This window comes from Staurois parvus, unplaced genomic scaffold (assembly GCF_062004578.1).
Source record: "Staurois parvus isolate SC_StPar_1 unplaced genomic scaffold, SC_StPar_1.0 ptg000147l, whole genome shotgun sequence".
NCBI lineage: Eukaryota > Metazoa > Chordata > Amphibia > Anura > Ranidae > Staurois > Staurois parvus.
The window spans coordinates 29,064,250-29,192,102 of record NW_028317943.1 but is presented as its reverse complement, the minus strand read 5'-3'; the positions used below and the strand labels follow the sequence as shown (position 1 = coordinate 29,192,102).

The 127,853-nt window shown below is 41.8% G+C and overlaps 1 protein-coding gene across 1 annotated transcript; it reads right to left on the bottom strand.

Annotated features, from left to right (window-relative positions):
• Positions 1 to 7,309: 7,309 nt before the first annotated feature.
• On the bottom strand, positions 7,310 to 94,473 carry LOC149464865 (ras-related protein Rap-1b-like). The gene is made up of 5 exons (XM_089674208.1): positions 94,281 to 94,473; positions 37,933 to 38,020; positions 18,630 to 18,698; positions 13,925 to 13,981; positions 7,310 to 7,600 (listed from the first exon to the last, which is right to left on the bottom strand). Exons 2-5 carry the CDS (start codon positions 37,987 to 37,989, stop codon positions 7,325 to 7,327), a joined length of 459 nt encoding a protein of 152 aa, XP_089530334.1. The 5' UTR covers positions 37,990 to 38,020; positions 94,281 to 94,473; the 3' UTR covers positions 7,310 to 7,324.
• Between the last annotated feature and the right edge of the window lie 33,380 nt (positions 94,474 to 127,853).

Here is a 127,853-nt window from a genome sequence, read left to right as displayed (position 1 = left end):
AGGGAAAGAGAAGGGAGGGAGGGAGGGAGGGAAAGAGAAGGGAGGGAGGGAGGGAGGGAAAGAGAAGGGAGGGAGGGAGGGAGGGAGGGAGGGAGGGAGGGAAAGGGGAGGGAGGGAGGGAAAGGGGAGGGAGGGAGGGAAAGAGAAGGGAGGGAGGGAAAGAGGAGGGGCATTTTTGCATAGTTGCATACTTAGTCGAGTGGAAAAAAAAACACCCCAGTCCATCCAATTAAACAAAAACATCCTCATAGATGAGCTCCTCCAAGACTTAGTTTGCTTGCCCTACTCTCTCCAGTTTCCAATATCTTTTTCTGTGAACTGGTGCTGTATATAGGAGATGAGGTCTTGCCCCCTTGAAGACCAAGCCTTCTCTGGCACTTTGTTCACATGCAAAATTAGGCCCTAGAGAAAAAAATTGGTGGGTGTTGCAACTTTTTATGTCAAACAATATTTGCACAGTGGTTTTTCAAAAGCATTTTTTTTGGGGGAAAAAAATACACTTAGTTTAATTTTAATGCAAAAAACAATGCATAACCCAATTTTTTGGTAAATATAAAAAATGCTTGTAAAGTAAATTGATACCAAACATGACACGCTTTAAATTGCGCATGCCCATGCAACAGTGACAAACTACGTAAATTTGATTATCCCTAGGTGATGCTTTAAAAGCCTTTACAAGTTACCACTTTAGATTTACAGAGGAGGCCTGGTGCTAGAATTACTCTCCATGATCTGATGTTCACGGTGATACCTCACATATGTTGGAAGATCGCTGCTTGCGTGAAGGACTCACGCATGCATTCGCCTTTGCACGAAACCCCAAGGAGAGGGTGGGGGGTACACTTACATTTTTTTCCCCTTAATTTTTACACTGGCGCTTCCATTTTTTCTCTCTTTGTTTACTTGTAAACATCTCTTGTGACAGCAATAGGCATGTGGCAGGTATTCCTGATGGAGAGATCTGGGGTCTATAAAACCCCAGATCCCTCATCTACCTTAAAACCATTTGATCACCAAGATCATTGAGATCAAATGCTTTTCATTTTTAAAAATGGTAAACCGGAAGTGATGCAAGTTAGTTTCCGGTTCCCTATATCATACGGGTGGACAGAGCGATTCCGGTCTTTAACTTATGTCCCCTTCCACTGCTTATAAAAGTTAACCGCTAGGATTGCTTTTACAAGAGAGCCATCATCCTGTTATGACCACTTAAAGTCCAACAACATATGGGTATGTCGCTGGTCGTCAAGTGCTTAATAATGATTTGTACAGGGGCAAAACTATGTGTCTCTGTAGTCTATAACTCTTAGTCCCCATGCACACTTGACATTTTTACAGCTACTGTTTTTGGCTTTTGACATCTTTTTTCTATAGCTAGTAAACCCCCCAGCATGTTATCCTATGTGTCCATGTATTCAACATTTTTTGGCTGGGACATTTTTTGGCTGGAAAAAAAAACTCAGGACTAGTAGGTTTCTAGAGGAGTTTTTTTATCTGTAAAAACGCTCTAATGCTGAAAACCACGATAAAATGCTGCAAGCCGGCATTTTTGGACTTTTGAGTTAAAAAAAAGTTTTTTTTGGTAAAAAAAAAAAAAAAAAAACAACACGCAAAAAAACCGCAAACGTCGCTAAACGCTAATGCAGAAATGATAAAAACAAAGCTGAAAAATGTTTTTAACTTGACTTTACACAGCTAACATTATCAAAAACATCCAGTGTGCATGAGGACTTAATACAAAATGTATTTGGCTAGTGTTAGAAACTGCACATTGGCATGGTATAATTATTAAGTCTGATCTACTAGAACACCCAGATCCTTCTCTACCATTGATGACTCCACCTGTTCTCCTCCTAGTATGTTATGTTATGTGCATGTTTTTAGCCCCCAAGTGCATCACTTTACATTCATTAACATTAAACCTCATTTGCCAGTTTCCCACTTAAATATTGGAAACATGCTATAAGGCTCCATGCACACTGGCTTAAAAAAAAAAAAAAAACGCTGCTCCTAGAGGAGTTTAGTGTTTTGCCTGTAGAAGCAACTAATGTTATCTTATGTGTCCATGCACATTAGATTGTTTAGAAGTGTTTTTTTAAGCTCAACGATTAGAGGCAGAAAAAAAAACCCCTTCTATTTTGCATTTTTGAGAGCGTTTTTCTGGCAGAAAAACACTCGCTAAATGCTAGTGCAAAAGTCGTTCAAAATTAGCGTTTTTTTTCTGCCAAGAGCACTGGTTTTTTAAGCCAGTGTGCATGGTGTCTAAAATCGTTATTTCACTGCATAGCTTGGTGTCATCTGAAAATACAGAAATGATACTTTTAATCCAAGACTCTCTATTAGTTATAGTTACGTTAAAAAGTATGGGAACACTGACCTTGGGGTCAGTTAATCACTACTTGAATCATTAATCACAAATCTCTGAATATGATCTTTTAGCCAGGTTTTTTATCTATTTACAAACAATGTTCTAAACCTGTAGACTTTACCTTACACATTAGCCGTGTGTGGAAAACACTTTTGCAAAATCCTGGTATACAATATACACAGCCACTCATTTGTCAACTCAAGTCCCTACCTCCTCATATTAAGAAAACAGATTTGTCTGACAACTTCTGTCTTTCTTGAATCCATGCTGACTATTGCTCAAAATATTATTTCTAGCAAAACCTCTTCAATGTGGTCTTTGTTTTAGAAGTGTTTTCATGCTTTTTTTTGGAAAAAGTGGCTGTTAAACACAAAACCCAGCCAAAACGCATGCACAAGCGGTTTTTCATGTTTTCTCTATTGAAGTCTATGGAGCCATAAAATGCACTATGTTGTCCACAAAGAAGCTCCTGCACTTTTTCAAAAATCCTACTGCACCATTGTGTATTGATGTGAATGGGCAGAAGAGCCTTTTTTTAAGACAAGCTTTGTTACCCAATACATGCTTTACGTGGTAGCAAAGGCTATCTCAACTACTTTGAAAAAATGTTCCCTCCCTCCTACCTATCCTGCATACTAGGGGTGCACCGTAATGAAAATTCTGGTGCTGAAATCGATACCAAAAATTCAGAATGCACGTGGCTGAAAACCGAATTGAAACTGAAATGTATACGTATGTAGGGGTGGGGAGGCATTTTTTACATTTTTACATTTAAAAAATAGCATTGTTTTTAAATGCATTTCCCAGCTTTTTTTTCCTTCATCACTATAGCTCAGAGAAGGAGCTGTCATTCTCATAGGGCTAAAGGAAACATTACCCATTGACCCCGCCCCTTTGTTTCCTTTAGCTCCGAGGAAAGTGACAGCTCATTCTCTGAGCTATAGTGAAGAAGGAAAAGAAAAAAAAAAAAAAAAAAAAAAAGACGGTGATTACATTGAGGCATACATATAGGCAGCCAGTCACAGTATACACTGCTCCTCTCCTGCCTTTCTCCATGACCTCCCCCCCCTCCTACATCTGCAGTACAAACAGTCCCCTGTATCAGCCAAATTTATTCCTGCAGATAGAGCTATTTTGGTGCATCCCTACTGCATACCCTGTATAAAAAACAACTCTGTACATACTGTTTTTAAGAATAGTTAGAGTTAGCTTTATCTTCCACTTTAAAGTTTTACTCAACATATATCTTCTTTGAATCTGTGCATCCAAAAATAAAAAGACAAAAGATTATTTTCGACTTTACATAATTATCACTGAATTCCCCTGGTGGTATCCTATACACAAGTAGTTAAAAATATCCAAATACATTAGAGCTATTTTCAGCGGCCGAAATTATATATATAAAATAATAATTATGCATGCTTCACATCCTAAATCCATAGAAAGAATTAAAGCATCTATCCCAAAAGTAAGCTTCTCTGCTATGGTGTGTACTCTGCTCTCTGAAAAGAACCCTTTATGGTTCATAAAGAAGTGGGTTGAGCTGCATAGCTGAGGGTTTGATTCCTAAATTCAAGAAATATGAATAAAGAGGTGTATCTAAATGCTGCAAAGCTCCAATGTATATAAAAAAATATATCAATTTGGTAAAAAGTAGTACAACTGTTTTTTTTTTTTTGTTTTTTTTTGTAAAAACAAACAAAAATTTTTTAACTGAAGCAGAAAATTCAAAAAATAATTTCCTACAATAAGCGGTCAGAAGAAATAATGTGGAAAGAAGCTGCCCTTGTGGGCCTGTAGACAGTTGCACTCCTTTCATACACTACAATAATCAAAAAAGGACAAGGACAATGGCATAATTTACAAAGCAAAATTGCAAATCTAAAAAAAAGGGAGGTGAGCATCACTTTACTACAGAAAATAAAGGCTAAAGATAGCTGTACAAATCATTTTGGCAAATCAACGGTAACAGAGAAGGGTAACGACAAAAGCAGTTCCTCCAAGACAAGCGCTTAGATGCATTTCATATCTACATTTCAGTGACTTCAAATTGCAGTGTATGAGGCAGTAATGAATTCAGACTGATCAGACAAGCCAATTCCTTGCCAACAGGTCACAAGCAATACTGAATTGAAACAGACTACATGACAATTTAAATTTTTCCAATTCTAGAGAAATGACAAAAGAATGCAAAGCTATTCATAGCAAAAAGGAAAATAATAATGCCAATAACACTACAGTTCTCATTCCCTCAACTGTAATTTATTTGAGCTGCAGTATGACTTTCTGCAGGTGCTTCTCACTGGTCTAACAGACATGTATACTTTGTATCAATAAGCCTTACATAGGAGTGTATCTAATAGAAAGTGGTAGAATTGTGGCTCAGCACACCTTGGAACTAGGCAAAGAAGTTAAAACGACTCCATTAAAATGAAAAATATCTAAATGATTAAATCGCAAAGAAGGTAACGTTAAATAATCTGATAAAGTCCAGCAGTCCTTGCTTTTCTCACAAACTACATGATGAGCTTGCACGACTCGGAAATGTCTTATATGTATCCTAAAGTGATTCTAAAGGCCTAATTTTTTTTTTTTTTAAATAAAACATGTCTATACTTACCTGCTCTGTGCAGTGGCTTTGAACAGAGCAGCCCAGATCCTCCTCTTCTTGGGTCCCCTGCAGGCACTCCTGGCCCCTCCCTCCTGTTGGGTGGCTCCACAGCAAGCAGCTTGCTATGGGGGTATCCGAGCATGTGCACTCCCCAGCCACTGCTCCGTGTGTCCATTCATGGAGTGGTGGCTCGGCCCCATTCCCCGTCCTCATTAGCTCACTGGCTATGACTGGCCTCAGCCAATGAGAAAAGGGAATCCCGGGACAGGCGAGATTCCTGTGCACATCGCTGGATCAAGAGGGGACTTAGGCAAGTATTGGGTGGAATGGGGGGATGCTGTACAGAGAAGGTTTTTTAACTTCATGCATAGAATGCATGAAGGTAAAAAACCTTGAGCCTTTACAACCACTTTAACCAATGTACCTGTAGAAGAAAAATTATTTTTACAAATCTTACAATTTCAAGTCCTTTTATAAATCAATATATTAACTATATATACTGTACATAAGTAACGGATATTGACTTTTTGTTATACTTCTCAGTTTATAAAAGCAAATGATTCACTCACTTTCAGCACCTTAAACATTCAATAAATAGACACACTTTTGCTAGCTTTTGGCTACAAATCAGTATGATATAAGAAAACAGCTTAAAGTAGAAACACAGCCATAGTCAAGTAGTGGAAGTTTTTCGTTTTCTTTGAGTTTCAGAAACACTTAGGGGTTCATTTACTAAAAGTGGAGAATGCAAAATCTTATGCAGCTCTGCATAGAAACCAATTGGCTTTCAGGTACATTTGTCACAGCTTAATTGACCAAGCTGAAGTTAGAAGCTGATTGGCTACCATGCACAACTGCACCTGATTTTGCACTCTCCAGTTTAAGTGAATCAACCCCATAGTAACTGCAGTTTGCTCTTGTTTAGACTGTCAACAGAATTTAGCTATGTCAGGTGATCACATAAAAACGCCATACTACTGACAATGTGCTCCCTTGCCAAAGGGTCTTGCAGTACTGATTGAAGGTAGAGCCTCAATATTAAGGCAAATCAGAAACTCTGCCTCTCCCCCACAATCCTTTACATCAGAAGAGACTGTGGGGTTGATTTACTAAAACTGCAGTGCAAAATCTGGTGTAGCTCTGCATAGAAAGCAATCGGCATCCAGGATTTTTTTTGACAAAGCTCAATTCAACAAGCTGAAGTTAGAAGCCGATTTGCTATCATGCACAGCTGCACCAGATTTTGCACTCTCCAGTTTAAGTAAATCAACCACTATTTGACCAAATGGTCATTCCGCATGCTGGCAAAGCAGCCTAGAGTTAACTTACTAGAGCTACAGGTAAAGTTTGTTCATATAAAGTTTTTTTTTTCTATTATTAATAATAATCTAGATCAAGCCAATGTATAGAATTTGTTGGCTTGTTGCTATTTGTTGAAATTTTTTTACAGAAGTTTATAAAGTTGACACCCTACAAAGCATCAGGTCACAGGTCCATCCCCCTTGAAGGAAATGGCAGCAGTAAGCCCAAATAGATGGACGTCGGCAAACTGAGTCACCCCCTGGTTAATATACATTTTGGCTACTCCAAGAGACAAACAATTTTCATCCACCTGGAAAATGTGCGTATTCCTGGCTACTTTTGTGTGTTTCAGCTACTCATGTTGCATTGCTCACAATATAAAATAAATGATAAACCCAAAAGGAAGAGTTGGATATACTCACATGAGACACAGTAGATACAGGGGTTAGACAAAAAAATGGAAACACTACATGATTTTCAGGTGTGAAAGTGATGACACGTTTCGCGTTGAAAGCGGAAGTGATGTAACATTCTTTTGCTTCTGCTGTGTGATGAGACACCATGCTAACAGATGAGAAGCCTCACTTTTGTCATTCAGTGCATGTGCTGCTAGTAATACAGAGTCATATCAGAGCTTATTGAGCCTCAAAGAGGGCAAATTGTTGGTGCCTGCTTAACTGGTGCCTCTGTGACTGAAGTTGTCAATTGCCGTGTGGCAAGGTACAGTATCAAAGGTTATGACGGCATATATGGTGCCGCAAAAGTAACTGCAGAGCTCAATCTCAGTCTTTGCAGTCATTTTTGCAGCAGATGTTTTGTTATTCCAGGTCACAATCGTGTGCAGTGTCCTTTTGTCAGTCATGTTAACTGCCCTTATGCTTATCAGACGACATTTTCCCAGAACGTGTATGCGCCATTATCATGCCATCAGTGTAAAATGCCTTATAGAGGACTCAGAACCGTAAGGGCTCCTTTACATTTGCAGTTTGGAAGATACTGTGGCCCACGGCTAATTATCAAATTTGTTAAGTGGCCCTCGCCCTTCAAAAGGTTAAGCACTCCTGCTTTACACTAACCTCAAGCCGAGGAAGAAAATATGTAACAGAAAGAGAGAAAGATGGACCAATATATAAAGAAAAAGAAAGACTTCCTCTGTAATGTTCCAAAAAGCTGCTTACATCATCAGTGTCTTTGACTCGTAGGATCTGTTCTCGAAGGTCCTGTAAATCATTAAATGTAGACTGTGCAGTTATGGAGTACACTAAAGCAAAGCCCTGTCCATTTTTCATATAAAGATCCCGCATCGCTGTGAATTGCTCCTGCATTAAAAGAAATACAAATGCTGGTCAATAAGGCGTTCATGGGCATAAAATAACACAAACTAAAATGTAGGTAGAGTATCTAAAGCCATTTGTTTAAAAACTCCATTTATTTCTTATTACCGGAGTATCGACAGACATTGAGATTTTACAGCGTTTATATCATGGCAATAAACAACCAAAAAAAAAAAAAAAGGAAATGTCTCATGTCAACCTCCTTGAGGGTAAATCCCATCACTGACAGTAACACAAAAGGGCCATAATGGCGGTTGGCGGTTTCATCTTTTACTTTTTATTGGTGTAGTTTAAAACTTTTACAAATACTTCTAATGTCTGTTGAGATATATTATATATGATAATTATAATTATTGTTGCTGAGACCACAGTTTGCTAGCAGATATGTAATGTAAATCTCCTCTATCCGAGAAATTAATTTTTCCCACAGCAACATGGTTCTCCAGAGAGGCTTGCATTTATTGGTTCCAAGCACAGAGCAGAGTCCACAAAGTATCTACAAATAATACAATGATCAGAGGCCTTCAACATACCTAATCCTGCTCTGATGATACAGCCAAAATACCCTATCCTAATATACAGCTTTTCCCCATTAACCAATCTGATTGGTTGGTTTTATGAGCATCTTTGATCTTATGTGGCAACTTTTACTCCCTTCCTGTCCATACCAATTTTCAGCTTTCAGCGCTGTCGCAATTTGAATGACAAATGTGTGGTCATGCAACACTGTACTCAAACAAAATATTTATCTTTTTTTTGAGACAGATAGAGCTTTCTTTTGGAGGTATTTAATCAACACTGGGTTTATTTTTTGCTAAACTAAAAAAAAAAAAAAAAAAAACCTGAAAATTTTGAGAAAAAAAGAAAGTTTTTTCTTAGTTTCTGTTATAAAAGTTTGTAAATAAGTAATTTTATAGGCGACACTGATGGGCATTGCCAGGCATCACTGGTTGATATGAGGCATTGATGTGCACTAGTAGGCACTGATATGTGGCATTGATGGGCACTGACAGGTGGCACTGATGGGGCTACACTGATCATCAGTGTAGATGTCCCCTCTGAGGAAAGCAGCTTACCGGCTCTCCTCTCCTCACGCACTGTCATCATGAGGAGAGGACTGCCGATAACCGCATTTCCTTGTTCACATGCGGTCAGCTGTGACTGGACACAGCTGATCACATGACAGAGCCTGTTTCATCAGCTCTTTACAGTGATCGGCGATCTGCTGTGTCCCGGGGACACAGCACACCACTGATTGCTGCGTGCCCCCGCGGCACGCATGCGCAGTTAGAGTCCTCCCAAAATGAGACAGCCGCCGCCGCCCGCCCGTCATTTCCTTATATAGTAAGCGGGAGGAGGTTAGTTAAAAAGTTAAATAGATATTCCTTGTCTTGTTTATGGCAAAACTGCAATCTTTTAACATTCTTGTACAAAGGTTGACAGGATACCCGCTTTGAAGTACACTATGAATATTTAAGACGCCTTAAACCTATTTACCATATACTTCTTGTATTGTTTAAGGAAAAATTGCATTTTTTACCTTTCTTGCATAGGTAACGACTCTACCTCTTTAAAAAGTCTATTTCTCATAAACAAGTGCATCACGAATATTTAAGACCCTTTCCAATCTATTTACCCAACACAGCAAAGGTAAGGCAATTGCCGCTTGCATAGTGAGGAGTCCTTATTCTATCCTTTTGATGTAAAAAATTACAGTTTGTCTGGTCAGCTATGTGTGTCAACTTCACATACACAAATGTATATACAGTACATTAGATACATTTTACTAATTTTATATAACTATGATACACACATTTTATATGTCTACATATTTCCCCACTTGGATTGGATCAAAACAGAACTTATCCGTAACCAAACTGCTCAGAATATGTAACACACACACTATCTTGCCAAAAGTAAAAGTATTGTGACTCCCCTCCAAATTATTGGATTCAGGTGTTCCAATCACCTCCATGGCCACAGGTGTATAAAATCAAGCACCTAGGCATGCAGACTGCTTCTACAAACATTTGTGAAAGAATGGGTCGCTCTCAGGAGCTCAGTGAATTCAAGCGTGGTACTGTGATAGGTTGCCAACTGTGCAATAAGTCCATCCATGAAATTTCCTTGCTACTAAATATTCCACAGTCAACTGTTAGTGGTATTATAACAAAGTGGAAGCAACTGGGAACAACAGCAAATCAGTCACGAAGTGGTAGGCCACATAAAATGACAGAGCGGGGTCAGCGCAACTGTCTGCAGAGTCAATAGCGAAAGACCCCCAAATTTCCTGTGGCCTTCAGATTACGACAACAGTGCGTACAGAGCTTCATGGAATAAGTTTCCATGGCCAAGCGTTTGCATCCAAGCCTTACATCACCAAGTGCAATGCAAAGCATTGGATGCAGAGGAGTAAAGCACGTTGCTACTGGACTCTAGAACAGTGGAGACGTGTTCTCTGGAGTGAGCAATCACAAGTCTCTGTCTGGCAATCCGTTGGACGTGTCTGGGTTTGGCGGTTGCCAGGAGAACGGTACTTGCCTGACTGCATTGTGCCAATTGTAAAGTTCAGTCGAGGGGGATTATGGTGTGGGGTTGTTTTTCAGGAGTTGCTCTTGACCCCTTAGTTCCAGTGAAGGGAACTCTTAAGGCGTCAGCATACCAAGACAATTTGGACAATTTCATGCTTCCAACTTTGTGGGAACAGTTTGGGGATGGCCCCTTCTTGTTCCAACATGACTATAGACTTTGCTTTGTGCACTGGTGCACAAAGACATGGATGAGCGAGGTTGGGGTGGAGGAACTTGACTGGCCTGCACAGAGTCCTGACCTCAACCCGATAGAACACCTTTGGGATGAATTAGAGCGTGACCTCACAAATACCCTTCTAGAAGAATGGGCAAACATTCTCATAGACACACTCCTAAACCTTGTGGACAGCCTTCCCCAGAAGAGTTGAAGCTGTTATAGCTGCAAAGGGTGGGCCAATTCAATACCGAACCCTACGGACCAAGACTGGGATGCCATTAACGTTCATGTGCATGTAAAGGCAGGCGTCTCAATACTTTTGCCAATATAGTGTGTGTGTCTATATATATATATATATATATATATATATATATATATATATATATATATATATACATATATATATATATACACACACACACACACACACACATATATACATACAAAGTATCTCACAGAAGTGAGTACACCCCTCACATTTTTGTAAATATTTTATTAAATCTTTTCACATGACAACACTGAAGAAATGACACTTTGCTACAATGTAAAGTAGTGGATGTACAGCTTGTATAACAGTGTAAATTTGCTGTCCCCTCAAAATAACACAACACACAGCCATTAATGTCTAAACCACTGCAACAAAAGTGAGTACACCCCTAAGTAAAAATGTCCAAACTGGGCCCAATTAGCCATTTTCCCTCCCCGGTGTCATGTGACTCGTTAGTGTTACAAGGTCTCAGGTGTGAATGGGGAGCAGGTGTGTTAAATTTGGTGTTATCGCTCTCACTCTCTCATACTGGTCACTGGAAGTTCAACATGGCATCTCATGGCAAAGAACTCTCTGAAGATCTGAGAAAAAAAATTGCTGTTCTACATAAAGTTGGCCTAGGCTATAAGGTTGCCAAGACCCTGAAACTGATCTGCAGCATGGTGGCCAAGACCATACAGCAGATTAACAGGACAGGTTCCACTCAGAACAGGCCTCGCCATGGTCGACCAAAGAAGATGAGTGCACGTGCTCAGCATCATATCCAGAGGTTGTCTTTGGGAAACAGACATATGAGTGCTGCCAGCATTGCTTCAGAGGTTGAAGGGGTGGGGGGTTAGCCTGTCAGTGCTCAGACCATACGCCGCATACTGCATCAAATTGGATGCCTCTTCTAAAGATGATGCACAAGAAAGCCCGCAAACAGTTTGCTGAAGACAAGCAGACTAAGGACATGGATTACTGGAACCATGTCCTGTGGTCTGACGACACCAAGATGCACTTATTTGGTTCAGATGGTATCAAGCGTGTGTGGCGGCAACCAGGTGAGGAGTACAAAGACAAGTGTGTCTTGCCTACAGTCAAGCATGGTGGTGGGAGTGTCATGGTCTGGGGCTGCATGAGTGCTGCCAGCACTGGGGAAATACAGTTCATTGAGGGAACCATGAATGCCAACATGTATAGTGACATACTGAAGCAGAGCATAATCCCATCCCTTAAGAGACTGGGCCGCAGGGCAGTATCCCAACATGGTAACGACCCCAAACTCATCTCCAAGACGACCACTGCCTTGCTAAAGAAGCTGAGGGTAAAGGTGATGAACTGGCCAAGCATGTCTCCAGACCTAAACCCTATTGAGCATCTGTGGGGCATCCTCAAAACGGAAGGTGAAGGAGCGCAAGGTCTCTAACATCCACCAGCTCCGTGATGTCAGCATGGATGAGTGGAAGAGGACTCCAGTGGCAACCTGTGAAGCTCTGGTGAACTTCAGGCCCAGGAGGGTTAAGGCAATGCTGGAAAATAATGGTGGCCATACAAAATATTGACACTTCGGGCCCAATTTGGACATTTTCACTTAGGGGTGTACTGCCATTTGTTGCCAGCGGTTTAGACATTAATGGCTGTGTGAGTTATTTTGAGGGGACAGCAAACTGACACTGTTATACAAGCTGTACACTCACTACTTTACATTGTAGCAAAGTGTCATTTCTTCAGTGTTGTTACATGAAAAGATAGAATAAAATATTTACAAAAATGTGAGGGGAGAGTGTGTGAGTGTGATAAAAAATTAAAGTGTTACTAAACCCATAACCCTGCATTCACTATATCTGGTCTCCCACAGTACACATGGAAATGCTATCATTTTTGGATCATGGAAATGCTATCATTTTAGTACATATAAACTGCTAAATACCTTTTCTTAGCAGCAGTATATAGCAGTCCTGTGACGTTTGAAGAGTTTTCATTCTACTCTATGAGGCTGCATTAACCCTCAGCGCTAATCACATGCACCATCCCAAAGAAGAAAAAAAAAAAAAACCTCTCTAGCCATACACACTAAACTGATCATGTGCAGAATGACTCCTATGGCTCTGTACTATCAGCAGATGGCTTGGGGACAGTAGAAGAAGATGAGGATCAGAGAAGACAGGATCAAACAGCCAAGATTAACCCCTTAGGGTCCACAGTGAGTTTAACAAGCATGCTTTACTGCATATACAGACTGATTTTACTGTTGCGGGTTTATTAACACTTTAACTAAAATAAAAAAAAAAAACACAGCTAACCGTTACCAATTTCGATAACACCTCCCCCACAACCACACTTCTGCGGTCATACCCTGAGCCTCTCCTTTCCTTCACATACTGTAAACTCTCAGAATGGCTCTCCTGCACACACTGGCCATTGTCATACCCCCACACACTCCTCTCATACATGCGGCCCACCGTCATACCCTTTACACTCCTGTCTTACACATGCTCAGCACTTCCTTTTTATTTATTTATTTTAAGGCTGAATTCCAGGTATGGATATTTTTGCAAAGTTACATTGGTCCAGTTTGGACCAATGTAAGTATGCATGTTCTATACCTGGCTGATCATCATGGAAGCGGAAAACTACTGTAGCAGACACCACTGTTTAGAAAAGGATGGATCCCATGAAGCTGCACATCTATGCACACCTGCTGGTATTGAAATGAATGGCAGTGTCAGCCTGGGCTCCGAGCAGGCCACACCACAAACGCGTTTCACTCTACCACTTGGAGCTTAGGCATGGGGATACCCAGGATTAAACTTCAATGGGTGGAATGAAATGTATGGAAGCCCAGGCAGAGACTGCCATTTATTTCAATTCCAGTGGGTTTGCATAGATGTGCAGCTTCATGGGATCCATCCTTTGCTTAACAGTAGTTTGGAACGGAGATGAGCTTCTTCCCTGCCCTGCACTCACAGGTGGTGGACACAGGATTGCTTTCCCTTGTAGCCTGAGCGGCACATATTTTCCCTTGTAGCCTGAGCGGCACATATTTTCCCTTGAAGCCTGAGCGGCACATATTTTCCATTATCGGTTAGCAGACACCACTATTGAGTGGCTGCCCTGCTGCTTAGGGAATACAGAAGGTCTCTTGCTTGGCATGTGTGCCAGAACAGTTTGCATTTCCTCAATGAATGCAATCCTCTCTGGCAGGATGAGGTAGAGGTTGTGACTTTGCCACCCTAAAGAAAAATAAAAACATGTTCCATAGTATAAACTCATACTGAGAACATCCAAAGTATGTATAAAATCAAACATACCGTTCCTGCAGTGTCTAATATTTCGAGCATACATTGCTGACCATCAACTTCAACTTGCTGTAAAGAAAAACAATGCATTATACCATAATTCAATCAAACTATAGAACAGATCTCTTCAGCTAAAAAATTAGTTTGACATATACTTTATAAGTCATAAAATGGCTGGCCCACAAAACCAGAGCAGGTTTTCTGGATCAGGCTAGCTAGCCATGCACAAGTGGATTTCTGAACTCATATCCAGGCAGCCACAGCTGTCTGAATATCTGAGCAGTGATTGCAACTGATAGGATGCAGTTAATGTTCAGCTGATAATTTTCCACCCTGTTCAGTTGATTTTCAAATCAACTTGTCAAGCCAGGTGATGACGACGGCTACCTATGGCTCAAATTTAAGCAGAAAGCAGGTGAAATTCAAGTGGCAAGTGGCTACTAACCACCACTGCAGAATATGCATGCAAATATACAGACGTATAAAGCCATAAATCGATTGGTTGTTGGTAGGTTAGCTTGGGGTATCCTACGCATTTCAAAGTTTTTTTTTCATTAGCTCCTTCCTCAGGGAAATCATACCACTCTGTAATATAAGGTTCTTATCATAGTCAACTATATCCACATTACAGCGAATAATATTTCAATGAAAAAACAAACATTGTTTTCAAATATATTATAAACACACACAAACAAAAGGAGATCCCTGTAAACAGGTGGGCACTTTTTGTGTGGTGATCGTACATATTGTCCCTTGTCAGTAACTGTAAACAACGATTCTTCCAAAAGGTGAAAAATTCATTTCAAAACATTTTTCTAACTGTAAAACTAAAGGAGTAGTGTATCTCATACAATGCAAGTGTGGATTCTTTTATGTAGGGAAAACACGTCAGTAATTCTGGAGACGCATGTATAAACATCTCTATAGCATGCAAATTGTGAATTTATACTTACTTCTAAGCAGACATGTGGCTAAAATCCACAAGTATAGAATGCCAAAAAGTCGTTTTTTCAGTTTTGGACAGAGTTCACATCCCGATAAGGGTGGGGATTGGAACAAGCGAGAGATGTGCTGGATTAGGCACTTAAATGCCATGATCCCACCAAGCTTAAGTCAATAAGAAAGCTTTAGACCCTTCTTAGAAGGCTTCAGCTCAGGGAAAACACGTTGAATGACTATTTTTGGAGATATTATTTCATTAATACCACGTGTCTACCTCAATTTATGATTTTGGTACACATTTCTTCAATGTATCTCAACCGTTTTTTCTTTTATTTTTTCCTTTACTAGCTACTTTTCTTCTTGGTGGTAAAAAACCCACTCTGAGAAATGACTTGAGAATAGATAGAACTGATTTCAATGCATGGGTTTCAGTATTTTGTACTTTGTTCAGTATTCATTATTTTTTATTTTATGATGTATCTTTTTTCTGTTTTTGATATGTAGTCCCTTCCTGTTCTAAAACCGAGGTGAGGTGGTAACACCGCCATGGCCCTACACACACGGCACAATAGGCCTCCTCCCCAACTGTGAGGGGAGGCAATTGCCGCGTTTGAAGGTTTGGGCAGCTCCTCAGTCTGTCCTCCTTTGTACCTGCTGGTTCTACAGCGAGTTTGCGGTTTGTTTGTGTCAGTGGCACATCTCTTGATGCCACTCCTGGCTTTCTGGAAACCCTGGTGGTGAAACCAGACATGACACGAGTGGATATCACGTCATGACGCCGGATGTGACGTCATTGTGCGGCGCGTCAGTGACGGCGCATGCGCCATGTGTGATGAACAACACAGGACCTGACTGGGCGCCATTTTCCTCTTTTATGAGCGACACATACAGGAGAACTTGCAGCTGATCTTTATAAGAGGAGATGGCTTCCATATCTAACAGATTTTGATATATGGAAGAAAAATCTTTTTTTGTATTATAATATATTTGAAAACAATTTGTTTGTTTTTTTCTTGAAATATTCTCCGTAATGTGGATATACTTGATTATAAGAAGAACCTTAAATTACAGAGTGGTATGATTTTCCTGAGGAAGGAGCTAATGAAAAAAATCTTTGAAACATGTACCCCAAGCAAACCTACCAACAACCAAGTACCAATGGATTGTGATAGTGTGGATATGTTTTGTACATGTAATAGCTGGGGATAGCACTGTATAGAGATTGTCAATATTTGTATAGTTTTGAAAATCAATCTTGTAACAAGGAGGCAAAAAAAATATGGATATGTGAAGCAATGTATACAAAAAAATGTTTTTAAAGTTTATTGATTTTTTTGTTGTCACAATGGTATGATTAAGAAAAGCTTGCTTTTAATAAATATATATTAGTTTTATGGTTGCCTTTAAAATCCCATAAAAGGGGTTTTCAATCAACCAGCCTGAATTATAAGCCTGAGTGACATTGACATATATTAGGCCAAAATTATTGTACAGTACAAATTCGACATTCATTGTTGTTACTTCACATATAGGAGTACTAAGGTTACAAAATAGAAAATAATTGTAGCAAAACCCTGCAAACTCTTTTTTTGTGATTAGCCAAATTCTTACTAGAGATGCAGGAAACTATGCCAATGGATATCCTAACTGTTCTTTTTCAATAAGTTTTTTGGGAGTTTCGAAATGTTACACAAAAATATTTCAAGATCAGGTGGCACATACGTCAGTTCAGAAATGTTGTGGGATGTGAAATTACAGTCATCTTAGGAGGTGAGCTAATGAGTTATAGTATTCTAAGAAAATATGAAAACATGTTATGCCATAATACAGACCTCGATGTATTCAGGCAATACATTAAGAGGACAGAGATGTGAAGAAAGGGGGGAAAGTGAAGAGAGCAGGAAGGCACCAACAAAGGAATATGAGGGTAAGGGCAAGCAGGAAGGGGGACGAACAAGGTGATGGGGTGATAGGTGGGGATGCCTGTAGCCCACCAAGGTGTCTCAGATGGAGTGTCACATTAAAAGTTGTAGCAAATGTTTATCAAAGGTAAGTGGAAAGAAATGCCTGTTTTGTCAAATTTGGTCATTCTGTCCAGCAGCTTTGCGATAATTTTTTTGTAAATTAATGTTTCTTTAAAGAATATGTAAACCCAACATGCCACATTCCTGATCTGCACCTGCTGTGTACCCGGAGGAAACTCATGCAGGTACAGGGAGAACATGCAAACTCCAGGCAGGTGGTCCCGTGGTTGGGATTCAAAGGGACAACTCTAGTACTGCTAGACGGAGTTGCTAACCACTTAGCCACTGTGTTGCCCTATACTCCCCCATCTACCTTGAATGTGTGGATGGGGAATCATGGCAGTTTATTTTGTTCAACTTGTTGGTTGAATGAAAAAAAAAAACAAAAAAAAAACCAAAAAACTGAATCATCATCTTATCCATTAATGTCACTGTAACATCTTCAAAGTTTATTATGTGTACTTTCCATATAAAAAGATGTCAAGGTCTTTCCCGTGTTTACTTGGCACAGTTAGGTCTTACATAAGCTTTCCTATGCCTAGATGATGTCCAGCAAAAGCTCATCATGCTTATATTGAGGATACTGAAAATGTCACTTGCAGTCAGCATGATGTGTAAGCACTATCCCTGTTTTCCAAAGCTGTAGGCTATGCATGTCCACTGCCCTACTCTGCAGGAAATGCTGACAGTTCTGTTTCCTGAGTCTATCTGTTCTATTCAGTTGAAATGAAACAATCAAGTACTACATAGGGAGATAAAACAAGCTAGCAGACTGTTCTGTGCAAAGTGGCCCTGAAAATAAAGTCATCTGCTGGATACACAGAGTTTTTCCAGAATCATTTTAATTACCTTGTGTAATAGTATCTACAAGTAGAAAAGGCTGCCACAAAACACTGAATTCCCCAAGCATAACTGCCCCGAGAATTCCACTGCTGTCAGGAGCCATTTCATAGGTCAGCAGCATCAGTTCAGAGCGGTGACATGTGAGAAATGCTTTTGAAAACAATACATTGCTAATATGCTCAGACATCCATCATTTCCTCCAAAGTATGTCACTCTTGAGTTGTCGTCTAGAATATATTAAAAGCTGGTGATAATACACAGACTTTGAGTGCTGATAAATGCTGTAAATATACTACTCATCTATATTTCAGCAACTGATGTCAAGGTCATAGGTGGTACTAGTCTGCAAAATCTGTGCAGTTAGGTCTCATGAACACAGGACAGTTTTTTTTGGCTGAAGAAAAAAAAGAAGCTTTAAAAATGTGTCTAAAGCTGCATTTTGCAAATGCGTTTAGGCGCATCAAGGAGTATCTGGGCATACATTCATTCCATTGGCCAGAATATAAATTCATTCTGGCCACTGGAATGAATGAATAAATGCTCAAAAAGTAAACACGAGTTACACTGCTTTTTTTTTGCAGCAAAATGCTCTTCAGAACGTGCTGGCAGGGTTTTTTTTTTCTGCCTTTAAACGCCTATGTGCGCAAGGACATATAGGCTAGTGTGGAGGGGCGTTTGGAGGCAGAAAAAAAAAAAAAAAAAAGGAGAAAAGCATCAAACGCTCTTAAAAGTGGCGGCTTTGATGCCCCGGTATGCACAAGGTCTTAAACAGCATTGAAAGGTTTACTTTTAATGAAGTTTTAATGCTGCAAATTCCCTAATTTTTAAGTAAGAATCTAAAGTGTGTTGTGGTCGGACACACATTTCCTGCAAAAGGAAACTTGTAGGACTATTTGAAAATGGCTCACCTTTCTGTATGAGTCTTCTATTGTGGGATCATACTTTTCAACAAAAATTCCTTGGACAAACTGGACAGTCTGGAGGAAAAATGGAGACACTTTTATTACAGTTTGTAAATGTGTTTCAAGCTTTACAAAACACTAAAAACTAGCCATGAAACTTGGCTGTGGCTTTAGTACCCATGACTACTACCTGACAATTTTCAAACATTTGTTTTTGACAGACAGTACAGAGGACCAATCATAACCAGTGCAAAGGAAAGCTCAACTATGGGTTTCTTTTTATGTATTCTTTATATACAATATAAATGTATCTCACTGGCAGGATATTTTCCAGACTACTGTGCTATGAATAGATTCGAAAAAATCAGTTTAAAGTGTCTTAAAAGAGCAGTATGGTGGTTTCCCCCCCCCCAAATTATACTTACCTACGTGAGAACTCAGTGATCACATGACCACTGATTGATGAGTTCTCACTGCCGCTGTGAGCAGTGGTGTATTTAGGTTTTGCGCTGCCCTAGGCAAAAAATAAAAAATTAGCGCCCCCCACAGAGAGACTGATATTGACCAAAAACACCCCTGCCTCCCACTACCACTGACCTCCCATACACCAGCCACTATCACCCCCCTCCAGCAAGAGAGATACTCACCTTAACAGCTCCGGACATCCCTGGGAACACCGTACACCGTCATGAAACCCGCACCCTCTCTTGGAATCCACCAGGTCCCCATTCCGCATGTGTCCCTTCTTCCATCGCTTCTTCCAAGGGGCAGTGCTGCCCCCCCTGAAAAATGCAGCCCTAGGCAAATACCTTGTTTGCCTTGTGGTAAATACACCCCTGGCTGTGAGCAGAGTCTGCTCTGCGCCCCCCTCCCGCGCTCACTGGAGCGCTGGGCTGTGGAGGGGGAAGGAGTGGCTGGCTCAAGCTCTCAGTGGCTAGCTGAGAGGCTGAGCCAGGTGCCACTCAAGACTCTGGGGTGAATCTTGACTTCAGCCTGCTGTCAGCTGAAAATGGGTCACAGGGGGGCAAAACGAACTGCACTCCTGTGATCCACAGGGGGAGGTACAGCCAAAAGAGTTTTGGCTATACTTCTCCTTTTAAGGTGTGACTACAAAGGTTATCTTCTTGATGCTCTGAAAACTGAAGAGATGACTTGGCAAGTTACAAAACTGCAACATTACAGAAGAAGTCTTTTTGAATGTAACTACTGCTAGATGATGAAACTTGAGCTAAATGTTTTGCTGGACACTGAAGAAATGGTTTTGAAATGAGACACTGCAGTCTTGTATGAATAATAAATGATCAGTCATTGCAAGAAGACACATTTTAACAGTGGTGAAACTTTCAAAATCAATGAAAGTGCACCTTGATTTAAAAAAAATAAAATAAAAAAAATGAAGAGTTTAAAAGAATGTCTTAGGGATTCCAAAATTTTGAACACTTGTGATATTAAGTGATTATTATTATATTATATAATAATATTAAGTCATGTGAAGTGGAATGCCTATAGTTATCACTAATTCTAAGCAACAGAAGGAAAATATCATTAGGGCCTGTTCACACCACAAAAAACAAAAACAAAAAAAAACCAAACAAACACACTCCGGATGAGTTTTTGCTTACAGTTCATACCACACTCCTTTCCGGTGCAGTTTGCTATGTTCCAGAAAAGTTCTGTGCAGAAATAATGCAGCATGTTCTATTTTTTTTTCTGCAAACACTGTGCATGCATTTTTGATGCAGAAAAAAACCCCCAAAAAACCACTGGACTGCATTTGGTATGAACTGGCCCTCAGGACTGGTTCACACCAGATGCAGTCCAGTGCGTTTTTTTCCATTGATTCCAATAGCCCTAGTTCACACCAGTGCAGTCAGTTTCCGATACAGAAAAAAAAAAGAAAATTAGGACATGCTGCATTTTGTTCTGCACACAACTATACTGGAAAACAGTAAAATGCTTTTTAAAAAGCGAAGTAATGGAGTGTGGTGTGAACTGTGAGCAAAAATGCATCCGGAAAGCATCTGGAGTACACTTTTGTGGTGTGAACTGGCCCTAAGGGATAAGTTCACCCTTAGGAACATGTCACCTCGTTACATGTAACACCCATTTTGTAACATGTTCCCACTCATGCAGCGGAGATCTGGGGCACACAGGAGGGCGCTTTCTGGGAGGATGTCATATGACGCCCTCCTAGAACTGGACAACCGCGCTGTAGCTGTCATTTGGCTATAATGTGGTTGCCAAGTGGTTAAATGCTCCTAAGGGGGAAAAAAAGTAAATGCACATTTTTTTACCTGCAAAAAATGTGCATTTATTTTTTTTAAAAGGTGAACATATCCTTTAACCACTTGCCCTCCAGAAGATTTACCCCCGTTGATGACCAGGCCATTTTTTGCTGTTCGGCACGGTACTATTTCAACTGGTAATTGCACGGATGTGCAATGCTGCACCCAAACAAAATTTGCAGTCATCCCAGAATGTGCTCTCCTGCACGCCCCCAGCAGCACGCAACCAGCAATCTCCATGATCACTGTGTCCTACAGACACAGCTGATCACGTGATGTGGTAAAAGGCTAATCACAATGGCCTTTTACCATGTGATCAGCTGTGTCCAATGACATTACCTTCTTGTCAGAGGGAATCTCAGGTCATTCTGACAAGATTTTGGCCCTTCCTGGCGGTATTGAACTTTGCCTACTTCTTACTACCTTCCTATCAGAGTGATGGACCAAAATAAATATGTGGGAACAGGACTTAGTAGAAAACTTCAACACTACCCAACACAGGCTTTGCTTGCATTTGCCTCTGAAGTTTGGGACGCTGCTACATATACGTGCTTCATGATTTTCAGAAATCTCTTCAGTAAACTTTAAAGTAAACCTTTACTTCAGCTCAGTAAGGATTTGCCACCTGCTAATAACTTGAATTAAAAAAATTCCAAGGAGTTCAAAAAGAAAGTCAATGGGTGCTTTACTGATTACAGCAAAGACTGTGTTGACCAAATGAAATTATGGAATGCCCTCTGGAAAAACATGCATACCTAAACATCTCCTTTTTCATGAAGAATCTCTACTCTGACCAAGAAGCCACAGAGATTAAATGGAAACAGACTGGTTTCTGAACAGGAAAAAAAACAGGGTTGGATAGAGGTTACAAGTTTGATAGAAGAGACATAAAAAAAAGATTCAAACTCCCCTTCTCAATACCATTCATATGATCAAGTGATCGCGGGCTGTAGAACTGCCCAGATCACGTTTGCTGAAAAACATTATACCAAGGTCATGGCTGCAGCTAAGGATGTTTTGAAATCCAGGATGTTTTAAGAAAGCCTTATTCAGGCCATAGACGGGTCGAAAATCGGCCGATTTTTCGGCCGAAAATAAAATCGGCCGATTTTCGGATCATTAGTGGGCGATTTGGTCGGCCGTTTTTCGGTATTTTGGCCGTTTTTGTTTTTCGGTAAAGTTGGAAAAAAATCGGCCGATTGGCCGATTTTCGCGGCAATTAGTGGGCAAATCGGCCGATTTTTTACCGATAAAAAATCTGCGCATGAGCAGTGACCTGCAAGAGGAAGACAAAAAGAAGAAAAAGAAGAAGAGGAAGAGGATGAAGAAGAGGATGAAGAAGAAGAAGAGGAAGAAGAGGATGAAGAAGAAGAAGAAGAAGAAGAAGAAGAAGAAGAAGAGGATGAAGAAGAAGAAGAAGAGGATGAGGATGAAGAAGAGGATGAAGAAGATGAGGATGAAGAAGAAGAGGAAGAAGAGGATGAGGATGAAGAAGAAGAAGAGGATGAGGATGAAGAAGAGGATGAAGAAGAAGAGGAGGAGGATGAAGAAGAAGAAGGAGGAGGATGAAGAAGAGGAAGAAGAAGAAGAGGATGAGGATGAAGAAGAAGAAGAAGAAGAAGAAGAAGATGAGGATGAAGAAAAAGAAGAAGATGAGGATGAAGAAGAAGAAGAAGATGATGAGGATGAAGAAGAAGAGGATGAGGATGAAGAAGAAGAAGATGAGGATGAAGAAGAAGAAGATGAGGATGAAGAAGAAGAAGAAGAAGAAGAAGAGGATGAGGATGAAGAAGAGGAAGAAGAAGAAGATGAGGATGAAGAAGAAGAGGAAGGAGAGGATGAGGATGATGATGAAGAAGAAGAGGATGATGAAGAAGAAGAGGATGAGGATGAGGAAGAAGAAGAGGATGAGGAAGAGGATGAGGATGAAGAAGAGGAAGAAGAAGAAGAGGAGGAGGATGATGAAGAGGATGAGGATGAAGAAAAAGAAGATGAGGGTGAAGAAGAAGATGAGGATGAAGAAGAAGAAGATGAGGATGATGAAGAAGAAGAGGATGAGGATGAAGAAGAAGAAGAAGTAGGATGAAAATAAGAAGAATTCCAGTCCAGCAAAAAGTGTCTCTGCAGAGAGCTCCGCTATTTCTGACAGTTCTCTGACAGTTCCTTGACATTTACAGCGGTTGAAACATTGTATCTATTTGTTTCCGAATAAAAACATCTGTATCCTAAATGGAAACAAATAGATACATTGTTGCAACTTCTATAAATGTCAAGGAACTGTCAGAGAACTGTCAAAGAAATAGCAGAGCTCTCTGCAGGGACACTTTTTGCCGGCTCTAGACGGGTAGAAAATCGGCCGATTTTTTTTTACCATTGATGGTAACGTCGGCCACTTGAACAACCGATTTTTCGTTTTTTAAAAGAAAAATCTGCAGTTTTTCTCCCCATCTATGGCCTGCATAAGGATGGGAAGTGGTTAAAGTAGGTACGTATACACTATATTGCCAAAAGTATTGCGACACCCCTCCAAATCATTGGATTCAGGTGTTCCAATCACCACCATGGCCACAGGTGTATAAAATCAAGCACCTAAGCATGCAGACTGCTTCTACAAACATTTGTGAAAGAATGGGTCGCTCTCAGGAGCTCAGTGAATTCAAGCGTGGTACCGTGATAGGTTGCCACCTGTGCAATAAGTCCATCCGTGAAATTTCGTTGCTACTAAATATTCCATGGTTAACCGTTAGTGGTATAATAACAAAGTGGAAGGAACTGGGAACATCAGCAACTTAGCCACAAAGTGGTAGGCCACATAAAGTGACAGAGCGAGGGCAGCGCATGCTGAAGCGCACAGAAGTCGCCAACTGTCTGCAGAGTCAATAGCTAAAAACCTCTAAACTTCGTGTGGCCTTCAAATTAGCACAACAGTGTGTAGAGCGGTTCATGGAATGGGTTTTCATGGCCGAGCAGCTGCATCCAAGCCTTACATCACCAAGTGCAATGCAAAATGTTGGATGCAGTGACATAAAGCACGCCCCCACTGAACTATAGAGCAGTGGAGACGAGTTCTCTAGAGCAGCCTTTTTCAACCAGGGTGCCCAGGCACCCTGGGGTGCCTTCAGGTACCTTCAGGGGTGCCTTGGCAAAATGCCTAAAAATTGCCCAAAATTGTATACAAGCCAGCAAGTCGGTCATGCCTGCCTTTTAGTTACACAAATCCACAGGTTTTCATTCTGCACCATTACAAATTCTAGCCGCCGACAACATAAAAAAATCAATGATGTCATCAGTTAATAAGAAGGACATCGGGCCCCTACACAGCATTTTTTCTTCACCCTCTCCATCAGCACTGGGGTCACATTAGCTCAGTGAGGGAGAGAAACTGAGGGAGAAGAGAAGCAATGAATCACTAGTTAGTACTAGTGTGCATAGGTTTATTTGCTTTGGAAGAATAAATCACCTCTAATGTTGGGTGTCCCACATGTGCAGATATTGCATTCTGTAAAACTATTTGTTTAGTTTTTTACATTTTGTAATGGGTGCCTCGAGATTGTGCAGAATTTTACAGGGTGCCTCTAGATTGTGCAGAATTTTACAGGGTGCCTCTAGATTGTGCAGAATTTTAAAGGGTGCCTCAAAATTGTGCTGAATTTTAAAGGATGCCTCGAGATTGTGCAGAATTTAAACGGGTGCCCCAAGAATGTACAGAGTTTTGAAAGGGTGCCTCCAGATGGTGCAGAGTTTTAAAGGGTGCCTTGACTGAAAAAAGGTCGAGAAACACTGCTCTAGAGTGATGAATCACGCTTCTCTGTCTGGCGATCCGATGGACGTGTCTAGGTTTGGCGGTTGTCAGGAGAACAGTACTTGCCTGACTGCATTGTGCCAAGTGTAATGTTTAGTGGAGGGGGGATTATGGTGTGGGGTTGTTTTTCAGGGGTTGGGCTTGGCCCCTTAGTTTCAGTGAAGGGAACTCTTAAGGCGTTGGCATACCAAGACATTTTGGACAAGTTCATGCTCCTGACTTTGTGGGAACAGTTTGGGGATGGCCCCTTCCTGTTTCAACATGACTGTGTACCATTGCACAAAGCAAGGTCCATAAAGACATGGTTGAGCAATGAACTTGACTGGCCTGCACAGAGTTCTAACCTCAACCCTGTAGAACACCTTTGGGATGAATTAGAACAGAGACTGCAAGCCAGGCCTTCTTGTCCGACATTGGTGCTTGACCTCACGAATGCGCTTCTGGAAGAATGGTTAAACTTTCCCATAGACACAGTCCTAAACCTTGTGGACAGCTTTCTAAGAAGAGTTGAAGCTGTTATAGCGGCAAAAGGTGGGCCAACTCAATATTGAACCCTACAGACTAAGACTGGGATGCCATTACAGTTCACGTGCATGTAAAGGCAGGCGGCCCAATACTTTTGACAATATAGAGTATGTCTAGAATTACAAAGATCAGAATTATCCAGGCTATGATGTTTTCTGTACACAAAATGGCCACTACCCCGGTCTATAACTGGCTTTTACAGCAAGGAACAAATGGACGGGCAACATGTCAAAAAGAAAATAAAGTTCCCAGTTCAACTTGCCAGCCAGCTTACTAACAACTGAATCAACCTGTTTAACAGTATACGTTAAAAACAGGGGTTTAGTTAGCAGACATTTGCAAATACATGTATTTGCAAATGTCTGCTAACTAAACCCCTGTTTTTAACGTATACTGTTAAACAGGTTGATTCAGTTGTTAGTAAGCTGACTGGCAAGTTGAACTGGGAACTTTATTTTCTTTTTGATATGATGTTTTCTGTCCCTCTTTAGGATGTAAAAGCTGGACAATGAGGAAGCAAGACAGGAAACATATTGATGCCCTGTTGACAAATTCTAAGAATATTGCGGAGAGCAAGAACGAACGAACAAATGAATTCTTTAACAAATCAAATAAATCTTTCACTAGAAGCCCAGATGACAAAACTGAAGTGATCTTGCTTTTAACATATGAGAAACAACTCACTGAGAAAACCAACAAAACCCCTATGCACATTACTATAAAAACAGACACACCCAGTACTAGGGATGCACAGAAATTTTAGAAGCCGAAACATATCAGCTGAAAATAGCCCTATCGGCATTCTGCGGTGGAGCAAGGCAGGAGAGGAGGTCAGCAGTGCATACAGTAAGGAAGCAGTGTATACAGACAGGCTCCTTCACTTGCCGCCGCTAAAGGTCATTGCTGGGTTTAAATGCAATTGACTGTTTTTCTTCACTATAGCTCTGAGAAGGAGCGGTCATTCACCCCACTGCTAAACAAAGGGGCGGGGTCACCCAGTGACATTACCCGGTGAACCCGCCTCTTTGTTTACTTTAGCGGTTGGGGTGAATGACAGCTCCTTCTCGGAGCTATAAAGTGAAAGGAAAACAAAGTCCGCAATTGCATTTAAAAAATGGCAATGGCATTTAGCAGCGGCAAGTTAGGGAGCCTGTCAGTATACACTGCTCCTCTCCTGCCCTCTCCTTGCACAAATTACCCCCACCCCCTACAAAGAGAACCTGTGACTTGTATGCATCACATAAGGGACTATTGGTCCTCTATGTGATAGCAATAAAACCACTGGATAAAAAAAACTAATAACAAACATTAAAAGTAAAAAAAATAAAAATAAAAATGAGCCTCCCCACCCACACTTGTGCAGACATTTTGGTTTTTGGCCGAGTGCATCCTGAATTTTCAGTTTCAGCACCAGAATTTTCATTTCAGTGAACCACTACCCAGTACCCATCTTATAGTGAGGGATATGCCACCTGTATTTGCCCTCAGAGCCCTCCTCTGTATGCCTCTCTTACAAAGTTTCTTCATGCGGTCTTTGGCTTCAAAACTTTACTCTTATCACTGACCTACAACAAGCACACCATAAGATCAAACTTATTTTCAGTTAATAACATAGAATACATTGATGCCAGTGAACAGTAACCAACAAGCAACTAGCATTTTTAGGATTATCTACTGGTACTTACAAGCATCTGTGTTGGTCTTCAAATAATCCATGTGGTGCTCACAAGTGTTCTAGGTCAAGAATGTATACAGAGCCTTGACCTACTCAAAATGAAATTAAGCCATGTTGCTCCTAGCACAAAATCCCATCTAATATCAACCGTCATATGCCTGAGCCTCTATTGTCCATTGACATTCTGCAATATTGGAAAAATGCCATGTCAGGGCTTGAAGGGGCAAACAGCAACCTGTTCATGCAAGCTGATCTGAAGTACAACACATATTTACAGATACCACACGGTGCCCATGCTTCAGCTCTGTTGCCATCTTAGAAATATTTTAAGACAGTTTCACTTTAAAATAGTTTTAACTTTGTTAATGGGGCCTGTCTTCACTGACTTCTGGGCAAAGTGCGTTCAACGCCTGCCCGTGAAGGCCCCACTCACGCCTGAGCGTTTTGTAGCGTGAAGCTCGAAGTTCCAAACACTCAGGGAGCAAAAAAAAACAAAAATTACGCTATGGAGATGGTTCACATCTCCAATCTAAGCTGTCTGAAGCTTTTCTAGCTCCATTCAGGCAGCTGGATGCATTTGGCACGTTTTCAATCCCACAAAAATACATGGAAATGCGCAAATCTTTTTCCATGTGCTTTGGTGCGCTTTGTCTCGCGACCAAGAGTTTTTTTCTGGCATGGCAGCAACTGATGTCACAGATGAAATTTTTCTCTGTTGGCTAATACAAAAACGCCAGAACTGAAAAGGCCCCAAAAACACCTGAATAGTGCACACGCGTTTGCAAATGCGCATAAAAAGGTGTGACAAAATGCACAAAAATGCTCAGGTGTGAATGGGGCCTAAGAGACACACAGAGGGGGACTATCTGGCCTAAAGCTGGGAACATGAGTGTCTGTGATGCATATATTAAGCATTTGAGATGCCAGTCATTTGCATTGATTTGTTGAAAGTTGTGAAAAAAAGCACAAAATTATCTTAAATTGTTCTAAACAATACCCCATGGTTGAAAGAAAAACGCACCTCCCAGGGCTCCCCTGTACACCATGTTGCACGCTAACATACACTGCTATAACGTAGCCCAACTAACTAAATTGGTTGCCACCACACCAAAGCAACACAAATGAACTGTAAAGGTGCTTTGGGGTGGCCAAAATTACCACAATGCACAGATGTGGAGCCAGTATTAAACAAGTTATTTTATAATCTCAGCACCTATTTGTAGAATCTTAGATCTCATTTGCCATGTAAAATCTCCCAGGGGATCCATACATCCTGCACATTTCTGGGTGTCAGATGCCAGCTCTGCGTCCACCGATGAGCTCTGTGGTTAGTTCAGCATATTTTTTGTGACAAGATCACAATCCTAGCCTTGTGAACAATAGTCCTAATACAAGTAAAGACAGGCAACTTCTTATATACGATTTGAAATCAGGTTTTAAAAAATTTACCTGGATAACAAATTTGCTATAAAACATGAAACGGTTTCGGTTTTGCATGACAAAACTATTCTAAAGCATACCACAGCTCTCATTCACTTAGTGAGTTCCACATGAAGCAGATTTTAGCGGCAAGGCAAAATAGATTGTGTGCAGTTTCACTCATTACATGTCCCTCTCATCCAATGGCCTGAAATTCCCCTCCATTGAGCACACATCAGGAAGCCTTGGAGACTAGTACAAACAGATAAAGTACACAGGATCTATCCTTTGTACTGCTAATGGTATCACATACTGTTCTAGGCTTATCTAAATGTTTCTGAAAAAAAACAACGCAACATCTGTCTATTCCCATTAGCAGTGCAGACGTAATAACGAATATAGCAATATTGATTTAAGTAGTCAAAGTGGAAAAAAAATATAAAAATAGTCAAAGCAAGAGTAATACACACTAGTTATGTAATACAACACCCATGGTGCATGCTAACCAATAACAAATACAAAAGTGGAAAAGAGCATATTCCATCTATAGTTGAAAAAAAAAAAAGTAGAAATCATTACATACAAGAGTTCACTTTCAACCACAGCATTCTTTTTTGGCTATTGCAATACCCACCTGGAGAATTCAGGACACTCACATTTTTTCAAAGTTCATATCTTTTCAAGAAATCTTGCACCAAACTAATACTTATACTTTCACACACAAATGATCTAAAGATTTCTAAAAAAAAACCGTAAGCATCATGTACCCATGTAAATTTGCAGCTAGCGAATGGAAGAAGAATTTTACCATCTGTACGATTCCATAGCTAAAACTGAAGAATTTACTGACTATTAAGGCCAGGTTCACACTATAGCGGACAGCTACCAGAGTACTTTACCGCTCTGGCAGCTATCCATTCCTGGCTGAAGTAAGGGGGAGGAAGTGTGGTGCGCAATTCAACGCACTACACGGCTCCCTTTGTTTTGTAAAAACTATTTGAACTGTACAAAATTTACACATCATTCATGGTGCTGTACAGCAGCCTGTCTGCATTTTATCACAGCCCCAGACTGCACTGCAGAGTGAATGTGACACATAGGAAACAATTGTTTCCTGTGTATCCTTGCGATGGCATATGTTTTACAAAGTAGTGAAACGTCTGTCACTTCACACTGTGAATTAGCCCAATTTTTTTTTTGTGCAATCTTACAAAATCATTAAAGTGTTAATATACTGGCAGATGAGATTCTTAATCTTTTTATATTTGCAGCTTTCATTAATCCCTTGGCGTCGGTGCCTTCCGGCCCTTTAAGGGGTTTCTGATGCTAAGCGGGGGCGGGTTTTAGGGTCATGCGACCACTGTAATTGGCTGTCACACCGGTCACATTGTGATCGGGTGCTTTTCGAGAGGCGCCAGTAACTGTGCCGGCAGAGAGGAGGGGGTGAGCTCTTGGCACATGGTTTTTTACATCAGGTACACCTAAAGGCCCAGTCACTGTGAGGCCGCATATTTGCATACCGCAGGTGCCAAGGAGTTAAAATAATATCTGTTGATCCTTGTCTAGCCCTCACTGTCATGGGATGATGACCGTCTTCCAATTGTGCTCCTGCATAGTAACCCTGGAACAGTTAGCTGATCATTGTAAGCATCCCTTTAAGTGGTAAATGATTTGTCTCAACCCTCTAACACTACCATCCCTCCAGATAAACAATTATGCTGTCTAAATATGCCCCTGTGTGCATTCATCCAGAGTGTAGGCTCTATAATACAGGAAGTGTCTTACTGGTCAGATCACCTGGTGAAAACAGAGGAAAAACAAGCTCCCCCACCCCCCCCCAAAAAAAAAAAAAAAAAAAGAAAACAAGAAAAAACTAGTAAGCTGCAATATATGTTTTTGGGTTTGTGTTTAATAGCACTTTAAGGGAAAAAACAAAAACAAAAAAAAAACCTGTAGAGGAGCTCAACAAATTTACGCTCTTCTTAGGGCTCGTTCACACTTGACTGTTTTTTTCTAACTCTTGCCAAACGCCCCTATAGCGTTTGACAAGCGTTGGTCCGGCGTTTGCGGAGAGTTTTTAACGCTCCGCAAACGCCACATGCGCGGTTTAGCAACAGTTGCTAGGCATTTACCAAGCGTTAAAAACGCCCCACAAACGCCTATGACGACGTTTGAATGGTGTTAACGCCCCGCAAGCGCACCTCAAACGCGGCACCATAGACTTGAATAGGAGGCTTCAACTCCTCCTGACTCGACCAGAGGCGTCCGTTTTGCCACGACGCAACGCTAATGCTCCCGTTTGAACAGCACCATGTGCTGCAATGTGCAGAATTTACCCAGGCGTTTGGGAAACGGTAAAAATGCTTACTAACAAGGCTAGTGTGAACGTAGCCTTAAAGATGCAAAGTCAAACACCAGGAATAAGCCTGGGTTCCCACTGATGCGGTGAGGAATTCACACCGGTTTCTGTGCAAATTCTGCACAGTATCATAATCGCACCCCGTTCATGCGAACCACTGCAGGTGTGTATGTGAAGTGAACACCCCGAAATTGGTTCACAAAACGTGATGAGATGTGCAGAATCGGATTGCATGGGTATATTCTAGTGCGGACCAAAAAAGATGCAGAATTTGCATGTGATTTGCACAGGAATGAGGTGCGGTTCCTGTGCGAATCACATGTGATATGCCGCACCGCAGAAGTGTGAACCCAGGCTAAAGGCTGGTATTCTCAAAGCTGGGAGGATGTGAGTACCCATCTCCCTTCCCATTTATATGCAGTTACAAATCCCTAGTATAACATTATCAGCAGCAGGTGCTTTGAAAAGAGTAGCTATTGAGACAATTCTGTTGCTAGCTCCAAACGCCACATAAAAATATCAGTTGCTCAGCAACTGAGTTACACATTGCTAGAATTGCTGCGACAGACCTTCCACTGACTAGAACTTGATTATTTGAAGTAACAAAAACACTAAGGAGGTGGATTTTGTGGCTGCTACAACTGGTTGTGTGACATGGCCCTTAGTCCAAAAGTGCCTGCTAAAGAACGTCTAACCGCCCATAAGATGTTTAAAACTGTATGTTATGGTTAACAAATAGCAAGTTTGGCCAATATATGTGAAGAGGTGTTTTTTTTTTTTTTTTTTGACTGATACAACAGGAAAAACCAACTGAATAGATAAAGGCAACAGACTATACAAGCAGGCAGAGCAGCATTATTAGCCATATATAGGCAACTTGACAGTCAACAGGAGCAAGCAAGAGCAACTGATTCTTAACTTTTTCCAGCAGCCTCTCCCATCAACATTTAACTCGCTGTGCAAGAGCTAACAGAAATCTGTGCCAGAACAAACAGACATGAGGCATCGGACACAGGAAAGAACAGAGCTGACTATAAACAAATAAAGCCATTTTTTTTCTTAACGTCTCCAGCAGCTTCAGATTTACAGCATTATCCACAAACTGCTACACTGCAAAACAAAAGGTTTCAGTAGTTTTTAACTTTGTCCTACTTTAACTGCTCAATTTGAGCTGTGTCGCTAAGCGGATAAAGGCAGAATCAGTAGAGATTCAGGATGTAAATCTAATAAGAGCTGAAAACAGCCTTTTACAGTATTTGTTTCCACATTTTTAAACAGCAGCCTAACAATTACTATACGTGTTGCTTTCAGTTTTACTTACAGAAACCTTTCTGTATGGAAAAAAAAAAAAAATTAATGATAACAGTAAGTCTAAAAACTAAAGCTGGCCATAGATGGATCAAATTGTTGATCCATCTTTGGCCATTCCCACTCGAAAATCAATCTAATGATCGACTTTTATCGAACAGAAATGTTGGAACTTTTAATTTGCTCAATGGCTGAAGCGTTGATCAGTGTATTCTTATAGCATAGGAGTCCACACTGTTAGAATCCGATAGCAAAGCATGGAGGATTCGTTCATTCACCTTGCTTAGCGATTGGCGGTGCCACAAACTGTGAATTTCAGTCCTCTATTACAGTAATGCAAGAATTTCTGATGAGGATAGATTGGGACATGGAGATATGCATCCATTATGTCCATGAATTCTAGGATGTTTTTTGGCTGGAGCAAAGCTACCATTGAGCGCATTGACTCCCATTTGAAATCTCTGAACCCAGAGAAACTTGGGGCAATTCAGGTCCAAAATTGGACATCACTGTTTAACATTGGGACTGAACAGGTCTGAATAAAAACCAAGGAACCTTTCGGCTTCATGGACTGGCTTGAAATTTCTGGTCAGTAACCAAAGTGACTGTAGAGCAGACCCAATTGTCTGTAATCTCCTCTTGCAAAAAATCTGCAAATGTCAGCAAGCCAAAATCTGACTGCGCCGACTTAGATGACGAGGATCTTTTATAAAACTGGCCCACAGTCTTTTCTCTAGGGTCCGTAGCTGGAGGGTGCTGAAAAGACTGTCTAGAAGAGCCTAATCCAGATGTAGAAGGAGCCGTTGCCTTTTGAGCCGGACACATACTCTTCTTGAGAGGTAGAAGAGAACTCTTACCGCCACAAATCTTTGGATTCACATATGTGGGGTGCAGGTTGAAGCTCAGGTTTCACGATTAATTGACACAGTAGTTGTTCAGCGGTTCAGGCCAGGTTTACATTAGTTTCAGGACAGCACAGGAATTTATCCTCTTCACAACTGATGAGAGGTGCGGTTTAGAAACGGTTCCCATAGAAGTCAATAGCCTGTAATCTGCACCCGAACCGGACTGCACTGCTCAGAAATTGGAGAGGACTCTTTTTCAGTTCACACTCCCAGTGCACTGGACACCATGTGAACAGGCACCATAGGAAGCAATGTTATTAAGTGTTCTTGCATGGCAAGACCACTTACTGTCATCTCACATATATATTCTTATTATAGCCAAATTTACCACCCTAACTCCTCCCACAGTTTTTACACTACATAGACAGTAATATACCGAAACGTGCAGATTGTTCCCGATTGGTGTGCTATTACTTTGTGGAACGTTTCGCCAAATGGTTCATGAAATATCGGTGTTTTTGTGGTGAAATTGGTCCCATAGGAATGAATGGCGGAATGTTCAAAACTAGAGTGGGAGCTGACAAAAGCTAGAGTGTACGCTGAAAAATCAGGATATGATTTCTAAACTGCCATCACTTCCTCATTTTCAAGCCCACCTAAACAAATCTTATATCAAAACGTTCAGCTATCCCTGCTGCCACTAAAAATGTCCACGGCTAAGCCATAGTCCTGATAGTATTCACAATATGACCATTTGTTTGCAACTCACGCCGCCCATTGACATTCATTGAAACTCCACTGTAGCCACCTCAAATTTAAAGGGCAATTTCTAAACTGCGACTGTGCCTTCATTTTTAATATTTTAGAGACATACTATGCATCAAAATGTAGGTCTGGGTCTTGTGGGTCTTCGGTGTAGGATTTATAGTTTTTAAACTACAACCGTTTGAAGATGGCAACTGCCAGTGAAGTGAGCAAGTTGGAGCAGCTTGTTTTTAAATGCTCTTCTCTGCCCTTGCTGTAGAGTGAGTTGCCATAGGAACCCAGGTGTGTGAGCAGGAAGCAGAGTGATGAAAGCTAGAGTGTGAGATGTAGACTACTGGTGGAGGCAAGAACACTTCACACAATTTCCCCAGAAATTGTAGATTTTCTAGTTTTACATGTCATGCGGATTAGATGCGATTCAAACCACATCCAATCCGCATATACACTATATTGCCAAAAGTGTTGGCATCCCAGTCTTAGTCTGCAGGGTTCAATATTGAGTTGGCCCACCCTTTGCAGCTATAACATCTTCAACTCTTCTGGGAAGGATGTCCACATGGTTTAGGAGTGTGTCTATGGGAATGTTGACCATTCTTCCAGAAGCACATTTGTGAGGTCAGGCACTGATGTCGGACGAGAAGGCCTGGCTTGCAGTCTCCGCTCTAATTCATCCCAAAGGTGTTCTGTCGGGTGGAGGTCAGGACTTTGTACAGGCCAGTCAAGTTCCTCCATGTTGACCTTGCTTTGTGCACAGTTATGTTGGAACAGGAAGGGGCCATCCCCAAACTATTCCCACAATGTTGGGAGCATGAAATGGTCTTGGTATGCCGATGCCTTAAGAGTTCCCTTTACTGCAACTAAGGGGCCAAGCCCAACCCCTGAAAAACAACCCCACCCCATAATCCCCTCTCTACCAAACTTTACACTTGTCAGGAGAATGGTACTTGCCTGACTGCATTGTGCCAACCGCCAAACCCAGACACGTCCATTGGATTGCCAAACAGAGAAGTGCGATTCATCACTCCAGAGAACACGTCTCCACTGCTCTAGAGTCCAGGTGCGGCGTGCTTTACACCACAGCATCCGACGCTTTGCATTGCATTTGGTGATGTAAGGCTTGGATACAGCTGTTTGGCAATGGAAACCCATTTCATGAAGCTCTCTATGCACTGCTGTGCTAATCCTGAGGTCTTTAGCTGACTCTGCACAGTTGGCAGCTTCTGCGCACTGTGTGCTTCAGCATGCGCTGACCCCACTCTGTCATTTTTACGTGGCCTACCACTTCATCGCTGTTGTTCCCAGTTGCTTCCATTTTCTTATAATACCACTAACAAGAGTGCACAGATGGCAACCTATATTCTGTATTACCCATATGTCCCAAACCCCCCCCCCCCCCATCCACCATGTCCTCATACTCTGTACTCCCTATATGCCCCTTTCACCCATGTCCTCATACTTTGTACTCCCCATACCCCCCACTTGTCCTCATACTCTGTACTCGCCCCATGTCCTTGTAGCATAAGGATGTGTATCACATGGGGCTCCCCTTACACCGGGGTACTGTCTCACCACCACCATGTTGCTGAGCCGCTTTACAATTCAGAACGAGGCAGCAAAGCCATGAAAATCTCCCCCAGAAATCCCTCCAGCAAAGCCCAGCTCTCCGCTGAACATGTTGTGATCCTCCGAAGCAGTCCAGCACCTCCAGGAAGTGGCACTCCATGCTCTCCCAGGCCAGTCTGGCACATACTAGCTGCTTCCAGCCGTACCTGCTCAGAGGATGAGCCGCTCACACATCACTTTCTGCACCATCTCATTCACCCAGAGAACCGTCCACTAAGAAAGCCGCTGGGAGGGCGAATCCTGTAACCCCAGCTCTGTATCTACCAGCCGTTGCATCCTATTGGATATGGCCTGAGCGTCCGGCGATATGATTTGAGTATCCCTGCACCAGTGAATAGGCTGCCAAAAAGCTCAGGAACCAAGATGCAAATCCTAGCCACCAAGGTGACTTGGTGCCTGGGATTTGTCGATTCCTGCTTTACGGCATTTGCCACAAAATAGAGAGCCTGAGGTAACTCTTTTAACCCCATCAGGGTACAACCTTCAACATCTGCAAAGTTCTTCTTAACCAGCCGCCTAATCCAGCCCCAAAAGACACCAATAGCTGCAGAGCGGATCTAAAGAAAAGAAAGCATTGCTTTCAACGGTGTTTCCAATATTTTATTATCCGGGTCTTTGAAGACCTGAACGCCATCAACCGGGCAAGTAAAATGTTTATTACGATAGGAAACTGCGGCATCTACTAAAGGTTTACTCCAGGAATTCTCAGATGTGGAATCCACTGTCTGACCCTAAAGGTCCGCCCCCTCTGTCCCTTTGTGTCCACCCACCCCTCATCCACTACTGGGAAGAGGACTGGCGAAGGATATTGTCTGCGTTTTTACTACCTTGCCTATGGATGCCAAACCCTCCTTCATAACATAAGCTGAAGTAGATGCCCCTGCAAAAACTACCATATCAGACCGATGTAAGGGCTTTGAAGCACCTTTTGGGAGAAACCAAATCAGCGGGACTATGTCCAGAGTCTTCAGAACCTGACGGCAGTGCACATACTCCCTTCCAAACTGTGCTCCCACCTTTCTGGTAGACAGTAAGTTTGCTGAAAATATAATGGAGCATGTACCAACTAGGCAGCATCCAATCAGCTGAGAGGATACATGTGCAACAGTAACAGTGTACAGATATCCCTAAGAGACCACCTAGCTGTAAGTGCCCTTTCCCACTGGTGTATTCAAGTGACCCTGTGTCTCTTTAGCTGCGCTGCTATTGATACCAACTGCTGCCTCAAACATAGCAAGTGGCTGATCCAAAGAATATACCACTGGCTTCATGCCTTTACCAATATGGTTGCCAGTCTGCCCCTTTGATGTGATTTCCGATTCCAATTGCCTATGTGCACACAGCCACATGCACGCATGCTCCCGCTACAACAGTAAAAAGAACTACAGTCTTGCACAAAACCAGTCATCTGGCAAACCAGTAATAGCAGCCAAAGGTCACAAATGGAGGAGGACCCAATCACCACCCATCACGACGGGCTTTGTCACTTCAGACCCTCAGGGACTCTATCCCCCTTTCACGGGGTCCAATTCCCTGTACCTAGCACCCAACCGAAAACACCTTGGTTATTACTACTGCTCAGGGTTCTGTATACACAGAGTCCATTGCCAAATGGTTGAATTACAGGCAATCCCCGTTTGAAGACACACTTTCATCATAGCAGGGCCTGTGTACCAAACATCTTGTCACCACAGCTGTAGGAATGAATCTAGACAACCAATCTCCTGATCCCTTCTGGTATTTCTTGAGAATCTGGCAGTACTGTGCAGAGACCTACGCATCAGTGACCATTGCCTTCTGACACCGATGAAAAAAAACCCAAGGGTCGTCCTGTGTAGGAGAAGTTGTATAGGGGGACTTTGTTTTTGCCAGTGTCCATTTACCTGTAGTTGGTGCATAACCCAGGCAGGCATGAATAATGTGTTCTGTGTTCCTGATGGTTTTATTCTGAGAACACCAGTGCTGTCTGCCCTTATCCATAGCATAAACATGCATGCTCAGCCATTTAGAGACAATATTTTTAGCCGGTCTTTCATTAAAAATTTGGCAAGGCAAATATAGAGCAGATGAAGGTCTCTGATGACTGAAAAATGTATATAAAAAAAAAATCATTTTACACAAGACTGACTAACAGCAGCAAACTGTTGCATGGAGTCACAGAATGGGTGTATCAGACACTCTGTATTCTGTTGTCAATCCACTTTTCATATATATTTTTATCAGGGTGCTCTCAAAGTGAAACTAATAGTTAAAGAGCACTGTCTTACAAGTCCTATAAAATTTCCAAGGCCTTGTTCACATGGGCATACTAAAGCATACACACGTGTGAGGGCCGTGTTTGCCTACAAGGTATGCACAGGTGTTCCATACATCCGTGTGCAAGCAGTCCTGTTCATGTCAACTGGGACAAAATGGTTGCATGGACGCAACCCCTGCTCTCAATCTGACATCCATGTGAGTGCATGTCTGTGAATTTGCATTATCTGCATCCGAGGACAAGCACCTGGACCCACATGGATATCAAATTGGAAGCAGTGGCTGTATACATGCTGCTGCTGTATCCCAATTGACATGAATGAGCATGCATGCAGATGCATCAAACACCTGTTTATCCTGTATGGGCAAGCACTGCCCTCGCAGTAGTATATGCTTAAGTATGCCCATGTGAACGAGGCCTATACCTTAGAAAAAGAAAAACCTTACCAATGCAGACTTTCCAACACCACCCGACCCAAGGACAACCAGCTTGTATTCACGCATGGTGCAGGCTTCGTGTCAACCAACTCCACACCTACAACACAGAAAAACATATCAGTTTTGATTGAACCATAACTACAAAAGTAGAATGTAACAATATGAGTATGCAGAGGTGTCACCAAAAACAAACATCTAAAACAAAGCTAGTAAACTTTTCAAAGCATAGGGCAGTGTTAGGCATACAGGTGTTTCGTTTAGCTGATCTAAATGCAGCCCATTGTTTTTAAAGAGCCTGTACACATAGGCGTGTAAACACAAGTTGCACAGTAAAAAGAAAAAGTTGCTGGCCAGTATTTTAAGGGGCGTGCGCGCATACCCACAGAAAATTTTAGAGTTTTAGGAGGATAAAATTTGATTCTGACACCTAGAATTCAATTTACTTGTATATGCACATAAGCCCAAAATAACTGCAAGAAATTTTGGCCAGGAATACTAATGTTCAAACATCAGTACCATTTGCAAGTACCTTTATGCGTTTTCAGTTTCTTGTGGGTGAGCACATGACAGCTTTTTCATCCCTTGTTCATGGTTACAAGCACCTCCTTGGGATACTTGCCATGTGCTCAGTCACAATTCAGCCAAGCGGAGGAGACAGACAAACTTCCATCCCCCAATCTCGTCTGCACTGAATGAAACAGGAATTGACGATTTGCGCTTTTGTATTCTTCCAGTAGGAAGACTTCATAGCTATCAGAAAACACTGACCATCACTGCTGGCTATAGCCTGCGGATCTGATCGAGCAGGGAAAAGCCAACATGCTGGGTGTACAGAAGTCCATCGGTAGACTGACAACTGTACAACCATGCCCATACATGGAACAAATTTCGTCTGGTCCCTATTGAACCAGTTAAATGTCGATCCATGTATGGCAGGCTTTAGTGGATTGTTTAGAAATCAGTTCTGTGTGACTATGCAGGCAGAAGACCTCTTAACATATTAACAGTAAAAGAAAAAAAAAAAAAAAAAGCAAGCTAAAATAAAGTGGTTCTAAAAATTTTTTTTACCTTCAACTAGTAGTAAACCGCAAAAAAATATATAAAAAAAAAACCCTTAAAAAATGGTCCCCTGCAGGATAACAGCATAATGTACTAGTATGCATTGCATACTAGCACATTATGAAAGACTTACATTAACCCCTTGATGCAGACATCACACAAATATGCAGCCTCACGGAACTGGACTTTTTACGTGGAGCCGAATATTTGCGTACCTGTCTTTGTGCTGGGAGCGTGCCACACTGCGCGCTCCCAGCACAAAGACCGCGGTTTTACTGAGAGCCCCGATCCGGGTCACATGATCGCTGTGATAGCCTCTGATTGGCTATCACAGTGAAAAATCACTGTGCAGCCTGGTCCCCTTGTTTTTTTTTTCTCTCTCTATGAATGGAGGAGAGATGCATTGTATTGTATTTCTCCAACTCCTGGCATAGAGAGAAAAAAAAAATAGTAAAAAAAATAAAATAAAATAAATATTAAAAAAGAAAAAGAAAAAATACCTAGATCAAGGTTTGATCTAGTTCAGTGCCAGGGCTATTGTTTGGGTCAAGGTCAGGATCAAAGGCCAAGGCCGAAAGGTCAGGATTTTTTTTTTTAAAAAATGGTATCAGTGTCAGTTAGTGTCAGTGTGTTTTAGGTAGAAAGAAAAAAAAAAAAAGACAAAAAAAATGCGTACTATTGTTTCTGGGCTGTACTACAGGTACAAACAACAAATAACATACACATATAAGGTATCGCTGCGATCGTCAAGAGCTGGAGAATTTATTTTGGGTTGTTCTTTGGTGGTAGGTTATGGTAGTAACAAGAAACACACAGCTAAATAAAAACAAATATTTTTTTATTATTTTGGGCCAGTTTTCCTTTGATAATAATAGTAATGAAAAAAAAAAAGCAGGCGATATCCATTACCATTTACCACCAAATGAAAGCCCAATTTGTCCTGAAAAAAAACAAGGTATAATTCACCTGGATGTACAAAGTAGTTGTGATGTACGGTTTTACTAACACACGTCAACGCTGCAAAATTTTGCTTAGGCATTTAGATTTGTTTTACCCTTAGGCGTGAAGGGGTTAAAATGAAGCCCTTCAGCATTGTACGGTCACTGCTGTAGGAGCTTCCATCTTCACCCGGTTTTCCTTATGGGTTTGCAGCCTTCGGATGCTTAAATGGCCATGGTCACAGCCTTGGCACAGCTCTCTCAATGGACGGCACACTGCTACGATTGTAAATATCTCCTTAACGGTGCACCTTTAGTAGATATTTACTGTACCTACTGGTAAGCCTACAGGCTTATCATAGGTCTACCTGTAGGTACAAGTAAACAAGGTGGGCTTTACTACCACTTTAATGCACACCTAGTGATCCAGTGCTGTGCCTGTCGGTAGCGACTCTTCCCCCTCTCAGGCTTTGCTGAGGCAGAGGGAGCCATTGTCTTCCGTTGTTGACAGTCAAATCTTGTGACGAGAAAGCAGCACAACTATATAGTCAATTATAGCAAGTTGTTATGATATTCTCAAAATGATGCTATTATGATGAAGTATCATGTGAATATATCAACGTCCGCAATCTTTGTTAGTTGGATATTGTCCATTTATACAGTATAAATGCTGCCTACAAAACACACGAAGCCTCATTCATAATAGTGGGTAAGATCCCATTCAAAGTTCAACCTTAGTGGGATCCTAGTTTGAACATGAAAGATCCAAACACTTCACATTTACAGACAATCTATACAAGTCTCCTCCCCTGCTGGGGACAGTAACCCTTTTGATTCCCTGCATCTGTAAGGCAGACAGAAAACTTGCCTGAGCATCATTAAAAATGTCTAGCTATATTAGTGCCATGTACCTTCTTAACATTATATAGATGGTCATGGAGACGATCTCTCAATCTTCTGGTAGTTCTGCCAACATAATGAATTGCACACATTTTACATGTAATCAAGTATACAACATTTCTGGTGAATGTATAACTAGTAGCTTGGGAGCCATATGTAGCTCTCAGTTGTCCTAGACATTTGGGGATGATTTGTTAAAACTGGATTCTCCAAAATCTGGTGCAGCTGTACATTGTGGCCAATCAGCTTCTAACTTCCGCTTGTAATTAAGCTTTGACAAAAAAAAAAAAAAAAAAAAAGCTGATTGGGGTTTATATGCAGAGCTGCACCAGATTTTGCACTCCCAAGTTTTAGTAAATCAACCCCAATGTAATTTTCCTTTCTGTTAGCAATACTTTTAAAGTAGAACTGACATTTTTGTTTCTTAATATCTGCTGTGCTAAAAAAAAAAAAAAAAAAAAAAAAAAAAAAAAAAGTTTACTCACAAGGTGTATGCCACTTTTAGGACTGTTGCCACCCCCCCCCCCCTATTTTTTTGTTTTACAATTTCTTTCATGACATATAGTACAGCTTTTACTTTGCTTTTGGTGCTTTGACTTTGAGAGCTAGAATGCCAATCATTCACAAAAAGGTGTTCTGTGAACAGACAAGCATTAGCATAACAGCCCTTTATGCATCAGCATATTACCCACGTTAGAAAAAGGAGGAGGTAGGTCAATGAAATGCAGAATTTGTTACTAAATCTATTATAACAAAATGTACAAAGTAAATGTAGGATTGTTACATGACCATTGCCTTTCAAATGCTGCATTGCAAAAAAAAAAAAAAAACCGGCTTAAGGTACATCTTCTGTAATGGACTTAAAATGCACTTGTGATTTAAGAAAAAGAATTACAATAGAATAAACTGAGCGCTCAGCAAGATTAGGGAAAGGAGATAGCAAGGAAACATTTCAGAAGCTGCATGATGACTCAACAGAACAGTTTATTGTTGCAGCAGAGTAGATTTACTTGAATGTGTAGCAATTCTCCTTTAAAGTTGTTGTAAACCCTTACATATACCTGGCGAAGTGGCCTCTGGTGATACACACAGGTGAAACAAATCCTCCTACAGAAGTTGTACCTGTTTATCTGCAGTCTTCTCTTATCTACATCCCTTTAAAAAGTGCTGAACTTGTTAAGCTTGTAGAGCTGACAAAAAAAGGGGGCGGAGAGCTGAAGTTACACTTTGCAGAGCTCAGTGGGGAGATCTCTGAGAGGAAGTGGCAACACTCCCACTTCCACACAGCTCACAGGAACAGAACTGAGGCTGTCTTTCTGATGGAGATCCCTCCCATCACCATTTTTGTCTTGGTGTCAAGAAAACTTTTTCCTGATTGAGACAAGTACACACTATGGAAGGATAAACTTTGTTCATATTGCATGTCTGAGGTTTACAGCCACTTTAAAAGCGGAAAAATGTTACTCAAACAGTTCTTAATGTAAGGATTGTCTAGCGCAGTGGTTCTCAACCTTCCTAATGCCGCAACCCTTTAATACAGTTCCTCATGTTGTGGTGACCTCCAACCATAAAATTATTTTCGTTGCTACTTCATAACTGTAATTTTGCTACTATTATGAATCGTAATGTAAATATCTGATATGCAGGATGTATTTTCATTGTTACAAATTGAACATAATTAAAGCATAGTGATTAATCACAAAAACAATATGTAATTATAAATATTTATTTCTAATTACAAATAAATGCAATTTTGTCTTGAAGCATGGTGTAGCATGGGTAACAGTCTTAATATAACAGTAAACTACGTTGCTAAATTTTCGACAGTATGCATAAAAAGCCAACGTCAGTGTGAAGGTTGAAATTGCGTCTCTCACACCAGTACATGGTTTTACCCAGTAATTATAATTCATGAACTGTCATTTTACCTCCAATACTGCTGCTTTCTACACAGTAACTGCTCTTTACACATGTGTGACTGGTCCACACAAGTACATTATGGCGCCAACCCTGTCACATACACCTGTATTTGTACGGGGTGTATGTGATGGGGTTGGCGCGATGATGTTATCACGCCGGGTACTCGTATGTGGGCATATCTGCATGTGGGTGGACCTGCCTGGAGATGTATAGAGGGGCGGTGTCTCGGTTCCTAAGACCATCGGAAATATGTGTTTTCCAATGGTCCTTGGCGACCCCTGTGAAATAGGGGTCGCGACCCACAGGTTGAGAACCGCTGGTCTAGTGAATATCAAAGGACTGTCTTCTTTCCACCTGTTATACATAAGAGATTAGCAATAATTTAATATGGTTGCGGGTATTTTTTTTTTTTTTACACCTGGTGATCCAGCCAGTAACACACTTCCTGTCTTAGGGAAGGGATGGAGGAGCAACAGAGCCACCCTTGGACAGCAGCATTACCAACCTGGGGAAAGGGTAGTGTTAGATGCTCTAGCATATTTAAATGGACTTGACCAACAAATAAAAGCCAAACTCCAGCTAACACTTTTTTAAAGGGTTAGTTCACCTTTAGCAAAAAAAAAACTGCCTATGCAAGTAAGTGGTGCCTGTAGATAAGACAGACAGTTTAGCTTTGACCAAAGTTAATTAATGCTCTTGCTATAGGTGAATCCTGAGGAAGATCATCCCAAAGATAGCATCATTACATCCTGCCTTGGTGCTAGGACATAGTGAACCACACATGTGCGGGGGGGTTGAGAGCTCTATCCTGTGATGGTGGGAGTGTCTTTTAGCAACAGGACAGGATATTGCCAGCTCTGGGAGTTTTTCTTGACAGGCCTTGGGAGGTGCGTAAGTGGCCTATACCTATAGAAAGGCCATTATCCAATTTGGTTTTTATCTACAGGTGACCCTTACCACCATAGGCAATTTTTGGCAAAAGGTGAATCTTTCATTTTGGGATGAAGGTATTACGTAATGAATAAAAGTCTCAAACTTCTAACTGCTACTTTTCCTGGACATATTGGCCTGTTAATGGTCAAGTTCACCTTTTGTTAAAAAATAACTGCACTTGATTTTGCAGGGGGAAAAAAAAAAGTACATTCATGAAAGTTTGACTACATAAACATAGGATCGCTAGGATTGGTCATAGCAATCACATGATATCCCAGCTGCTCACAGCGGCTGGGTACTGATGCCATAATCACAATGGACGCATGTGCCGGGCAACGTAAAAGTAAAACTACTGTCAGTAGGCAGCAAGTGGTTAACGCTATTTGAAAGCTTTGTTCTTGGGTGTAAAAAACTTGCATTCCCAGTGACGCATACTTGACCAAGAGCAAATTGAAATATTCCCCTGGGACTTTATATGGCAAAAACCACAGTGGACATACAAATTATAAAAACAGCAATGTTTGTTACAAAAAATTGAGATAAAACGAATAAAAACATTTCATGAAGTGAATTACAATACAATAGTTCACATACAGAACACACACAGTGTGCATATGAAGTGAATTACAAGACAATAATTCACATACAGAGCATACACAGTGTGCATATGAAGTGAATTACAATAATTCACAATTCACATACAGAACATACACAGAGTGCATAAGACCTGACAGTCTGTAATACATCAAATGACATATGGGCTACTAGCAGCCCAGGGACCCAAGGCATACTGACCCCACAGTATGGGAAGTGGAACTACAGACACCCAAGACCGAGGCCGGATAACATAAAGGTCCCCAACCCCCCGCCCTCCCCAGGAAAGCCTGTTAGGCTGTGGCCAATTGGGTGTGCTGGCACACCGCGCATGACGCCATCAACCCATTAGGTTATTGCCTATATTATTATATTACATATTTTTATTGAGCCCCTATATCAACAATCCATGTGCTCGAGCTATACATTATATTACCTTTTTGTGCTAAATAACAAAAAGGAGATCTTCATTTATGGCTTCCATTATACTTGATAGATCCCCTTATTGGCTGCCGTAATGTAGTCCTTGCTGGTGGATGGTTCATCAGGCAATCCCGCCTGCCCTCTCCCTGACGTGTCACTTAGAGATCATCCTCACTCAAATATTTTATGAATATCTGTCATCTATTATTCGGTGCGGTGCAATTTGTGTTTGAGTAATTAGCTCTCATATATTTTCAAAGTGATATCATATATTATGTTGTTCACACTTATCTGATACATTGTTCTGTTTTAGACCTGACATATTTGTTCCCTGAAGAAGGAAACATGAGTTTCGAAACGCGTTGGATTTATCTGGACAACAGCACTGTATACTTTTTTTGGAGGGGCTGTTAGCCCATTTGTCAGTTGATATATTACAGACTGTCAGGTCTGATGCACACTGTGTATTGTTCTATATGTGAACTATGAACTATTGTATCGTAATTTACTTCATCGAATCTTCTGATTCGTTTTGTCGCAATAATTCTTTGTAATATACATTACGGTTTTATACTTGTGTATATCCACTGTGGTTTTTGCCATATAAAATCCCAGGGGAATATTTACATTTTTTCTTGATTTATATATTGGGATGTTGGTAAAAACAGACTAAATGGTGGGACATTTTACCATATTCTTCATTTTTGCAGTGATGCATACTTGTAGTTGTAAACATAAATGTGCAGAAAAGCACATAAATGCATTCATTGGCTAGAATAAATGAATAAAAAATATTTTAGCCAAAAAAAAATTAGTTTCTGTGCATACACTTGTACATGTCATATGCATTGCGTTCTAGCTTCTTATGAAAGACTTGCCTGAAAACTAAGCCCTCCAGCCAAGCGCTGTCTCGGCTCCCCAGGGCTTCCTACTTCACCCGGTCTTCCTTCCGAACTCGCAGGCTGCGGCTGTTTGACTGTCCAGGCCTCGATGTCCCTCCCACACATGAGAGCGCAGTGCGCATTTGCTAGTGACATCACTGGCGCTGCTAAAGCAAAAATCTCCTAAACAGTGCAGGTTGAGATTTTTATTGTACCTACAGATAAACCTTAATATAGGATTACCTGTAGGTACAAGAGAAAAAAATACTTTACCACCGCTAAGTGTTTTTTTTCTCCAGGGACAACAGGTTTAATGTTTGTAGTAGTTCCTTATAATGGAGGTCCTCTAGCTCACTTTATTGGCTTTGTTGCCCTTCTTTGGGCACTCTAGTTCAAGTACATCTTTCCTGAGGATTGGTGACCAAAAAAGGACAGCATACGCCAAATGTGGCCAAACCAGAATTTAGTACAGTGCTAGAATTATAATTTTATCTTGAGTCAACACTTTAATGCACACCAATAGTCTGTTGGCCTCGCCTGATGCAGTTTGGCATTGCATGTTGTTGCCAAGTATGATTTACTAGGATCCTCAGATCATTTTCCATCCTTGATTTCCCCAGAAGTTCTCCCCCTACTGTGTAACTTATATTCATATTTTTAGCTCCCAGCTTATTTTACATTTTTATACCATTAACCACTTGCCCTCCTTTGTGTTACGGCGCTGCGTTACTTTAACTGACAATTGCACAGTCATGCAACGCTTGCACCCAAATTAGATTTACAAAATTTTTTTCCCACGAGTTGAGCTTGCTTTCGGTGGTATTTGATCACCTGTGCGATTTTTTTTTTTTGCTATGGAAAAAAAAAAGAAAATTTTGAACAAAAACAACAAAAAGAAAAGAAAAAAAAAAAAAAATCAGATTGACATTTTGCTATTAAACACATCCAGTAAAAAAAATAAACTTTTGCCATAAATTTAGGCCAAAATGTATTCTGCTACATGCGTTTGCTAAAAAAAATTCCAATATGTGTAAATTAAAATGGTTTACATGAAGGTTTTAGCATTTACAAATGGCGGTATATATATACACTGGAATTTTTTATTTTTTTTATTGTACTAGTAATGGCAGCGATCAGCGACTTATAGCGGGACTGCGGCGGGCATTCTGACACTGGGGGGGGGGGAACTGCCTTGGTGTCACTGACATCCCCAGTGACACCAATACAGTGATCAGTGAAAAAAAAAAAAAAAGAAGCTGCACAGCCATCCAAAGCAGTGTGCCCGAGCGGACAGGGAGGAGAACTGTTCGTAAACAAAACAGTTCTCTTCCCATAGGAAATCACCATCGAGTAATCACCGGCCAGGACCCGGTGATTGATAGACACGGGTGCAAATGGCGGTGCACACCCCTACCCGGAAGAGCAAAATCACATATATATACACACGTGAATTTGCACATCCGTGCCGCTCTGTAGTAGTATTTCTGCTATAGGGTGGATGGGAAGAGGTTAAACCTTCTTCACCATTTAGTTACCTACCTCTTATTATATCAATGTCTTCTTGTAAAGCAGGGAAGCGCATGCCCATATAGCGATCAATGGGTTGTGGAGCCGCCATCCCAAAGCATCAGACTGCATGGAGCCGGCAGCGGAGGAAGCAAGAGGCCGCATAAACTGATGCTTCCTCTGTAATGCTGGCTCCTGTCCCAGGTGGAGTGATACCAAGTGCATTTTGCCTGGGACCTTTCTAGCAGCCTGGAGAGTGATGCCAGCAGAAACTGAAAGAGGAAAAGGTCCGTATTAAACATCACATACACTGCACTTTTGCAGTGGGCAAACTAGCACTTATAAAAAAAAAAGGGTTATTAGGCTGCTTTCACACTGATCATCAGGTACAGTGCGGTGCACCTGCGGCTTTCCTGCAGGTTAGATGCACTGAGCCATAGATTTATTATATCCTGCGGGTTTAGTGCACTTTCAAAAAGTGCACCACACCCGCAAGATGCAATTCAAGTCTATGGCTCAGTGAAGCCAACCTGCAGGAAAACCACAGCTGTATCGGTAGCCCACAGCGCATCAGTGTGAAAGCAGCCTTATAGGGGGGGCTCAGGACAGTAAGGGCTTGTTTAAATTTGCAGTTTGGGGGGGGGGGTAAAACCCCATTGTTCATTGTGGCCTGTGACCAGTTACAAAATCACTTTGGTGGCCCTCGCTCTACAAAGGGTTGAGCACCCCGTTGTAAAGTTTCTATATCCTGCTGTGAAGTTATTGCCCTGCCTAGCTTTGTATAATCAGAAAACACAGACATTTAACTATTTATCCCAGCCTCTATATAATTTCCAAACAAGTTAAAACAGAATTGGTCCCAGGACAGAGCCCTGGGGTACTCTGCTCACGACTCATATTCAGAAAATATGCCATTTATTACCACCCTCTGGACACACTCCTGAATCCAGGTACATGCAACCAATTCCAAAAAGTTGGAAAAAGTTGTAGAATCCACATGAAATCAAAATGCAATTTTCTGCAAATATCATAAGCCCCCATTTTATTCACAATAGAAAATAAAACATATCAAATGTTCAAACTGACATTTTTTTTTAGAAAACAATAAGCTAATTTTGAAATTGAAGGCAGCACCATGTCTCAAAAAAGTTGGGAGAAGGCAAAAAAACTGGCAAAGTAAATAGTACTAACAAGGAAGAAATGAAAGAACATGTTGCAACCCATTAGGTTAATTGGCAACAGGTCAGTAAGGCACTTTCACACTGATACATAGCAAAACGTGGTAAAAATGCATATGTTTACATGCATATCTAAAGAAATGTGATAAAAATATATAAAGTGACACAAAGTGCAAATAATATGAACGTGACCTGATCCACATGGGATCTATAAGTGTCTAACCGGGACCTGTTCCTCAGCGGATCCAAAGCGGGCAAAGTGAATTGTAAACCACTCAAGTGATGGTAATAACTGAAATATGTGTACCAATACTTAAATCAAGTATGGTATACAAGTGAATAGATCCTAAGTGGGATCTATAATGATGGTGAACACTCAACCAGAAAATAAACTACCGTATTTGCCGGCGTATAAGACGACTTTTTGACCCTTGAAAATCTTCTCAAAAGTCGGGGGTCGTCTTATACGCCGGTACACATGTTAGGGGGGTCTGCGGCATTAAGTACAGGGGTTTGCAGGGGCTGACGTCTCTTACCTGGATCCAGTCCCACGACGATCCGGTCCAGGAAGCGCGGCGTCTCCTTCAGTTCGGCCACTGGATGTTCGTGCGGCTGCGCCTCCTCACCGGTGATTGGCCGCCAGAACTGTAGCTCAGGAAAGGCACACAGGCGGCCAATCACCGGCGAGGGGGCGGAGCCGAGCGGCCCCGCGAAAATTGAGTGCCGGAGCAGCAGGTAAGTGCTCTGTGTAGAGGTGCTGCTGCAACCACATATGCTGGCTGCAGCAGCACCGTACTAGAACAGGGTCAGCAAGTGTCAGTGGGAGGAATAGTGCCCCATCATTGGTGTCACTGATACCAATGATGGGGCACTATTCCTCCCACTGATACCAACGATGGGGCACTATTCCTCCCACTGACACCAACGATGGGGCACTATTCCTCCCCCCCCACTGACACCAACAATGGGGCACTATTCCCCCCCCCACTGACACCAACGATGGGGCACTATTCCTCCCCCCACTGACACCAATGATGGGGCACTATTCCACCCCTCACTGACACCAATGATGGGACACCATTCCCCCCACTGACACCAATGATGGGGCACTATTCCTGCCACTGATACCAATGATGGGGCACCTATTCCCCCCACTGATACCAATGATGGGGCACTATTCCTCCCACTGATGCCAATGATGGGGCACTATTCCCCCCACTGATACCAATGATGGGGCACTATTCCTCCCACTGACACCAATGATGGGGCACTATTCCTCCCACTGACATCAATGATGGGGCACTATTCCTCCCACTGACATCAATGATGGGGCACTATTCCTCCCACTGACATCAATGATGGGGCACTATTCCTCCCACTGACATCAATGATGGGGCACTATTCCTCCCACTGACATCAATGATGGGGCACTATTCCTCCCACTGGTGTGCATTGGAAGAGGGGTAGTCTTATACGGCGAGTATAGCCCAAACACTACATTTTAGCAGGAAAAGTAGGGGGGTCGTCTTATACGCCCAGTCGTCTTATACGCCGGCAAATACGGTAGTCCAAATGGGACTAATAAGTGAATGTCCAAAATAGGACTCCAAACAAGCGAAAACGCACATACATGCAAGTGAACACTTTTATAAACAAATGTGCACACTCACTAAAATATCAGAAAAATATCCAAAAAATAAATGAATATCAGAAAAATAAAAATAAGATAAAATACCCTCATGAAGACATAATTCAAACACCAAAAAAAGTGTTTCTAAACAATAAATATAGTATGTGAAAATAAATGCCAAGTGACAATAAAATAAATAAACACGGAAGTAAAAACTGTCCGTGTCGCACTACAAGAACTAATTATATGTGAAAAGAGTCCAAACTGGTGCTAAAACACCACACAATCCAATGTATAAAAATTCGTGCCTGTGGATAGTGGATGTTCGTAACCACAGAATGATAACCGTAAGTAGATGAAATAGCTGCTCACCTCCTTGCTTCGACCTGCAAGGGTCAAAACACTTTTAGGATCACCAAATGGGATCCTCATATATATATATATATATATATATATATATATATATATATATATATATATATATATATATTTCCTCTTGTCACTGTGTACCTCTCCCTGCCACGATCTCCCTCTCAGGAATGCACGTATTGGTGGCGATATCCTCTCCAGGTATACAGGTGTGGTATAAGCCAATGTCTCAGAGAAAAACATAAGCAGAACCTCCCATAGTGTATTATCTTTTATTAAATATAAAACAGAGCAAAGCCTTCCAAATTTTGCACTCACATGTAATCATGAATCAATAAGCATTTAGAACCTCATGTTCTGGGTGCACTTGCATGGGTGTAGTAAAATGGTGTCCACGCCGGAAGTGCGTCACGTTAGTCCTGAGGAAGTCATGTCAGCTGGTACCATTCCAGTAAGTAAGCTGACCATTAAGAACAATGGTCTGGCTATGAAGCAGCTAAGTTCTTTGAGAACTCTTAGGTGTAAGCCATCTAGTCCTGGTGATTTGTTCACATTCCGTTTTTCTAGTCTTTTTTAACACTGGTCAGCAGCAAGGGTACATTTAACACAAGGTTAATAAAGTATGTGTGACCTCTCTCATTTTAGGTATATAAAACATTTTAAAGTGGTATTAAACCCAAAACCAGAAATGATTATCTTGCAGCCTACCAGTCACTAGATGTGGTGACTGCATCAGTTTTCTTGTGAGTTTCTTAGTGAATGTAATCAATCAGCACACTACCCTGTGCCCACAGCGTTAAGCAATAGGCGCCTATGGATGAGGAAGGAGGGGAGTGTCATTTACCACTGTGTATACGCCCACATGTGACTCTATAGTAAAATGGGCTGCACAGATCAGAAAAAGGCGGAAATAAAGAGCTTAGAAGGGAAATGAAATGGAAGCATGCTCAGTAGAAGACACCAGCTGGTCTACAAGACCTGAACCTACAATTGTAGACAGAGAGAAGATGGGAAGGACAAATGGAGGAAGGATCAGATATATTTCACCCTACACAAAACGAATGCTTAAGTGACTTTGTAATGCATGTAATGAGAAATTTTTATAGTCTAGGTTTAATGCCACTTTAATATGTCCTTAAAGCACTCCCAATTTCCTCATTGTTCTTTGTTGCAAGAATTTGATCCCATTTAACGTGAAATGATTGTATTGAAATGTTGTGTTATTGTTCTACACTCATGCCTCCTTTCCCTATTAGTTATGGCAAACATAATTACCTTGCGGCCACCGTTTCCTAAGTTATCACTTCCTTCCACATCCACAATCAGCTCTGTGTTTAAGTAGTCAGTCCAGCAGAGCATTATTTCTAGTTGGGGCTTTCAACATCTGACTCATGAGATTGTCATGCAACACGTACAAGAAATGAACAGCCTTAGTTACATACGCAGTTCCATCTGCCTTGTCAATATCAGGAAAATTCAAGTCCCCATGATTATAACATTGCCCGCCTTTTGCCATTTCTGTGAAATTTCTTAACATTACAGTGCCTATAGCATACAATTCATTTACCTTTTTTTCTTATCTCTTTAAACCTTCAGCCACAATGACTCCACCTCATCAGTAGCTCCATTAGCAATGCCATCCCACATATTAATAATCAAATTACTCTTCACATATAGTCATAATCCTTCCCCTCTTCTACCTACCCACTCCCTCCTATTGCCTTATCATCCCACTAATCGAGTTGCCTACCACCAGTATCTGTCAATCCTAGCCTGTAACTTTGTCCCCATTCTTACAGGGGAGTAGTTACTCCCCTGGCAGCTAGGGGAGGTAGTTTGCTCCAGCAATGCCACTCCAGAGCAGATATCCCCAACATAATGCAACTTGGCATAGTTGCTGAGATGTATCAACTCAGGACTAGCCTCTCTAACACTCTTCCAAACAAAACAACTTGCTTGCATCTCACACAGCCACTCTCAAATGGTTCTTCAAGGAACATATAAATGGAGCAAGATGCAGTATACACCAGGCAGCATCACCACTCCTGTAGAATGCTACCCACTAATGTACTGTGCATAATCAAAAAAGGTTTTGGATTTAATTCATGTTTATTTTATTCTAATCAATGGTAATTTGTTTACCATAACTGTATGAGAAGTAACCGGAACCCCTAATCAGTACGCACAGTGACCCCCTCAGTATTCCCAGCACCCCCCTCAGCACTCAAGTGTCTTCAGTACTTTACAGTAATCACAGTGCCCCCCTGTACTCCCAGTGCCCCAGTACCTACAGTGTCCTCAGTACTCATAGTGTCTAGCAGCATTCTGTAATCCTGTAGGGTGACAAGATTGCAACAACACAGCTAAAATATAGTGAGTGAGCGCTAGGACAGGGTTTTAGCTGCAGGAACACCAGTTAAAATAAAAAAAGGATAAAAAAAGAAAACCAATGTATCCACCACATACAAGGACTGTTAAGCTGCAATATATAACATTTCTATTTTTTGTTTTAGATTAGCTTTAAATTCATGTTTTTTTTTTAAAGCTGAATGCCAGAGGAAAAAATTGGACATTAGTTACAAAACAATAAATAAATCTATAATAATGGGTGTACCATGCAAGGATGGCACGGAGTTTGACAAAACTATTCATTTCATTTGTCCTAGACACTACTGTAAGTGCTGAACTTGGGGCAGTGAGATGTACAGTTCTGGCTCTCATACAGAAAAATATAGCAGCTCGCTTACTCTCCCCCTTTCCATTCACAAAATGTCTTGTATTCTTTTCAGAAAGTAAAAGGACTGGGACTGGACAAGGGAAGATGTGCAAGGTTTACCCCACCTTCCTTCAAAGCATTCTGTGAATAGTGGCTTTGATTGGATGATGGGCGGGAAGACAGAGTGAACAACTCACTAATGTCAGCGTATAAGAGCCAGAACTGTCAGTTTCAGCACCAGAAGTTCAGTGCATACAGTTGTATTCAGGATGAATGAACTTATAGTTTTACCTAATGCAGCATCATTCACACATCATTAGGGGTAATGTATTCTTATGCAGCAAATGTCAAAAAATATTATTTTTCTTGGTGTTCACCTTTAGGTCCAAAAAGTCACTATCAGGTGTTCTGGAGTACAGGTAGGGGTGTTGCAAATAATTTCCTCAAAAAGTCACAGCCTTATTTTCACCAAGTTAATTTTATTGGTTACTCAACTGACAAATCCTTCACACCATTTCCAAAATACAGTAGAAAGTTCATTGAATGTGCTTGCGCAGCTTCATGTCAAATAATATTCTGTTACAGGCCAATAGTCAAACCTGGCAGTAGAGAAGCAGCACATGCATTTTTTGGTTGAATACATCCTGCTTAATATGTGACTGCTATATTTATAGGTTACTGCTGAAATATTTTAGCATTTGGCAGATCTTTTTTATATGTTCTAATTTAAATGTAAGCATCTGGAAACCATACTCAGGGAGGGAATTCTAACAGTAATTTTCTGATACAGAATTGTGACAGAATTGCATGCACTTGGTTGCAAACACTCAATTTTAGCTTGACCCAATTACTACGGAATCCATGATAACAATGTAAATGTGTAGTGCAGCACTTCTATTACACGATTCTTACTGCCATTTTGAAAATGTGCTGTAATAAATTCCAGCATGCACAAAACACAATGTAACACAGACTAACATATGGTCTGTTGTTCAGCAATGAGGTTACAGAGGAAGTCTCAAAAAACAATTCCCACATTCATTTCTGTAAGTGGATAATTTCCAGCTAATGAAGTTTGCAAGATGCTGTAAAATGCAGTGTAGTAGTGTATGCATATGATCCATAAATAGTACACATGCACTTAAGTACACATGCGTACGCACACACAGTATTCTACAAAATTATAAAAGAGTGACCAGGTTAGCAACTAGCTATTTTTTTTCTCACAGAACACAAATGAAAACAGACATGAGTTCTGGTTGATGGCTGCTAGGAGGGTTCTTAGATCCTTAAATAGCTTCTGATTCCAAGGACACATCTACCATGTGCCTGTTCACATCCTTAAGGGATCTTCTCGGTACCCTGACATCACCGAAACATGCAAATAACTTCAGTTTCCTGTTCACTCTTTTGACCTGCCTCCTCCCATCCCATGGGCAACGGGAAGACACAGTGTGCAGAAGGCAGCAGTAATATTTTTTAATTTGCAGTGAGGATCAGTCACCTGGAGATTTTCTGTTTTATATCCAATTTGGAAGACAAGAACGCCACCATAAAAGTTTGTTTAAAGAATAATTCCAAGAAAGAAGTGAAATCAGTTAATAAACAATGTTAGTCAGCAAACGCACTGCAACTGTGCTGAAATCAAACTTCACTCAATTTACCTTAAAAGAACTATGGCCACAGTTTTTTTGGCTGTACTGCTCTTCTGGGTCACAGGAGTGCATTTATTTTTTCATTCCTGTGACCTAGAATCATTCGACGTCAGGCTAAAGCCCGCTTTTGGCTGGCGTCACAGAGCCGCTCAAGGCTCTGGAAAGATCCCGACCATATTGTTGGGATCCACCCAGCTGCCAGATTGAAAGCTGGCTTTTGCTCTCAGCGTACAGCTGAAGGCCAAAGTTAGCTGAGCCTGCCCTTTCCCCAGCCTGGCACTCCAGTGAGCGCTGGAGGGGCAGAGCAGACAGCAATGACTGACAGTCACTGCTCCCTGCTCAGAGTGGACAGAGTACTGAATCAAGTCTATCTGCTTAGCTAATGTGGTGCACACCACTCCTGACAATGGTACAGGAGGCATTGTTAATTCCCATTCACCTTTTCAAACAGCTACTTGAGTGTTTTTTTACATATAGTGTAGGTTGTCACTATTCTGAATGATTAGAAGTTGGATTTTACAGATATTACAATCACTTAAAATGGCTTATAAAAAACCCAAACATATATATACACCTGTGCTTTGTGTACACAAATTACATTAGAAAGACTGCAGCACTCTTCCACCAGTCCGGGCATCAGATGTGATCAAAAACATAAAAAGCAAATAAGAGTGCATGGTTCTTTTAACCACTTCAAGTCCACGCACTTTCACCCCCTTCCAGTCCAGGCCAGTTTTCAGCTTTCAACACTACCATATTTTGAGTGACAGTTACTCAGCCATGCAACACTGTAGCCCTATGAAATTATTTTTTTTTAAACTTTTTTTTTTTTAACAATAATAAAAAAGACCAAACACTTTACTTAGTTTTTGTCTTAAAATTTAGCAAATAAATAATTTTTCTTAATAAATTTAGGCCAAAATGTCTAGAAACAATGGGATATATATTTGAAAATTGATCAGTTCAGACCCTAAAATGCCGGCCGGTGGTATGACATATGGCAGCGATCTGGACACTGGCATGGGGTATGCCAATGATCAGGACGTTAGCATGAGGCATGGCAGGGATCAGGACCCCAAAATCCAATAAGGACCTTCAGGCTTTTAAAGGGCTTTATTTCCTCATTACACTGCCTGACATGCATGGTACAACCGCTGTTTACATACCGGCACAGTGTCAACGCTCGCACACGCAGGAGGGTGGGGGGGGGCAAGGGTGCTTTTTTTTTTTTTTAAAGGCATTTTGATTTTAATTATTTTTACACTGCCCCTTTCATTTTTTTTGTTTTGATTTGGGGTCTATCAGACTCTAGATACAGTGAAGGAAATAAGTATTTGATCCCCTGCTAATTTTGAATGTTTGCTCATTCATAAAGAAATGATCAATCTAAAAATCGAATGGCAAGTGTATTGTAACACTGAGACAGAACAGCAACAAAAAATTCAAAAGAAATGCATGTCTAACAAATAATGCACTGATTTGCATGTTCATGAGGGAAATAAGTATTTGATCCTCTTCACAAAACATGACTTAGTACTTGCTGGCAAATCCCATGTTGGCAATCACAGAGGTCAGACATTTCCTGTAGTTGGCCACCAGGTTTGCACACATCTCAGGAGGGATTTTGGCCCACTCCTCTTGGCAGATCCTCTCCAAGTCATTAAGGTTTGGTGGCTGACGTTTGTCAACTCAAACTTTCAGCTCCCTCCACAGATTTTCAATCGGATTAAAGTCTGGAGACTGGCTAGGTCACTCCAGGACCTTCATGTGCTTCTTCTTGAGCCACTCCTTTGCTGGCTTAGCTGTGTGTTTTGGGTCATTGTCATGCTGGAACACCCACCCACATCCCATTTTCAATGCCCTGGTTGAGGGAAGGTTCTCACCCAAGATTTGACGATACATTGCCCCATCCATCGTCCCTTTGATGCGGTGCAGTTGTCCTGTCCCTTGAGCAGAAAAACACCCCCAAAGCAGAAGGTTTCCACCACCATGTTTGACAGTTGGGATGGTGTTCTTGAGGTCATAGGCAGCATTCCTCCTCCTCCAAACACAGCGAGTTGATGCCAAAGAGCTCGATTTTGGTCTCATCTGACCACAACACTTTCAACCAGTCCTCCTCTGTATCATTCAGATGTTCAGTGGCAAACTTCAGACGGGCCTGGACATTTGCTTTCTTGAGCAGAGGGACCTAGCGGGCACTGCAGGATTTCAATCCTTGTTGGCGTAGTGTGTTACCAATTGTTTTCTTGGTGACTGTGGTCCCAGCTGCCTGGAGATCATTGACAAGATCCTCACGTGTAGTTCTGGGATGATTCCTCACTGTTCTCATGATCATTGACACTCCACAAGGCGAGATCTTGCAAGGTGCACCAGTCTTGGTCTTTGTCATGTCTTTGCCATGGTGGAGAGTTTGGAATCTGATTGTTTGATTGCTCCTGTGGATAGGTGTCTTTTATACAGGTAACAAAATGAGCAGCATTCCTTTTAAGAGACTGCTTCTAATCTCAGCTTGTTACCTGTATGAAAGACACCTAGTAGCCAGAAATTCTGCTGAACGATAGGGGATCAAATACTTATTTCCCTCATGAACATCAAAATCAGTGGATAATTTGTTAGACAGAATAGCAACAAAAAATTCAAAAGAAGTGCATGTCTCTCAGTGTTACAATACACCTACCATTCGATTTGTAGACTGATCATTTCTTTGTGAGTGGGCAAACATTCAAAATCAGCAGGGGATCAAATACTTATTTCCTGCACTGTATCTCCTCTGCCCTTACATTATCTAATCTCACCAAGATCGGCGTAATCAGATGCTTTCCCAAATTTACAAATGGCTGTTTATATCTTGCAAAACTGAAGTGATGACATGCTCGTAGATTCTGATTTCTTAGACTATAGAGACAGGGATGTTTGATTCCTATTGCCTGACGCCCGGGACATGTAGTTCCGGGCACTGAGCAGGTAATTTTTTTCCTCCTTTAGCCCTGTTGCGGGCAAGCAGAAGGGCTCACCTGTCAGGTGAAGCAATCAGCTGCAGCATTGCCGCTGATACCTTTCACAGAGTGCCAGCCTCTCCGCGCCCCGGTTGTGAGGTTTCTCTGGCTCCGCTTGCCCATCTGTGGGCCCGGCTCGCCTTCAGCTAGAGAGGAGGGAGAGGAGCAGACAAGTCAGCTCCGCTCCTTGTGCGGACCCGGAAGTGTCACTTCCAGGTCCCAGTGGAGAGATTAACCACTTATGTACCGGGCACTTATACCCCCTTCTTTACCAGGCCAATTTTCAGCTTTCAGCGCTGTCGCACTTTGATTGACAATTGCGCGGTGATGCAAGATTGTACCCATATGAAATTTTTATCATTTTTTTCTCATAAATAGAGCTTTCTTTTGATGGTATTTAATCGCCGCTGGGCACTTTACTTTTTGCGCTATAAACAAAAAAAGTGCAACAAAATTTGAAAAAAAAAGTTTCTTTGTTTCTATTATAAAATTTTTCAAACAGGTAATTTTTCTCCTTCACTGATGTACGTTGATGAGGCATAACTGATAGGCAGCACTGATGGGCGGCACTGACTGGCAGCACCGCTGGGCACTGACTGGCTGCACCGCTGGGCACTGACTGGCTGCACCGCTGGGCACTGACTGGCTGCACCGCTGGGCACTGACTGGTGGGCACAGGTCTGTGGCACTGGTGGGCACAGGTCTGTGGCACTGGTGGGCACAGGTCTGTGGCACTGGTGGGTGGCACAGGTGGGTGCACTGCTGGGCACAAGTGGGCGGAACTAGTGGGTGGCACTGCTGGGCACTGATCAGGGCACTGATCATCAGTGCCCTGATAATCGGTGCCAATCCCTGCTCTGACAACTGCCGGTTCTCGGCAGTACTTTCCTCACGCAATGACAGCGTGAGGAAAGTGCAGCCAAGAACCGGTCATTGCATTTCCCGGTGATCAGAGTGTCATTGGACACGGCTGATCACGTGGCAAAAGGCTGCTCTGATTGGCCTTTTACCACATCACGTGATCAGCTGTGTCCGTAGGACACAGCGAATACGGAGATCACCGGGGGTGCGCAGGAGAGCGTGTTCTGGGAGGACGTCATATGATGCCCTCCCAGAACTGGCTAGCCGCAGTGTAGCCATCATTCGGCTATCTGCGGTTGGCAAGTAGTTAACGCAATCCCCGGAACGCAAAATTAATGTAATATGGTGCAGAGGGGAAACATGCAGGGTATTTTAGATCTTGGATGTCTCAAAGAAAATCTGTCACCAAAAATCATGAATGAAAAAAAAAAAAAGTGAAAATTTTTTTTTATTGTAAAAAATGAAAGTTACACCCAGGCACATACCATCTCCCCCAAAAAATTGAGGCCCCCACATATACGCCCATACAAATGTAAAAGCACATGCTTGGGCGCCTTCGCATGAAACCGTCGATTGCAATACACGTCACATATCACCGTGCACTCCAGAATGAGAGCAATAATTCACCAGACCTCCTCCGTAACACTAAACTGGTGATCTATAAGGAGCTTTAAAAGTGTCGACCTATAGAAAATATAGGGTACTGAAGTTCGTTGCCATTTTACGAGCACGCACAAATTTAAGGTTTGACATGTTGGATATCTACTTTCTCGCTGCAACCTCATCTTCTATATTTTACACAAAAAAAAAAATAGGGTAATTTATTGCTTTTTTGTGCCCTAAAATTAACTTACTTGTATTCCTTACAAACATTTTGCCGTAAAATCATGCAACATAAAAAATTGCAACTACCACTATTTTATTCTCTAGTATCTCTGCTTTCAGAGAATATATAATGTTAAGGGGTTTTATGTATTCTTCAGGCCTAAAATTATTTTTTAAACGTGTGCAGTTAAACATGTCCAATAAAAAAAAATAAAAAAAAAATAAAAATTGTGTCATAAATTTAGGCCAAAATGTATTCTGTGACATGTCTTTGCTAAAAATAAAAAAAAAAATCCCAATACGTGTAAATTAATTGGTTTACAAATGGAGGTATAGATACTGGAATTTTTTTTCAACTAATAATGGCGGCGATGAGCAACTTATGGCGAGACTGCGGCGGCATTCTGACACTAGGGGGAGCTGACTTAGTGTACCAATGGCACTGGGCAGGAAGGTGATCAAAAGGTTAACTGTGTTGGGAGTGCTTTACTAGGGGGCGGGGTGCTTCACTGTAAGCACACTGCTCTGGATGGCTGTGCACAGCCATCCAGAGCAGTGTGCCCAAGCCGACAGGGAGGACGACTGTTAGTAAACAAAGCAGCCTTCCTCCACGTCTGCGATTGCTGGTAATCGCCAAGCGCCGGCGGGTAATCACTAGTCGTGACCCGGTGATTGACAGCCGCGAATGGTGGCGTGGGTAGGGCGCTCACGCACGCCCCCTACCTGGAAATGCGAAATCACGTACATATACGTGATTTTGCGCACCTGTGCTACTTTGCAGCAGTATTTCTGCTATAAGGCAGTCGGGAAGCGGTTAAAGGGGCACAGATTTTTTTTTTTTTATGTTTCTGAATTATAATTTAACCACTTGCCCTCCAGAGGATTACTGACAATTGCATGGTATTACTCTACAGATGAGACTTTCATTGTGTCTTCACACCTCCATCAGCCCTGCGTATATCCCCCATGCCACCAGTGGTGCCTGTGCAGGACACTGAGGAACAATCATCTCTCTCTCACACAGATGAGCTTGTTTTTTGTATTACTCGTCAGTGTTTTTTTATCCTTTACCATTAAACACACTTTTAATTACTGCACTTAGATGGGCGCCTCCTGTTTCTTTCCTTTTGTTCTTGCATACAGCGTTGGCTTTGCTCCTAGGATGGCTGCCGCTAATTTGCGCAAATCTTTGGGCAGATTGCCCGAGAGACTTCCAAAAAGACTATTCTGCTTGTTTATGGACATTCTTTATTCCACAGTGTTTTACATCATTGCTATTCCTTGCATCACTCTATATACATGGTTTACCTCATCTCTGTGCGCCAAAATCACCTTCTTACATTTTCTCTTAAAAACTTCTTTTAGACAAGATTTGAGCTAAAACAAAATGTTAACTTTAGAGCTGCCTTCTGTGACCAGCCAACGCCCAGTGCTGCAGGAAATAGGCCCGTAGATTAAGAAAATAGACTATATTTAAACGTGTCTCAGATTTCCGGTTCATGGTGCCTTAAAACTGATGTTTAGAAACATTGGAGATTATTTATAGCTAAACTGCATTTGATTCTGTCTATCTACTACTGTAACATGCAAAAACATTTATTTCAGGTATAATAAATTGAAAACCTATCGGTGGTTTTTAAAGTGTTATGGCAAGTTTAATGGCGTAATCCCAACTATGCATGCCTCAGCCACTTACAGACACAGCAATTTACTTTCAAGAAGTTAATTTATATTTGGAACTACCAAGAAACAACCAGGGTGGTGCACAGTTTCATATTAAAGTATGAAACTAAAAAAATACCAGATGAACAAATACAGCAATCAGGAAGACACTAATCCTGAACCAGATAAACATACTGATTACTTGTTAACATCAGTGGCTGATAAATCCATCACTGCACTGTTGACCTTTACATGCCACACATACAGTCAGGTCCATAAATATTGGGACATAGACACAATTCTAACATTTTTGGCTCTATACACCACCACAATGGATTTGAAATGAACAAGATGTGCTTTAACTGCAGACTGTCAGCTTTAATTTGAGGGTATTTACATCCAAATCAGGTGAACGGTGTAGGAATTAAAACAGTTTGCATATGTGCCTCCCACTTGTTAAGGGACCAAAAGTAATGGGACAATTGGCTTCTCAGCTGTTCCATGGCCAGGTGTGTGTTATTCCCTCATTATCCCAATTACAATGAGCAGATAAAAGGTCCAGGTTGCATTTGGAATCTGTTGCTGTCAACTCTCAAGATGAGATCCAAAGAGCTGTCACTATCAGTGAAGCAAGCCATCATTAGGCTGAAAAAATAAAACAAACCCATCAGAGAGATAGCAAAAACATTAGGTGGCCAAAACAACTGTTTGGAATATTCTTAAAAAGAAGGAATGCCCCGGAGAGCTCAGCAACACCAAAAGACCCGGAAGACCACGGAAAACAACTGTGGTGGATGACCAAAGAATTCTTTCCCTGGTGAAGAAAACACCCTTCACAACAGTTGGCCAGATCAAGAACACTCTCCAGGAGGTAGGTGTATGTGTGTCAAAGTCAACAATCAAGAGAAGACTTCACCAGAGTGAATACAGAGGGTTCACCACAAGATGTAAACCATTGGTGAGCCTCAAAAACAGGAAGGCCAGATTAGAGTTTGCCAAACGACATCTAAAAAAGCCTTCACAGTTCTGGAACAACATCCTATGGAAAGTGATATTTGTTCTGGGAAAGTGATATTTCATCTATACCTGGAGAAGAGCTGAGTGGGAATATTATATCCTGAGAAGTGGTTTTGGAGTGCTTTGGTGCCTGGAGGATCTGTGAGAGGGATCCATTACTGCTCTTTGACCCGCAAGGGTCGAAGTGATGAGGTGAGAGGCTAATCCAGAAGGTGGTTGGATTCACAAGCTCTATCTACACCCAGATACCTGCACGTTTTGTTTCACCTGTGGTCACTTTACAGTATATTGGAAACACAGTTAACCAAAAAATATATTTTTTTCACCTTTAATATTCCATTATTGGAACTTTTTTTCACCTTTAATATTCATTGGACTTTGAGTTTGCGTGTATTATTTAGATATATTTCACTTCACATTTTTGCACGTGTGATGTAATATATGTATGTGCATTTTTTTGCACATGCGTATTGATTTAAGTTTTGTGCTTTTGCCATCACTTTTTTTTGTGTTATCACTAAGCACATTTACAATTATATTTATTATTATTGTTAATATTTCTCTTGAGATATTGAATTCCACATTTACTTTAATTAGTTTGAATGTAGCGCAGCATTTTTATGGTTTATATTCACTTGATCATTGGTATATGATTTAATGCTAGCAGCTGTTTGGGGTTCTTTTATTATATATTTTTTATTATTTTAACACACATTTGGAGCGCAGGAGGGTCACACCATTATTGATCCTATGGACAGATGAGACCAAGATCAACTTGTACCAGAGTGATGGGAAGAGAAGAGTATGGAGAAGGAAAGGAACTGCTCATGATCCTAAGCATACCACCTCATCAGTGAAGCATGGTGGTGGTAGTGTCATGGCGTGGGCATGTATGGCTGCCAATGGAACTGGTTCTCTTGTATTTATTGATGATGTGACTGCTGACAAAAGCAGCAGGATGAATTCTGAAGTGTTTCGGGCAATAATATCTGCTCACATTCAGCCAAATGCTTCAGAACTCATTGGATGCCGCTTCACAGTGCAGATGGACAATGACCCAAAGCATACTGCAAAAGCAACCAAAGAGTTTTTTAAGGGAAAGAAGTGGAATGTTATGCAATGGCCAAGTCAATCACCTGACCTGAATCCGATTGAGCATGCATTTCACTTGCTGAAGACAAAACTGAAGGGAAAATGCCCCAAGAACAAGCAGGAACTGAAGACAGTTGCAGTAGAGGCCTGGCAGAGCATCACCAGGGATGAAACCCAGCGTCTGGTGATGTCTATGCGTTCCAGACTTCAGGCTGTAATTGACTGCAAAGGATTTGCAACCAAGTATTAAAAAGTGAAAGTTTGATTTATGATTATTATTCTGTCCCATTACTTTTGGTCTCTTAACAAGTGGGGGGCACATATGCAAACTGTTGTAATTCCTACACCGTTCACCTGATTTGGATGTAAATACCCTCAAATTAAAGATGACAGTCTGCAGTTAAATCACATCTTGTTTGTTTAATTTCAAATCCATTGTGGTGGTGTATAGAGCCAAAAATGTTAGAATTGTGTCGATGTCCCAATATTTATGGACCTGACTGTATATTTTAAACTTCATTTCTTGGCGTTTGAAAAATAAAATGTCTTCAGTATTACATGAAGCACTCACAATGGTTAAAATTGTCACCTACAGGAGAAAAAAAAAAAAGAAGAAGAGCACACCACAAGTGCTCAACAGTTGAACAAGGATACTCAAAATGATATGAGTGTTATTTGGTAACAGCAAGCTGTTACAGAAACGGACAAGTTTCAACATTTAGATTCTAGAATATAAGGAGGTTCTTGTTGCTGTGAGTAGCATCCATGCAATCTGTATCTCATTACAACCAAGTACATTCTCTTTGAAGAACGGGGAAATATAAGAGAGAATCTGGTTGGCTGCTATGGGGCAGCACAAGCCATAAAACAACTCTTCCCCCAGATATTTTTTAGAACTAGAAGGACTGTCATATTTATATGTTGCAGCATCATTATTAACAAGTAAAGTAAGATAATGTGTGCAATGCCAAAAGCATATAAACCTGCTCACACTAATTGAAAACAATACACTATATTTAATTCATCAATTATTCAGCATGGGTGCTCCTCCTAGGCAGTAATATTTTGACAGAGCAAATAAGGTAAAGGTATGCCCCTTCCCAGGGATCTTCCACTGACACCCCTAAACTACAAAATTACCCAATTATGCCTATTCAGATGGTCTGTAAATAGGAAGGTAATAAATAAAACCATTACTTCACTTTGTTGGATAGCAGGCATCCTCTGATGCTCTAGGGTTGTATCACTAGAGGGATTAGCATCAGGAGGAAGGAAGTCCAGATTCCCCTATGTAGAGCTTTAGTTAGACCTCATTTAGGGTATATTAACACCAAAATATGGTGGGACTGTGCTGGATGGCTATTCCAGCACAGTACCAATGCAAAATGCCTTGCCTCATATGTGCCTGGTTCCCACCACTGTGTTGTGGTGATGTGTGGGCACAGGGTTCTGAGAAAGTACTGCTGGCAACTGAACTTTGAGAAGTCTTTGTAACATCTCAATAACGTTTGTTTAAAAGAAAATCGGACGAACCACCCAGTTTCATGCATCAAAACTGTGCTGATCTGTCAGATCACAATGCACACTGGCTGCTGCGCTGCAACGTAGTGCTCAGTGCAAATGAGACCTTTGAATACGGTGTTCAGTTCTGAAGACCTCACTTACAAAATGATATTAATAAGATACGAATCCAGGACAGGCAATGAAAATGGTTAAAAGGTTTGAGGGATAAAATACATCAGAAGAGGACTTCAGGAACTTAGTACACTATATTGCCAAAAGTATTGGGACAGCCCTCCAAATCATTGGATTCAGGTGCTCCAACCACCTCCATGGTCACAGGTGTATAAAATCAAGCACCTAGGCATGCAGACTGCTTCTACAAACATTTGTGAAAGAATGGGTCTCTCTCAGGTCAGTGAATTCAAGCATAGTACCGCAGTAGGTAGCTACCTGTGCAATAAGTTAATCTGTGAAAATTTCTTCACCGAAGTGATAGGCCATGTTAAATGACAGAGCGAGGTCAGTGCATGGTGAAGCGCACAAAAGTCACCAACTGTCTGCAGAGTCAGTAGCCAAAGACCTCCAAACTTAATGTGGCCTTCAGATTAGCACAACATTGCGTAGAGAGCTTCATGGAATGGGTTTCCATGGCTGAACAGCTGCATCAAAGCCTTACATCACCAAGTGCAATGCAAGGTGACAGATGCAGTGGTGTAAAGCACATGGCCATTGGACTCTAGAGCAATGGAGACGTGTTTTCTGGAGTGACCAATCATGCTTCTCGGTCTGGCAATCCGATGGACGGGTCTGGCTTTGGCAGTTGACAGGAGAATGGTACATGTTTGATATACTCACTGTGGAACCTAAGGTGTTAATCCTCTGCATTGTGTAAAAAAGCTGTTTGATCCGGACTTCTCTAATCCTGCCCTTCTTCCAGTGTCCCCCTCCCCCCTCTTATCTCCTGATAAGACATATCGTGTGGAGACACTCTGCACATGCTCAGTTTGGTGGGTATTGCTAGATGTTTTTTTTTTTGTTCCTTGGGACAGTGCATGTGATCAGCACAGGATCAATCAGCACTGTCCAGACAGAGGTCAGGGGTTCTGCATCCTCCTAGAGCAGAAAGAAAAGTCCTCCTACAAGATTTAACCAGTGCTCTGCTGAACACTGATAGAAGTCACAAGACTGCTCTAACTGCTGATGAGAAAAGGTTACTTTAGATTTACTAAAATAATTGCATTTCCATGTTCTGTGTATTGTGGGAGACCAGATATAGTGAATGCAGGGTCCTGGGTTTATTAACAATTTAAAGAGGTGCTAAACTATCTTCTGACATGTATACTCATTTATAGGTTAAAATTATAGTGATCATCTTCTTTATAAAACTGGGGGAATTTTAAGAAGTGGGGGGACCTTAACTAATGTTTCAGGGCTAGGCGTTTTCACTTGAAGGTGAAATGGAAAGTCCGAATGTTCGTAAAAGAAAATGTTTTTGCTTAAACATTACAATAAAATGACAAAATTGGGTTCATTTACATTATTTATAGCCGGATCATTCCCGAATCTTGTTCACTTCTGCATAGTAACCAATCAGCTTACAAGTTTTATTGCTAAAGCTTAATTGAACAAGCTGAGGTTAGATGCTGATTGGCTACCATGCACAGCTGCACAAGATTCTGAGTGAACCAGCTTTAATAAATCTCTCTCAATGTGTACTGGGAAAATGCACAATACTTTCCCTTTAAGGGCTAGGCCTGACCTGCAGAAAGGCTCCATTATCAAGAAGCAGCACCCTGAGAATATTTGCTTTTCTTTATGAATGCTGATAAGGAGCTTAACCACTTACCCTCCAGAGGATTTACCTCTCTTCCTGACCAGGCCATTTTTTGCGATACGGCGCTGCGTTACTTTAACTAACAATTGCGCAGTCATGCAAAGCTGCATCCAAATGAAATTTATGTACTTTTTTTTCCCCACAAATAGAGCTTTCTTTCGGTGGTATTTGATCGCCTGTACGTTTATTGTTGTGCGCTATAAACAAAGACCAACAATTTTGCAAAAAAAACCTCCAACAAACTATATTTTTGACTTTTTTACTATTAAACATGTCCAGTACAAAAATGTTAAAAAAAAAATCTAATTTCTTCATAAATTTAGGCCCAAATGTATTCTGCTACATGTCTTAAAAACTGCCAATAAGCATAAATTAATTGGTTTTCCTGAAAGTTATAGCGTTTACAAATGGCAGTGTATATACACTATACTGGAATTGTTTTTTCTACTAGTAATGGTGGTGATCAGCGACTTATAGCGGGACTGCGGCGGGCATTCTGACACTAAGGGAACTAACTTGGTGTCACTGACATCCCCAGTGACACCAATACATTGATCAGTGCTAATAAAAAGCACTGAAACTGTAGTAATGGCACTGGACAGGAAGGGGTTAACATCTGGGGCGATCAAAGGGTTAACTGTGTGCTGTTTTACTATTTAGGCTAAGTGTGCTTTACACTGTAATCACACTGCTTTGTATGGCTCTGCTGTGCAGAGCCATACAAAGCAGTGTGCAGGAGCTGACAAGGGAGAGATCTGTATTGTTTACATACAGGCCTCTCCCCTGTCGGTAATACTCAGAGATCGCTGTGTGCCAGCAGGCAATCAGCGTCTGGGAACCAGTGATTGACAGCTAGGGCCGCTAATATCGGCTCAGGTAGGGTACGGACGCGGTTACAGAGGGCCCAGATTCAAACAATCTAATCTTTTTAAAAATAAGTGTGAACCATACAAAAGTTACAGCAGACATTCTGCAGCTGCTCTTTTGCCCAGGGCTAAATTTTCATCCTATCCAAACGAGCGCTAGTGTGCATGGAGTCTTAAAATTCAGCGCAACCTCTCCCATCTATCCATGTCTCCATGCTTTATTTTGTTGAGAAATCAGTTTGAAAAACATCCTCTAGCATTTCTGGCCATGGTCATCTTGTGTAAGGGCAGATAATTCATGTTACAATTACTTCCTGGAATTCATCTGCCCATAGCTCACGCATGCTCTGATCAGCATACAGCTCTATGTTTAACCAATGAATGTAATAATCTTACATTCATTGGTTAAACATTTTTTGCTTTTACTTAAAATTACTATTTTTCTACTTCCAGGTTGAGTGAGAGATGCAACTCTGGTCTTACAGCTACATCCTAGGCAGCTCCTGCCACCCACCAGTGCTACCAGACAGTGACCATCACTGCTGCATATCAGTGCAGCATCATCAGTGCCTCCTCATTAATGCCCACTGGTGCTGCCTCATCAGTGCTGCCTATCTGTGCCACCTCATCAGTGAAGGACAAAAATTACCTGTTTGCAAAATTTTAAAGAAAAAACTAAAGAGAACTTTTTTCTCCAAATGTTTTGCTCTTTTTTTGTTTATAGTGCAAAAAATAAAAAACCCAGTGGCAATTAAATACCACCAAAAGAAAGCTCTGTGTGTGAAAAAAAATGATAATTTCATGAGTACAATGCTGCCTGACAGTGCAATTGTCAAAGTGCAACAGTGCTAAAAGCTGAAAATTGGCCTGGGCACGAAGGGGGGTATAAGTGCCCAGTAGGCAAGTGGTTAAGACAGCCTATACATTGATCATTCTTTTGTGTTAAACGAAAAAAAAAAAAAAAAGATCAGTTTTCCCCATCCACACGTTTGAGGCGGATGGGGGAATCCTTCCCGCTGTGGTATTGTATTCTGACAGCGGGGATAATGCACAAATATACATAGGATCACTTAGTTGACAGAATTTAAATCATTAATTCGTTAAATGACTATATTTAATTACAGCAGTATTAAACCCAAAAGCAAACATTTATTATACTGCAGCTTTTTAGGCTTCATGTTCAGTGGCAGTTCCTAAAATTTAAGTGAGGAAAAACCACCCTCACCTGAACGTGGAAGAATCATGTTCAGGATAGCAATGATTTGACCGCCAGCCACAGGAAAACACAACACCGTACACCAGTTACAGGCGTTTTTGTCATGTTTTTTGTTTTCCTGAGGCAGGTGGTCAGGGTAGGCTAGTATACATGTAGCCTAAGATGTGATGGCAGCATTAGTTTTCTTTTCTAGGCTTTCTTTCCTTTATTTTCACCTGGTAATCTTGCCAGTAAGTCTATTGTTTTTCACCAGAACAAGCTGTCCTACAAATATGGCCTTATAAAACTGACAGGGGGGTGCTTACAATGATCAGCTTGATTTTATTTAGATAAAACCCTCATCTCAAAAGAAGTGTTTGTTGTCACTGCTTATAAAGCTTTAGCTGGAGCTTTGCTTCAATTTGTTATTGTATTTAACTCCCCAGACTGACAATGCTGCTGTCCAAAGGTGTCTCTGGCCCCTTCATTCAGAATGGGGGAACTCTTAATACAGGAGGTGTGTTAATGGACAGATCACCAGGTGAAAACAGTCTAAAAAAGAAAATACAGCCACCTCATCTAATGATTTTTAAGCTGCAATATATTACATTGTTGCTTTGGGGTTTAATACCAATTTTAGACTGCACTTCCAAAAGAGACCCAGGTAGCTTAAAAAAAAAAAAAAAAAAAAAAATCACTTTATTTCAATTACTATGAACTGGTATGAAAAAATGTCAAAAGGATTTAGTGCCCTTTCACACTGGCATGCAGTGTGGGAGAGCCGCGTTCCTGTGCAGCTTCCCGCATCGCATTCCAGTCGCAATACCCTTGCGATCTGCTGCGGGGGTCAGTTAACGTTAATGACACCCCAAATGTAGGTCGTAAATGCAATGCGATTGCCCGCACCAAACCGCATGGTACAAAGTACCATGCCATGTGGTTGCCGCGGGTTTAAAAAAAAGTAGTTTGTGTACTACTTTTAGCACGGTACAGTGCAATTTCATCCCATTCAAATAAATGGGGAAGAAAAGCACGGCATAAACCCACGTTCCTGTGCGATTCATATCAGGGCATAATGTGAACCGGCCCTTAAAAGATGTGTTAATACCAACGTTTAGCTGGAACCAGTTTTCATAATAATGAGATGCTTCATGGTTTTATAAACAATGATTTGCTTGCCAGTAAACTGTTGATCCTCCTCAGGCTGTCCATAGATAGGCAGCTGTGTCATCAAGAAGGAGAGTGTTGAAACACCTGCTCATTCTAGGCACTGGGCTCTTCTTCAATTTCCTATTCAATTAACAAGTGTTTGCTGCACAGGCAGAGATACTCAATAGAAAAAGAACTGTCCAATGCCTTTGCAACAACCTGAAAATCCTCATGGCTGACCAGGCATTTTGACAGGTGTACATAGTTATCACCCACATGGCACGATCTGAAGAGACCAGATCAAGATAGAGAGTCTAATGCAGGCCATAGATGGGTTGAAAATCGGCCGATTTTTCGGCCGAAAATAAAATCAGCCGATTTTCGGATCGTTAGTGGGCTAATTGTTCGGCCGTTTTTCGGTATTTTGGTAGATTTTTTTATCGGTAACGTTGGAAAAAAATCGGCCGATTGGCCGATTTTCGCGGCAATGATGGGCAAATCGGACGATCTTTTTACCGATAAAAAAATCGGAGGAGGTAGAAGTAGAAGGAGGAGGAGGAGGAGGAGGAGGAAGTAGAAGAGGATGAAGAAGAGGAAGTAGAAGAGGATGAAGAAGAGGAAGTAGAAGAGGATGAAGAAGAGGATGAAGAAGAAGAAGATGAAGAAGAGGATGAAGAAGAGGATGAAGAAGAGGATGAAGAAGAGGATGAAGAAGAGGATGAAGAAGAGGATGAAGAAGAGGATGAAGAAGATGAAGAAGAAGAGGATGAAGAAGAAGAAGAGGATGAAGAAGAAGAAGAGGATGAAGAAGAAGAAGAGGATGAAGAGGATGAAGAAGAAGAAGAGGATGAAGAAGAAGAAGAGGATGAAGAAGAAGAAGAGGATGAAGAAGAAGAGGAATTCCAGTCCGGCAAAAAATGTCCCTGCAGAGAGCTCCGCTATTTCTTTGACAGTTCCTTGACATTTATAGCGGCTGCAACATTGTATCTATTTGTTTCTGGATAAAAACATCTGTATCCGAAATGGATACAAATACATTGTTGCAACTGCTATAAATGTCAAGGAACTGTCAAAGAAATAGCGGAGCTCTCTGCAGGGACACTTTTTGCCGGCTGTAGACGGGATGAAAATCGTCCGTTTTTTTTACCGTTGCTGGTAACGTCGGCCGCTTGAACGACCGATTTTTCGTTTTTTTAAAAAGAAAAATCGGCCGATTTTCGACCCGTCTATGGCCTGCATAATGCCCCTTTCCCACGAGCGGTCTTGGTCAGGTCTGCCTGACCTGTCCCTCCGTTCTCCTCTATGGGTAAACGGATGTAAACGGACTTGTCTCTATTTACATCTGGCTACCTCCAATTCGATCAAAAGAAATGGAAGGGATATCTGTTACTCATACTCCTGCAAATGCTCCTGATACTGAAACAGATACCTTTGTGGTGCGATTTGAGCCCATACAAAATGAATGGGCTCAATTTCACAGAAAAGAATCACGTGCGATTTGAACAGGAATGCAGTGCAATTTCTGTCTGAATCATATGCGGTTTCCTGCAGAGCTCCTGTGTGAACCCAGGCTTCTCATGTGACTGAGCTTGAGTACAGGAGTGGTGCAGGAATCCTCCCTGCATGATAGGTTTCACCAGCAGCTCCGGCTCCCATCAACAGCTGAGGCTTGGGCTCCTCCTGCCACTCCTACGGTTTTGTTCCCCCCAGCCACTTCACCGGTCCGGGGAATTGAAGTCCACATGGCTCTCTCTCCACTCGTAGCAGTGCTGACAGTACAGGCTGGACATCTTCTGATTGGTCAGCACCATCTATGTGTGCACTGCTCAGGTGTGAATACAAACTTACATTTACAATAGTGTAGTGCTAAACGCATGTCTTGCTTTTTCATACATTGTTAAAAATGTCAAGGAAGAAGTGTAGTTTTGCAAACTCAAGAACATGTAGTAGATGCGTAAAAACTTGCAGTTACAAATGTGCAAAATTTTGAAAAGTTACATGAGCTTCTTTGCTGCATTTGACATGTGTAGGGCAGCCCACTGAAATAAATAGGCTGCCCTACGTGTGAAGCACGACAATACGCAAAAAAAAAAAAAAACACGTATATGCATGACGTCACCTGACCTGATGTCAGTACAGTAATGAGAATGTGTACTCCGTAATAAGATCACAACTATGTGCCCATTTTCATAGTACTTCTGCCTTGTCAACCTGTCACATAGGCCTCTAATGGAGACTACAAGTGGCTGCATCAATATACATTAAGCCCTAAGAAATGCCATGCAGCCATCCCTGATGTACATGCATGTAGACAGGAAGTGGAACAAAAGAGGCTACACGCAGTCCACCCAAAGAAAGTCCACATGCAGTCCACCCAAAGAAAGTCCACCCGCAGTCCACCCAAAGAAAGCTGAAGGTTTCACACGAAGTCCACCCAAAGAAAGTCCACACGCAGTCCACCCAAAGAAAGCTGAAGGTTTCACACGCAGGCCACCCAAAGAAAGTCCACCCAAAGAAAGTCGAAGGTTTCACATGCAGTCCACCCAAAGAAAGTCCACACGCAGTCCACCCAAAGAAAGCTGAAGGTTTCACACGAAGTCCACCCAAAGAAAGTCCACACGCAGTCCACCCAAAGAAAGTCCACACGCAGTCCACCCAAAGAAAGCTGAAGGTTTCACACGCAGTCCACCCAAAGAAAGTCCACACGCAGTCCACCCAAAGAAAGCTGAAGGTTTCACACGAAGTCCACCCAAAGAAAGTCCACACGCAGTCCACCCAAAGAAAGCTGAAGGTTTCACACGAAGTCCACCCAAAGAAAGTCCACACGCAGTCCACCCAAAGAAAGCTGAAGGTTTCACACGAAGTCCACCCAAAGAAAGTCCACACGCAGTCCACCCAAAGAAAGCTGAAGGTTTCACACGAAGTCCACCCAAAGAAAGTCCACACGCAGTCCACCCAAAGAAAGTCGAAGGTTTCACACGCAGTCCACCCAAAGAAAGTCCACACACAGTCCACCCAAAGAAAGTCGAAGGTTTCACATGCAGTCCACCCAAAGAAAGTCCACACGCAGTCCACCCAAAGAAAGCTGAAGGTTTCACACGAAGTCCACCCAAAGAAAGTCCACACGCAGTCCACCCAAAGAAAGTCCACACGCAGTCCACCCAAAGAAAGCTGAAGGTTTCACACGCAGTCCACATTCAGTCCACCCAAAGAAAGCTGAAGGTTTCACACGCAGTCCACCCAAAGAAAGTCCACACGCAGTCCACCCAAAGAAAGCTGAAGGTTTCACATGCAGTTCACCCAAAGAAAAAATACAATGCTATTGTGTATCTTTTGTGCATAATAGAAATATGGTTAGAGACAATAAAATCTTTACAAATCCACTTTACCAGTGGCCAAGCAGTGAATGATGGGCAAGAGCTGTTTTATTTAAAAAAAACCTAAGACTTCATGCTTATATTTTAAGAGTATGTAAAGCCAAGACTTTCTCTTAGTTCTGGATTAGCTTTGGTTCAGCCTGGTATTGGTCTAAACCCAAAAGGGAGCAGTCAATGCTGGGCTAATCAGCTACAGGCAAAACAAAAGGGGTGTGAATATGCATGACTAACCCTTTTGTCACTCCATCCAAAACAAACAAAAATAAATGAGGCTTTCAATACACTTGATCTGTTTTTGTGTGTCAGGTGAACAGCACTGGAGTCCTTAATTTATTAGCATAAATGTATTACTTTCACAACATAAAGGCTGGCATCAGAATGAACAGAGGGCTCTTTCCAAGTGTGGCAGGCTGCTATCCATTCGGAGGGCTACCAGCTGGCAGATCAGGGGATATTTGCAGATTTTCTTAATCAACAAGTTTCAAACATCATGTCTCAATTCACCCCTCTCTAATTACTGAATTTGGCTGCATAGTTCTGCGTCTGAGCAAAATGGGAAGTCATTTGTCAGCACTATTAAGCATTGATCTAAAGCCAGGGTAGGCAACCTTAAAGAGGTGGAGACCTACCTGAACACCATGGGAGAAGTCAAAGATCACCGGCACAATGTCACCTCCTTATACCTGATTTAAACCTTATTGCTGTACTACCAGGTCACAATCGCATGCACTGCACGGCAATCATGAGTTTAAATTAGGTGGTGAGGAGGAAACTTATCGCTACCACGCTTGGATTGCTTTTCAGAGGAGCACCAGTGCCTGTTGCACCTTTAGTTGCATTCGGCAGTGGCACCATTAGAACTTTTTTCACACAAAGTTGGGGGTGGTAAAATCTCACCATTGAGTTGCGGTTTTACCGCCCCAAATGCCTACCCCCTTTTTAGCTGCTGGGGCAGTAGTCAAAGGTGTACACATGCAGGAATTAACACCCTTCCCCCCGGTTGCCTGCCAATCACAACCTATTCAAGTAAATGGAGCCATTCTGAAAGCGCCCCACAACTGCATGCTTCTGCAGGGTCCAATGATTAGCAGGTGGTGAGAAAGCAACACAATGCCGCCTGCTTCAACCCCTTGCTTGCTGTAGTGCACTAGGTTGCAGGGAACTTGCAGAGCGGCCTCATTCACTTGAATGTGTTATGCTTGGCCGGTGCTACACCCACCAACCATGACAGAGTGTATAACTCCCACTGCGACATGTGTACACCCCTGGCCACTGCAGCTAAAAGGGGCGTGGTTGGGCGGGGTGGTAAAAACATCTTAACTATGGGGTTTTAGCACCTCCCAAACTGCAAATGTACTGTTCTGAGCCTCCCTATAAGGCTGCTTTCTTACTGATGTGCTGTGGTTTACCTGCATTGTAGGTGGAGTGCAGTTGGTATCACTCCACATGGGACCGGAGTCAACACTACAGGAGACATCAGCTTATGCGACTCTTGTGCTCTACTACAGCTCCAATTTTACAAGTAGTCCCTCTGCATTGCACTCTGATGTTCTGGGATGGTAAGCTCGGACCGCAATCTACCAGTCACCTGGCCGCGATCTACTGGTTGCTGACCCCTCAAAGAGAGCTACCTACCCTACTGGGCCTTTGGCATGAAAGTCGACAACATGTCAAATGAGAGATACTTGTAAACATAGTTCAATGCAAATTAAATTCATGACTCACCAAAAGCTAGAATGTTACTGTAAGAAAGTGGAAAAGGTAGGGCAAGATATTACATTCTCTGCAAAAAGCAGAAATCCCCAGCTGTCAGTTAATTCCTATATATGCTTTCACAGGAAAGCTTTGTCCAAGAACCCAGAAAGCACTTACTCCTAGGCATACGAGTATAAATCAATAAAGTGGAACTCCAGACAAATATTTATTACAGGTACTTCTATAGCGGCGTCAATTTGCGCAGCACTATATATATATATATATATATATATATATATATATATATATACACATATACATATATACACACACACACACACACACACACGTCCCTAACCCTCAAGGGGCGTACAATCTACGGTCCTTAACTCACATTCATACATACTAGGGCCAATTTAGACGGGCCAATTAGCCTACCAACATGTCTTTGGAGTGTGGGAAGAAACCGGAGTACCCGGAGGAAACCCACGCAGGCACAGGGAGAACATGCAAACTCCAGGCAGGTGGTGCCATGGTTGGGATTTGAACCAACGGACCTAGTACTGCTAGGCAGAAGTGCTAACCATTTAGCCACTGGGTACAGAAATACTATTTAATAAAGTTATATAATCATTCAAAAACCATTAAAGAAGAGACACACATAATATATATATATACATATACATACACATATACATACATACATATACACACAAATATATACATACACCCACATACGGATAATAAAATTAAGCGTATAGAGAATCGATTTGGATTCTCGAAAAAGGGAAAACAATTAAGGCAGAATAAAAATTATATATATTTATTTTATAATGGATACTAGGTGGTAATAGACTTTCTTGCCTACATCTTGACTCAATGCGGATATGAATGGACATGCATCTGTTTTCATTCGCCCGCCCATAGGCATGCATTGTGGTTCAGTCTGGATCTGAAAAACTGACAGACGGATACAGACTGAACGCCCGTGAGAAAGGTCTGTTGCACTTTATGTGATTTTGATTAAATAATATGTTTTGCAATACAAAAAAAGCAAAAAGCTTTGCAAGTTTGCTGAGATTCTTTAACCAAGAGGAAGAAAATCCCATGAACGTGATGCATATGCTGCTTCAGATTTTACTGGGTTAAGACGACTGACCCTGCCATATATGGTCATGCAAAGCCAAATCCTGAATTCCTCATCTTTAAAGGCCCTCACTGTTCACCCCATGCTCACACACATTTACTTAATGTCATGCTCATTTCCCAGAAATTCTAAGCATTCTCCCCTTTAAAATTTCTAAGAAATAAAAGCATATACATAAGACTAAGAATTCAAGAAAACGTATTTAGAAAAAGAGACTAGCAATTTAAGCATCCAATGCTTAAATACCTTATACTTCCTTCAGAAAAATAAATGTTTCTTAAAATATATATCATCCTCATATAACTCACACAGAGCACTTGCGAATATTTCAATTATCAATGCAGTAACAGTGATATGACATTCCTGTTTTACACAACATGGCTGTTTTTACAATATTATATTGAAAAAATAGACCATTTAGGGGTAACACTGTATATGTGACCTTCTTCAGTTCTTCACAAAACTTAAAAAAAAACAAAACAAACACACAAGATGACAATCCTATTCCAGGACAACACATCAAAGTTTATAGCTGACAAGTGCACATATTAATTATCAGTGGATAATTCCATTTGCAATACAAAAATAAAAGTGATCTGACAACTACCATCAAAAAGACATAACTCAGCAGGAAAAATGGTTCTAAGGATTGAGAATATCATCACATTGGATATATTGCTGTGGATTTTGCCTCATTTCCAGCATAGGGAAAATGCAAGTAGAATAGAAAATCTATTGATACCCATGCACTATGCTGCCATGCATAAAAAGTCCTGCATGCTGGAATCTGCTGCTTAACCTCCCTAGCGGTCTGATTATGTCCATATTTCTGTGCTCAAAGCGGTACATTTTTTTGCATGGAAATATGTAGGCCTGTAATTTTTAGGAATAACTCACTGAGATCTGTCTGAACAAGAGTCTAGTAAACATCCTGGGTATGATAAAATTTGAAACACAAAATCATAAATTATAATTTAATAATCATAAAAAATAATAATATAATAATAAATTTAATTCAATAAAATCAAACCAAAAACACTGAAATTTTAAATATAGCGCCAAGTTCGCACATCACTGAGCAAAGTCGCAGAATCGTTTTCAGTGTCTGATGACGAATTCCCCCACGAATCATTATCACTCAATTCTGCAAGTGGTTCTGATTTACTATCGCTGTTCTCTAGCTGGTCTAAAACCTATTTTGACCTAAAGGGACGCTTTTTGGACGCCATGGACTTTCTCAGTTTCAAGGCAGGAAGAACAGTAAAAATGCAGGCAGGGCGCAGGACAAAGCACTAGAGACAAAATGTATGTGAAATGGTTTGATACAGTAATGTTTTATTATGTGATTTTAATGTATTTAGTGAATGTCAGTTTTTGTCAATTTTCAAATTTCCCGCCGTTCCATCCCCCGTACGTCCAGACGCTCGCAAGGGACGGAACCCAGAAGACAGATGCCGGCATCGGCCGGAGGACATTACAGGGGACACTGCAGGAGGGACATCGCGGGAGCGCAGGACAAGGTAAGAGAAGAACAGATCCCGAAGCAGCGCTGCAAGGTATTCCCGCGTGTAGCTCAGGGTTACCACTTGTGGTACTGAAACTTTACCCCGAGCTACACCCGGGAATACCGCCAGGGAGGTTAAGGTACCTTGATCAATACTAAAAGTAATATAGAGGAGTGCAGAAAGAAAATCCAGACTTAGGGTGGTCAAACAATGCAACAGGAAAAAAGTTTCTGGTGGGTCACAGAGCATACAAATGTTGCTGGTTTTCAGTTAAACATCTGCCACATGTGACCACTCTAGAGCTGCCCACAAATATGACATGGCAGTCTGTCAGTTTTACCATGTGCATGGATAACTGCAGACACTACCAGCTCTCAGTTTACATCGGCAATATTGACAGAAGAGGTTAGAAAAATCTTTTTGATCAATAATCAGCCTTGCGGAGGCATTGTTGTGTCTTACTCCATCATCACAAAAATGAACACACTACCAAGCCAAGAGTTTGTGTTCAAATGGCTGATGAGACTGAGGGATATTATATCATGTATCTAACTAGACTTATCAGAGGACTGGTAGAAATGATTAGACCTGATGGAGCAGGACATGCTGAGAGCACTTGAAACCCAGGGATGACTGCTGTAAGGGACAACCCCAGAACATACTATAGTACAACAGAGGCACCTCTCAATAGGCTAAAATAGGGGGGTTCTTGAGTGACAGATTACAGGCCACCCAAAAAGCACACTTGCAACTACTGATTAGCAAGCCAGACCCATTAGCACACTACAGTAGCCTGCATCCATCTGCTTATTACCACCTGTCACAGGATTACTATAAGGTCTAGGTGCAGCATAACACTAAATTTCGTATTGTTTAACAGTACTAATAAAATGGCAGAATATGCAAAGAAGAAAGGCAAACATACTGCCCTCACAAGTCAATAACAATAGCTACCAGTGTGTCCCTTCCATACCTATAGATCAGTGTTGGAGAATGGTAAACCCCTGAGGAGATATATAGATAGCCACTGCTTACCTTTCCTTGTGAAAATGCTAGTTGCCTGAGTGTTAGTCCCCATGTACACTGAGCAATTCAAAACCGCCAGTAGCGTTAGCTGTATAAAATCACGTTAAAAATGCACGTTTTTTCCAAATTTTGTTTAGCGTTTTTGCATTAGCCGCATTTGAGGTTTTTTCTACACAAAAAAAACCCATCAACATTTTGGCTCGAAAAACCACCCCAAAAACGCCAGTTTGCCCAATTACCAGCGTTAGAGTGTTTTTCCAGCTAAAAAAAAACTCCTCTAGAAACCCACTAGTTTTGGGGGGTTTTTTCCAGCCAAAAAACACTGATTAAAGCCTATGTGTACATGGACACATAGGATAACATGCTGGGGAGTGTACTGGCTATAGAAAAAAAACACCAAAAGCCAAAACCAGCAGCTGGACATTTGCTGATTTACTGGCTTCAGTACCTTCTGAAAAACCAACATGGAGGAAGTATGTCAAGCTCTGACTTCATTCTGGCTTCACATGCTGTAGACTTTTTCCAGGTCAGAAAATCACAAAATATGAAAGTCAGATGCAGCCAGGCAATTAGTATTTTCACAAGGAGTTCAGGAATGGCAACCTCAGTACAGGCTTCTTTTAGAAGATACCGGGGACAAGGTCATCCAGGGTGAGACTGCCAAATGGGAGCCCCCTCCCCTGCAACTAATGCATGATGCAGAATGGCTGTATAGCCCTTTGCCTGTTCTCTGCCCCCTTGTTCTGGCTGTCCTTGGCTGGAATGGAGTGTGCACTGCTCATTCATGGCCAAACGCTTGCTAACAGCTGGGAGGTACAGTGGGGAAAAAAATTATTTGATCCCCTGCACATTTTGTAAGTCTGCCCCCTTACAAAGAAATTTGGGTCTATAATTTTTATTATAGGTGTATTTTAAATGATAGAGAGACAGAATATCAACCAAAAATCCAGAAAAAAAACACGATACAAAATGTTATAAATTGAGTTGCAGCTCAGTGAGTAAAATAAGTATTTGATCCCCAAGAAAAACATGGCTTCGTACTTGGTGGAGAAACCCTTGTTGGCAATCACAGAAGTAAGAAATTTCATGTACTTGGTTACCAGGTTTGCCTGCATCTCAGGAGAAATTTTGGTCCACTCTTCTTTACAGATCTTTTCTAAATGCTTAAGGTTTCTTGACTGTCGCTTTGCAACTCAAAGTTTCAGCTCCCTTTACAAATTTTCTAAAGGATTAAGGTCTAGGGACTGGTTGGGCCACTCCATGACCTCAACGGGCTTCTTCTTGAGCCACTCGTGTTTTGGGTCATTGTCATGCTGGAAGACCAGTCCACTACCCATCTTCAGATGGGGCTCTACGGGATTTCAATCCATGGCAGCGTATTGTGTTACCAATGGTTTGTTTGGTGACTTTGGTCCCAACTGCCTTGAGATCATTCATAAGCTCCTCCCGTGTAGTTTTGGTCTGATCCCTTACCATTTCTGATGATCATCCTTACCCCATGAAGCGAAATCTTGCATGGAGCTCCAGACCAAGGGAAATTGATGGTTATTTTGTATTTCTTCCATTTGCGAATAATCGCACAAACAGTTGTCTCCTTCTCACCAAGCTTCTGCTGATGGTCTTGTAGCTCATTCCAGCCTTGTACAGGTCTACAATCTTGTCCCTGACATCCTTTGACAGGTCTTTAGTCTTGTCCATGGTGGCGAAGTTTGAATGGAAGAAAGATTCGGTGGACAGGTGTCTTTTTATACACATGAAGAGTTGTCGTTAGGGGCACCTTCCTAAATTGACAGGACTAATCTGTGTACCACATAAGCACATAGCCAGTCTGTGGGAGCCAGAGTTATTGTTGGTTGGTAGGGGATCAAATATTTATTTTACTCACTGAACTGCAATTTACAATATTTGTATTGTGATTTTTGATTGATATACTAGTTCTATCATTTAAAATACACCTATGTTAAAAATTATAGACACTTCATTTCTTTGTAAGTGTGCAAACTTACAAAATCTGCAGCGGATGAAACAATGAAATTTCAGCACTGTAGTTTTGTTTGTAGTGCCAGCTGTGGGCAAAGAGTGTTGGAGCATGGAGTTTTTAGCTTTGGAGCATGGTGTGGCTGCAATAGCTGTCAGAGCAGACAAGAAGCCTCAGCCAGTTAGCTGTCAGTCACTGATCTGGAGTGAGTGGCTGCCCTTCCTGCCCCCCCCCCCCCTTCCCTTGTCCCAGCCTGGCATTCAAGAAATTATAGCAATTACTTCATTCTCTCAATCAACATGGACTATTTATAATCCTTATGCTGCTAGCATTAGTAAATAGATAGGAAACGTTTTTCTTTACTTGCATATGCACATACCTAGTGTCAGGCATTACACATGGCAATGTGAGTGTACCTATGATGGTTTTTATTAATAAATTGTTCCTGGGGATGTCCAGAGCTGTGAAGGTGAGTGTCTCTCTCTTTCACCAGGGGTGTGTATGTTAGTGGAAGGCTCTCTCTTGTGGGGGCTAGTGTCAGGCTCTCTTCGCCGGGCGGGGGGGTTTGGCGTCCGAATTTTTTTGTGTTGCCTAGGGCAGCACAAAACCTAAATACACCACTGGATGTAGCACCACAAAAAAAAAAGGCCCTACACAGAAAACACTCCAATGGATAAGACACCACAATATCCAGAAAATCGGCAATTTTAATAACTCAAACATGGCATTTTCCCAGCAAAATCTCCAGCGATTTCTGGCAGCCAGTACATAGAGAACAAGTGAACAATTGCACAATATCGCTATAAATAAAACTGCATGAGAGTTCATGCAGTAGTAGGAATTTTTGTAAGTACTGTGGAACATAACTTGGTCCTCCCACCCCCATTTCCTGTTCTCAGTGGAGATGTGTATTCTACAAACAGGGACCAAAAGAACTGAGAAGATACAATAATTTCTTACAGCAAGGAGGAAATTATGGGTAACAGACTGAAAATGCCTGCTATCTTGCCCTATGAACATCAAGCTTTGACTGAATACAATAGTTTTATGCATTACACACATGTCCAAGTAAAAAGGGTTCAAAAGTGATGGAAAATCTCCCCAATGGGATAACCAACAGCAAATCTGACAGAAGATATAATTATTTTGACAGGTATTTTATTATATCCCTTCCATCCTCCATTCAAACGTATCAAGCCATAACTTTTTTTTTTGATAGAGTAGCAAATGGTTAAACCCTTGTCAGGTATTTTTGCCATCTGTGTCTCATTTGAGAGACTTCACTTCACATTCTGCCTTGCAGATAAAACACTGAAGTGTCATTAATCCCACATGCATATGCTTTAAACAATATGCAGTATGAAGTATAATTAAAACCAAGGGTATTATATTTGTGATCTATAAGATATGTAAATACCTTTTATGTTTATAGCTAGTCATGTGATCATTTTTTATTCATTCAGTAAGTCTAAGTGCTGTAGATAGGTGGAGCTCTAGCAGTCATAGTATAGATTAACAAAAACCCTAATTTAAATGCAAACAGCATTATGTAAATTGAAACACATGAAAAAAATGCTTCATTGTATGTATAGACATGGACATTTACTATAGAATTAAAAAAAAATAAACTTTGTAGTGTCTCAGCTGCCCCGGATGACACTTTGACATCATGTGGGGTGGTGCCAGGAACACTGACAGCGTAGCATTGACTTACTACATAGTTTAACACTGATGAATATGTGAATGTGTGGGCGGAGCTCCGTAGATCATATGATCCTTTTAAAACTGCTCAAAATGTAAATTTTATGTGAAGCGAACTCATGAAAGCAATACTTACTTTTATGTGTCATTTCAAAATATATCATTTACATTTGGAGCAGTTTTTCCTTTCAATAGGTTTTTATTGGGTTTTTTGGTATTTGTAAGTACAAATTCAAAACATAACTATAACAATAAGTAACATCATAGATACCTTGTCCAAAGGACAGAAAAAAAAAAAAACAAAACCCATACATTTGTGTCGGTGGATTAGTTAGGGAACAAAGGCTACCTATCCATGGCTCATTGATAAGAGGATTATATTGGTAGATCTCCTAGATTGTAAGCTCCAAGGAGCAGGGCCCTCCTATCCCTCTTGTATTGTTGCTGTATTGTCTCCTGTTATATTGTAAAGCGCTGAGCAAACTGTTGGTGCTATATAAATCCTGTATAATAATAATAATATATAGATATATACCTCTTAGATTGTAAGCTCCAAGGAGCAGGGCCCTCCTATCCCTCTTGTATTGAACTGTATTGTTGTTGTATTGTCTCCTGTTATATTGTAAAGTGCTGAGCAAACTGTTGGCGCTATATAAATCCTGTATAATAATAATATATAGATATATACCTCTTAGATTGTAAGCTCCAAGGAGCAGGGCCCTCCTATCCCTCTTGTATTGAACTGTATTGTTGCTGTATTGTCTCCCTTTATATTGTAAAGCGCTGAGCAAACTGTTGGCGCTATATAAATCCTGTATAATAATAATAATAATAATATACTAGTAAGCTTTCAAGACAAGAGATGTATAGAACACCTCATGGTTCATGAGGCATCCCTGTGGAAGAGCCGGAAAATAGAAATTCAGAAAAAGGAGAAAGGAATAGTGGAGACAGATCGTGGAATGAACGTCTAAAGCACTCAAGTTCGATTTATAAAGCTTAATAAGGCTATAGTGAGGTGAAGTAGTTTACGGATACCTCGGGGTGGGCGTGCCGGAATCATGGAGTCCAAGTTTTAAGGAATCTCTCATGGGTGTCAGAGAATGCTAGACAGTTTTTCATTTATTAGGAAGAAATGAAGGCGGCAGTGGATTTCTGTAAAGGCTACAAACTGCTGTTTCCAGGCTTTCGCTATGGTTTGTTTGGCGACCAATTGTACATGGGTGGCTAGTTTAAATTGGTATTTTGACAAGCCCGGGGGTTTTAATTGCAGGAGAGTATATCAAGGGTCTATTTGGAGCAGTTAAAGGGTCACGTGAACTACGGAGCTCTGCCAAAATATCAGTAATAAACTGCATAGCGAGTCAATGCTCTGCTGTCTATCAATGATGAATATGTGGGCAGAGCTCTGGAGATCATGCGATCCATTAACCACCTCCCGCCCACCATATAGTAACATGACGGATGCAAGGTTGTTCTCTCGTTCTGGGAGGACGTCATATGACGTCCTCCCATTCTCACCATGCATGTGCGGCTCAGGGAGCACGCAGCGCGGCGACCGGCGGTGCGCTGTGTCCCTTGAACACAGCGGATCACCGATAACGGAAAGAGCTGAAGATATCGGCTTGGTCATGAGAACAGCTATGTACAATCACAGCTGATCACATGTAAACAGGGAAATGTCGGTTATCGGCATTTCTCTCCTCACGAGCTGTCACGCTGACAACTCGAGAGGAGAGGAGAGCCGGTAAATCGGCTTTCCACAGAGGGGACATGTACACTGATCATCAGAGCACTGATGATCAGTGTGCCCTGATGCTCAGTGTAGCCCCAACAGCGCCACCTGTCAGTGTCCATCAGTGCCAGCTGTCAGTGCTCATCAGTGCCTCGTGCCAGTGCCCATTAGTGCCACATCAATGCCACATATCAGTGCCTACCAGTGCACGTCAGTGCCGCCAGTCAGTGCATATCAGTGAAGGAGAAAAAGCACTTATTTACAAAATTTTATAACAAAAACTAAGAAAAACCTTTTTTTTCGAAATTCAGTGGTTTTTGGTTTGTTTAAGAAAAAATAAAAAACCCAGAGGTGAATAAATACCACCAAAATAAAGCTCTATATGTCACAAAAAAATTATAAAAAAATTCATATGGGTACAGTGTTGCATGACCGCGCAATTTTCATTCAAAGTGTGACAGCGCTGAAAGCTGGAAATTGGCCTGGGCAGGAAGTGCCCTGTAGGCTAGCGGTTAAAACGGCTCCAAATGTAAATATTTGAAACAAAACAAGCGGAGTTTTCTTCACAACGTTTACATTTGAATCTTTTTTGAATGGATCACATGATCAACGCAGCTCTTATTCACACATCCAGCAAAGACAAACAGCAGGGAAATGAGTCTACTGTCAATTACAATCCTGGATCTGACCCACATGATGCTTGTTAACACAGAAATAAGAAATTCAGGAGCATGCACAGACTGCGCAACAACATAGAGCAGTGAAGATCGCGGACAATAACGTTTCACTTGTAATGAACTGGCAGGATCACCAGGTAATTGCAGTCACAACAGGACTTTTTATACAAAATGAACAACATACAATCAGATGTAATATTCTTACATCTTAAGCTAGTATTTGAAGTTTGGGTTTAATGTCACTTTGAAAGGAAATCTCTCCAAAGTAAGGTAAATGATCTCTTCCTCATTGGACAATTTACATTCAATACTCGTTCTGCTGACAACTACAGATTTTGGACCTTACGTCACTATTAGTTCCAGTGACATGTTTACCAAGGCATACAGAGAGTCAAACTCTCTAGCACCCCTAAAGAAAGCAATAAAAAAACGCCCACGCAAACCTCGGGTCTCCCTCTCCTCACTGGCTGAGACTGCTGCCATTGGCTCCCACTACAGTCAATCACAGCCAGTGAGCCAATGAGGAGAGAGGGGGCAGGGCAAGGCTGCTGCTGTGTGTGAATGGTCACAGAAAGCAGCGATTTGGGAGCGAGCCAGCTTGAGTGCCCCATAGCAAGCTGCTTGCTGTGGGGGGCACTTGGCAGGAGGGAGGGGACAGGAGCGCCGGCAGTAGACAAGAAGAGGAGGTAGGGGCTCCTCTGTTCAAAGCCATAACACACAGTAGGTAAGTATGACATGTTTATTATTTAAAAAAAAAATTGCCTTTACAATTGCTTTAAAATTCAGTGCACGCAGTAACAGCGCCTCTTTATAATATAAAAACATTGCCCCCTTAAGGATCTGCATCACTAACATTTACACTCCACACAAATTGAAAAGGCTCATGTCAGCATTATTATTTCACATTTTTATTTATTGTCTCAAGATCTCTCATATGAACTAAAAACTGGACAGCCATGCTCAATGAAAATGGCTAACAGGAGCACTATAGAGAGACTTTTGAGTCTTGTTTACAATCAGACAGATCTTGTTAGGTGGATTTGCACATAAGAGGATTGGTAAGGTACAATCACTGCCTGCACTAAGCACGTAGCAGTAGCCTGCAAACATGGTTGCTTTCAGGTGCATACATAATTTCATACTGTACATAAAAAAACCATTAACTATAAAGAAACTGTATTACACCTAGCTTTTTGCTCATATGACTATAGTTCCTCTTGAGCTCACCCCACCCTGGCCCTACCATAACAGCGAGCTGAACTTCCTGGTTCTCTTTTGGATTGCATTCCCTCTACAGGAACATGTTTTGGCTGAAATATGACAACTGACATTGCTGACTTGATTTTAAGTCCAGTTACTGATTCTTATTTTTGCCCATTTGCTGTATTTCTTGCCCTCATCACACAGCATCATTTAAGAAAAAAAAATTCTTCATACACACTGATTTCTATGGCTTTGGTTATGTGACAAGAGTCTTTCTCCGGCAGTAGGGGTTACTAACTGCTGTAGAGAGCAGCAGTACATAGTGGCTTACTGCTGGTCTTTGCAACATGTTTTGTAAGTCCAGGACAGCCTAATGAAACACCTTTGAGGCAGGTCTTTGACGCCCTGCACATCCAGGACATGAGTTCATTGAACAAGGAAGATGATCGGCACTGCATCACAGAGCAGTGAATCTGAGGTAGACAGTGTCTGAGACACAGCAAGAAATGCAGCAAGAGCTTTTTTTAAATTATTATTTTAGCAATGTTTGGGCACTGAAGTTTTTTTAAATGTTGTTTTGTATCTGTGTATAAGCTTCCAGGCTGTCATCCTTTTCTTGCTTCACTACTCAAAAACCTGTCATGAGACTTTCTACATCACTGCCTGGAAATAAGTGTGCATATCAGAAAAGTCAGGAGTTTTCATACTTGTTCCTGGTCAGTGATTCAAAGTATTGAAGCAACAAAAGCTGGCAATTTAGAAAGACTGTCACAAAAAAAAAAAAACTTGTTGCAGTCACCTAGATGTGCCTGTACATACCTCCTGCAGCTTCTGAAACCTTTCTGCTATGACTAAATGAGGGGCTATTCCAGTTAAAGCTCTGACACTGATGACATTTAGCTCCAATACATAAGACTCATATTTAGGTGCAGGTGGATGGCACAGACGCACCCGTCCAGTCCTGCTACCAGCAGTATGTCAAACACTATGACAGGCCTACAGCTGCTGCAACTGGACAGTGCACAGAGGAGTACTTATGTATGAAACTTGGAAGAAATACCCAGAACGCAACATGCCCCTATGCTGTACCTTTGTTCACGACAGCACCACTGTATTCACAATTACAGCAACATGCAATCTTCCATGCCAATAGCAGGCCGTACACTGCACCTGGGCTTTCTGGGCAGGGAAATACACAGGCAATAATGCTGAACAGGTTCATGTCAGCCCATGTGCAAGAGCCCTTAGGAATATATATTAATAAGTACACTGTCAACTTCAAAGTGAGAACAGTATCATAGATGATGTGAAAAAAATGTCAATGCTAGCAGAGTGACAGTTTAAATCCTCTTTAAAGGCAGTGAGGAGGCTGCAGCTGCTTTACAACATAGTATTAGGAATTTTAAAATGCTGCTGTTACCATGAAAGCAAAGCCAAAAAAATAGTGTTACAGGGAAGGAGAGGGTGTATCTTAACATGGAAATAGGGTACCCAGTAATTATTTGATGTTTAACACACAACAAATAGAATATTTTATTGATGGGCATGGCAAAAGCAGTGAAAGCAACAGTAAAGTTTAAGAAGAAGAAAAAAAGGGGGGGGGGGTAACACTTATCTACCTGCAACAATAATGCATAGAAACATTGTCTTTGTTCTCTTCTACCGGTTCCCACTGGCGCTGAAGTCTCTTCCCCTCCTTTGGGTGCCTCTTGTATCAAGCAGGGTGCTAGGAAAGCATCTGCACACTCCTGCTGGGTTCCACACCGAGTCATATACATCCACAGATGCACACACTACCAGAAAGGCATGCCCCTCCTTCCTCCTCACAGGAAATTGATGGCAACAGGAGCCTATGGCTTCGTTGCCTCAATTACTCCTGTGAAACAAGACAGTGAGGGGACCAAAAATGGAACTGGTGGAGGTGGCAGGTATCCAGGTAAATGTTTGGGGACAGAGAGGGTATGACAGGTAGTGGTGTGGTTTTTTTTTTTTACCTTAATGCTAAGATTGCATTAAGGAAGAAAACATTTAGACTTTCATACCACTTTAAAAATATTTTGCTGCGTCTCTGCCAGAGTTTTGTAACATAATGAAATACAAAGATCCTGAGCAATACTAAATTACAGCAACACACTGAAATCTTCTCCAATATAAGATATATTATATCTCAACAGCTGTTAAGCAGGGAGGTCTACATCAAATTACAACTCTCCCTGTAGTGACAAATCTGCTAGATGTCTATTCAACGATGAACCGAAAAATGTTTGATCGTCTTCTGTTGAAAAGACGATATTGGAAAACTTTCCTCACTCTGTGGCTGCAGTGTATTCTGACAGAGGCTAGTGTCGCTATCAGAATACAATTTTTGTTTCCCAGTGGGAGGAATCCACCATACACCTTGTTTGTGTGTATGGGAGACTCTGTTAACATGATTGTAAAGCCAAGACATTTACCTTAAAGCAGTAGTAAACTTGATGCAAGGCAATGTCATAGTGTGCTAGTATGCATCGCAAACTAGCACATTAGGAAAAAACCTACCTTAAAACGAAGCCCTCCAGTGGCGCGCTGTCACCGCTGAAAGAGCTTCCACTTTACCTAGTCGTCCTTCCAGGTTCGCGGGCTCTGGCAGTTGAATGGCTGAGTCGCGATGCCGTCACTCTCGCACATGTGCAAGAGAGTCATTGTTTAACAGACACAGCTCTGAAGGAATGGTACAAGTTTGCCGGTCCTTCAGAGGGCATGCGCCGGTGCTACTACACAAGTAAATCTCTCCTAAACAGTGCACGTTTAGGAGATATTTTGAGTACCTACAAGTAAGCGTTATTATAGGCTCACCTGTAGGTACAAGTACACAAACAAGTTTAACTATCACTTTAATGCATTCCCTGCATTAGGGTAAAAAAAATGTCCCAGCATTTGTATAGCCCCCTTAACCCTCTATACCAGTGGCCGCCAAACTGCAGCCCTTTGCCTCCCTTTATCTGGCCCTTGAGGCATTATTCCCGCCACTGACACCAAAGGAGCACTATTCCACTCACTGGCACCAACAATGGGGCACAATCCCTCCCACTGGCACCAACAACTATGGCACAATCCCTCCCACTGGCACCAACAATGGGGCACTGTTATTCCCACTGGCACCACCAATGGGGCACTGTTATTCCCACTGGCACCACCAATGGGGCACTGTTATTCCCACTGGCAACAATGGGGCACTGTTCCTCCCACTGGCAACAATGGGGCACTGTTCCTCCCACTGGCAACAATGGGGCACTGTTCCTCCCACTGGCAACAATGGGGCACTGTTCCTCCCACTGGCAACAATGGGGCACTGTTCCTCCCAATGGCAACAATGGGGCACTGTTCCTCCCAATGGCAACAATGGGGCACTGTTCCTCCCAATGGCAACAAAGGGGCACTATTCCTCCCACTGGCACAAAAAATTTCTGCCTCTAATACCAAAGATCGGCATTGTTTACTCCCACCAGGCACATGCAGAAAAGGAGGAGCCAAGAGCGTTGGCGAGGGCTCCTAGAAGAGGAAGTTTGGGTCCGCTCTGTGCAATATTATGATAGAAAAGTATACCATGTTTTTGTTTTTCTAAAATAATAAAAAGAATTAGAGTACTACTTTAACACTTGTCTAAAGGTCCACCAGAAGATGCATAGAATGTGGTTAGCGTTACCCTGAACACTGAAACTGACACTCAAACTGCTTTAGTTCATTACCTTAATACTTTTTAGAGCTTGTTCAAAGCACAGTGCTGGGGTTACATGGGAAAACCTGGCCAACTGGTGTGTGTGGCAGAGCACTGTAACACATGGCAACATACTACCATCCATGGTGGTGTGCCGCATTACAAAAAATACTATATGCACCTTCAAATGAAGGGTTTGCCTTAAAGCGGAAGCAAACCACAGAGAAAAAAAAATCCTCTCCCTGCAAGCTAAGAGCTTAATGTGCTATTGTCCTGTCCATTGAAAGCGCAATGTGCATGCGTCGGTGATATCACCAGCTGTTCTAGAGTAAATATCTCCTAAACCGTGCATGGTTCAGGAGATATTTACAGTACCTACAGGTAAACCTTTATTAAAGGCTTACCTGTAGATAAAATATACAAAAAGGAGCTTACTTCCACTTTAATGCAACAGTCTGCCAGTGCTGTGCAACAGCATGAACAGACCCTAAATGTTCAGAGGGCATTTGGCAGGGGTCAGAAACACCTGTCAAGCAACTATTTTAGCATCTGTCTGAACATAGCCTTAAAGTAAAATACCAGCCTAAACCTAACAAGTCTTAAAAATGTCCCTTTCCCCCTCCTAACACCTATGCTGACTAACTTGTGTAAACAAGATGTATATACTTACCCATTTTCAGCTCACTCTGGTCACATGATCCCACATATCAGCCAGTGGCAACTGCAGAGAGGGGAGAGCGCTTAATAGCTGTAAATGACTGGGAGCGGTGACGTTACCTATAGGCTCCCATGTCCCAGAAAATTTTTGACACTCTCTCCTCTCCCATTCAATCACCAATGGCTGACACTGGGGAGCCAGAACATGTGACAGGACTGCAACAGGCTGAAAATAGGTATGGCTACACATCTTTATTACACAGATTAGTTAGCATGTGCATTAGGAAGGGGGAGGGGACATTTTTAAGGACTAGTCAGGTTTAGGATGTAATTCTGCTTTAAAGAACACAGAACCTACAACAATCATTTAGAAGCAAGTGTGTATATTTTAACCTGCACTAGAAAACTGTAGGAAAAGTGGAACTCTTCTTTATACCAGTCAGGTTTTAAAGCCTCCATTTTCTAAGAAGATGAAACATGGTGACTGCCCTGTCAAACAGATCACTCATTTCTTCAAAGCTACACTTTTGCTGAGGGTATTTCAAATTAAAAAGACCTCATCACCAAAATTAGGCAGAGTCATAGAAACAAAGGGTGATGGTCAGCAGTTCAATGGCTTTAATGGCCATTTGCGGAAAGACAAGGTTTCCACATCAATGCATTACTTTGCATGCTTTTTAGTTATTAACCTGACTTTCCTTGTTATCATATTGGATTCAAATCAGTGACTCAAAGAACTGATCAGCATAACACCCAATCATGTACCATTTTCACAAGGCAGTCAGCAATGGCAGCCCTTACACTGCACTTATGACAGGTTTACTTTACTAATCAGACAACACAGATAAATACATTTCCTTATAAAACAATCACAAATGAAAGATTCATCTTTTTAAAACCAATGTTGTTACCTACCAATGTCTATCCCTCCCTCTATTTTCACAAATTAGTGATTTCTTACAAACTCAATTTTTTAAGCCAAAATGTAAACAGTCTGGGCACAAAAACTGCACAAACATGTATTGATGACTACTAAAGTAAAAAAAAAGCTTACATTTCTCAACCATTTGAGCTCTTAATAAAAACCAGAACAGAATATATTTGCAGTGCAGTCTCTTCCTTCCCTTTGCAGGCCACAGAGGGGAGGAGGGATTTTGCACAGAAACCTCTTCCTGTGCAGAGTGTAGGTGAAGCTCATTTCACTAAAACATTTAGGCAATTGTTACCATCACTAAAGAGACTGCTTGTCTGTTCCTATGGAATCACTCCCTCTGTAGTTAGACAGTGAGATGTAACTGTCATTGACCTGAATGTTGCTGAATCTTGATTGTATCACTAGGGATGAGAGCAACATCTCAGTGCCTCAGCTACAGAGGGAGTCATTCCACAGGAATAAACAGGCAGCCCCTTTAGTGATCCTGCCACTGGCAATTCTCACACATCGCCAGCAGCAGGATCACTAGCAGAAGAATCACCTGTCTGACATCAGCCTATAGCTGGCCATACAGAAGCTAAATAATTAAAAAAAAGGGATTCCTCTATCCACACTACACAGTGCAGATTGAGGATTCTCCTGCTGTGGCTGTTGTGGTTTGACAGCTGGAAATTTACCGGGGCGGTGGCTGCATCTGATTGGATGCAGCCACTGTCTGGCTGGCAATTTTACACCCAGCTCTTAATTTTTTCTGCCCGGAGACAGCCAACAGAGCCACCCACCAAGCACATTTTGGCTATTTCATCAGAAACTGGACATTTGTACAGTGTATGACCAGCTTTAAGTGATATCAAACCTTTACTTTTTAAATAAACTGTCCTTGTCTCCTGGGGTTCCCCACCAGTGCTCCTGGCTCCTCCCCCCTCCGAGCACTCTTCCCCTCCCCCAGCAAGCCTTGCTAAGAGGGGTACTCATGCAGGTTCACTCAAGCCCTGCTGCATACGTCCACTTAGACAACAGGCTTTGCTCCGCCCCCTGCTCCTTCGTCATAGGATTTAACAGCAGCAGGAGCCAATGGCTCTTACTGCTATCAACCTGTCCTGTGAGGATAGAGAGAGCAGAGAGATGCTGCTTGTGCGCAAAGACCTAGATTGAGATCAGGCTCAGGCAAGTAGAAGGGGGTGATCCTGGACAAAATGATTTTTTTTATTTAAACTTACTGCAGAGAATGTACTAAGGCAGTGTTCTCCAAACTGGCCATGTGTTTGGCTTTATCTGACACCAATGATAGAGAACCATTCCTCCTGCTAACACCATCAATGGAGCACTAGTCTTCCCATTAAAGGATAAGTTCATCTTTGGGAACATGTTACATGTTCCACCCATGGAACATGTAACATGTTCGTAACGCTGCAGCCTAATGCCCCCCCCTCCCCACTCCCTGTGACAGCAGTACCGGAAGAAATTCCCTGTACTAGCTGTCAAGCTTTTTAAATCAACGCGGCTGTGTGGGGCTCTGCCCACGTCATTCATTCACAGAGTTCCTTGAATGAATGAACTACAAGTCCAGACAGCCTCAGCAGCTGTCTGCTTGTAGTTCTCGAACTACTGTGGTACACTGTGGTGGTTCATTGATTCTTCACATCAGTTTATCTGCTTGCCCGTACATCCCGTATGGGCAAGCAGATATACAGACAGGTCTGCAGGAGACCTGCATGACATCAACGATCTGCTGATCGCTGGTGCAATGCTTTCCAGGCTCATACAACAAAAAATATATTAAAAGCACTTTTTTTTTTTACCTGCAAAACAATGTGCATTTATTATTTTTGTCAAAAGGTGAACTCATGGGCAGTGGTGCTGGAGCATTTTCTATTCCCCACTAGCCACAGTCCAGCCCCCCCAAAAGCCTGAAGGACAGCAAACTGTCCCATTGCTTGAAATGTTTGGAGACCCCTGCATTAACGTAAAAGCATTAAGACTTTAGAATCACTTTTAGGCTGTACTGTAAAAACAGCTAAATCTTTGAACATGTTTAACAAAAAATGCAAAGAACAATTATGTGTACTTGTACAATAAAACTGGTATACTTTATAAAACCAAGGAAGGAATCTCTTGAAATGGGGAAGTCTTATCCACACTTCTTTTTGCTACACTGAACAGATCTAAACTATCGAAGGGGTTACTGTATAATATGATGTGACAATGTTCTACATCAGGGTTTCGCAACTAGGGTTCCTCCAGAGGTTGCTAAGGGTTCATTGCGCAAGTTCTGCCCTCAGATAAGTTCCCACTGACACCACTGACCTTTTCAGCTATCTGTAAGGGGATAATTCTTCCCAATGACTGCAAGTGTAATGAGCATTCTTCCCACTGACCATCACATTAATGTATCATGTGATATAGCAATCTTTAGCAGGGGTTCCCTGAGATTCAAAAGTTATTTCAAGACTTTCTCAGTGTTCAGAAAGGCTGGTCTACACCTAATATGTCTTCTGACAAATAGATCAGAAGACTGTGGCAAAGCTTTATGAATTCAAAGATAAGAAGCCATGTGACTGTCAATTTTCACATCCCTCTGGACTCAACTGACAATAACTGTCACTTTGTTTTAAGTCCAGATGCTTATCTTGGAGCCTGAGCTTTGTGGTTTTAGTCAAAGTTTCATATCGCTCCCTGTGTTCATACCAACCAATGCAGTGATGGAGCTGCAGGCACTGAAGCAGTTAATAAAGCAGTCCAGTGTCAAGCCTGGGTTGCCTAAGCCAATCAGTGCTTAGGGTCACTTAGTGCCTGCATCAGTTCCTGCAGCAGAAGACATCTTCCATTACGGGAACTTTAAAGAGGAAGACTTCAGATGCCATAATTAGCAGCGCTTGTTGTTTCTGGTTTGGCATCCCTGCCCCAAAGTTGCCAGGCTCACATTCATTTCCCCTGGAAAGGTGACATAGTGCACTCGTCGTCCATAGAGATGGAGAAGACATTGTGTCAGGAGTTGAGGAGTCTCCCTGTCACAAAGGCACACTGCAGATGACAGGACAGCAGGCTCCCCTAGGACCTGGCACTGTACACACACTACAAGTATGCACACCATGACTTCCACCACTGCCCAGCCCCTCCATGTCATGTCTGCCCATTGTGTCTCCCTCACCCACAAAGAGTTCCCTGGGAAGCCTGTCAGGAGGACATCTCCCCATTGCCAGCAGGCAGCCTGTGTAGTGCAGTGCCTGGGCCCAGCCCCTCCATTCTCCACAGCCCCTTCTACCCTGTGCCAAGCCCGCCGGCGGCCCTCTCACTGTACAGGCATCCTCCGCTCCACTCACCCTCTCCTTGAATGGGCCCGGGCGCTGCCTGGGATCCCCGCCGCCTCCCGCTTGTCCTCCTCCGCTCGGGACACACAGCGCCACCAGCCCAACCTGGGTGAGGCTCCAGCTCTCTCCCCGTGACGTCACCGCGTCTCGCTTGGCCCGTGCGCGTTCCCGCGGCTCTGCTACGGAGAGGTGACCCGTCCCTTGCTGTGCGCGCCCCCGGTGCGCGCCACATAGGCAGAGAGCAGGGGGGGGGGGGACGTGAGGCGCGCTCAGGAGTGTCGGCAAACTTAACCCTTTCACCTCGAGGGGTGGGGCTGGTTGCAGCTCTCATCTTCCTCCGTCAATGTCCTAGTGTCGTTTTCCTTTCAAGTCTAAAATAACGAGTTATGTGTTTCTGGTTAAAGCACCTCAAACAAAAGCACAACCGTATATCTGAGGCCAAAACTTTTGGGGTTTTGGGTAAAGTAAAACCATTGGCAATTTGTTATCTGTGTCCCATTGGGGAGATTTCCTTTCACACCCTGTAACAAAAAGTGAGGGAAATCTTAGTTGTCATGGGGACAAGATTTCCCCTTTATTCCTGCTTTGGTGAGGTCTGTAGTGCCCTCTAGCTAGATAGGTTTTTTTTGTGTTAGAGGCTTAGAAGCCTGGGATGAGTCAGCCCAGAGTGAGGCAGTGAGGTTACCTCAGGTAAGGCTGAGAGGCTATACAGGTCAGGGCTTCTGGAGCCTTCACACCCTTCTAGAAATTGGAGAAACTTTCTAGAAGAGGGGAAGAGGTCTAGACATGCATGTTTAAGGGAACTTGGCCAATCCCCAGGCAGCAGATTGGGCATGGTGGCTAAGAGCAACCCTTAAATGGGAGAGAAATCCTAGTTGTCATGGGGACAAGATTTCCCCTCTATTCCTGTTTTGGTGAGGTCTGTAGTGCCTCTAGCTAGATAGGGGTTTTTTGTGTTAGAGGCTTAGAAGCCTGGGATGAGTCAGACCAGGAGTGAGGTTACCGCAGGGCGGATTGAGACGCTCTACAGGTCAGGGCTTCTGGAGCCTTCACACCCTTCTAGAAATTGGAAGAACTTTCTAGAAGAGGGGAGGAGGCCTAGACTTGTATGTTTAAGGGAACTTGGCCAATCCCCAGGCAGCAGGTCGGGCATGGTGGCTAAGAGCAACCCTTAATTGTAAGAGAGCCGTTTTGTACAGTGCTAAGCAGTTGTCCTCGAGTTTTCCTTTTCCTTCGGCATTTATATACCTCTAGACCCCATCCAAGTTGTTAATCCCTAATAAAAACAACAAAAACAAGCTCAAGGGCTGTTTTACTAACTTTGGGAGAAAGTGTGGAAAATGCGTGTTGCCTGGTTGTGCAGAGCTTAGTCACTGGTCACACGGCTGCGATTTTTAATTGCATGATTTATCTGCAATTTCAGCGAGATTTCAGGTGCGATTTCTGAAGACTTTATTGCTACTTGCGAAGATTTTCAATGATTTCTTGAAATTTGCAGTGCGATTTCCATTACATTCTCTGCATGTGACATCGCAACAAAAGTGCGGAAAAAGTAATGCAAGAGCTACTATAGAAATTGTGCTGCAGCAAGTCATAGATGGTAAGACACTGACATTCACATTCATTTGATGCAATTTCAGGTGCAATTTCAATTTCCAAATCGTTCCGGTATGACCGGGCACTTAAGGGGGACCCAAAAATTCAGCGTCCCTCCAGAGGGTAGTGCTACACTCCAAATGTTGGACTTTTCCTTTCATTCCTGGGAACAGCTAGAGCTCAACAGAAGGAAGAAAATGGGTTTTAACCCTTTCCTACACTATGCAAAATTAAGATGACCCTCTCACTGTAGGGTCCAAACTAAAATAAAGTCACCTTGTACAACAAAATATTATATACCTTTCCACTCGTAGTTCATTTACCAATTAAACAGTCATTAGGACTGCAGTCAGCATCTAGTTTTGTATGCATCTGAATCCTATGGATCCATACACACCACAAAATAAATTTGTACTACATTTGGAAGGGTAAAACAAGTAGCATGCAAGTGCTTCCATAGCTGGGTATTCATCCATAATTAACAATGTACACAGTTTAAAGTGGCTGTAAACCTCAGACATGAAATATGAACAAAGCATTTCCCTCTATAGTGTGTACTTGTCTCAATCCAGAGCACTAAGGGCCAGTTCACACTACATGCGTTTCAGTTGCTTTTTTTCTGCATCCAAAATGCACAGAAAGTAGGTTATATGGTTGTCAATGTCACAGTTCACATCAGTGCTTGCAGTTCCAGTGTGTTCCAGTTGCAGAAAAAAAGTAGAACATGCTGCATTTTTTTCTGCACAGAACTGTACTGGAACCTGGTAAAACGCATCAAAAATGCACCAGAATGCAACAAAATGCGCCACAAACGTACTGGAACACACATGTTCTTATTTAAATTGAAGAAAAAGAGAGGGGAAAAAATGAACTGGAATACATAAAAAATGCACTGGAAAGCATAAAAAATGCATCAAAAACTCACTGGAACGTGCCAAAAACACGCAAAAAATGCGCATGCAAAAATGCATCCGAAACTTATCTGGATTGCGTTTCTATAGTGTGAACCAGCCCTTAGTGTCATTTCTGTCAGCTGCCTTGTTCCTCTGCTATCAGCATGAATCACTTCTGATGAGTTTTCCCGACACGAAGAGAAAAAGGTGACAGGGGAGGCAGCTCTAGCACACCGTCTGTAATTGACAGCCTCAGCTCTCTTCCTGTGTGCTGTGTGAAACGGGTGTGTCCCTTCTCTGCAATCAGCTCTAAGAGCTCTCCTCACTGAGCTCTGCATTATGTAATTTCAGCTCTCTGCCCCATTTTCTGAAAGCTCAGATAAGCCTTATAAATTCTGCACTTTGAGTGGCTATAGAGAAAATATGTAGATAAACAGGTACAACTTAGCAGGAGGAGTTGTTTTTATGTATTGCCTAAGAGTAGTCACTTCACTGGGTATATGTAAGGGTTTACAACCACTTTAACTACTTGCAGCCCCATAGCAGTAGATTTGCTGCTAGCAGATGGCAGCTGAAGGCCCACGACATACCCGTATGTCACTGAGCACTTGCACGCTGGCTCTACCCCTGGGGTGTGCAGCAACACAATTCCATGACCACTGTGTCCACCAGTACCCCTATCATGGGATTGCTATTTCTAATCATAGTGGTCACATGATAACTTGTAAGCAAACTATCATGAATGGCTTTCATTCATGACATTTTGTTTACTGTTGTGATCTGTAATTGTCACAAGTGATCACATGATACCTGGGCCAGTGACAGCACCCTGTACCATGTGATCACGTGACCAATCACAGATCACAACAATAAGCAAAATGTCATGGATGAAATCCATTAAAGTGGAGTTCCACTCACGCTGTCAAAAAATAAAAGTCTGCAGCTACAAAAACTGTAGCTGCTGACTTTTAAAAAACACACATTCACCTGTCCCTCGGTCCCGCGGTGTGTCCTCTGCAGCCCGTTTTACCAGCCGTCTTCTCTCCCTGGCGCCGGCATCTTCAGTGTGGGCACCCGGCTGTGACAGCTTGCGGCTTCACAGCCAGGTGCCCACTGTGCATGCGCGAGTAGCGCTGCGCTTCCTGAATAGTCCTGTAGTCTTCTGGGACCTGTCACGTGTCCCAAAAGACTACGGGGAGGGAGAAAGGGAGGACACCTTCCACTTCCGATCGCCTAGGCGATCTCACTGAGCTCTGTATTGTGTAATTTCAGCTCTCTGCCCCATTTTCTGAAAGCTCAGACAAGCTGTCAAATTCGGGTACCCGCTCCCCCCCTCAAAGGTGTCAATCCTTAATGGGGTGCGGGGGACCAGTCTTTAAAGCAGAACCTCCCCTTTTGGGTGGAGCTCAGCTTTAATGACAGGCAAACCTATTGCTTATAACAGTGATCATCACTGTTATAAGCAATAATAGTGTGAAAAAAAAATCCTTAATCACCCAACCCCCCCAAGGTAGTATAGTGTTGCTATGGTGACACTGAACTACTCTGATCAGAATATGTAAAAAAAGAAAAAAAAATTTAAAAAAGAAAAAAGTTTAAAAAATTGAATTACATTTTTTTTTTTTTTTTTTTTTTATATACTGTCACCAGTCAGTATCAGTCATATGATGATGGTGTATTGCATTTGTGACAGTATGTACAAAAAAAACCTGAAAAAAAACAAAATTCTATTTAATATCTTAATTTTCAAAAAAATTATAACATAAATAAAAGTTACAATGCCTCTTACTAAATACCTTGGACTGTCTACTTTCCAAAAGGGGTCATTTGGGGGTATTTGTACTGTCCTGACAGTTTAGGGCCCCAAGAAATGATATAGGCCGCCAGTACATCAGAACTGATCAATTTTCAAATATACTGTATATGCCATAGTTTGTAGAATCTATAACTGTCATACAGACTAAACAATATACACTGATTTGGGTTATTTTAGAAATGTAGCAGAATACATTTTGGACTAAATTTATGAAGAAAGATTATTTGTTTGCAAAACGTTCTAACAGAAACTAAGAAAAACGTCTGTTTTTTTTTGTTTATATAAAAGAGAATAAAAACTCAGTAGCGATTAACTGATTCCCCCCGGCCTATTGTACAATGACCGCTCTCATTCTGGGAGGATGTCCCATTCTTGCCGCACATCAGCACCCCGGGGCACGCAGCACAGCAAACGGTGGTGAACTATATCCCTCAGACACAATGCATCACAAATCAGGGTAAAGAGCCAATGATGTTAACTCTTTACCATGTGATCAGCTGTGTCCAATCATAGCTGATCCCGTGTAAACAAATGCCAGTTATTGGTATTTCCTTTCCTCAGCGCTGTCACTGTCTGAGGAAGGGAAAGCTGTTAACCGGCTTTTCTGTGACGGGACTTTTACACTGATAATCAGGGCACTGATCCTCAGTGCAGCCCCATCAGCATACCTCCCAACTTTCTGTGATGGGAACAAAGGACACCTATTAGCAAAAGTATGTAGGCATAGGACACACCCGCTGCCAAGCCCCCTTAAAGGAGAATTGTACAAAAAAAAATTATTGGTTTAAACCCACTATTAAAGTGCTTTAATACCACTACTATTCCTTTATATTGGCTTTTGGAATTCACAAATGCAGCATTTTAGAAATTGGATGAAAGGTTTAGCACTGTAAAACACTTTTTGATACAGAAGTAGTGCATTCTATATACAACTATATAGATCAGACCAAAATGAGGGACAAATGAGGAGGAAAAAGGGACAGAGAGACTTTGTTTCGAATGAGGGACAGTCCCTCGAAATCAGGGACTGTTGGGAACTATGCCCATCAGTGCAGCATATCAGTGCTCATCAGTATAGCCACATCAGTGCAGCATATCAGTGCCCATCAATGAAGCCCCATCAGTGCCCATCAGTGCTGGTTTTTTAGTGCAGACTCATCAGTACCCATCAGTGCAGCTTGTCAGTGCCCGTCAATGCTGCCTCAGCAGTGCCCATCTGTGCAGCCTCATCAGAGCCCATCAGTGCAGTCTCATCAGTGCAGCCTATCAGTGCCCATCAGTGCAGCTTATCAGTGCCCAACAGTCCAGCCTATCAGTTCCCATCAGTGCAGCTTCACCAACACACATCAGTGAAGAACAAAAGTTACTTTTAATTTTTCAATTTTCTTTTTTTTTTGATTCTTTAGCAAAAGATAAAAAACCCAGTGGTGATTAAATACCACCAAAAGAAAGCTCTGTCTGTCTAAAAAAAAGCTAAAAATGTCATTTGGGTACAGTGTTGTATCACCATGCAATTATCATTCACAGTGCAACAGCACTGAAATCTGAAAATTGGCCTGGGCAGGAGGGCGGCGAAAGTGCCCAGTATTGAAGTGGTTAAATACCAGCAAAAGATAGCTCTATTTGTGTGAAGAAAATTCTATAAATTTCATGTGGGTACAGTGTTGTGTGACCAAGCAATTGCCACTTAAAGTAGTACAGTGCTGAATAGCAAATAAAGCCGTGGTCATAAAGTGGGTAAAACCTTCCGGAGGTCAGGTGGTTAACATTTGTGCAATGTTCACTTACGTACTCGCATACAGCCAGGGGTGGACTGAAAACTCATGGGGCCTCCGGGCAATAGGGGATCATGGGGCCCCTGTGTCCTCTCCCACATTCAAACCACACCTAAAAAAGCCTATGAAAGGTACCAGGGGCATCTTATGGAGCCCCCTACTGACCCCCGGCCCTCGGGCAGTGCCTGAGTTCCCAAATGGTCAGTCCGCCCCTGCATACAGCATACACAGTGCTGCTACCTGCTGCCACTGCTCATATAAACATATCAACAATGTGAAATCACCAATGCTGATTACAAACGATTGAATTGACATGTTGGCCAAATGAATGAGTCATTCAGTCATTGACCATGGTGGGGGAGGAGCTAATGGTAACCTAGCTAGTGCTAGACCCTATCAGGTCTGCTCTGATGGCATGGCCAATCACTTTCTGTATATACAAAATTGGCTCCTTCCAGCAGCCTCCAAGAGCAGACCTGATGGGGAACTGTAACACTGTAAAAGTATTCTGTCCTCCAACATATCTCTGGCTGCAGATAATAGCCCAGTGTGTACACGGCCATATCACATTATGTAGTGCTATCCCCAGAGGAGCTGCTGCATTATTTTGTGATTTTGCTGCACATTGAAAATAATACACCACGCTCACCAAGCACTTATCAACACACCTTGAGGTATTTCAAATAATTTATTAGGCTAAGCATAGCCTAAAAGGGAAATGATTAGCAAGTGTACTTATACAAACAATCAATAAGACAATAACATTACATATGGTTAAAGTGGTTCTAAAGTCTCAAGATAAAGGTTAAAAAAACCTTCTGTGTGTAGCAGCCCCCCAGCCCCACCAATACTTACCTGAGCCCCCTCTTGATCCAGCTATGTCCACGGGAGCCTTGGTTCTCTGGGGACTCTCACTCCTGATTGGTTGAGGCAGCAACAGGAGCTGTCAATCACAGCCAGTGAGCCAATCAGGAGAGAGGGGGCAGGGCCGAGCCACAGCTCTGTGAGTGATTGGACACACAGAGCAGCAGCTTGGGACTGCACCTGCTCGGTTGCCCCCATAGCAAGTTGTTTGCTCCTATCAGGGGCACCTGATAGGAGGGAGGGGCCAGGAGCACCAGCAGAGGAGCCAAGAAGAGAAGGATTGTGGCTGCTCTGTGCAAAACCACTGTGCAGAGCAGGTAAGTATAACATGTTTGTTATTTTTAAGTAAAAAAACAAGACTTTAGTATCACTTTACACACCTGCAGTATTCTGACTATCAGTAAATAACAGAACCACCTGCTCGTTTCAAGCCAGCTTTTGCTCTCTCTTTTTTCTCTCTCCTTCCCAGCCTGGAGACCCCTTATTCTTGCTCTGTTGCATATACCAATCACCTGTATTATTGAATCAGACCCAAACAAAATGGCTTGCTTTGCCCTAGAGACACTCCATAGATGAGCATCGCAAAGTGGTCTCCTTAAAGATGGCAGCTGCACTTCTGCATTAATGAATATACAATTTAACCCTGTCCACATTGCAGAAGGATAATACAGTAGCAACAAAGTTTCACAGCAGTTATCAGCTACAGTCCAGGTTACACACAGAATGCTGCTATGTCCATTCACTCATCTGAATGAGGCTATACACTTAAAGTCAGTACCCTTTTCATTAGACTATGAATAGAGAGGTCTGGTGTCGACTTTTTATAAGATTGTAGCTGGATTCTCTATACATTCTTCAGTGTTATCCAGCAAGGAGTGGCTGACATTACATGATGCTAAAAACAATAGTGTGTCATACAGTAACTCATAGCAAATAAAAGCCAGTCAGTGTTTACCCCTGGTTCACATTGCCGTATGGGCCGCGATTTGCACAGGCACGAGAGCTCATTCGTTTTGTGCCCCAGGACACACAGGGAAGAAATCCTTGTACTACTTGGGAAATTGCAGCCCTCACGGGAACCGAGGTTCCCAGAACGTTTGCGATTTCCAGTGCAGGCGGCATGCCATTAGAATTAATGGCACCTGCCTGCGGGTCCTGCATTCCTCTGTGTGGGCGGTGCAGCTGCAGGTATTTGTGCGGATCTCGCAGCACCACCACCACCAGATGTGAACCAGGGGTTAGGTTTGAGCCACATTATTACATTGTGTAAAGGATCAGAATCTTGAAGCACTGACTTCCCTTAAGTTGTTTGATTTCCAGTTGACAATGTCTTCTGATGTAAAGGTTTGGAAGAGGCAGATCTTATGTACAGAGGAGCCACATGCTCTTGGATCAATGCATCAGAAGCATAAGAAAAGAGAATGCCAGATAGATATTGGGGTCTCAGTTTATTATACACACCTTCTGGGGGTCCTAAAGGACATTGTTTCATCAGAGCTTAAAGATGTAAGATGTGAGAGCTGAACAATGGAAAATCAGTAGCTTGTGTATATAATTTCCATAGTAACATAAAGCCTCTTCAATCTTATCAGCACCATAAATGCATGTAGGAAGAGGTTAATGTAACTTCTTTTAAACTGGGCCCCTCCTAATTCTGCCCAGGAAATTATGTCTAATTTCTGCTTTTTGGGTGACGTTTCCCATAAACAGGGTGGGCAGAGTCTAAGGGAGTAGTCTGTAGACTGGGCAAGCAAATTGAAGGGGCAGGGTTGAGGGCCTGTATTCATGGTTCCACTAAGTGTGTTTCCCCTTGGAAGGGCCTTCCTGCACTTGAGGTAACAACCGACTTTTGGGAACAATGCTTCTCTGTGTTGCCAATGGATACGGGTCTCTGGATTGTAAAAAAGGGGAAGGAAACCCTTCTACACTTCATAGCCAAGGAAACTGTCATTTTAGCCTCTGTTTGATCTACAGTTGCCATGGTGCTTCATATGTGATCAGTTATGACACCAGCCATATAATGGCTTGACAGTTTGGTTGAGAGCCCAAGCAGCTGTAACAGCTATCATTTACAGCATGTTTTGATCATAATTGTTCAGAAACAGTTAAAGTAGAGCTTCAGGCTCCCCCAAAAACTTAAAGGTCAGCAGCTACAAATACCTGTCCATGGATCCAGCGATGTCCTCACCTGAGCAGATTCTGTCATTGGCTTTAGGTGCAGGAGCCTGCACCTTCAGTAAGGGAAACTGGAAGTGAAGGCTTACAGCCAATTTCCTACTGCGATACTGCAAATGCAAAAATCACGCTGTGCTTTGTGAATGGTCCTACAGTCTCTCTTGGACCTGTGAAGTGTCACAATAGGCTGCAGGGGAACGAGGGCTGGGGGGCAAACTTCTGACTCAGATCGCTGTGGCGCATTGGACTGGAAGTCCCTCCCTAAAAGGTGCCAAATGTGGCAGTGGAGGTGGGGAGGAGGTAAACAAATGGAACTTCCCCTTTTTAGTGAAGTTCCACTAAATATGTACCACCAGTAACCTTATGTGCCATACTTCAATACTATGATCTGGAAGTTGTATTGCCTGAAAGGAAAGATTCACCTTTTCGGAGCTTGATACATGTTACCCCCGCACCCGCTGTCACTTTTTGAAAACAGCGCAGCTCTGTGGGGCTCCACCGACACAGCTGCATCATTCAGTGACAGAGTTCTGTCCACTGCGGTAGACAAGTTGTAGTCTGAATGAGCAGTGAGTGCGCTGCTCATAGTTCACCCATTCTTCCTTTAGCTTTGTAACTGAAAGCCCATATGGGGATATGGGCACAAAGCTAGATGAAGACTGTGCAGGAGCCTGACATTGCACCCGCAATCTGCTGATTGCAGGTGCAATGCTCTGCAGGCTCCAGTAAAATAAAATAATAAATGCACATTTCTTTTACCTACAAAATATGTGCATATATTATTTTTTTGAAAGGTGAACTTATCCTTTAACTTTAATTAAAGGAAATGGACTTGTCATTTGCTGGGGGTGTCTTATTTAAAGAGAATTCATGAAAACGTGAGTGTTAGCATGTAAAGTGGGTCTATACACAGTTAGGCTGCAGGTAGCTGGACGGGAGATGTCTCATAATATAATACACTGGTGTTAGTGAACGGGATTCTGAATATACAGTATGTAATAAGTCTAAACCTGGTAGGGTGAGGAGCTGGCGATTAAGGAAAGAGGTCATCCTAACGATAAGGAGACTACTCAACGAAACACATATAAGGTGACCTGAGCCCCATGCCTCATGACCCCAGGTGCTCTGCTGGATGTTCACAGCTTTAACCCGTGTAGTGCTACCCTCCTGAGGGCAGTTGTGCTGTGGATACACCTAAGCTCTGCACAGCCAGGCAACATGCACTTTTGATGCTTTTATTTGCAGTCAATGAACAGTCCGTGAGCTGGGTTTTGTTATTTTATTAGGGGAAATAACTTGGATAGGGTAATAAGGATTATGGGATGCCCAGTTTAGCTTGAATCAATGGGGGGGGGGCAACTTCCTTTCCGTGTACAGAGACAGATCCTGGACTGTTCTCTTCCTTGAAAGCCGTCAGTCTCTGCGAATCAGTAACAACAGCCCTTTATGGGTGAGGATGGGTGAGAATCTTGCAGCCCCTCAAAATTTAACTTAGCTTCTTGCAACTACATGCAGAGGTGTCTCCTCTTCCCCTGTAGAACTGCTCCCAGTTCCACAGCCTGCAGACACTACCAGCCCTCCTGACTGCTCTGAAGATCTCCCGGGAAAAGATTAAAGGATACAGCTCACTGCTGTCCTTTGAAAGCTTGCTACACGTGGCAGTTTTTCCCTTTATGGTTTCAAGGGTGTGCCGATGTACTCACTCTGTCCTCTCTCTGCTCCCAGTGCTCACAGGTGTCGATCCCATTCATGCTGCACTGCTGATTGTATCCTCCTGAGCCAGCCTGAGTCCAATCTGGAGGTCCCCCCCCCAGACCTAGGTGACCCCTCCCAGGCACAGACAGTCTTTTCAGCACTCCATGTTCCACCCAACTCCCCTGTCAGCCTGACTCTCCAATATTTATGGACCAGTCCACCACTCTACCAGGGCCTCCAAACCTGGGATTGGCCAGACTCTCATAAACACGCAGATTAGGTCTCCACCCTTTCCTGCTTACCGACTTCTGGAAGGTTCTATGGTCCTCCAGGGTCAAGAGGAGGTGATAGAGCCACAACCTGTGAAGTCAATCCAGGCGACCTGCAGTAACCCAACCTCCATCACAGACTCACACCAGTTACCATGGGTCCTACACAATGATTTTACCTGCAATACACTACACTATTCTAGTAGTGCACTAGAGGGTGCTACACCTGTAAGCGTGAAAAAAGTCCAAGGACTTGCAGTGTAAGTAACTCCAGACTGAATGGAAGAATCTGTGCTATAATGGGACAGAAGGATGACATAACGGGGTTTTGAACTTGCCATCCATATATACCGGAGCAGACAGATAGGTGTGTGTGGGCTTTGAGTGGTCCCTGCATGGCCCCCAGCATGTCAGCCTGTAAAACCAGAACACTGCTTTCTATGTCGTACTTTAGATGCTGGGGAAGACTACCTCTGCCATGACCTGTAATGACACTTTATTTAACTACAGAGTGCAGTTGGGAAAGAGGTACTTTCTGATGACTCTTCACTGCAGAGCTGGGTAGAGGAGTTTAGGCTAGAACATTGAAGAGCAGTGCTTTCCCATGCTGCCCTGCACTTGGTCAACAGACATCACAGACCACATGACCAAGGGGACATATGGGAAAGCTTTACTGCACCCCGCAGCTTTCTTGTGCAGCGGTGTGCTAAAGCATCTGACTGTTCCACTCTACTTGATGCACCCTAGATATAAAGCAAATGACAGTACAGGTAGCAACAGGGACAAAACTGAGTAGTTTCTCTGGGGAAGTCTCAGTCTCTTCATCTCAGCAGTCTGGCATTTCCTCCATCTTGGCAGTCTGGGTAGTGTCTCCTTAGAGAAATCCTGCTTTGATGTTAAGCAGTCTCTTTAGTATGACAGCAGTAACAGAATGTGTGGATGGTTTTAGAAGAACACATTCTGCAAATGGGGTTGGAACCCAGTAGCAGCAGGTTTTAAAAATGGACTATGGCTAGAATGAGGTCCATGGGTTGAACATGCAGGTCAGTTGCAGATCAAGAGAAACAGGAAATGGTAATGGTAGATTGCTTTAGTTGTCTCCTGATGACATACTGACCACTGTGTTATGGACAGAAATGTAATGAGTATTTACCACCTTTTAAAATTGTTTGAGATAGGAAAGGCATGGTGGATTATCTTTAAATTGGTTCTTGTTTAGTCATCTCATAGAAGGATTGCTCCATGGTAATATTTGACATAACTTCACTTTACAGCATTTTTCAATATCATTCCATAAATACAAAAGACATTCTTATCTTATGCCTATGAGTAACTTAAAGTGCATGCCTAGCCATATCTTTTTTTTGTAGTGTTAGATTTTGTAGATTTAGAGTGGAGAAAAGGTATCAGATATTTACTTCTATATGGGGCCCTGTTAACTTCCTGTCCTGGTAGCAACGTTTGGAAAGAGGGAAAGAGGGAAAGAGGGAAAGAAGGAAAGAGGGAAAGAGGGAAAGAGGGAAAGAGGGAAAGAGGGAAAGAGGGAAAGAAGGAAAGAAAGAAAGAAAGAAAGAAAGAAAGAAAGAAAGAAAATGCTTTTATTCAGTAGAGTAAGGGAAGGCTAGAATCTGTCTGAAGGTACATTTTTCAGGGTACAGCTTAGGCAGGACGAATATTTCTAGATGTTCCTTATAACAATAAATCTTCACTTTTTTACATTTAGGTCCACTTTAAGGCTTAGTTAATAAACACGGTAATTGGTGCAGTTTTCAACGCAGGCAAAATGTAAGGACAATCGAACATCGTTTTTAATAGGGCACATTTACACAAGTACATCAAATAATAATTTAAAAAACCATGTGTCTAAAATGCATTTACACAAAACCTGCATTAATACAAACAAGCTCCATTAAAATCAATAGATTACTATGAACAGTGAAAATAAGTGAGAGGTAAAAACATGAGTTCAATTACATGTGTGTATATGGGCCCTAAGATTAGATTTTGATAAGGTCAAGTGTAAGTAATGCTATTGTGTGCTAGGTTTAGTTTAACTGTAGTCTGATCTAAAGCAGAATGCCATGTGATTTTGATGTGGAAAGTAACTCAATCTTGCTTGATGATAAAATAAACGAGTAGGAATCACATACTGTGATATGGTAAAGTGTACAGACTATTCATTTCTACTGGAGCAAATTAGTAGAAGGAAGTTTTATGTGGTTTGGGGGCAAACTCTGTGGCAGGAAAAGGGTGACTTTGGTGTGGAATATGGAATGTCCTGCTGGTGCAAACTTTAAAAAATAATGCAACCAGGATGCAGGAACACATAGCACCATAAATCAACCATATTACACATACAGTGGGGCAAAAAAGTATTTAGTCAGCCACCGACTGTGCAAGTTCTCCCACTTAAAAAGATTAGAGAGGCCTGTAATTGGCATCATAGGTAGACCTTAACTATGAGAGACAAAATGAGAAAAAAAATCCAGACAATCACATTGGCTGATTTGGAAAGAATTTATTTGCAAATTATGGTGGAAAATAAGTATTTGGTCAATATCAAAAGTTCATCTCAATACTTTGTTATATATCCTTTGTTGGCAATGACAGAGGTCAAACGTTTCCTGTAAGTCTTCACAAGGTTGGCACACACTGTTGCTGGTATGTTGGCCCATTCCTCCATGCAGATCTCCTCTAGAGCAGTGATGTTTTGGGGCTGTCGCTAGGCAACACGGACTTTCAACTCCCTCCAAAGGTTTTCTATGGGGTTGAGATCTGGAGACTGGCTAGGCCACTCCAGGACCTTGAAATGCTTCTTATGAAGCCACTCCTTCGTTGCCCGGGTGGTATGTTTGGGATCATTGTCATGTTGGAAGACCCAGCCACGTTTCATCTTCAATGCCCTAGTTGATGGAAGGAGGTTTGCTCTCAAAATCTCACGATACATGGCCCCATTCATTCTGTCCTGTACATGGATCAGTCGTCCTGGTCCCTTTGCAGAGAAACAGCCCCAAAGCATGATGTTGCCACCCCCATGCTTCACAGTAGGTATGGTGTTCTTTGGATGCAACTCAGCATTCTCTCTCCTCCAAACACGACAAGTTGTGTTTCTACCAAACAGTTCTATTTTGGTTTCATCTGACCATATGACATTCTCCCAATCCTCTTCTTGATCATTCAAATGTTCTCTAGCAAACTTCAGACGGGCCTGGACATGTACTGGCTTAAGCAGGGGGACACGTCTGGCACTGCAGGATCTGAGTCCCTGGCGGCGTAGTGTGTTACTGATGGTAGCCTTTGTTACATTAGTCCCAGCTCTCTGCAGGTCATTCACTAGGACCCCCCGTGTGGTCCTGGGATTTTTGCTCACCGTTCTTGTGATCATTTTGACCCCACGGGGTGAGATCTTGCGTGGAGCCCCAGATCGAGGGAGATTATCAGTGGTCTCGTATGTCTTCCATTTTCTAATTATTGCTCCCACAGTTGATTTCTTCACACCAAGCTGCTTGCCTATTGCAGATTCAGTCTTCCCAGCCTGGTGCAGGTCTACAATTTTGTTTCTGGTGTCCTTCGACAGATCCTTGGTCTTCACCATAGTGGAGTTTGGAGTGTGACTGTTTGAGGTTGTGGACAGGTGTCTTTTATACTGATAACAAGTTCAAACAGGTGCCATTGATACAGGTAATGAGTGCAGAACAGAGGAGCCTCTTAAAGAAGAAGGTACAGGTCTGTGAGAGCCAGAAATTCTGCTTGTTTGTAGGTGACCAAATACTTATTTTCCACCATGATTTGCAAATAAATTCTTTCCAAATCAGCCAATGTGATTGTCTGGATTTTTTTTTCTCATTTTGTCTCTCATATTTGAGGTCTACCTATGATGCCAATTACAGGCCTCTCTAATCTTTTTAAGTGGGAGAACTTGCACAATTGGTGGCTGACTAAATACTTTTTTGCCCCACTGTATGTTGTATTTCTTTTGTGGAATTCACACTTTTTTGGTGTGGTAATGCATGTTGTGTGTTAATGGATTGGCTACCTAACTCATAAATATGCACAATGAAGGTACATGAACTAATTTTTCCATCGTTTATTATGGTACATAGGAATTCAGACAGATCATGCTGCCACTTTCAAAAGGATTGTACACTGGCAAACAAAAATGTTGTAAACCATCCCCAATATAACTCCTCCTATATCCACCATGTCTTTTGATAGTGTCCTGGAGGATTTACATCTTTTCTCTGCTGAAAAAAATCTAACCTTTTTTCCTGCCATTTTTTTCTTCTTTCAAAATTCGTTGTTTGGCCTGGTCTCTGTAAGCAGTTATCCAGGCTGGCATTTCTTAAGCTGTAACTTCTGAGGTCATACCCAGACCTTCTGGACTGAACAGCTGCAGACCTGGAATGTGGCCCTAGAACACTGAGTTCTGCATTCTCATCTGAGTGTACTAGTTAAGCTAGCCATGGGGTGCCTTCTGGGTTCAGAACCATAGCACAGCTACCACTGTGATCCAGTCTTTAAAGATTCACTTAGTGAGTAAGGCTGGTTGAAGCACCAGGAGTTACCTTACCATATGTACCAATGTTCCCGCCACTGTCGGTTTTTCTGCAGTAAGACTTAAGGCTGAGGAATCGACTGTTATCCACTAGGTGGTATGCTGCATATAAACTCTTTGCTGCCATTCACCCTGGAAGAAGCGCCATGCTTATGCTGTTCCTGGTGCATGTGAGTCTCTGATTTGATTTCACTGCAACCTGCAGTGACTTGATAACTTCTGGGCCACCTGAATTCCTCATCAGTATCATCTGCCTTGGCTTGTGAGAACCTAAGGCCCTGCCTCACATTGGGCTTAGTTGCTTACCGCCGTGCAGCACAACATGATTTCCCAAAATTCCACAGAGGACAGTCCCTCTATCACAGGTGACCTCAGCCCATAATCCCCTTGTGGTTTTGAGGACATTTACTCAGTATATCACATGGAACTGGTACCTGTTATCTGGAACCTGGGACCCCTATTGCACAGTTATTGAAGCATTATACTGCATATACACTCTCTCTTTGCTGCCATTCACCCTGGAGGAAGCACCATCCCTTTACTGTTCCTGTTCCTGGAGCATGTGAATCTATGATTTGATTCCATTGCAACCTGCAGTGACTTGATCACTTCTGGGCCACCTGAAATCCTCATCAGTATCATCTGCCTTGGCTTGTGAGAACCTGATGCCCTTCCTCACATTGGGTTTAGTTGCTTACCACCGTGCAGTACAACATGATCTCCCAAAGATCCACAGAGGACAGTTCCGCTGTCATAGATGACCTCAACTCATACTCCCCTTGTGGTTCTGAGGACATTTACTCAGTATTAAAACAATAAAAAAAACTCCTGCACCAACTATTAAATGTGTAATAAAGTGACAGTGAATTAATGCTGCAGCTGGCATCAATATGTGTTCCCACATGAATGTGCAAAATTATGAAAAAATTATGATGTAGCGCTGCTATCTAAAACACGTCAGCATATATACAATATAACTTATTAAATAACATAATCCTGTGTGGAAATAAAGTGCTTAAATAAATAGTCCACAACAACAAAGTGCAAATTAATTGCTTGAATAAATCAGTCCATATTTCATATATGTGACCAACACCGATGGTTTTGAAAGTGCTCGTGCTTAAAATCCACTTCGTACAATCTTGTGCCTCCTCAGTGCTCCCAGAACTCTCACCTCCAATTTTCTTTAATAATAGCATGTGTATAAATGATCTCTGTCTCTCTCCTCCACTCCTTATAAACACTCCATATCCCTCTTGCCTGGATGTATTAGGAGCGCCCCTTCTACCTTAGATGAATCGCATCAACTCGTTCATGCATGAAAAAACAATATTTTATATGGTGCTTTTAAAATGATTCATATTTATTGCAAATACTGCATCACATAAATTGGCATAAAAAAGCGATTTTACAATCCCAAATCACATAAACACTTCCACCTGCATCACTTCCTATTACATCTGCCTCCAACTACACCCAAAGGGGAACAGTTTGGGGATGGCCCCTTCCTTTTCCAACACGTCTGAGCACCAGTGCACAAAGCAAGGTCCATAAAGACATGGATGAGCGAGTTTGGGGTGGAGGAACTTGACTGGTCTGCACAGAGTCCTGACCTCAACCTGATAGAACACCATTGGGATGAATTAGATCAGAGACTGCGAACCAGGCCTTCTCGTCCGACACCAGTGTCTGACCTCACAAATGCGCTTTTGGAAGAATGGTAAAACATTCCCATAGGCACACTCCTAAACTTTGTGGACAGCCTTCCCAAAAAAGTTGAAGCTGTTATAGCTGCAAAGGGTGGGCCAACTCAATATTGAACCCTAAGGACTAAGACTGGGATGCCATTAAAGTTTATGTGTGTGTAAGGGCAGGCGCCCCAATACTTTTGGCAAAATAGTGTATGTATGCAGCCTTGTGCTTTAGTTGTGACAGCTTGTTGCAAGCCACTGAACTTGTGTTTTACATAGGACTGAGGTCTGTGCAAATGTACATGGCACTCTGTGGCACTTTTTCTACCTTAAGCAGTGTATAGAAACACTGGCATCCAAAGGTGTTGAACGTTCAAAGATTCAACAGTCTTCTTGTCAGTTTAACCATTGCAGATAGCCTGATCAGCAATGCTAAATATATTCTTGTCCACTTCCCCAACAATATTAGGAACATTCATGTACTTTCTTACACATCCTAACATAATTACATTATCCAAAATTACTGTGTCCCCCTTTTTTGTTGAATGGTTTAATTTCAATATTCACATTCTGTTGGAGATCCTGCAGTGCTTTGTATTCAAGCACAGTAAGTTTACCCCTTTCAGTTCTACAAAAAGACTAATTGTTTTAATTCATGGATCATAGTTCCAACAAAGTAATGTATTCCAGGAACAGTAGACAAAGGAGGGAGGGGGGGGGGGGACATTTTGGACTTCAAATGCAATTCACGGTCCTCCAATTTACTAATGGTATTGAACTCAACACTATTTTCCATAACTGTTACTTGTGCCTCTCCCTCATAAGCCAGGCCCAAAGCTAACTGCAGTAAAACATACTCCATTGTTTCTACATGTCCATCCTCCCACATTTCTACTAAATCCTTCATAGTCCTGTACTTACATTTACTTAATTGCGACCAATCCTCCAAAAAATCTTTAAAGGGAATATCCTGCTTCCTTACATGCAATGCCTGTAAAACAAGCAAGATAAAAGTCTTTAAAGCTGAGTTCCAGTTGATTTAACAAAAAAAAATAAAAGTCAGCAGCTGCAAAAACTGTAGCTGCTGACTTTTAAAATACAGACACTTACCTGTCCCTCGGTCCAGTGGTGTCTTCACCACCACTGGTTTCACCAGCCGTCTTCTCTCCCCGGCGCTGGTATCTTCAGTGTGGGCACCCGTCTGTGAGAGCATGCGGCTTCACAGATGGGTGCCCACTGCGCATGTGCGAGAAGCACTGCGCTTTGTGAATGGTCCTGTCATGTGTTCAAGAAGACTACGGGGAGGGAGGGGGGAGGACAGCTTCCGCTTCCGATCGCCTTAGGCAATTGCAGCAGAAATGGGAGCGGGTACCTGTCAAATTCGGGTACCCTCTCCCCCCCGCTCCCCAAAGGTACCAATCCTTAATGCATTAAAGCAGAACTTCCCCTTTTGGGTGGAGCTCTGATTTAATTGTTTTAAAAAGGTCACCTCTCATAGAGGGACAAATATTTAAGACTTTTAAAAGTAACTGATTTGAAGGCAAACTGTATGAAGATAAATTAATTATTTGCTGGTCTCTCCATCCTGTGCATCAGATATTGTTCCATTCCATATCTTTTGAGACATAGTCCTCTTTGTGACATTCCCATCTAAGGAAGGTGGGGGAGGGGGGCACAGCCAGCATTGCTCCCCTGCCCCCTCCCTAAGCCAACTGTTCTTTTACTCTTGTGAATGAACAATCAGCCCTGCCTGTTCATTCAGAATAGAAAAAAAAACCCAGCACTGTGGGACTGTGTAATCAATCTGGTGGGTCTGTGTATTGCATGTTCAGCCACAGATAGATCTCACACCCCCACAGTGGTAAATGATCTTTTATTCATATATATTTTCATTCATAATATTAAAACATCACCCAGTGTTGTGGGCAGTGTGAGCTGTCTGCAGCTGCTTGTAACATACACAGTCTCAGTAGAAGGATCATGTAGCTCTTATGAATAAATGGTCAGCAATGTCGGGACTGGTGCCATGTATGACAAAGCCTTGCAGCACTGCCTGTTCATTGATATTAGTGAAAGATGGCTCAGCACTACAGGCCTTTATGATCCATCCGCCAGGGCGGTATATTTAAAAGCAGTCGCAGATAGATTACACAGCATTGTAGGCAGGACAGATCTGAACAGGACCAAGTGCTTCATGCACTTGGACCCCTAGGATTTTAAATAAAAGTTTTTTTAAAAAATCCCAATTCCTTTTTACAAAATTTTTATGCGGTATATTATTTGACACATGATTAAGAGTCTGACAGACTACTTTATTCTTGTGTAGAATTGTCTCCAAAAGTCCTCATTCAGAGAGGCATACTGAGCACATTTGGCACCTGGAGCCCGTCATTATTTTTACCACCCCAAAAAAATGTTATGGATAAATAAAACTACCCCTACACTAAGCACACACATGCCATGGTCCTTTTACTCACAATATATGCTTTAATGACTGTGCCATAAGCAAGAGTGTAGGGGCTCATTCACACTAGTATTGGTCTCCAAAGAGTGATCTGCATTCGGATTACTCTTCAGATAGCGTTTGACAGGTGGTGAGGGGCATTGTATCACCTCCTCACTGCCTACTTTAACCACCTGAACCCTGCACTAGTGCACTTCAACTGCATGCATTGCATATGCACTTCAACTGCATGCATTGCATATGCAGTTGAAGTCCACTAGAAGAGCAGCCCCGATCACTTAAAGGTGACAGGGGGTATAATTCCTGCTTTGGCTACAAACCAAAACAACATGGCTGCAGCATGTGTACACCCCCTTTAGCTTCCTCTGCAGCTAAAGAGGGAGTTGTTGAATGGGGGTAGAGGGGGTTTACCACCCCTAACTGCTAGTCTGAACGAACACTAACACACAGGCCACTTTATAGAGTACAACCAAAATGACCCCTTCGACTCAGTACAAATCACCCCCCAAGCCCACCCCCTCATTACAGATCACTCCAGCACAAACCCCTCAATACAGACTTCCCTTCCAACAAAGACCCCTCAGTACAGATTTTCCTTTCCCCCTTACAGCATAGATCCCCCAGCACAGACCAAGCCTCCTGTACAGACCAAACCCCTCGCACAAAGCAACCCCCCCCCAGCACAGACCAACTGCCTTCAGCACAGACCGACACCCCCCCCCCCCAAGCACAGATTGACCCCACCAGTACAAATCGCTCAGAAATACCCCTTAGCCACTAATCGGCAACAACAATGATAATGGCTCAAGGTAATGGCTCAAGGGCCTTTTAATTGCCCACAGTGGTTTCAGAGTCTCCAGTAAATATATCAAAATCCATAAATCCCCAAAAACCTGTTTAAAGAGACTCAACAAAGCATTACATACTCTAAGCAATAAATAATATTATTATTAATAATATCAAAGAAATAAATAGAAACATTAAAATCTAGACACTGCTTTTATAGCTAAGCATATGTATTAATACAAATATTTAAATAATTATACACATTTATAAGCCATGACAACAAATCCCATTAAACAACAGTCTGCTGCGAAAACATATTATCAAATGGTCCTCAAAGACCATATGTGCATTTGAAATAAACACAAGTAATTCTAAAGATGAAGCATGCAAAAAAACAAATCTGGCATCACATTATAGGTGCATCCCACAACATTCAAATGCATGTGATCTGCTTAGTCCACCATCATTCAGAAAATCTCTATTCTGAAATATCCGCTGACCGAGAAATTTAAATATTCAACAGATGTATGTAAGAACATGGCAGATGTATTGTGCAGACCTGTCAGTATATGCTCTATAAACAATTAAAAAAAAAATAGCAAGGAAGAAAGCATTCAACAATCCAAAAGGATATATTTCTGGATATATTTTGTCCAGATGTACACACAGTCTCCCTAATAAATATGACAGAGTGTGAGCAAAGCTGCAAATCCATGCATATTGGGAAATATGGCTACAGATGATTCTGCTAATAAGTAGAAAAAAAGTTTCACTGCCAGTGTAGACTTTTTTGCAAGCATTTTTATAATGCACATTTTTATTCTCTTGGTAGTGACTTATTCATACAATTCTAACTGAGCTTTTCTGATTCAAACTTTTTTCCAGGGGTCATTATGATGCACAAACGTGTGACTGGTGACACTTTGTTTTAGCTATATACACCATTTTTAGTACAAAGTATAGTTTCCTTTAAGTGTAGTGTGCCTTTAAGTCTCCTTTACATGCCTTCATGGAGTTGTGGAAAGATGCACTGAGTTGCCTGATATCAGCATGCTGATGCAGAACTGTACCATTTTAAGCTAGGATAGCACCACTCCCCCTTCTGCACTGCCTGTTAAGTGCAATGTGGATAGGGTTGCCACCCTTTTCATTTCAAACGGGATTGTCTCAGATTTCAGAACAAAGTGTTGCGTCCTGTATCAATTTAAAACAGTATGCAGTTTGTCATGGATTTTCTTGCCCTGTCTGCTGGCTGCCCTTCCATTCTATGGGCACAGTCTTTTGCAGTGCAATGCAAGAAGGCATAGAGCAAATCAGAATTGCTCTGTGCTTTGGGATCAATGCAATGGCAAAAAATTAGTTGCTAAAAAATGCTGCAAATGTGATTTTTTGTTTGGTTTGGTGCATTAGCCTACACATTTTAACCAACATACTTTTAATACCCCGCCGCAAACCATGCCAGTGTGAATGGGCCCTTCACAAGGGCAAATATTCAATGCACTGCCACTGGAAATAGGATAGGTAAATATTAAGGGTTCATTCACACTATTGCACTGTGGTAAAGTCCACTACACAGTATAACGCATATGGTGCGCTAAAGCATTGCAAAAGTGTTAATTGGGCCCTAATAGGGTTTTTAGAAGGTAACAGAGTCCCTTCAAAGCTACAAAGGGTGGAGATGACACATCTAAGGAAGACACAACCTTGAAGCTAAAAATAAGAGACCTTAAGAACATTCTTAACAATTTGACTAAACTGGTTCAGGCTGTAAAAAGCAATATAGTATAGATTCACCATATTTAAAATCATATGTGATAATGAACCAACACACGGGGCTTTCTGAGGTGATGAAACTGTGCAAAAGGAGAGGTGGTTGACCAATGTGCCATTGCAAGGTGCCATGTGAATGGACAGTGATTTGAATGTCACATAGATATGGGTTTCTAAATCACTACAGTTTGAGAAGACTACTTCTGTACCTGATTAACGTGAAAAAAAGTAGAGAAATCCTATGTGTAAGTAATAGCAGTTCCTAACTTGCTGATCAGACCTTAGACGGAGTTATTTGAAATTCCCTGGTAAAGAGAAAACCGCCAAGTTTACAAATCAACAACAAAAAATAAAAATATAAAAGTCACATTAGAAAGGAGAACTAGGGCCAAAGCTCTTTTGGCCCTACGTCTCCTGGAGACTTCAGGAGTGCACTTCACATCACAGAGCTGGTCCAGACTCTGGACAGGTCCCGACTTTAATGTTGGAATCCACCCAGAGCCATTGGCTCTTGCTGCTGTCAATAACAGCCAGTGAGCCAATGAGAAGAGAGAGGGGCATGGCCAAACAGCTGCTTCGTGTGTAAATGGACACACGGAGTAGTGGTTGGGGAATGCACATGCTTGGGTGCCCCCATAGCAAGCTGCTTGCTCTGGAGGCACCCGACAAGAGGGAGGGGCCAGGAGTGTCAATAGGGGACAAGAGAAGAGGAGGATCTGGGCTACTCTGTGCAAACCCACTGCATAGAGAAGGTAAGTATAGACATGTTTGTTATTTTTCTTTTACTTTTAAGCCTTTAGAATCAATTTAAGATATACTGTATATAGTGAAAGCTCTGCTTAGGCTCATTTGACTGCTCTGGTTTTAATCCAGAAACAGATCAGCTTGTCTGACTTCTGACCGGTTTGTCCCTCGAATATATTTATGATAGCGAACAGTCCTATGAACCCTATTAAGCAATATTGCTGAGTAATAAATCAGCAATGTAAAAATACCAGAAATGCTTATGAAATAATGAGCTGAAGACTGTAAAGTAATTAATTTGATATTTTCTAAATTACTATTTGTTATTACAATTATCAGATAACATTTAATGCATTACTAGGTTTGATTAACCTGTCTAGTTAAACAAACTATGTATGAGTAGCAAAACATCACTACACACAGTAGAATTTATTTTCATTGTGCAACAATTTTTGCATATTTGAGACAGAAGGAGTTAGTGTAGAGAATCCTTGGACTATGAACCTAGCCTTATACCAGATTCAAATGACAGCATTGATGGGTAAAGCTGTCTCAGTATAGATGTGTGGTACAATATACCACATAAAGACTTCTCTGTGAAATATGAATAGCTTTATATATGTTGCACTTAGGCATGGAAATGGCAGGAAGGGTGGAACATGACTGAATAAAATTTGAAAAGACTCTGTTTATACTTGCGGTTGGGTGGCTGTAAAATTAGGTAGTAAAGCCGCATTGTTACTGCCCCCTAAAGTTGCAAAGGCAGGTGGATGGGGTTGCACACATGCCATGGCTGTGATGTTCTGCTGTGTTAGGCTCACTGTGGTATCATGGTATTCCCAATTAAAAACCCTGTTTGGCTGCCAAGAAAAAGCAGGCACACAGAAGGCAGCAGTATTGCCTCCTGAATGCCTGCCAGCCGTGCCTGCATCACTTTCTGAAAAGCAGTCCACCACAGGTCACTCTGCAGGCAATATTGCAGGTGTTAACGAGAACTGTTTTTTTTTTTTTTTTCAATACCAGCAAAAGAATGGATGGAAACCTTCTTACTGTTACACTCTGCAGAATAACTCCCGAGAACTGCTTTTTAGTGTTTTCAAGTAAATGTATAATTAAAGATCAACTGTCATTAAAAATGCTAGCTACACCTACACATATCTGCTATAAATAGCTCTTCCACTGTATACATACACAATCTTTACATTATATACCCTCACATGGTTTTGACAAAAATATAATCAAGTCAAGGGGTCAGGATGAATGACTGCAGTTTCTAAATGTTTATTATAAATATACAGTGTGTATATATATATATATATATATATATAAAAAGAAAAAATGAAAAACTGCCTTTTTATTAATAACTGTATATCACCATATCTGTTTGTTCACCTTGCACAGTACTTACACTGTAGAACCCAACTTCCAGATGTTTAGGCATCTTTCTGTTAAAATAGGATGTCCTGGAGGACAGAATATAAAAAAGACAATAGAAAATGCGTGTATCTTCCCTTCTTTTCTGTTTGTGGTTTCAATAAGCCCTTACTAAACATTCTGAAATAAAAAGAAAATATTAGTAGCAAGGAACATAATAAAGACAAGAGCCTTTGTAGATTCAGCTGGAGGTTATTAAAAGTAATTCAGTAAGTATGAAGAACAACACTTATTACAGAGTAAAGTTATTCAAAGATAGCAGACTGAGTGGATGGATGCAGCACCTGAAACAAGTATATATATATACTGTATATATATATATATATATATATATATATATATATATAAATGTTCAAATGGTGGCTAAAGAACCTCCATCAACTACCAGAGAAATTTAAGAGAACCTTCAGGCACAGGGTACAACTGTTTCATCTGGCACTATACCTCGCCATCTGAATGAAAAAGGGCGCTATGATAGTAGACCCAGGAGGACCCCACTGTAGCAAACTTGCTCATCAGAGATGGACGCAGAGTCCCCCTTTTTATTAAAAGTAATCCTTTATCCTCCTTCCCCCTCCCTTGGTGAGAGGCACAGTGACAGATGTGTATGTGTTGAAAGTCACTGGCAGGTAGAGCAGCAGGGGGCCCAGAGCTACAAAGCCCCCCCCCCACAGAGACAGAGCCTCTCAGAGATTCTCTGTCCAAAGAACCTGTGTAACTTCGCACCTCGGGGAAAGGTAACAGAGCCTTCTCAAAAGTTCAAGGCATTCCCCAGAAGCACAAACCAGATAACATTTTTAAAAGATCCAGTTTTCCCCTATGCTTCATATCTTGGAATATGAGAGACATACATAAAAACCAGACTTATCATTGGATGGGCGGTGAGGCGGCGAATCGTTTAGTAGGTCACTCCACTAGTTTCGCACGCTCAGGGAAGCCAAAACATAGAACTCTTACACCGTGTAATGTACAATTTCATAATTCATCTCTAAATGATCCTTAGACTTATGTGCCGAATAAAATATCCGCGGAAAGTTTGTCGCTTGTGCAGCTGGAAAGTTATAGGCCAGAATATGAATTATGAAAGATGCTGGTTCTGATGTTGGGTTACGCCTGCCAATTCCTCCCTAAACAGAGATTGGCCAGTTACTCAGAGCCACCCCCCTGCTGGGGGACTTTAAAACACAGGCTAGCAGGCCTAGAAGAGTAAGCTAAAGAGATCTCTTAATTTTCCATCGTAAGAATGGGAGATCAAAGACCCTTTCACTCTGCAACTTGGATCTGCTTACATCAAAGGCTTAAATGGCAAGTATGTAAAAAAGACAAAACCTCAGCGCCCAGGACTCTCCTATTATACACACAATTCCCCGTGAGATGCTGCTGTACACAGGTGCAAAAACCAAAAAAACTTATATCAATAAAAACCAGCGCAAACCCACATAATCAATTGCATTACTCAACTTATTAAACAAACTTAAAGACTGTGACAAAAAAAAACACTTTTGTGTTAGTAAAAATTAAATTATAAAATATATAAAAATAAATATATAAATATAAAAAATTAAAATTCATAAGTCCAGTGACAAAAAAATCCCAAAAACTTAAGTAGACAGTCCCGTGACAAAATAAATCAATTAATAATTAAATTATAATTTTCATTGGATTCTTCCGTGCCTTTGATCCCTTCACCATCCACCAGTGCAAAAACCAACATTAACCGCACTCACCAGATATTAGTGAGTCACACGCCTTTCAGGAATATTAAGGGCTCCTGGACCCCCTTTACTTTTTATGAGACCTCCAAATGCTGCTTCCTCTTATTTCTGGGTGCCTCTTCTGCGTCTTGATAACGCCCTGTGGGTGGGGCGAAACGCGTTGACGCACTTCCGGCTGCCTGTTCCGGCGTCTGACGTCATTTCCGGTGAGTGGAACGCACGCCGAGCGGTGCGTTCCAAGGGGCCATCTTAGCATAATGGATGAGTCTGCATCTGAGGTCTGCCATCCTGCTGTATACCAGGCTGTGGGGTCTTTATGCAAAGTCGCTGTACTTGGAAAGTGGATCATTTTGAAAGAAAATCATTGTTGTTTCTAATAAAATGCGGGTTATACCCCGCTAAAATGTGAGTGGTCTGGAGAGATTATTTTGAGGAGAAACCACTACGGTATCACGCTATGGTCTTTTCTTCTTCCTGATTTTCCTTGGGGGATTCGGTGAGAGGAGTAAGCAGAAGAGGCACCCAGAAATAAGAGGAAGCAGCATTTGGAGGTCTCATAAAAAGTAAAGGGGGTCCAGGAGCCCTTAATATTCCTGAAAGGCGTGTGACTCACTAATATCTGGTGAGTGCGGTTAATGTTGGTTTTTGCACTGGTGGATGGTGAAGGGATCAAAGGCACGGAAGAATCCAATGAAAATTATAATTTAATTATTAATTGATTTATTTTGTCACGGGACTGTCTACTTAAGTTTTTGGGATTTTTTTGTCACTGGACTTATGAATTTTAATTTTTTATATTTATATATTTATTTTTATATATTTTATAATTTAATTTTTACTAACACAAAAGTGGTTTTTTTTGTCACAGTCTTTAAGTTTGTTTAATAAGTTGAGTAATGCAATTGATTATGTGGGTTTGCGCTGGTTTTTATTGATATAAGTTTAAATGGCAAGTAACTTAACCCTTTAACGTCTCCCTGTTATCTCTTTGCTGTGCTGTTTTCTATATATGTATATACATATATATATATATATATATATATATATCTTAGTTACATCTTCTTTGTAAATATTTCTTTTATTGCACCTGTTTGACTCTTTTAGTAATAAATCTTTCTTTCTGAAAGTGTTGAACTGTTCCTATAGTTCTTAATTGCAATTTACGAATCCCTGCCTTTGAAGAGACGCTACTGTTTGTTTTAATCTCTGTATAACGGGCCTGCAGACTGTGTTATACAGACCATTATTTCAACCATTATAGTGTATATTTGATAAAGGGAGTTTCCTCTTTCTCTGTACAAAAAAGGAGGTGGTGGCAGTGAAGGGTTAGTTGCGTAATTAACCCGACCCAGTAACAATTGCTCAGACTGACGGCACATCAATCGGTTGACCATTAGCTGGAAAAATAGTTGTGCAGGGCGCAGCTGGGTGTGGTATTGTTACGCACGTCACTTCGCGGTTTTAGATCGGTCAGCCCTTCGGTCACGAGTTTGATGAGAAGGTCTGGGGTCTGACGCCGCAATCGTGACGTATTGGTGGTCGCGGTCGTGAGATTGTCGCATGTTGGTGGCGGCGATCGTGACACCCACTATTGACACAGAAATATAAAAAATTGGAGTTTGCCAAAACTTGCCTGAGGAAGCCAAAATCTTTTTGGGAGAATGTGCTGTGGACAGATGAAACCAAATTTCAGCTTTTTGGTAAAGCCCATCATTCTATTGTTTTCAGGAAAAGAAATGAGACCTTTAAAGAAAAGAATACAGTCCCTACAGTCAAACATGGTGGAGGTTCACTGTTGTTTTGGGGTTGCTTTGCTGCTTCAGGCACTGGATGTCTTGACTGTTTGCATGGCATTATCAAATCTGAAGACTACCAAAGAATTCTGGGGTGCAATGTAGGGCCCAGTGTCAGAAAGTTGGATCTCTGTCAGAGACCATGGGTCTCACAGCAGGACAATGACCAAAAGCACACATCAAAAAGCACCCAGAAATTATTTTAAGAAAAGTGTTGGAGAGTAGTGAACTGGCCAGCAATGAGATCTCAATCCCATAGAGCACCTGTGGGGAGATCTCAGAAGAGCAGTTGGGAAAAGTAACCCTTCCAGTCTGAGAGACCTGGAGCAGTTGGCAAAAGAAGAGTGCTCCAAAATTCCAATAGAGAGGTGTAAGAAACTCATTGATGGCTACAGGAAGTGATTGATTTCAGTTTTTTTTTCCAAGGGGTGTACTACAAAATATTAAATTGAGGGTGCCAATAATTTTGTCCAGTCCATTTTTGGGGTTTTGCGTGGAATGTGTCAGATTTGTTTCCCCACTTTTTTGTGTCGTACCAATACAAACAAACCAAAAAAACATGAGAATGCCTAAACAGTTGTATCTGCAACAATATTTTGGGTGAAGTGGTGCATTATCTCACATAAATGCAGGGATGCCAATATTTTTGGCCATGACTGTACATATACAGTATATATATAAACATTATAGATACCTTTTTTTTCATAGACTCTGTTCTCAGCTGCATAAGGGCCTTAGAGAGGTAGAGGTGGAGAAACAGCAATAAACCGATCTCCGCAGTGAATGGCTGTGCAGGGGGAGTGTGTCAGCACAAGTCTAATCATTGGAGGACAGTCAAGCTGTTCTCCCAGCACAACCAAAAACTGACCACACTGGGATGGATGTGCTTTCATGCCTAGGATGGTTAGGTTGAAATACAAAAGCAGGGGGAATGGCAGGATCACTTGGAATTTCACACAAAGGAAGCAATACAAAGAGAACAGGATACTTTTTAACACAAGTGCATGGTACAACAGGCACATATAAGGAATATAAAATGCTGTGGTAACATATTCTTTAATAGTGTTTTAAGTATTATTTTGATAAACACGCATTTGGAGTAGGTGCTCTGGAGTGTTTGACATGAATTTATTGTAATGCAACACTTCAAGCAGGCACTCTTTTTGGCATAAAGAACCAGCAAACACAAATGCTCCTGCGCTTGGGGATGGACTCGATGCAGGCTACAACCACATTAAGAATGTCCTGGAACATGCACACCTTCCTGCCCTCAAATAGACCGGGGGAATCCAAATATACTGAATGAGGAAAGAACAAACAGAGGGCGCACAGGCCTAGTGCCACAGTGGCTCTGAGGAAGAAGCAAGTCCTCGAAACGTGTCAGCCTATTGGATGTCTACACTCCCTATTGTGGACTGTTACTCAGCGCGGTGATGTGCCTTGACTATATTGTCATTTGTGAGTACAACACCTACTTTATTTTTTATTAAACATTTTTTATGGTAATACACTAGGCCTGTGCGCCCTCACTCTTTTTGGCATCTCATGTTGGGGATAAGGAAGAAGAATATTGGGACTGTCTAAATGCATCAATCAAAGCCTAACTCTGGGCAATGTTTTTAACATTTTGAACTGGGGAAGAATTAACATTTCTGTAAGGTTTATATCTATACCTGTGAGTCTTATTGGGGAGATTTCCACTCTCTGTCCCTGTGACTCCCATACAAAAAAAAAGGCGGGTGGGTTTGCTACCCAGACAGGAAGGCAAGGACAATAGTAAAAACATTGTCAGAAATTCTAACCGTTCCTCATGCTACAAAAACTGTGTTTTTTGTTATTTGTCTGTGTCCTTAGTGAAAAGATTTTCAATCACTTCCTGTCCTGACAGGAAGTAAAATAATTTCTTTCCAACAGCCTCACAGCTGGCAAAAAAACCTGACAAAAAGTTTACCTCACCCTCTCAACCCCAAGTGAAAAACAATAGTTTGGCTGGAGTTGGGCCAAAAGTTAAACTAGAGGTTTTGATGCTGTATTGGAGTGCCTATTATGCAGACACAGGCCCTTTAACTCTTTTTCCCAAAACTCCCTTGTTTCTATACAAATCCAGGGAAAATATGTTTCTGTGCATCCCTCTTCTGGGATCCCTTCAGCTGTTTACACAATACAGATACATGCCAAAACAAGAAAGTATATAGAGAAGATTAGAAGACAACTGTACATTTGCATAATACCATAATGACATCTGAATTGTATTTTTAAGGTTTAAATATAGAACAAATTTTATTATTTTTTTTAATAATACATATCAACATCAAATACACACAAATGTAGACATGGCCATGTTCATATGTAAAAAAACAAACGAAACAGAAAAATGAGAAGGGAGGGTATGTGGGAACTTTTCTCCTGCTGCTCCGGGGAAGGACTAAGGTAACATTTGTTACCTATGGCGGGATCTGTATTGCGACTCCTTCCTCCCAGAGTTGTCATTGGACCTACTGGTCCGTGCATTCCTGCCCACTGCCATGTCACACTGTGCTTAAGAGATACAGCATGATCCTTCATCTAACTTTCTACATTTGTTACTGCTATACATTTTATTGTTTTCATACAATAAATATATTATATCGAGTTTCAGAGGATATCCAAGACTTCTCACTACCATACTTGGTACTCAATAAATGCTTCCCTATATAAGCCCCCACCCTATCTTAGACCCAAACAAAATGTTAACATATAACATATTCATAATTAAAATCTAATCTAATATAAAGAGAATGTTTAGGTGCGTATTTTTACACTATTATTGCCATTATACAAATGTCTTTTGTCTAATATCATATACAAAATATCTACACCCATAAGTGCATGTTGAGGTTAGCTTTACATATGGAGTCTTCTTGGTGTTTGACATTTTATATCAAGAAGTAGTTAGAGTCCAGGTTAATGTTTAACATTCACTTCTAGTGATTAATATGTGTCTAGGCTGGTGTCCAAACTTTACCTCAAATGCTCTGTTTAGTTCACAAAATCTAGCGTGGGTGATTCTCTATTTATTGCAGTGGTCACATAAATCTTCCAACAGCCAAGAGTCTTTTCTAAAAAGTTCTTAATTGGAAATTCAAGGCTTGCCTTAGGAGTAAACATAATTTACAAAAATATGGGTGGTATTGAGCAAAGAAGAGCTTAAAGTGTTAGTTCGCCTTTACTGGAGATCTGCTTTTGCAGATAAGGGGTGTCTGTGGATAAAAAAAAACTGTGTGTCTCTGACTAAAGTTTAATAATACCCCTGCTATAGGTATAAGGCCATTTATGTACCTTATGAAGTCTGACTGGAATACTCCCAGGACGTTGCTAGGACATTGCTAAGTGAGGCCTAGTCATTACTGCTCACCTCCACCATCACAGCAGTGAGCTCTTTCTCTGAACCAAATCTCCTCACATGCTCTTTCTCTCCCCTAATGCAGTAGCTCTGAGCTCAGCAACTGAGAGCTCACTCCTGTGATGGGGGAGTGAACAGTAATGACTAGTCCTCACCTAGCAATGCCCTGGGAATTTTCCAGTCAGGCTTCATGAGGTATGTAAAAGGCCTATACCTAAAGCAAGGGTATTATTCAACTTTAGTCAGAGCTGCACAGTTGGTTTTTATCTTTAGACACCCCTTATCTGCATAGGCAGATTTATGGTAAGGAGGAACTATCCCTTTAACCACTTGCCTACTGGGCACTTATACCCCCTTCTTTCTCAGGCCAATTTTCAGCTTTCAGCGCTGTTGCACTTTGACAATTGCATGGTCATGCAACACTGTACCCATATGAAATTTTTTTCACACAAATAGAAATTTCTTTTGGTGGTATTTAATCGCCGTTGGGTGTTTTATTTTTAGCGCTATAAAGGAGCAAAAAATGTGGTCAGCACTGATGGGTGGCACTGCTGGGCACTTGTGGGTGGCACTGCTGGGCACAGGTGGGTGACACTACTAGGCACTGATGGGCACAGGTGGGTGGCACTACTGGGCACTTGTGGGTGGGACTGCTGGGCACAGGTGGGCGGCACTGGTGGGTGGCACTGATCATCAGTGCAATGATGATAGGTGCCAATCCGTCCTCTGACAATTGCCAGTTATGACAGCGTGAGGACAGTGCAGCCAATAACCGGCAACTGCATTTACTGGTGATCTGCTGTGTCATTGGACTGTGATTGGCCTTTTACCACATCATGTGATCAGCTGTGTCCATAGGACACAGCGATCATGGAGATTGCCAGCTGCTCACCCCCAAGGGTCGTGGGGAGGCGCGTTCTGGGAGGACGTCATATGACGCCCTCCCAGAACTGGACAACTGTGTTGTAGCCGTCATTCGGCGATAGCGCGGTTGGCAAGTGGTTAATTAGAGTTTTGTTTAATGCATAAAGTCTAATTTAGCTCCTATTCTAAAACAGTATTTTAGTTTATTTTAGTCTTCAATTTAAGCCTAGATTCACACATGAGTTTCCAGCATCGCAATGCGTTCACACTGTGTTTTGCGATCTGCTGCAGGTCTCAATTCAAAGATCACTACACCCCAAACACAGGTTGCAAACGCATTTGCCTGCACTGGATTGCATGGTTCAAAATGACTATGTGATCTGGTTCCAGTGTGGGTTAAAAAAAGATGCCTGCACGAATGAAAGAGTTCCCTCTACATATCTACAGGAGGATACACCCTCAGTACTGTATATGTTGTTTAGCTGAATGTGTGCATCATACTTAAATATGTCAGCAAGTGTAAGTAGTTCAGAAGAAGAAATCTAAAAAGTAGATAGAGTAGCGATTCTTATCCTTAATCATCAATGTGCCTCGCTTTTTACATTAATGTTCTTCAGCCAGCATTCCTTGTACTGCATGTAAGACTCTAAAGCATAGTCCTGATCTGGATTACAGTATTTAATGGGCTGTAGTTGTATAGAGGCTGACTGAAGGCAGAGTACCTTGCTGTGTCATGGCTACTGAATGTTCTGCAAAGCAAATTTGCTCTCAGAGCCACGTTTCTACGTCAATTTAATAAGGGAAATTTATCCTCTTCTAAAGTCCGTACTGACTGCTGTTCACTCCCTCTTATGATTGCTGAGATTTCCAACATTCAGGAGAAAGAGCACCAGTGTCAGAGGTTATTTGTTGGTTTGAATTCGACAGTTTTGAGAAGTCAGTGCCGGACTGAATCATGGGAAGGACCTCTGTGCTTTAGCTCCATGATGGAGCCAGAATACACTATATTGCCAAATGTATTGGGAAGCCCCTGCAAATAATTGGATTCAGGTGTTCCAATCACCTCCATGGCCACAGATGTATAAAATCAAGCACCTAGGTATGCAGACAGTTTCTAAAAACATTTGTGAAAGAATGGGTTGCTCTCAGGAGCTCAGTGAATTCAAACTTGGTACCGTGATAGGTTGCCACCTGTGCATTAAGTCCATCCGTGAAATTTCCTTGCTACCAAATATTCCACGGTCAACTGTTATTGGCATTATAACAAAGTGGAAGCAACTGGGAACAACAGCCATAAAGGGGTA

Coding starts and splice junctions, on each gene's coding strand:
- LOC149464865 (XM_089674208.1), bottom strand. CDS start 37,989: ATGCGTGAATACAAGCTGGTTGTCCTTGGGTCGGGTGGTGTTGGAAAG. Junction 18,699..37,932: donor GTGTTGGAAAGTCTGCATTG/GTAAGGTTTTTC, acceptor TTTTTCCTCCAG/ACTGTCCAGTTTGTCCAAGG. Junction 7,601..13,924: donor TATTAGACACTGCAGGAACG/GTATGTTTGATT, acceptor CTTTTAATGCAG/GAGCAATTCACAGCGATGCG.